Source organism: Schistocerca americana, chromosome 1 (genome assembly GCF_021461395.2).
Source record: "Schistocerca americana isolate TAMUIC-IGC-003095 chromosome 1, iqSchAmer2.1, whole genome shotgun sequence".
Lineage (NCBI taxonomy): Eukaryota > Metazoa > Arthropoda > Insecta > Orthoptera > Acrididae > Schistocerca > Schistocerca americana.
The window spans coordinates 623,065,505-623,209,683 of record NC_060119.1 but is presented as its reverse complement, the minus strand read 5'-3'; the positions used below and the strand labels follow the sequence as shown (position 1 = coordinate 623,209,683).

At 42.5% G+C, this 144,179-nt stretch overlaps 1 protein-coding gene and 1 non-coding gene across 2 annotated transcripts; one reads left to right on the top strand and one right to left on the bottom strand.

The window, feature by feature from the left end:
* Window positions 1-67,837: 67,837 nt before the first annotated feature.
* On the top strand, window positions 67,838-143,534 carry LOC124583051 (glycine receptor subunit alpha-4-like). The gene is made up of 10 exons (XM_047131330.1): window positions 67,838-67,907; window positions 67,977-68,044; window positions 77,862-78,088; window positions 79,018-79,100; window positions 79,253-79,402; window positions 85,821-86,019; window positions 110,576-110,759; window positions 123,767-123,959; window positions 124,095-124,216; window positions 143,325-143,534. The coding sequence occupies exons 1-10, from the start codon at window positions 67,838-67,840 to the stop codon at window positions 143,532-143,534; spliced, it is 1,506 nt and encodes a 501-aa protein (XP_046987286.1).
* On the bottom strand, window positions 88,119-88,193 carry Trnat-ugu. Its single transcript has one exon. It is a non-coding gene; the product is annotated as a tRNA-Thr (tRNA).
* Window positions 143,535-144,179: the final 645 nt, after the last annotated feature.

The following is a 144,179-nucleotide window of genomic DNA, read 5'->3' as shown; positions in this document are numbered from 1 at the left end:
GAGCTTCTGGCATTACTACTTACACGTTCCGCTGCACCCTAATGTGCATCAGCGTCCCGACAAACGGGTCCAAGTCCTACAACTATTCTGTGTAAGTTTGTAATACAACTTTTTTTCAAATTTCTCTTTCAGAGACATTTTTCTCACGTTTCTGAATTCCACTCTTACCACCATGAACCTTCGTACGTTTCTTTTTTTTTTTTTTTTTAGTTATATCTGACTTTTCTTTCGTTGTCTTTGTTACATCCGTAGTAATTCATCTGTAATTACTCCTCAACGATTCTGTTATACAGTACGCCTCTGATGTTGAACTTCCTTCTGTGGTTTTAGCTGGCACATGGTCCACAGACTGAGAGATTTCATTGTAGCACTACAAATATTACATCTTTTCTTTTAAATTTCAACATGCAGTTTATCATTAAATAAATAACAATGCTTAGCAGACCTAAAAGTAGTCCATAAATATCTGAATATTCGTTTGTCAACTTGATTCAATATCTTGAGTTACGTTACGAACAGATCTGAATGTTTAATATACACATATAAAAGAAAGTTTTGCATCACCCTGGTTCTCAGAACTGCTGAAGATAGACGTTGACTGTGGGTATTGTACCACAGACACAGTCCCTTGGACTGTTCAGAGACGACACTAAACCCGCCCAAAGATGTAAGCAACCATGAATGAGCAGCTCCTGTTAGACGGAGGAGGCCCGGCAGCCGATCAGTTCCAATCATTCCACCAGTAAGGAGGTACACGGCTCGTGTTGTCTGTAGTTCAACCATGCCTAGACGGTCAGTACCGCGGTTCAATCGCATCCGCATTGCTCTCTGCCAGGAAGCGCTCTAATCAAGGGAAGTGTCCAGACGTCTCGGTGTGAAACAAAGCAATATTGTTCGGACACGGAGGAGATACAGAGAGACAGGAACTGTCGATGACATGCCTCGCTCAGGCCGCCAAGTGCTACTGCTGCATTGGATGACTGCTATCTACGGATTATGGCTCGGAGGAACCCTGACGGCAACACCAACATGTTGCATAATGCTTTTCGTGGAGCCACAGGACGTCGTGTTACGAGTGAAACTGTGCGCAATAGGCTGCATGATGCGCAACTTCACTCCAGACGTCCATGGCGAGGTCAATATTTGCAACCACAACACCATGCAGCACGGTACAGACGGGCCCAACAACATGCCTAACGGACCGCTCAGGATTGGCATCACGTTCACTTCACCAATGAGTGTCGCATATTCCTTCAACCAGACAATCGTTGGAGACGTATTTGGAGGCAACCCGGTCAGGCTGAACGCCATAGATATACTGTCCAGAGAGTGCAGCAAGGTGGAGGTTCCCTGATGTTTTGGGGTGGCATTATGTGGGGCCTACGTACGCCGCTGGTGGTCATGGAAGGCGCCGTATCGGCTGTACGACACGTGAATGACATCGTCCGACCGATAGTGCAACCATATCGGCAGCATATTGGCGAGGCATTCGTCTTCCTGGACGACAATTCGCGTCCCCATCGTGCACATCTTGTGAATGACTTCCTTCAGGCTAACGACATCGTTCGACTAGAGTGGCCAGCATGTTCTCCAGACATGAACCCTATCGAACATGCCAGCGATAGATTGAAAATGGCTATTTATGGACGACGTGGCCCACGAACCACTATGAGAGACCTACACTGAATCGTCATTGAGGAGTGGGACAGCAGTGCCTTGATGAACTTGTGGATAGTATTTCACGACTGATACAGGCATGCATAAATGTGCGAGGACATGCTACTGTGTATTAGAGGTACCGCTGTGTATAGAAATCTCTACCACCAATGATACAACTTGCAATGTATTGTTTTCATGAACAATGAAAAAGGGCGGATATGATGTTTATGTTGATCTCTATTCCAATTTTCTGTACAGGTTCCGGATCTCTCGGGGCCGAGGTGATGCAAAACTTTTTTTGATGTGTGTAGTACTATAAGACTCTGTAATGTGACTTACAGTATTAATTGAACAACAAATGGGAAGAGATCGAAAGAATTTGCATCGTAGGTATTGCCCTGTCATTCATCAACTACGTCGAGATTTTATTATGAATGACAGGAAAGATTTTTTTCCGTTTCACATTTTTCTGGAGGGAAGGTGCTGTCGGGAAAGGCCATAACAGTATCGTGGGAAGAGACCATAGTACCCTGATGTGGAGAGTCATTATCAATGATGTGCGTCTCTGTGACATACTAGGGAGGTTAACTGCAACCACAGCATATCTCCTCCGACTGCCATAAGAGCACTTTAGTTACTCGATAGAAAGCATGCCACATAGCTGTTAAGCCTGTGTTGTTGCCAGCAGTTACCATACGTACTGTTAAATGGTTATTTGTGATCTCTTCATATTATTACGTTAACCCTAGTAAGCTGTTAGGTAATGATTGATATCCTATAGTCATCCGGAAGAAAGTGTTTTCTGTCTTTCACCACAGTAATAACTAATACATCCAACTTCAGATTATCCAGCTCTCTCGTCTTAACTTACATTTAGAAGGACTGGGGTCAGATCACCGTGCATGATCCAGATTAAGGTTTTCTATTGTTCCCCTAAACCAATTAAGGCGAATGCCTGGATGATTCCCTATACTTTCCCCATCAGATCTTACGCTCTGTCTCTAATTAACATGACTTCGACGTGCGTAAATCTATAAACTTACTTCCTTTCCTCCCTAAATCCGTTTCCTAAAGAAGGGACGTCTATGTGATTGAAATGAAACACTCCGAAATTCTTTCTTGCTTCCAATAGAACGTTATTTGCACTTACGATGTATCGGCTGATAATTTTCCAGTCATTCTCGAGATTAATCGGTGTCTGACTTACTATCGTGGAAGAGTGATTTTTTATACTGCGGGGCGCCAGAAACGGGTGACAATAAACGCTTTAAAATTCAATTCGCATGCATTAGAGACGATATAATTGCGGTAACGGTAACAACAACGCATCATCACTGGTTTGTCTGATATGTTGTTACGGGAGTAGAATGCCCTTGCTTTCCTCCCATCTGAGAACTACGTCACCATGTCTGCACTCATAGGATCTGAGAAATAGTGCCACTTCATGCAGTACATAAATGTGACACTTCAGCAATCAAAACTCAAATCTAAAGAAAACAGAACCAATACAGTCTGTTGCTGTGGCTACCAAGCCACATGCTTTGATTAGTCCTCTATTAAGTTTAGACTTCGTCCATTATTCTGTCCATACTCTTATTCCATGGTTTCAGCGTTTTCCGCGACGTGCATGCGCAAACAGAATACCCAGACCCGCGATTCTCACCAATACTCTAACTTATGTAGCCGCACACAACACTGCCTCTTGAATTACTCAGACCAGGAAACCACATTCGTAAATTCAATATATTGACTTCGCAAATATTAAGCGCGGAAGCAACATGTTTGCATAAATATTGTTTTTCGAAGCAGAAATATTGTTCTCCGCAGGGCCGTGTGCCTGATAAGAGAATATTTCGTCTTACAATCATCAAGAACATTTAATAAATAATGCACAGTCTGGTATTACTATAGACTGTTTTATCCAACAACAATGAAAATTACATCAGATGCGCTTGGGAGCTTGAGGAAGAAGCACATACTTTTGTTTTTTCGTTGTGTACTCTAGCGTAAAATTGGCAAAAGGTAGAAATGGGGTACTGCGACTATTGAAGACCAGAGGTCACACATCAAGATCGAAACTTACAACGGTAAAAATCCGACAGAAATACGTAGTGCCATCAATGAAGTTTGTGCTGAGTTTGCCGTCGACCGTAGAGCAGTTTCACGTTGAGTTAATCGCTTTCGTGGTGGCCGTTTCAGAATAGACTATAATCCAAGACCCTGCAGGCCAAAAACGTCAAAAGATGGACGAAGTGTGAAACTTGTGGTAGATGCTGTTGAAAAAGATCACAGTACGACTCGTGAGCCGGCCGCGGTGGTATCGCGGTTCTAGGCGCGCAGTCCGGAACTGTGCGACTGCTGCGGTCGCAGGTTCGAATCCTCCCTCGGGCATGGATGTGTGTGATGTCCTTAGGTTAGTTAGGATTAAGTAGTTCTAAGTTCTAGGGGACTGATGACCACAGCAGTTGAGTCCCATAGTGCTCAGAGCCATTTGAACCATTTGAACGACTCGTGAGGAACACTCTGAAGCCATGGGATTTCCACCAACATCGGTGTTCCGTATTCTGATTTGAAGAAGAGAAGAATTTCTGTGAGATGGGACCTGTACTGTTTGACTGATGAAGAGAAGGAGAAACGCATGGACATTGCAACCATTCTCAAACAACGATTCTACCCTGAAGGTCAAGGATTCTTGTGTCGAATTGTCGTTGATGATGAAACGTGGATTAGAGACTTAGAACCGGACTTGTAATCACAGTCCAATGAGTGGAGAGCCTCAGATTCAGCACGCCCAAAAAATTTCGACGTGCTCAGTCTAAACTCAAGAAAATGATGAGCCGGCTGCTGTGGCCGAGCGGTTCTAGGCGCTTCATTCCGGAACCACGTAGCTGCTACGGTCGTAGGTTCGAATCCTGACTCGGGCATGGGTGTGATGTCTTTAGGTTAGTTAGGTTTACGTAGTTCTAAGTCTAAGGGACTGATGACCTCAGATGTTAAGTCCCATTGTGCTTAGAGCCATTTGAACCATTTGAAAATGATGATTCTGGATTACGCCATCAAGGAATCATCATGACAGCACGTGTCACAGCATTGTACTATCGTAACTTCACGCAAAACCTGCGCAGAAAAATGCACAAAACCCAGCCTCAGGTGCTCGTGGCGGCCACTCATTCTCGATGACAATGCTCGCCCCAGAAACTGTGCGAATACTGCTGGGATGTGTTGCCGCATCCTCGCTACAGGCCGGATATGAGTCTACTAGACTTCGACTTGTTCCCGAAGGTGAAAAACCCTATGTGTGGAACTCATTATCTCTGCCTCAAACAGCTTTCAACCGCCGTTGCCGAGCCATTCGACAGATGAATATAAGTGGCGTTCTGCATGGAATACCAGAGTTTCCGAGACGGTGAGATTCAGACTTGGAGAAGCAGGGAGATTATAGTGAAGGACTGTAAAGAGATATTGCAAAAAAGTAAGTAAAACGAATTTGTGTGCATTATTTATGAAAGCTGCTCGTATAACTTGTGCGGGTAGGAGCGTGAGTCGTAGATAAAGCAGATGGCAGTCTTTGGTTCCTGGTAACGTACTGGGAAAATGCAGTCAAGAGAATACTGCTCAAGGGTGTGGGACTTGTATAAAACAGGACCAACAGGGAATATTGATAATGCACAAAGAAGGGCAACACGAACAATCACCCTGGAAGAGCAACACAGTGATACTTACGAATCTGAATGACGGACGCTCATTGATTTCTGCGGTTACTTCACGCAGTGTTACTTGTCTGTTAACAATGACAATTATACGCAAACGCCGCTGCCCTTGGCCGTTAAGTGAAGGCCGCCGGCCGCTGCATTGTCCGAGGTGAGAGGTAATGCCTGAAATGTGGTATTCTTGGCACGCTCTTGACACTGTGGATCTCAGAATCCGAAATGGAATGTCCTTACGTTCAGCTCCACTTTCCATTCGGCGTTCAAAGTCGTTAATTCCTGACGTGCGGCCTTAATCACGTCGGACACTGTAACACATGAATCACCTGAGTACAAATAACAGTTCCACCAAAGCACCGCCCCGTTATACCCTGTGTACGTGATACTACTGCCATCTGTAAATGTAAATATCGCTACTCCATGACTTATTATCTCAGTGTATCTATAGTATGTAATAAAGACAAATCGCTATTTAGCGTTTTTACCAAAAATATCGAAAAGTTATTGATCGATTTAGTATATATTTTTATACAACACGCTAATGAACCTTCAGACGGACACAGGGTACAGATTTGATGTATATATAAAGGGGAAACTTCGTGAGCAAAAACCTCGTAACGTTCTTGAACGATTTACTCCAAATTTGTACAGGAAACGTGCATAAACGTTGGATGGACGTAGGCTACATTTTTTACTTATGTATGTTATACACACCGGCGGAAAGACGACGTCGATGTTGATCCGACGACGAAATGTGCTACCCGGAGTATAGTAGATGTACTGCTAATAGTTTCAACGTCGTTCGCCAACAGATAGCGCTATCTGTGTTTACCTTTTAATAGGAAATGCTCGGGGCCAGAAGGCTCCTGTGCGTCCAGCGTGAACGGCTCCATGTTTTTTCGATTTTTAGTGTCTACATTTTTTGCCCACCGTTTTGACTGTCTTCTCTGTGCCACCTTTATGTACTACTTGTTGTCAAACTCAAGGCTGAAGAGCGGCGTATTGTGCTGCTGACAGCCCGCGTTTGTATAAGGTGTTTAAAATCACAATAAAGAAAGAAAAAAAAGGCTCCTGTGACGCAAACTTGTGAAGCAAGCAGGCAATAATGGCACGGAGATGCGCTCGTGCTTCATACAGGCCACTGAGTGACTTTGAAAGTGGTCAAATTGTGGTCTTCAGTGTGCTGTTTCGGGGTATTGCCACACAAGTTGGACGTGCTCCGTCATTTGTGCAACAATGCAACAGTGCTGGTACCAGTGTTAAAGTGAACAATCTCACAACCGTAGACGCGGTTCTGTACGTCCACGCAACGCAGGCGCCCGCCAAGATCGTCATATTGTAAGGGCAGCAGTGTCAGATCGTACAGCTACCACAGCATAGTACTTTAAGCCCAGACGTGTCAACATCAAGAATTGCGAACCGATTATTAGCAGCGGGACTGCGGACATGCACATCTCTAGTTCGTCTGCCACTCACCCCACAGAATCGAGGTGCAGCGCTCGACTGCTGCCTTCAGAGGATCACTTGGAAGATGGTGGTAGTAAGTTCCTATGGAGCTAGACTGCTGAGGTCACCGGTTCCTAGGCTTACACACTACTTAATCTAACTTAAACTAACATACGCTAAGGACAACACACACACCCATTCCAAAGGGAGGACTCAACCCTCCGACGGGGGCAGCCGCGCGAACCGTGGCAAGGCGCCTAGGACTACGCGGCTACCCGGCGTGGCACTTGGAAGATGGAATATCGCTTCATGGTCTTCAGCGATGAGAGCAGCACGCAGGTGATCCTCGTTTGTGTATACGACGTAGACCTAGTGACAGCTTTCTCATAGAGTGAATTCGTGCAAGACACACTGACCTCAGCCCAGGCCTTATGGTCTGGGGTGTGATAAGCTACAACACTCATTCACCTTTGCTTCTTCTGCAAGGGACGCTAACCAGCGCTCTGTACGCGTAGAATTTTGTTGGGCCTGTTCTTTTGCTGTTCCTGCAACAAGAACGTGATGTGTCGTATCAACAGAATAATGCTCTCCCACACTGCCCGTGAAACTCAACGTGCTCTGCAAGACGTGCCGCCAGCACGATCTCCGCACTTCCCTGCAATTGAGCACGTGTGCTATGTGATGGGACGAGTACTGACTCGAACGACTCCCTGGGTTCGATTCCCGGCGGGGTCAGGGATTTTCACCTGCGTCGAGATGACTGGGTGTTTGTGTTGTCCTCATCATTTCATCATCATCATCGTCATCATGAAAGTGGCGAGATTGGGCTGAGCAAAGGTTCGGAATTTGTACGGGCGCTGATAACCGCGCATTTGAGCGCCCCACAAACCAGTCATCATTATCATCGAGCGACTCGGTAACCAACAACTCTTATAGAACTACATGAAGAGTTCGAGACTTCATGGCGTAACGTAATCCCATGATAGTATTTGCCATCTATGCGATCGACTGGATGCCAGAGTCAGTGCGTGCATTGCCACCTTGGAGGCTACACCACATACTAACACGGTCGTTTCAGCGTGTGTCGATACCTGGTACCTCTGAACCGCTTGTCCTATAGATGTGTAAATGTAATCATTTCATGTACTCTATGTGTACTGTTTCAACAATAAATGTTACGTGTATTTGAAACCTCTAAAAGGGTGCACTATTTTCTTTTTTTTCCTTTTTGTTTTGCGCCATTGTAAAGATACATTTAATGACGCCTAAAGTGAATACACTGTTAGCAAAAATCTCTAAAAGTTCATAACCATTTTACTACGTATCTATAAATTTCTTTGTCTGCATACTTCAGATTGTTACACGCTAGCCTGAAAAACATTTATTTCAAGAACACTGTGCAGATTGTCTATTAAAACTGAGTGTGCGGAAAAAAATGATGTGCTATGAAAATCTACAGTTTCTCTCTCTTTATTGCAGTCAATTTTAACGACAGCAGCACATTTTAACACTAGAAAAATTGTTTCTCCCATACATATTCTTTCTCCTTACACACACACACACACACACACACACACAAATTACATATACAACGACGTACCTTTTTTTCCTCTTCCGCAGTCCGCATTAACAGAAAAAAAGGAAAGTTGTACTTATGGCTTAGCGGCTGATGATTAGAATAATGCTACGAAATGTGAATCTTCCACAACTTTGTAATCTGTCCCGTCCACAAGTTAAAACGATGCGAAATACTGTCAATGTATCTACTATCCTCACGGGTCCCGTATGCCAATGATCCCAAGCGATTTACCCACTGATTTTAAGCGGCTTCTGTTCCCAATCAGGGTTTCTTTGACAGTCTCAGTAAATAACGTTGAAGATGAGAAAGAGTGGGGAAGAGATGGACAGAGAGGGAGGATAACATGAATGTAGAGATTGGTTAGGAGGCGATGGACAGAAAGGGGGGGAATGAGTAGGTGGAGACAGATTAGTGGTATGAGGGGACGGAAAGAGAAAAGGGCGACGGAGTGGACAGATGCTATATGCTTTCGGATCTATAACACAGGTTCACAAGACCAAAATAAAACCAAACTGCAGAATACATAAACAGTACTTTCAATCTGATGGACAAGAAATGGTTTTAAATGAGATTTTTTTAGAACAGATTAATGTTTTTGACTTGGTACACCACAAAAGTTTACTAGTTGAGTTACAACATTATTGTACATGGCGACTCCGTAACAAGTAGATCAGTTGATTCCTTGGTAACTAAAAGCAACTATAGTTAATGAGGTACAACGAAAAAAATACTATGAGTCGATTATTGGACTCCTTCTCCTTCTCCTGCACGTCGTTTGTGTGTAAATTTGAAAACATGTAAGACAGTTTATAAAAACCTCTCCGGTTTCCTGCCGGATGGAAGTTTTAAAATGTAGCGAAGTTCCAAAGAGTGTCATGTTCATGATCTCCTGGAGACTTCTCCTGAAGATGATGCGTGTGACGTTCTTTGAAAAGTCGCGGTATTTTAAGACTACCGTCTGTAAATCCGAGTGCCTTTCATCGACAATATATGGCAGGAAAGTCTACTTTCTCACAGCTGCGAGCCAATCGCTAATTATGCAATAATTCTGACATGTGGTGAGGGTGTTAATGAACTAAAGCAATCTGTAAACTGCTACAAAGGAAACCATCAACTAGGTAAACTACAGCCAGCTACTTTATGTAATTTTCCGTACATTAGCGCACTATTCCACGGTACGGGTGTACATAGAAATGTGACGAGAAACTATATCTCTACGTTCTATTAATGTATACATTTTAAAAAATAAAAAAGTGATGAAGACAGGAAATTACATTAACTGGTGACATAATGATAATGGATTCTTATAATGACTTTCGGATTTATTGACATAACCAATTAGTTATGAGTAACAATAAGAATATCACCATGAAATTGCATTCTCACCAAAACAAAAAACAACATAAACCCGTTGTTTCCATTAGGGATGAATCAGTACAAAGCAGCAGAGTAACAAAATTGCTTCGTTTGTAGTGCAAGATAATATAAAATGGTACGTTAACTGGAGGACATTACGTTTTAACAGCTCTGAAATTCGGCACTACTATTGATAAACTTATGATTGCTTACTATGCTTACACACGGTCTCACCTAAAACATCGGACAAATTCAATGGATCTCTGACATTACTCAACGATCTCAAAACCCAAGAAAGTCATTTTAATAAACTATGGCAGTAACACAAGGGATTCATCAAAATGTACCTGTACAACATTTAATACACATTTCCACTCACACATTCGTGTGGGTGAAACATTTACACTCTTTAAAACTAATCTAACTTAAAAACATACATTCTTGTAGAGGAATACTGATATCCATAAACACAGAAGCAGATTTTTTTAAAAAAATTCAAAAAACCTTCAACACACTGGATCACCTAAAAGATTTCTTTATTTAACACAAGCGGTTTCGTCAGACTTTGCTGTCATTTTCAAGTCTTAGAAACCTTGTTGTAAAACGTGTTCATTTTACGATGAACCTGACACCAAGTTGTTATGTGGATAAAAATCAGCACGTTATAAAAGATTTGTCATAGCTATAATATTTAAAAACGTGAGGTTCAACGTAAAATGAACACGTTTTACAAGAAAAAGATTTTTAAGACCTGAAGATGACAGCAAAATCTGTCGATACCGGTTGTCTTAAATAAATAAATATTTTATGTGATCCAGGCTACTGAATATTTTTTTGAAAGTAAAACAGCTCGCACCTTCAGCCCTCCCGAAATGAGAAAACTCGTTTAAAGAAAAACTCCATATTATAGCAGCATTATTACTAAACTCTGTTGGAATGAAACATTGCACGTGGTCTTCAAACTCCTTGCGGTAATAAAAGACATCCAGAAATTAAAAGCATTTCTTAAATTCTTACACTTTAATGTTTTCAATACCATCGTTCCGTTGAATACGTGGATAAAAAAGTGATGTGTTGATATGCAGGGTGAATCACGAACTGTTGCCACCAAGAATAACTCCGAAAGTATGATCGGAGATGAAAAGTTTGTGGAAAAAAGTTGCATGGGACAACGGGGGCCATATATGACGTTCGTTTTTTGTTGCTAGGTGGTGTCGCGTCAGAGATATGAAGGTCAACGAGGCTTTTTTTAAATAGGATGCTGTAGTTTGGTACTTATTTTCTCATAGCGTCTATCGAGACGAATCCAATTATGTGTAACAGTAAGGTCTTTGAAGATCAACAAAGGTCAAAAAGGTGGCATGAACGTCTATTTACAGAAGATTTTCGAAGTGAAGACCATTTGTATCAATGCAGTGCTGCAACTTTGTTATCATGGATTAAGTGGTATGCTCTATCACATCGGCACTTATCGAAGCACATACTCTGACAATTTTCTCATATCTTCAGGTGTAGTTGGAACGTCTTTATAAACAATGACCTTTACGAATCCCCACCAGAAAAAATCCAGAAGCGTCAAGTCTGGCGAACCAGCCGGCCACGACATATCTCCTCCGCGTCCAATCGAACGATTTGGGAATTGTCTTTGCAACTCATTTGTAGACATCAGTGAAAAATGTGCCGGACACCAATCGTGTTCATACCACATTATGTTCCTTGTGCCTAAACGTATTTCTTCTAATAACAGACCTAATGATTCTTGATGTACTTCCTACCATTAAGATTTCCTTCGGTTAAATAGGAGCCTGTAATTCTCTCCTCCAGAATCCCACACTATACATTCACCGTCCAGGGTTTTTGGTGTGCAACTTGCCGCAGTCAACATGGATTTTCAGAGGCCCAATAATGCATGTTATGCAAATTAACATTTCCATGGTTCGTCAGTAAATAAAATCAAATTGATAAACGTGTCATCCCTCTGAATCTGAAGTTGAGCCCATCGGCAGAATTTAATGCGACGCATACAATCCGTACCAGTTAATTCTTGGTGGGGACTGATACGGTAAGAATGACATCTATGGCGATGCAGAAAACGAACAACACTACTATGGCTCATGCCAGATTCCCTTGTAATTTGACGCGAACTAACACAAGGATCTCGAACCATAGTGAAAAGAGTACCAATTTACGATTCCTCGATACTAACTTTCCATTGCCAGATATGTTCCCGATGCGTTAAAGATCGAGTTGTTCTCAATTTATCATACGCATATTTAAATGTGCGACGTGTAGCGTGGGTACGTTGAGGATATCTGGATATCTTACAGCGTATAAGTCTCTAGCTCAGACTGAATTTCATCGGATTTCTCCGTAAATGAGAAGCATATCGACTTGCTCTTCGAAGGAATACATCATTCACATTCGCTTGAGTCGACGATATTAGTCGTACCGTTCCTGTTAGCATTGTATTGCGAAACCGTCGAATGGTGTTTGCATGTCAATGGCACGTTAGATGGATACGCCGTATTCGGCGAATATTTACTATTTGCACGACATAAGAGAGAGAATTGCCAAAGCATGTGCTTAGATAAGTGCAGAAGTGATAAGGAATACCACTCAATCCATGATAAGAAGATTGCAGTACTGCACTGACACCGATGGTCATCACTTCGAATACCTTCAGTAAATGGACGTTCATGCCACCTTTTTGACCTCCGTTGACCTTCAAAGACCTTACTCTTACACATCATTGGATTCGTCTCGGTAGATGCCATCAGAAAATAAGTACCAAACTATAGCATCCCATTTAAAAAAACCACCTAGCAATAAAAAACCAACTCATATTATGGCCCCGGTGGTCCCATGCAACATTTGTCCCACAAACTTTTCAGCTACTATCATAGATTCGGAGTTATTCTTGGTGGCAATAGTTAGTGACTCACCCTGTATAATTTATCATTCTGAACGATTTATTTAAATGTAAGAGCGGAGTGTTGTAGAGTTAGTACTGCGCTTAAGTTTTAACCCAGCTAATTCTTAAGGGATTTCTAACAAGAGTGACCGCGGAAAGTATGTCATTTCATAATCGGAGAATCTGATCGACTAACTTAACAACAGTTTACTTTTATTTCATACAATCATGCTAACACAAAGACGTTGGTCTTTTGAGGTGTTTTGTTACTGTGCCAAATGAAAATAATTAACACCATTGGTCGTGTATTGGAAATACATGGCGTTAAGTGTGCTTTCCGACGTCACTAAGAAATTAGAGCTATTTTACGGTCCATAATAGAGGACGTGAATCAACGCAAGGCCAGTGTCTGTCGGATCCCCTGCAGCTGCAGCTTGTCATATATCGATCAGACCATCAGGACCGTTCAGGCCCGAATGTGGAAAATAGTCGTTACAGACTCTTACCACAACCAAGCAAATTGTCGATAGCGGGTCATTGTGTGGATTCTAGGCGTCACATGGACATAACGAAGATTTGGACTTCGCTTTAAACTATGGAGACAGTGTTATACGACTAATCGTCGAAATTAAATTAACGCGTGGAGCAACGTGGACGGCGAGTCCTGTTTGAATGAAGCGTGGCAATCTGTTCTTTCTCTTTCAAAACAACACGGGAACCTAAGCTTGCGGTAGTTATATCCGGCAGGCAGTGGCGCTAGTGTCGATTAAGTGTATTATATTTTTTTGCATGGCCTCTTACATCGTTCGCACCTGCTTGCGGAGCACAAGCGTGTTAGACTGAAACACATACCTTGAAACTGGCGCGGGGAGGGGGGACGGAGCAGGAGATGGTTAAATTTTCGGCTAGTTCTTTGAACGCATTCTCGCGACTTATTCAAACATTACACACGCCGAAAAACACCGAAAGTTCAAATTTAAGAATGTCTTAACTAGGTCCAGTACGTCGTGGTAATGTATTGACTTCTCCTAATTCTATTGCAGACAGTACTAAAATAAAGTAAGGAAATGAAATAAAATGATATCGGTATAATATCTACAGATACGCTGAACCTGTGTAATGAATGTGTCGTAACAACTGATAATTTTTGACAAACGAACGTTCGAGCCCAAAACTCTTGTTCGTCACCACAAAAACATCTGTTTACACAACCTGTATACTCTGGACCTACAATAACAAACATTTCAAGTTAATTGTAATTTCTCCTTCCCATTACTGATATTTGCTATCTACCTTTAACATATTACCCATTATCTTAAACAACCAAAAAAGAAAGAATTGTTTCGTCACGCATATAGAACGTATAATTATTTCTAGCTATTGTATAATTATTACCAGCTATTGTAATAGCCTCGATATTTTCGATCTTCCTACCGATGCTTGGCAGAGAAAGCTGCGGTGTGGAGCTGAACCCAATGGCATGGGGCGGATTTCGCCTGTAGCAGGCCTGGAAGGCTACTCGCCCTCTCCGTTCCTGGCCTCGACACGCAACGGATCGCTCTTAAGGGACTGTACTTTCCCGTCATACCTTTTTCTTATTGTCTCTAAATTCACAGCATATACTGTAGCCCAGCCTCCTAGCTGAGCCATTCTGTACAATGTTATTGCTTTTACCAAACCTCTATTACAGAATTCTAACATGTAAATATTAGTGTGTTTATTATCACATCTCCGTATAGAATACGGACATGTGCCTTCTGCATGTGACGAACAAAAACAAGGCGCGTTTCTCTTTTACATATTTATATTTCTTTCCTGACTCCGCTAACTGACGTTAATGATGGCAGCTGAATAGTGAAGTGAGCCTAGATACTGCCGCTGATCGAGGCGACTTCAGATGGCGTATTTCAGAAGTACAATGATTGGCCTAATGCCTGGAGTCTTCGTACATCCATACTAAAACTGGATGAAGTTGAGACACAGCTGGTATAGTTTTTATTAAAAATGCAACTCTTCCGCCTGTACTTAAAGTTCTTATTTACTTCGCTACTAGTTTCGACGTTGCGTCAACGCCATCTTCAGGCCCGTACACTTTGCTGAAATCACTTGAGTGTGGCTCAGTCTAGAAGTCCGCGGTGAGATCAATAATTAATAATAATGCCTGGAGGGCGGTGACGGGCTTATTTGTTGGACGACGGTTACGTCTGCTTGCCTGTCCTGTATATTCACCCAACACGTGACCCATCGGACATAGACATACTGAATTCTCAACGTCAGAGACCATTAAATTCTCTTTGTATACGCTGTATGAAACTCACTTCAGTGCAATGACTCCCTTGTGTTACAAGTGAATTAAACATATGGGGTGGTGCCATTGGGACAGCTGGCCGTATCGTACCACGCTGGCTGGCAACTATCTGTCTCGGACGGTTGATGTGATCGTGAGCAGCAGCAATTGGCAGATGTGATGGAAAAAAATTACTGTCTGGAACAGAGAGAAGGAACAGCAGGATGCTGGCAGCCCTGATTATTGACCGATTTGTTCTTTTTACTTTCTTAATTTATAACGTACTAGCCGTCACTCGTTAGTCAAATAAAATCGCCTATATGAAATGAACAGTAAATCACAGCTTCAATCGTACCACTTTCATTTTGGTAATGGATTAGCAGATAAAATCTTAAAATATTACAGAAGCCTAACACTATGCTGAGCAACATACGCCCTTTTCCACATGATAGTTCCCCACCACACGATTGCGATAGACGGAAATCTCTTAAGCTGTTGCTTAATGGTTCACACCCCATCATATTTTTATGTGGACCTGTTGAAATCAATTATATACTGAACTCATTCGAATAACTGAAATGGTTCGCCAACTGAAATAGAGCGACAATTCAGAAAATAAGCAATTGATACACACACAGACTTTGTTGCTTGTTTTAGTGCGTGGTATCTGCTGATCGCATGGGTCCCACAATCACGACTCCCTACCACACGACATCGATAAATTGGTCTCATTCCTTAATGAGATGGAAGTGGTAAACTCTCACACGTTGACAGTTAAGTGCACTTGTCGTTTCAGTTTAATATTGCATTGTCTTTATTCACACTCTTCCCTTTAATGAGCTCCGCACAGTCACTCAACAGTTAAACCTCGAATTTCTGCGGTCGATTAGAGCGTAATTTCAGCTGCCTGGACAATTTCGATAAAGTTATACATCTCTAAAGTGTATTTTAAGTACAGAATGGTAAATCAATGGGACAACAAACGCAGAGCTGAGAAATATCAAAGTCCCAGATGCATTGAATACGGGAAGGAAAGTTGTCAGCATCCTAACGTGCACTCTCACATACATTAAATAGTGACATGCAGTTATCTCAACCGACGGCATCTTTTAATTGCTGCTAGGTTTCACGTTTCCTTGCCGAGGACACTTTGCAATATGAGCATGAGTCTATGAAGTCAGCCCTTGCGGAATTAATTTCCGCCCGCAACTCAATATCCGACCTGCGGTAAACTTCTAACTTTGCAAGTTTCTCTGAAGAGGAGTGCAAGTAAGATTTAATTTTCCTCGTGTCCTGCGGAACTTCCGTCTCCTCCATCACCTCGAACTTTTGAATTTATCACTCATGAATTCTTATTTGCCCCACCCACTAGTTACACAAACACATTTGTCTTTTTACTGCCCTCTTTCTCTCTCTTACTCGTCGTTTGTTAAGCTTTACGTCTCCAAATGTCCTGTGAGTTGTTAACACAAAGATACGACTACCCTTTATCAAGATATTTAATTTTTTGACTGTGTCGAGGTGTGAGTCACCAGAAGTGTATATCTCGTTGGCTGCACGGGACAAAAACTCAATGTTGATGAACGACGAGGATACCTAGTTGAAAGTATTGTTGTTGATCTGCCTGCCTGACCTACGCAAAAGATGCAAAACGTGTACGTGGGGACTTTCATTCAGAACTGAACACGGTTCCTCGGTAATAACATCCCGACGATTTAAATCAACGTTGACTGTATTACTATCTGTCATCTGTTAGAAATTTTTCCAGTCTTAACTCCAAATGTCTGTCGCTCCATATTAAAAATGGCAAACATTTCACTGCAACTGAGTAGCATTCCATTTTAAATCAGCTTTCACTCAGGCTATTGACTTGTAGGCAAAATGAATGGCTTGGTTTTAAGTTACAACACCACCGCTCTTATTTTCCGTAATACCAACGTTTAATTCACTGTATTATTAATTTATTTCAATTAGAAATGAATTAATACACCGCTGTCGCAATTCTTTGGCAGCTGGTGCTTATGACACAGTAGCACGCTCCGCTCCTCCCGACTGTTAGGTGTGGGACTCCGTCAAGTTTAAACATGTTCACTCAAATCGATGAACCTTTAAGGCTGAAAACCGTGGTAACGCAGTGACACACAACAAGCTAAAGTTCATGAAGAAACTTTCAAAAGTGCATATGTGTGTGCGTGTGTGTGTGTGTGTGTGTGTGTGTGTGTGCGTGTGTGCGAGTGTGTTTAATACGGCAATATAACAATATCGTTGTTGTGGTAAGGAACAGTGTAGCAAAAGGTATTTAAAATTGAGACCTGTCTAAAGACGGTGATATTGCAGATAATGTAAGTTATTCCTGACTGTCCAATGCAATAATAAATCTCGAGACACACTTCACACACTTGAGCTCGTACAGTATTTACTTCTGTTATTATGCATGTTCCTTTAAAATATGTATTTGTTTATTATTTCTTAAAAATAAAAATTGACCTTGTCATCATCCCTAAAGTTAGTTCGAACACCACGGTGCTTTATGAGGTACGGTCCTACCGGAGGTGGTTAGCCATTACCTTTCCCTGACCTTTGAACTGACTTACCCAGCCCTTTAGCATTAATGACTAGCATTACAAGTAGATAAAACTTAATGTGTTAGGCTAGGCTAGCGCCTACACAAGGCTTATATCAGTTGGTGTTATTACTGTCTAATAAATCTAATTTGTAATATCTAAGACCGAGGTACCAATCAAGTTCCTGTGGACAGTTGTGTTCGATGTATTGTATTTCTATACGCCCGCGACAAAGGTGATACTCCTTATTATCGACTATAAAATCGATGTGACAGGATGTTTAACAGAGTCAACTCGTATTCAAAAGAAACATATTTCAAATTTTGCTGACTTATATTTTCCGGTATCTTGCTAAATCGAGTTACACAATAATAACAAAGAACAAACAGAAATTCATTATAACAGACCGAAAAAAACAAATACCAGGAAATTACGAGATCAATTCAAAATTCCCATTAAGTATGAACACTTGCGTCAGCTTGTAAGCCTATTGTCATATCGCTGACTTAGTTGTGGAGTATCTTTGCGGGCAGCCGCGTCGTAGAGTCGAGCGCGGGACACGGTACTGTTAGGTTGTGTAGTGTGTGTAGCTCTGCATGTGAGAGGCTTTGTTAGTATTCAGGTTGAAGTGTTGCTAGAAATTAGAAATTAAACACCAAGTGTGTAACACTGGAGAAACCAAGCTCTCACTCAACAATAAATACAAAGCGGATGCGTGTGGATGTAGAATTTCCTGGCGTATACTGCTGATGAAATATTCTCGCGCAGCAATGAAATTTTGTGATATGTCGACGCATGTCATGTTCATCTCTTTCTGGCGCAGCGACTACGTCAAAAGATAGTGGATCTAGCACTAGACGAAACGTCGTGAAATTTCACCACTAGCACACTGTCGGGAACATGAAAGCTTTCATCAATGCTACACGCTGCTTAAGAACAGAATCCAAAGTGACTACTACAGTCTCTTTCTTTGCTGCAATTGAAGGCTTCAGAATTGTGAAATCTTCATTTTCTCAATTTAGCGTTCCAGTTGACTTCCCGTAATGACATCTCGAACGAATCTGCAAACGCTAATCTTCCTTTTCCTATATTTCTTCTTAACCCTTTCAGATCTGAATTTTTTTCTGGAGGAATTTTTTTGATGTTCTGTGTTCTTGTATGGTTTTTTATTGATTTTGAAAGTAAGAACTATACAAATATAACACTGTGTTTCAATCAATACTTGTATCATTGCAGATCAAAAAGCTTTATTCACAAGTGCAGCTCACCTCAGTTCACATATAAACCATACTTTTATTTACGTAACCTTGCAGCGTAGTCTCACAAACCAGCAAGCCATTTGCAATGTAGATATTCACATTCCAGGCTAACGTATAGTCTTCGGAAGCCGTGCAGACTGTGCTGTCATGCAGCTTAGTGGACGCAAACTGTGTGGAACGAGGCAGAAACGTCTAACGGGCTACAGAATTACATAATTCCACACAGAATCTCCCGGGACTCCTAAGCCCCGCCAGTAAATAATGGATTATGTAGCCGTCATAATAATGAACATATACCACTGCAATTTCTAAAGCTACCTTTCTTTTGTTCTGATATTTCCCTCTAACCTTTTACGACTTATCTTATTGTTTTAACAGGCATAGCCATGTCGCCTTCATACCTTCGATTTGTTTCCAATTACTCGCTTTATAGTGTACCGAAGGTATTTAGTTTTCGATACTTCGCGTCCTTGGAGCTGCGTAACGGTGCTTAGCTGAGTGCCGGTGAATGACGTCCGAATCTGGGGCAAGCAGAATGGTGGTTCGGGGGCTGAGAACGTAGCGGGAGGCCACGGCGCCTGCCAGGGCCGGCCATTAGCGGCGCCCGCGCTGACCTACTGGCGCCAAGCACGACAGCCTACGGCACTGACGCACCGTCCTGCCGCTAGTCGTAGTGCTAGCGCTGCTGTCTACACTTAACTGCCTACAGTAGAACCCCTCTAATCTGTCACCTTCGGGACCGGGACCATGGTCGGAACGAAAAAAAGCTCGGATTATCCGAAAAATCTAATACTTATTGCAAAAAAGATGAAAAGACATTTAGTACAAAAAATTAAACGATTTAAGAACTAAAAGACGTCTACAGTAATATAAAAAGATCTTTTTTACACAGTGTTAAACAATATATTAACTAAAAAACCTCTGCACACTATAATATGTATTGGTTTTAAAAGGAAAGACGACAAACAAATTACAGTACTGTACTGTACTTAATAACGTATAAACGATATATACTGTAAACTAAAAATGTTTATAGCACTGTATATAAAAAAGAAATTTTTTACAAAGAAATGAACTACTGTATGTATAAACTAAGAAATGATTATACTGTATGCATTGTTTTTACAGTAAAAACGAAAATAAATTCCTTGGAAAAAAGTCAGTGACACATTTTTGTTTAGCAGGTGTTATTCTAGATTTAGCTGCAGTGTCCTTCCATTTTTTTTATCCACAAAACGTCCATTGGAGTTGAAGTTGGATTCTGCTCGATGTATTGAAGGGCGGTGTCAAAAGCGTTTTTTGCATCGTTGTGTGAAATCCGGGTGGGGGGTTCGTCTTCGCCGTCCGAGTCCTCATTCACATTTTCCTGGCTAACAGTGGCAACAATCTGATCGTCATTGAGCTCTTCAAAAGTGTCTCAGTCTTTGTCACATTCGTTGCTCCACTCTTCAACTTCATTGGTAGGGACGTTCGGCTCCAGAATTTGCAGATCTTTAACGATTTCCAGTGCGTCGTTGTTTTTCTCATTTCAGGTCATAACTTGTGGCCAAAGCTTACGCCATGATTTCCGCAGTGTGTCAGGTTTCAGTTCATCCAATGCTGCAGCGATTGTGTAGACAGCATCTTTGATGTTCAGGGATTTCATTGCCTCAAATAAGTTATGACCTCCTTCAGATTTTTCCAAGATTGAGCTGATATACTTTCTGCGATATTGCCTTTTTAACCATTCGACAACGCCCTGATCCTTTGGATGGATGAGTGTGGTCACATTAGGAGGCAGAAAGAGAGCCTTTATGTCCCCTTTCACCAAATCTCCCTCAGATGGATGTGATGGTGCGTTATCCAGCAGCAGTAGAGCACGAACAGGCAGAATTTTTAACTTCAAGTCTTTTTCGACCGATGGCACAAACTCGTCGAAAACCAGGATTTAAAAAGGTTGCAGTTCATCCAAGCACATTTTTTATTGCGGTAATAAACCGGCAAGGAAGATCAGTTTATATTTTTGAATGCACTTGGCTTCTTAGATTTGCCAATGACGAACAAGGGGAGCTTGTGGTTACCATCTGCGTTGCTACAAGGAATGACTGTTATTCTATCTTTTATAAGTTTCATTCCTACCACGGATTCATTTGAAGCTGCGAGCGTCTTTGTTGGCAACATTTTAAAGTTCAGCCCTATCTCGTCGATGTTATACTCTTTGCAGGGTAACAGTCGATTTTCTTCTACAATTTCTTGAAAATTAACAGAAAACTCCTTAGCAGCTGCGGCATCGGCAGATAGCTTTTAACCGGAAATAGAAACAAATCGGACACCGTGACGAGTTTTCCAACGATCAATCCAGCCTTCACTGGCAGCAAATTTACTTTCGGCTTCCAGTTTTTTGTGCAAAACTATCGCTTTTTCTTTGACAATTGGCCCGGAAATTGGAGTTCCTTTCCTTCTTTCTTGACAAAAACCACATCCACAATTCGTTATCAAGCAGTTCAAGTTTAGGCTTTTTTAATGTTTTGCGATTCTTCAGAGTGTTTTCACCATCAATCGTAACTGTATAAGATTCGATGTCTTTCCGATTCTTCCTCCAATCCTTAATTGTCGTAACACCTTCATTCATTTCCTTTGCAGTTTTTTGGAGTGATTCTCCATCGTCCAGTCTTTGTAGCACTGCTAATTTTTCATGTAGTGAAAGAGTTACGTGTCTACGTTTGAATCCAGACATGTTGAAAAACAGACAACTGTACACACAATGAATCTACAATAATAATTACAGTAGAGAACACGGAATAAAGCAAACAACGACGTTTTTTAATCCCAACGAAGGATAAAACTGCACAATAACGTACAATATAGCAATATGCACAGCGATAGACGCCGTAACGATGGCCCGACAGGCGTCCAGTCAGTGACAAGTCGGCACAGGCTCGTGAGTCTGAGCATGGTCTGACTAACCGGAGTGACGGACCATCCAAGGTTGCATTAGAGGGGGTTCTACTGTATATCAAATTTCTCGAAAGATTAAAACTCTGTACCAGAACAGCGTTTGGAACGTGATACTTGCTTCCCCCACGCAATGCTGTTGCCAACTGATCTATCCTGGCATGAATGACAAACTACCCACGTTTTACATCTTCCGAGGAAAGCTGTAGTCCAGGTTCCAGATCTGGATCAGCACAGTCTTAATCTTTCACCATGTATCTATCACCAAGTTTGTCAACACTGTTTAATCGCGCTGCAGAGTGAAAGATTAATTATGGATTAAGTATTTCTGTTTTCTAGAAATTCCTACCTTAGCTACGTTGTTATCTTTTCAATTATTGACTTTGTGAGGGCATGGCTGAGTGACAATACAGGTACTTTCTCTCTGAAACTAAAACATCTTCCAGAAAGTTCTTCCCACTCTCCAATGTAAATAAGTATCTTCAAAAATGGTTCAAATGGCTCTAAGCACTATGGGACTTCCCATCTGAGGTCATCAGTCCCCTAGACTTAGAACTACTGAAACCTAACTTAATCAAGGGACATCACACACATCCATGCCCGAGGCAGGATCCGAACCTGCGACCGTAGCAGCAGCGCGGATCCGGACTGAAGCACCTAGAACCGCTCGGCCACAGCGGCCGGCTAAGTATCCACAAGTGCGTACACTGATTATGTGGATTCTTACCAGTAACGAGACAATTGACCATCACAGGCAATACACGCTTCCAGTCTGGTATGGAACCACTGCTGTACGTATGCAAGCATTTCAGCGGAAATGTCCAATTAGACTACAAGTTTTCCCCACAGAAAGAAGTCTATAGCCCTCAAGTCCTGGGAATCGACCAGCCAAGATACAGGTCCTCTGTGTTCAATCCAAAGATTTTGAAACTGCTCGTGTAGTCATTCTGTAGTACATGGTGTGATATAGTCTGAACAGCCATCATGTTGGTACCACAGGTTTCTCCTAGTCTACAGAGGAACATCTTCTACCATCCGTGGAAGATGGTCTGTTAGGAGGCTGCGATACTTCTGCGCGTTCAGTGTTCCGTCTGTGAAAAACAGATCTATGACCTGAAGCTTCATGATCCCACACCACTCGTTTACACTCCATGGACACTGACGTTCCACCTAACATAGCCAACGGGGATTATCAACAGACTAATGGTGCATTTTTTCAGCGGTTTACGTGGTCATGATTGGTAAATGTGGCTTCATCAGTAAACAAGGTACATGTGGAATATCCTGTCTTAATGATCATGTAAATAAGTTAACACTTGAGCCGTGCTGAGGCTCACGTTGGTGCTGTTTGTAGGTTTCCATCCTCTCTTGGAGGCCAGACGGTATCATTTAGTTGACATGGTTGCGGTTGTTTGTCTTCTTCTCGTGTTGATTGGCGCCATTCGATTTCGCAAGCGTTGCCTGTCAGCTAGAGGCAGCAGCGGCAGTTATCGATATGTAGTAACTGTTGCCCTATTTTTGGTGCAAAAATGGTTCAAATGGCTCTGAGCACTATGGGACTTAACATCTGAGGTCATCAGTCCCCTAGAAATTAGAACTACTTAAACCTAACCAACCTAAGGACATCACTCAATCACATCCATGCCCAAGGAGGATTCGAACCTGCAACCGTAGCGGTAGCGCGGTTCCAGACTGAAGCGCCTAGAACCGCTCGGCCACATCGGACGGCCCCTATTTTTGGGGCGACGTCGTTGTTTTTTCCGGGTCGTGTGTGTGGGCCAGTTTGGTTGGGGATTCGGGAGGAGCCAGGTCTACGCAGCGCCAGAACACTCTGGGACAGCTGGCGGTAAGTATGGACTGCCAGATAGAAGGGATGTGGTCACGAGGGTGCACGACCTCGTCGTAAACCGAATCCAGCAAGCTTTAAGATGATTACATTTCAATCCAAGTAGAGAAACCTCCACCACTGTGATATCTCGCGATTCTCCAGTGACTTGGGTTGGTGTAGCTGCTCTTGGTGCCGCCGAGGCGAAGAATAGCGAGTGGAGTGCCTGGGGAAGGAGGAACTAATTAGCTTTCCTCGACTTCTTATTACTATTTACTGCGTTCATCTTGTTACAATTTGCTAAGTTCAACCAGCGGTAACTTTTCTTGCCTGGTGGCCGCTAAAGCCCCAGTTACCTGCCCTGGGGGTTAGTGTATGTAATGGCAGTGTACGTTTCCTCGCCTTGCCGCTGCTGTCCGGTAAGGCGTGTAGTTTTGACAGCATTCTTGAATTTAGGCCGGTTGGTGATTCTTCTACTCTAGTGGTAGTGATTCCTTTCTCGTTCTGGGCGCCCTAAACATAGTATTCTTCGGACGTAGTGTAGATCGCCGGGCCGCGCGGGATTAGCCGAGCGGTCGCCGGCTCGGTAGCTCAGCGTGTTCGGTCAGAGGGCTAGCTGCCCTCTGTAATAAAAAAACTGAGTTACTAGTTCAACAACGAACTGAAACGGGTGTCTTTCGACGTCCGCCCAGAGCAGATACAACGAACGAAAACGAACAAAACGAGATTAAAAAAAAAAGTGGTCTAAAGGCGCTGCAGTCATGGACTGTGCGGCTGGTCTCGGCGGAGGTTCGAGTCCTCCCTCGGGCATGGGTGTGTGTGTTTGTCCTTAGGATAATTTAGGTTAAGTAGTGTGTAAGCTTAGGGACTGATGACCTTAGCAGTTAATTCCCATAAGATTTCAGACACATTTGAACACATTTTTGCAGATCACCGGTTCCAGCTTTGTTCCGTCGTTGCGTTTGGTTTACCGGACGTCAGGTAGCTTCAGCAAGATTATCATTAGTCATTCGTTAGACTGCCACCGGTGTGAGTTATCATCTTGTGAAGTGAATGCAACTCTTGGCTGCCTGTCTCATCGCTCGCGAAAGTGTTTGCTGCTGGACCTTCTCAGAGCTCGGTTCCTGGAACACCGTCTGTGACCCCTTGGTTCTTGTAAGACGTGTGTTCTAAAAGGAGGTCTGATGGCCAGTAGTTCAGTGTAACGCTCCTTCATCTCACGCCTTCTGCGGGTATAATCTGCCTCAGTACCCTTTAAGGAACTTATGTACTAGTCCTTGTGTTTTATTACTGTATTATTTATTACAATACCTTATAATGCCTACATTACAGGTTATATACACTCCTGGAAATGGAAAAAAGAACACATTGACACCGGCGTGTCAGACCCACCATACTTGCTCCGGACACTGCGAGAGGGCTGTACAAGCAATGATCACACGCACGGCACAGCGGACACACCAGGAACCGCGGTGTTGGCCGTCGAATGGCGCTAGCTGCGCAGCATTTGTGCACCGCCGCCGTCAGTGTCAGCCAGTTTGCCGTGGCATACGGAGCTCCATCGCAGTCTTTAACACTGGTAGCATGACGCGACAGCGTGGACGTGAACCGTATGTGCAGTTGACGGACTTTGAGCGAGGGCGTATAGTGGGCATGCGGGAGGCCGGGTGGACGTACCGCCGAATTGCTCAACACGTGGGGCGTGAGGTCTCCACAGTACATCGATGTTGTCGCCAGTGGTCGGCGGAAGGTGCACGTGCCCGTCGACCTGGGACCGGACCGCAGCGACGCACGGATGCACGCCAAGACCGTAGGAACCTACGCAGTGCCGTAGGGGACCGCACCGCCACTTCCCAGCAAATTAGGGACACTGTTCCTCCTGGGGTATCGGCGAGGACCATTCGCAACCGTCTCCATGAAGCTGGGCTACGGTCCCGCACACCGTTAGGCCGTCTTCCGCTCACGCCCCAACATCGTGCAGCCCGCCTCCAGTGGTGTCGCGACAGGCGTGAATGGAGGGACGAATGGAGACGTGTCGTCTTCAGCGATGAGAGTCGCTTCTGCCTTGGTGCCAATGATGGTCATATGCGTGTTTGGCGCCGTGCAGGTGAGCGCCACAATCAGGACTGCATACGACCGAGGCACACAGGGCCAACACCCGGCATCATGGTGTGGGGAGCGATCTCATACACTGGCCGTACACCACTGGTGATCGTCGAGGGGACACTGAATAGTGCACGGTACATCCAAACCGTCATCGAACCCATCGTTCTACCATTCCTAGACCGGCAAGGGAACTTGCTGTTCCAACAGGACAATGCACGTCCGCATGTATCCCGTGCCACCCAACGTGCTCTAGAAGGTGTAAGTCAACTACCCTGGCCAGCAAGATCTCCGGATCTGTCCCCCATTGAGCATGTTTGGGACTGGATGAAGCGTCGTCTCACGTGGTCTGCACGTCCAGCACGAACGCTGGTCCAACTGAGGCGCCAGGTGGAAATGGCATGGCAAGCCGTTCCACAGGACTACATCCAGCATCTCTACGATCGTCTCCATGGGAGAATAGCAGCCTGCATTGCTGCGAAAGGTGGATATACACTGTACTAGTGTCGACATTGTGCATGCTCTGTTGCCTGTGTCTATGTGCCTGTGGTTCTGTCAGTGTGATCATGTGATGTATCTGACCCCAGGAATGTGTCAATAAAGTTTCCCCTTCCTGGGACAATGAATTCACGGTGTTCTTATTTCAATTTCCAGGAGTGTATGTCTAGTTAGTAGCTCTGGTCGCCTTCTGGAATAAATCTAGCAGTGTAGTGTTCAGTGGATGTTAAAGGTTGTATTACAAAGTTTACCATCATCTTATTTCACCCGTTTGCTGATCAGTTGCTTGCTTTTTAATTAAACTTTGCTATTGTATTCCTGTCTTACAGCAGGTTTCTAAATTTTTTGTATTATTGCCGTATCTCGCATTTAAGGCCTTCAGCCGTGATTGTGGTCGATTGCCTTAAAATTCTAATCTGGTATTTGTATTTACGCAGTAAGCCTTTAAAACCTTCTTTACTGCCATTCCTGGCGTCTGATGCCTTTTGCTGTGTTTGTGGCGACTTGCCTTTAGTATACCTGTAATTGGTAAGTTACAGCGTGTTTTAAACAATTCTTAATTGCCATTCCTGGCGTGTAAGGCTTTCTGCCGGAATCACAGTGGCTCCCTGTTAAGACATTATTTGCTGTACCTGTATTTAATGGTGATTTGCTAAACTGTAACTCACTGAAAACACTATTTACACAGCTGTTTATTCCTTCATTAATAACGTGTGTTATTTTTATTTATTATTGAGTCTGGAATTGCTGGTTTAAAATAAATTGTGTGTAACTGTAAAAGGCAACCAATAGTAACTGATTACGGCCCCGTCCACAATCGTAACCGAATCCTGCCTTCCCTTGACCACCAGGTTTCAACACGATTCTCACAATCGTTTCCATGCAGCCCTTGATGGAGGTAGATGTGACAGAGATGAAACATACGTCGATGGAAATCCAACTATCAGATACCAAGTTGACAGCTGATGGTTGGAGAGACAACATCGCTGTGACACGTAGTCTGCGAAAACCAGTTATAGAAGTTAGTCACTGATGAATCGTGTATGTGGATGGAGCTGCCTCTGTATCACGGGGTTCCGGGTTCGATTCCCAGTCAATTTGAAGGTTTTTCTCTGCCCGGGGACTAGGTGTTTGTGTTGTCCTCATCATCTTAACATCAGCATCATCATAATCATCATCATCATCATCATTCGTGACAGTGGCTATGGTGGACGGCGTAAAAATTGGGAGTTTTTACGGGCGGTGATGACCGCACAGTTGAGCGAACCAACCCCAAACCAAACATCCTCATCATCGTCATCATCAAAGCAGCAGCAGTCGCTCTCCCGTTTAAGCGAATTGCAGTAATTTGCTTCAAGATACAATTCACAACCACTATCATTCTTATTCGTATTATCCGTTTTTTAAAGTCAGAATTAGGGTCGAGTCACCATCCTTTGTTCAACTTTGTCAACTGATTATCAGAACACTTCACTTATGAACAGGAAGAGGAATATAATCGAGGTGTTATGTTTACCTATGTTCAGTTTAATTCACGTCTTTTAGAGATAAATCTGTCACGGTATTGAATTCTGTCTGTCATTCAAATTGACAGGATCCCTTGGTCACCTGCATTAATTTCAGTCATATGTGTGGGAAATAATAGGAGTAGTCTTGGAATAAAAATACAATTTGTTGTCTTCACTTTCAATAGACAGGACAACCTTTCATCACATACGCGATTAAAATCCGTTGTGTATAATCTTACAACATAGCATCACGTCATAGAAGGGGAGGTTCTGTGTGTTAGACATATTGATGAATTTTATTAGAGGTATCCACATACCTGCTCTCCAGAGAGATATTTTGTAATGTGTTGTGCTCATTCTACAATAAATCTCTATCGAACTACGTGACACCATCGTTAACGACCACTACTCGTAATCGGCAGGACGGGGGTTCAAATTTCTGTCGAGATGTGAGAGGAAAAAGCGAAAATCAGTCACTGATCAAACATCGAAAATTTGAACATGACAAAGGACGCAGCCCAATGGGTTCCGTGGTACTGAGGCACCAACGAAAATGTTGCACCTCTGCATGGTCACTTCATGTGACTTGTTTAGTCGCTTAATCACCATGACTGAGTGCTTTGGCACCGAGACACAGAAGCAGATCAAACAGTGGAAACGTGTGGATTCAGCACCGCGTTGCATTGAAGGGTGAATATGTAGCGAAGAACTAGCACCACGTTCTATGATCGCAGCTTGACTTTTTCTCGGTGAAAATTACACAGACGTGAAAAAAGTCATGAGAAACCTCTTAATATCGTGTAGGACCATCTTTCACTCCGCACAGTGCAGCATCTCGACGTAGCATACATAGACTCCCAAGTCGTTGGAAGCCCCTGCAGAAGTACTGAGCAATGCTGCGTTTATAGCCGTCCATAATTGCGAAAGTGTTGTAAACGAACTGACCTCTCAATTATACCCCATAAATGTTCTATGGTATTCATATCGATCGATCTGAGTGGTCAATTCACTCGCTCGAATTGTCCAGAATCTTCTTCAAAGCAGTCGCGAATAATTGTGGCTCGGTGACATGGGGCACTGTCATCCATAAAAATTCCACCGTTTTTTGGGAACATTAAGTCCGTGAATGGCTGTAGATGGTCTCCAAGTAGCCGAACATAACCTTTTCCAGTCAATGATACATGTGAACACAACCCACATCTGAGACGCCCTGCTAAACCTGCAGGACAGGACAGATAGTTTAAATTGTGAAAGGGGCCAAAATAAGCGGCTATCAGTTACACTCGAACATACGACTTTATTTATTTGACCAAACATCACAAGAGCAAAGAAAATTTTAATAAAAAACACAGCATAAATTTTTGAATCTTAATTACCGCCTGAATGCGCCATACGATCTCATGCCTTGAGGGCAAGACCACCTTAATTTAGAATCGGCTAAAAGCCAATAACTTAAGACTCAAATCAAAATCAGAAAGTTAAAAGGCAGAAGGCCTTATCTTAAATCAGTGTTTTCAATTAGGCTGAAGGCCCGAACAATCTGACACCTTAAGAGCAAAACAACTTTAATTTAAAAATTGGCTGCAGGCCCATCACTTAAGACTAAAACCAGAATAAATTTTTAAAGGCCAAGGCCATACCTTAATACAGTTCTTTCAATTAGGCTGAAGGCCCGAACAATCTTACGCCTTAAGGGCAAAACAACCTTAATTTTAAAAACGGCTAGAAGCCATACAAATACAAACAAGAAGAACAAATAAGAAAAGGCAGTACACCCAACGGCGCTCAGAAGTTTCCGAAGGTCGGCCTGGAATTCAAACACTAACGCTCACTTTGGTGAGACAGTCAGTCGGTCCAACCATTCTCGATCCGACGACAACCCAGCCGACAGACAGTCAACGGACCCATCGACAAGATAACTTCCACTCTACCCGACCAGCACACAACAGGGAATTCAATGGAATAACGTAGAAGGTATTGGCGCCCACAACCAATTATACATTGAGCTGTCAAACTACACACCGTGCTGGACAGCAACAACACGATGAGGAACATACACTGCCTGAATTTACGTCAACGGCCAGGCAGGTAACCGGAACGTTAACGGCCAAAAGGCATAAGATTACGCTGGTGCACTTCAATTCAAATAACTAAACACAGTGAAACTCCACAGGAGGGTGGCTAGAATTTTCCAACTTGAAAACCACGTTGTTGCTCGCGGGAATATTCGAACAACCGACAACGAACTCCAAACGACACAATGTGAACAGTCGTGACTTGCTGGTAGATTAAGTCAAAACTCAAGTTCCGTGTCCAGGATCGGTGAGCCACAGACCTCTTAGCAATGGGAACAGCACCACACATTCCGACCGCTCGTGGACGCCGCCAGCGGCCTCGGAAACTGCCGCCGCAGACATTTCCCCGCTGCTCCACGCGAACCGACCAACTCCCAGGCCCGGAAACGGTGAAAGGACCAAATACACGTCGGCCGATGAGACGACCAACCGAAAGACCGACCAACGGTCGTCCCGCTCCAGTCTCCCTCCGTTGGACAGTTCATGTGTGTCGCCAGCGGTCGGCGAGCACTGGCTATCGGCGCCCCACCCGGCGCTCTGTCCCCGACTTCACTGCTGCTGCGTCCCGACTGCACTGCTGGTCCGTCCCGAACTAATAAATAAACGTCGTGTGACTAGGGCCTCCCGCCGGGTAGACCGTTCGCCTAGTGCAAGTCTTTCGATTTGACTCCACTTCGGCGACTTGCGCGTCGATGGAGATGAAATGATGATGATTAGGACAACACAACAACCAGTCCCTGGGCGGAGAAAATCTCCGACCCAGCCGGGAATCGAACCCGGGCCCTTAGGATTGACATTCTGTCGCCATGACCACTTAGCTACCGTGGGCGGACCGGCCCGAACTCACTGCCGGACACACAACGACCCCGGAAATACTATCGGTCGCTCCAGAGACGGTACGACAGTGCACTTTTCGATACGCACTGCTGATGCCGCTCACGGGCAAGTAAGGCAGTTAGTTAGTGACGCCAGTAAGTGGAATAAGAAAACGAGGCGGTGGTATTGTAATTGAAAATGACAAACAATAAATGGGATAATCGCGAGCCGTGCACGGCATATCATCATACATCATTATGGAGCCATCGCCAGGTTACACAGTGCGTTGTTGATTACCTGGATCCGTGGCTTCGTGGGGTCTGCGGCACGCTCGAACCTTACCATCAGTTCTTACCAAATGAAATCTGAGCTCATCTGACTTGACCACGGTTTTCCAGTCGTCTAGGATCCAATCACTTTGGTCACTGGCGCAGGAGAGGCTCTGCAGGTGATGTCGTGCTGTTAGAAAAGGCAATCGCGTCGGTCGTCTGTTGTCATAACTCACTAACGCCAAATTTCGCCGCACTGTCATAACAGAAACTTTCGTCATCCGTCTCACAACGATTTATGCGGTGATTTCACGCAGTGTTACTTATCTGTTAGCACTGACAACTCTACGCAAACGCCGCTACTGCCGGTCGTTAAGTGAAGGCCACAGGGCACTAACTACGTTGTTCGCGGTAGACGCTAATGCCTGAAATTTGGTATTCTCAGCACACTCTTGACGCCGTGACCCTCGGAGTATTGAAATCCCTAACGATTTCCGAAATGGAATGTCCTATGTGACTAGCTCCAACTACCACTCCGTGTTCAAAGTCTGTTAATCACAGTCGTGCGGCCATAAACACGTCGAAACCTTTTCACATCAATCACCTGAGTACAAATGACGGATCCGCCAATGCACCGTCATTTTATAATCTGTATATGCGGTACTACGGCCATCTGTACATGTGCGTAACGCTATACCGTGACTTTTGCACCTCACTGAAAAACGTTTTGACTACCCTTCGCGCAATACAGGACATGTAAAATTAAATACAGGGCTATCAGTTAGCAAATAATAACTGAATGATGCTTTACTCAAATCGGACAAAACCAAAGCGACAGTAAGAGCAATACTGAGTTAACAATAATGCTGCATTTAAAGTGTATCCTATGAAGATGAAATCTATATACAATTACCATACCTAAGAAAAGCTTTGCCAATGAGTGTTGAAATTTTTTTATCTTTTTCTTTATAATCCTATGCTGAAATTTAAGATTAAACGATGTTAAGGAGAGATGGTAGCGGAATATCAACTTTCATTTAGAAAATTGAAAGTAAGAAAATATAACACTAAGAATTACTTCAAAAACAAGATCTAAGATAAATGAGAAAACATTCATTGACCTAGAAAATGGTTTTAACAAACTGGAATGGAAGTTGCTGTTTAGAAAAATTGATCAAATTTATCGCTGGAGAAGCAAAACACTCCTTCTCAACTTACACCAAAACCGAAGCACAGAAATAGACGTCCAAGTATTTCATAAAAGCATAATAACATGACAAACAGTATGACAAATCTGTCTTCTCTCTTTCATCAAAAAAAAAATTAAAAACACAAAGAAAATCAGTAATAATTTATAGTAAACAAACACATTGTAAAGGATTTTTTAAGATAATATAATCTCAGCATATTCAAGACAACGTAAATTACATATTTCCATTTTTAACCGTTGCCCTGGATAATCGTATGTGAAACACGAAATCAAAAAGATGATGGTAGTAAAATTGGAAACGCAAGTGATAAGAAACATTAAGGTAGGAAATACAGTTCTGAAGTAAATAGATCATATTGATATTTGTGTAGCACAGAACTAATGATAACGAAAGTATATAGATAATGAGTGAACAACCGTAATTACCAAACAACCCTTCAGATGCATGAGTAGATTATGAACAAAGACCTTAAGACAGTAGTAATAAAAACGTTTTTCAAACTGTATTTTAAGGTATAATTGTAAAGATGAATTCTCTGGAAAGATGTCACGATAGAATTAAAAATAACAGAAATTTGTATATAGAGTACAGTCTTCTTGTAACGGAAGAGTAAGTTCTACAGGAAATACACGGATAAACGACGTTGCTTAAGTCTGACGAAAAGGGAAAACTAAAATAACTGGATACCTACAAACACGAGAGGCAAGCCTGGAATCTGTGTATATTGAAGTATGACCAGTGACGTGAACTGTACACCTACAACCGGATGGCACATATGGCGAGAGACAGAAGAATGATTACATGAACAAGGTATGCCTTCAGTGAATGATGATGAATTATGAAACAGCAATTTTCTGTTCACGTATGCACTACTTAAAAATGGAATCCCACATCATCGGTTCTCGTAATGAAAGACAAGTCAGGACATAGGTTGTAACCTTAGCTTTTACTTTCTCCGTGTCAGAAATTGCTTGCCTATGGCTATTACTGGGACCAATAACTGTGATGGTGCGTCAGTTTTCTTAGCAGCCACACGAGAACTGGAACATTCGGGGCCGACGCTAAAGGCACGCACCCGACTGACCTCCTGTCACGCTAAGCGTGTATTAACTACGGCACCTCTCAAGGTCGTGTGTCGCATGCTTGCAAGCGAAACACTGCAGCGAGCTTAAAACTCTCGGGCATTTGCCGCACTCGGCCCTGTCGGAGTCTAAAAGAAGCAGATACCCTGCAACACACAATGGGCATGAAACCCTGTGACCATCATTAAAATGAACTTGGCGTCGAATAGCTATACATTACCACGTGTTGCCATCGTTATCACCCACATAAAGTGCACAGGTGACAGGGAAATCATTTGTAACAGGAGACATATGAGATGAATAGTATCGGCGTCATTGGTTTCCCCACACTATAGAGCGGAATAGGCAGAAAGCCGTGGAACGGTTCACAGCTCAGTACAATTCTGGTAAAGGCCAGGTTTTTCTTAGGACGCCATTCACAGCAACTTTTAGCTCATCGGGCATCACAGAAGACGACTGTTCACCTATCTCGCTGTTCCAACGACATCTTCGATATTTTTGTAGTGGGCTGACTAATTCTAATTTCACAATAAAAACAGAGACGCCAGAATGAACTTTTCACTCTGCAGCGGAGTGCGTGATGGTATGAAACTTCTTGGAAGATTAAAACTGTGTACCGGACCGAGATTCGAACTAAGGACTATTGACTTTCGTGGGAAAGTGCTCTGCCGACTGAGTTTCAAAAACAGAAACGATTATACTGGTCATAAAAACCACGTTTCTTATTATATCACTTTAATAGTAGTGTCGGGCTACTCCTCCACCCAGGCGAACACTTGCTAACAGACTGACCCTCTGACGTCTTGAAGACAGTTGTGGAGTTGTGTCATGGAAGGATAAACTCCTATGCGTCTGTGACTATTACTACCTCCAAATTGCTGTTGACAACCTGCAGCCTTCCGAGACAGACGTATTCCCCGCATGGCCTGAGATATTCCATCAGAGCACTTATCGTCGCCAGAGGCCACAATCATACTATAAAACTACATTAGTCCTGAATCCCAAGTTCGCGGGAAACATATTTTATTGAACGCTCCTGAGATGTCATCGAACGTCAGCTCACTAACTCACAGACGACGGCGTCGTAATCTACAGAAATTCTTCTTTACCCTAGTCTTATCACGCGTCTTCACGGAGTCAGCCCGTTATTCCAGTTTCGGCAATGTTAGTGACGGAGTGTGGGCGCATGCCCTTCCTGTCACCAGCCTTTCGCCAGGAAGGAATTTTCAACACATTTAGATGCGTCCAGTGTTTCCTGTGATAATGTGACAAAGTTTTCCAAATGTTTGCGAATCGTGTAACTGCGGCGGGATGTGAATGCGAGCCCAGTATGCGCCTATTCGGATGTGGAAAACCGCCTAAAAACCACATATAGATTGTCAGACACGCCTGCCCTCGGCGTTAATCCACCGGGCGGATTCGGTCCGGCGTCGGAACGCATACCCGAATCCTAGAAACGGCGAGCTAACGCACGCGGCTGACTAGGAGAGTGTAATCTACAGGAATTACGTAGTATAAAGGCTGATAGTTCGTGTCATCTGCCTCTTGCCACATATCATTAACCTTTAGAATGGAAGCCCCGGTAATATCAGTTTTACTACGTACAGAATGTGGGAAATAATGGTGTAAATGTTACTTGCTATAAAAGTATCTCTTTTCCTTGCAGACAGGGTTTGTTTTTTATCTGCAGTTCGTAGCAGTAAAGGATACGGCGATGAGAAAAGTGAAAATGTGTTTTCTTGCTGTTACGGACAATTTACCAAACATCGAATGGAATTTTTCGCAGTTATATACGCGACCATTCGTGAGCCTCGGGAATATTCTTAATACGGTGTATGCACGCTTAAGACGTCAGCGACGCTAGATAAAATTCAATTAAAACAACATGTATATATGTAATTGTAGAGAGAAGTTTAATAAATTCCGAGAGCTTCCAGTAAAAGAAGAAGTCAGAAGAGCGTTGCAAACAGAGTATGATCTGAGAAGCTTTGAGTTTCAACTGCTGTATAAAATGTTCAGACAACTTAACAGTAATGCAACCGGCTGATATCTTCGACAATTGTCACACGGCCGCATTTCCGTTGTCTGAATACGATTGTATATGATCTCTCACTCTGACTGTTCAATTTGATGTGAAGCTTCTCACTCGGATAGTTCAGGGTGATGAGAAGCCAGGGAGGAAGCATGTACGCACTCTGGTGTGTAAAACTTAAGGACGAAAGTAACTTTCGCATGATGTGTCACTGTCAACAAGTAACAGCTCCACGAAACTTCGACAACATTTAGAAACAACTTCTACAGTATGGCACAGAAGGCAACTAAAAGAAATATGCAATGAGCTATACAGAAGTGTCTCTTTTCTTCAAAGACAATTATTACTCTGAAATTACGGCGATTTATGCTGGCCGTCCGGATGTTGCAGAATGTGAGACATTATCACCACCAACAGCAATGCATGCTCTGCAACGTGCTCCAAAGCTTGGTTAGTAATTCTTGTTGTAGCAGGTTCCATGCCTCCACCAGCGCGGTTGACAACTGTCGGATGCTTGTTGGTGTATGTGGACATGCTTCAAAACGTCTCCTCACAGCACTCCACGCATGCTCGATGGAATTTAAGTCGGGGAAAGGAGCAGGCAAGTCCATTCCCCCAATATCCTCTCGTTCCAAGAGCTCCTCCACCTGTGCTGTTGTATGCGGCCATGCATTCTCATCCATAAAAATTAAGTTAGGGCCCGGTTCACCTCTGAAAAGACGCATATTTCGGAGGAATACAGATTCACAATCACAACAACCGTGACCGGTGAGCACAGCGTATTCAAAGTTTGCAGGTCAGTAGGCCTCTGCAGCATTAAACGTCCCCACACCACAACATCTGGACCATCAAAACGATCACGTTCGACAATGTTACTGTGCACATTAAGTGGTCTCACCTATCGCCACATGAGGATACGGCCAGGATCACTACTCAGGCTGAGTCTGCTGTCATCCGAGATGAGTGCGCGACGCTACTCCTCGTTGGTCAAGTCCCTATGCTCTTGGCACCCTCGCGAACGGTGCCACCGATGCGCGGATGTCAAAAGAATACTGTGCACTGGTCGTCGGGCAAAGAGACCATCCCCATGCAGAGCCCGTGATCACATTCTCGTGAGGATTAAGGGGACCAGCTAGCGAAAATGCCAATGTCCTATCTGCACGATCACACATCCCAGCTGTTAGTACCCGTAAGGTAACAATTTTGATGGATGCTTTTGTGGGGGCTAAATTTGAATGAGCTGGCCACCTACCCGCACGGCAGACGACATGCTGACACAAAGTCAGCAACTTTCTAGGCCAAATGAACTACCAGTGCCATTGTGAATACTGTTAACTGAAATATCGTTTGGAGACTCGGGAACTATATTGGTGACTGATCAGCATGCTAAATGGTCGTACCGATTCCCAGCTCAGAGAATCACTTAGGTACAAACTGAAGCTGTTCTGCAGTGATTTAGCGTTGTTCTCGTGTCTCGATGTACTTTTCAGACTCTGTCAGCCGAGCGTACGATGGGTAGGGCCATACTGAGACGTCGGAGCTTCTGCGATGCCAGTATTCCAACCCGGTGAAAGACTATCGGGAGCAGTATACTAGCAAAACTCAGGCAATAACTCCAGGCCATGAGGCATGCGCAGGTACTTCTATACCGTACCTTGCTACACATTTGGGTGAGTAAACAAAAATATGGGCGCTTAAATACCAACAGTTCCTACTCTTTATTTAGAGACAGTAAACTGAGGAGCTCTAAGATCTGAAATGATTTTTACTAGGATTATCTGGAGTGTGGGGAAGAAACGAGGAACAAAACTGAAATAAAATCAGGTCATGTGTTTACTACGGAGGAACAGACCAAGGAAGGAAATTCAGGTATTTCAATTTCAAGCACGTTTCCTCTTCGGATGAAACTTCTTTAAATCATTGTTAGCAGACAGGCTGTCTTGCGATTTTGATCTTTTTCCACTCCGACGGACATAACATTGATGAATGATTTTTCCTATTTCAGTGATTATTGGTCGAGAGCTCTCATTTCGTTTCGTACAAAATTTGACGTCAGGTAATAGGACTCATCACTTAACTTGGGTATGTTTATAAATATATGTTCTTGGGACGTGTCATTGCCTTCTCCTCTGGCTCAGAGTGACCTTAACATACACAGGAACAAGCTGCTACAGTTAATATCGTAATATTTCACAAAGTAGGGCAAGAAGTGTAAGCTCTAGTATCAAGGATAAAATTTATTGCACAATGCAAAAGATTGCTGTTGCTAGCTGCTGACATTGATAACCTACAAATTATCATCTTAGAAGATTTTTACAAATAAACCACGAGGAATAGACTGAAAGATGTTCACGTACAAAACAAAGCGAACATCTAGTTAAAAAAATTAACAAATTATCGAAATCGCGAACGGTTACAAAAGTATTGTTGGGGAACTTACATGAAGACCATTCATACGCCTTATACGTCGAATTACAGTTATAGACTGATCGATTTAACGTAGTGAAACATTGGTCTTTGAATTAGCCTTTAAAAGCGCTACTAGTGATTCGTATTAAGGGCAAGGGAGCAGTTCATGAAATAAGTTATAATTAAATTACAAAAACCTTAAATAAACTGGGTGTTAAAAGTATTCCATATATTGAGAGATTATCATTTGCACCAAAGAAAGAAAAACGTGTACACAGTTTTTAGTAAGTGCAGCGCATACATTAAGTCTAATGGAAAAAGTTTGTGTTTTGATAAGTTTGGGGAATTCTTTTACATTGCAATTTTATCTTTGTATACTCAAAAGTGCAATGGAAGCATGCATTGTACCGTGAATGGACACCATCTTGAGCGCCTCCTTTACTGAAGGCTAACAACTGCAGGTCACATGTAATAGCGGCAGACTACATTATAAGCTCTGGTGTTTCACAATAACATTATAATGTGTATTTATTTCTTTATTCATTTGAATACTCCATTCTGTAGGTTGTCCATAATAGCAAAGAGCTCACGGTAGAAGAGATGCGTTTCACAGTATCGAAGATGAACGAGTGCTCGTGGTTCTTAAGGTACGGTATGCATTTTAGAGCCCATGTCTAACGCACAGTTTTTTTTCCTTGGTTTGGTCCGCACTACCTTCTCTACACATGGAATTTTTTTTTAGTACCTTGTATATTTACTTTCAATATTAGTTATGTTTTCAGTGACAGCGATAATGTATTTTTACAGCTGGACCGAAGAGAAGAATTAATTACTTTCAACTGCACTAAGGGAATAAAAGCTGCAGCTTATATTTCTTTCGCAGAACAATATGAAACTGAAACATGTCACCTTCAATGAAGTGCGATACAGGCACAGCATTAAATACTGCAGAGTTCCGGGTTCGTGTCCCTGACCACTACACTAGTGCCTGGATAGCTCAGTGCAGAAGAAGATTGCCTAAGGCAAGGTTCAGGGTTCGAGGCCCACTCCGGCACACTGGTTTAATCTGCCAGGAAGTTGAAAACAGAACACACTCTTAGTGGAGTGACAGATTCATTCTGGAAACACCTAATTACTTGTCTACTATGACCTCAGGCACTAATGGCTACAATAGCATAACACTGTTATAATACTAAAATTCCACTCATTTTCAAAAGTATAACTCACTTGCGTTGTCTTACACTAAAGCTTGACCCGCTAAATGATCATATATAGTAATGTGTTGCTTGAGGAGAAGCATTGGATTGTTGACTAATTCCACGTTTGCTTCTGTTCCTATCAGGGCTTATTCTTCTTCATGCTCTTCTCTCCTCCTTCTTCTTCCAGCCTGTTTTTAAATCTTGTCGACTTGATCATAGACGTTGTCTGTTGGTTTTATTGAATTGGTGACACTGAAGCTTGTAACAAGACACATTCCTATATTCATTAGTTTCGTTCTGATACTATGTATCGTATTTCCGTATTTCTTAGTATCGTTTGAAAGATTCAAAGAAGCACTGGTTGCTGGTGTAAGTACTTTCTTTTCGTTTTACTTCAATAATATACAATCACTACAAATTTTTACTCACCCACAGAGTGAAATACTTTTGTTTTTCAAATAACGAAAAATTAAAGTGACTAACCTTGAACGAATGTTTTTATCAGTGATAAGAGCGATGTAGGTAAAGAGGGGATGGATGGAGGAGGACTGATATAACAACGGCTGCACGCTGAATGGAGGCTCCGAAACTGTTTGTACTTTTGAGCTTGCTGAGCTTTCTGCGCTACCACCTCTTTCGTTAATAGGCGCGTTTCAGATTCCTTGAGATTTTTGTCTGACCTTGGACGCCACCGCTTCCGTGACCGCTGCGCACTTCATGAAACCCACTAGAATTTTCGTGCCGCGGCGACCCCCGATAAGCCACGTCTCGTTAGTGCGGCGGTGGGTGGTAGTGGCTGCTGGCCGTTCTGATAGAGAATGCGCAGAGGAGAGGTGGCTGCGACCGCCACTGCAGCGCAGGCGGTTCCGCAGCCCTGCGGCTTGCTCTTTCGCTCCAGAAGCACTTTCTTCCGTTCTAGCGACAGCGCATAGCATTGTCGTTTATTCAGACGCTGCCTCACTTTAAGAGAAAAGGGCGAGCCGTTCGGCAAGGCTGCTCGTTGCGAACACACATAGATGCTTGTTCCGCTGAGAGACCTACTTAGCCCAATATTGCTAGTACCGACGAAAAGGCTTTTCTTCAACAAATAATCGTCTGGTCTGCGTAACACGTGGTCCGATCATTTAAGTTTTTATTCTGTGATTGCTATTTAATAGCTCCTGATATCAAATTTCCGCTCTTACATACGTTGCTGTATACCTCTATTAGGTACATCTATAAGACCATCGTAAAATGCGCATTTCCACGGACTGCAGTTTTTCGTATCTGGTACCTCACTGCCATAGATCATTGCTGATCTATCGGCTTTTCTTTCTACCACATAACGCCACCATGTGAATGCACATTTTATTCGAAGATGTGGTTATATGATGGGCACGATCTACATCTGTGGCTCCGTAAAGTCACATTACCTTCTCTGACATTTCAGTCTAATAGCCCTTGCTAACTGATGAGCGTACGCAACCCGTAAGCTGGGTCTTTTGGTGTCAAAGGCGCACACCATGAATTCAGTTTAATTTCTACTGCTACGTATGCCTGCAATCTCTAATTTCCCTCTCCACTGCTCCAAGATTTCTTCAATTTCTTTTATGTCTTCTGGTACGAATATCACTTCATCAGCAAACAGGAGATTCCAACAGGTGGGCTTTTGTATTGAGGCTGTTAGACAATTAATAACAATGTTGAACAGGAGTTGACTAACGACGTTGCCTTATGTACCACAACTTTTACATCTAAATCCTCCGACTGTCCAGTTCCCACCTGATACATGTCTGATTGTGGATTTATGTAACTGTGATAACATTTATGTAATATTGAAGCACATTGTGTGCTCCCTGGAATGCAACTTTAATGACCACGATGTGCGATCAAAGACTTCCTCTAGTGCAGTAATTACTAGCCACAGATTTTGTTTGTTGTCGCGTCCCTTTTCTGTTACTTATCTTGTAGTATGTATTGCACCTGTGGTGTTTTTGCCTGCACTACAACCAAGTCTGTTTCCAGTTATTGTTAATAAATTGAAAAGGTGGTCATTTATAATTTTTCCTCAATTTTTGAGGTGGGTGAGATCAGTTTAATTTTTCGGCAGTTTCCACAATTACGCATGTCTCCTTAGTTTGTGAAGAAAATTCATTTCCTCCGTGCACCTGGCTATATTCCACATCTCAAGATGACAAGTTCTAAGAACGATGTGACGCCGTCTAATGAGAGGCCCTACAGTAATTCTACACGTATTTGTCTGCATCAGTAGCTTTCCATTTTTTTATTTTTTTATGGCAATATTCACTATTTTTGTGGTAATCTTATTTATAGGGCCGGGCATTTTAACTGTCTAATTGAGAATTCTTCGTTGAACTTTTGTTTGTAATATCCAGACCACCCCACACACATATAGCTTGATATAGTGTGAAGAACAAACCGCCCTTATTCTTTAAGTATAAAATTCTTCTAAAATATTTACTAGTGATATTAATACACTTTTGCGATTTTTCATAGGTCATTATCGTTTGCTTCTTCTACACATTCGTAAAAAACTGTTGAGTTTTTCTTTTCTATATTGAGTAAGTTTCCCGATCCACCTTCTTAGCTTGTCTCTAATTCTTCTGATCTTCACTTCAGCCTGTTTCCTGCTAAATTTTTAAGTGAATTTTCCTTTTTAAGACCATACCTTTAATATTGTTGTTTCATCAGCTGGTATCTTTGGTCTTATGTAATGCTCTTTTCTTACTGGCAGTTCTGTCCAAAGTGAATTTTCACCCTGTAGTAGAGTCTGCGCCGATCTGAATGATCCTGGTACATTAAAACTTCGTGCCAGACCAGGATTCGAGAATGGAACCTTTGCCCTTCGCGAACAAGTGCTCTACCGACTGCTACACCTGCAAAAAGCACATGTCGCCCTCGTAGCTCTACTTCCGACACCACCTCATCCGGCTTCCAAATTTCACTGGTGTTCTGAATTTATTGCGGGATTAATCAGCGCTCACTTTGCCGCAGAGTGAAAATTCATCCTGAAAACAATTCCTCAGGTTGTTTTTAAGCCATCTCCCCGCAATATCTTTTCTTCCAGGACTATTTTTCCCTCCTCCATGAGGTTTCCATATTCCTGGAGGCCTGAAGAAAGGCATTCGCGACCGTCGATTTGCTTCGGACGAAGAACTGCACGTCTGAGTACAGTCACGGTTCCGTAAGCAGCCGGAAACATTTTTCTTTGAAGGCGATGACCGTCTTATCTCACAGTGGGACATATGTTACGGCGATTACGTTTAAAATATTAAACAGTTTACCTGTTTTTTTTCCTTTGCCTACTTTTCATTTGACAGCACCTAGAATGAAATATACAAACAATACATGAGCAAGGTTGAAATTGAGAATAACTGTAACGACTGAAAAAATACGGGCAGGCATCAACAGCCCACTGATCACTTGGAATGCACGATCAGTGTAACACAGGATTACTGGCCAACAGATTACCACAAACAGCAAACTACTTAAAACAGGGTTTATCCCCTCACCAATGTGTACACGCTGTAGTGTAGAGGATACGATACAACATGACCTAAATTGGTAGGAGAAACCTGAAATGCAACGGACAATACAAAAACTTGCAAGCAAACTTCATCATCCTATTCCAGGGGAAGTTCTTTTAACCAAAAAGAAAAACAACGCATTTCTCTGGTTCCTGGCCAGTTAAATTTACTACTCCATTAGCAAGAAAACCAAAATCAGACCTGAAATTACTTGTATTGCTTTACAGTGGAACACAACAAACTGGTACAATGCACGAAATACGAAGAAAATTTTCCCAAATTTTTGATAGCTGTACTACCATATTGGCCGATACTACGGAACAAGTTGATATGGATATTCCTCGAAATACGTGAAAATTGGTAGCGCAGCTGAGTGGTCGTACACAACATAGCACCTATATTACCCACCATCTTTCAAGAAGATTATTTAAGTTAAAATTTAAAATAAGGGCCATGTTTGTTTTAAAATAGAAACCCTGCTGTTTTACAATAGAAGTCTTGGTTGTTCTATAAAGGGAGTCTTGTTTGTTTAGAAGAAACGCTCGTACAATTTATAATTTAGAATAATAGCCTCATTTTAGATATAAGAGGAGCCCAGCATGATGGAAGGAGGTACCGTTATTTGCTTTAGAAGAAGAAGGAAGTTTCACTTCAAAGATGTTTGTTTGTTGGTTCTCGAAGAAGAGATAGATTGTTTTAAGATAGGAGCATCGTAGTCTTAAGAGAAAAGTCTGATTTGTTCTAGAGAAGGAGCTTTGCTTTTGTTAGAAGAGAGGTTCTGTTTAAGTTAGGAAAGAAGCTCTGACCTAAAAAAGGGAAGACGCCCCCTTTGTTTTAGAAGAGGATTTTTTTCTAAGAGAGGGATCTTGTTTACTTTAGAAGAGGAATTTGTTTTGGAATAGGTACCGTGTTTGAGTTTTGAAAAGCAGGTTTTTTTATTTTTCCTTCGAAGAGGAACCGTGAATGTTATGTCGCGATGAAGAAGAGTGAACAAAGAAACGCAAAAGAAGAAAAACAAAACCGGTGGTAGAGCACTTATGTCCAGGTAAGGCCAAGTTCCCAGGTTTCAGCCCCGGTCCGGTTTCGCAGTTGTAATCTGCCAGGCAGTCCCAGTTCTGTAGGACACACAAGTTTTCTTTTAACTGGGTCCAAGTAAAAGTTTCTGATTCCCTAGAGATCAGATAGAATTATTTCATTTCCTATCGTTTACACATCTATAAGTGACTAAATACTCAATCTGCGTTTTACAAAATATTGTTACACTTGCTGAATTTGGTGAATGTTTACGTTTAAGAATATTTTGTTTATCGTGACTCATAGTTACATCACTACGAGAGCCATTATACTTACATTTATCTCAGTGCACAGGAAGATTTAAGTCTCCACATAAAAGTTTTTACTCCTGTTTTGATATAGTTTCCAAATGAGCAGTTTTTACTTAGATGATATGGTCACTCGTTTGTACCATCTGTACCATTGGATTGCTCAGATGTTTATCCATCATTAAACTTATATCGTTCTTGTTGATGTCAATGCCGTTATAAATCAATTTAAAATCCTCTCAGCCTTTCTTGAGTTAGCCTCTTCACCTTGTCTTTTGTAGACGGCATATATTCGTAAAAGTCCTTAACTGGTCGGAAGCCTCTTCAGTTGAAAGTAAGATGTTATTCTAGCAGTGATGATGATAAACTACTTTTACTGTATATGGCGGCTGTGACGTTGATGCTCAAAAACGTTTAATACCAGATGATAGTGGACAGTATGCATAACAATCTGTCCTCGTCGTAAGCCTGTCTTTCTGGCCACGGCACCTCATTTTGGATTTATGGAGGCCGCACTACGTTCATAAGAACAAAATAAACTCTTGGGGCGAGCAGCCAGTCAGTTGCCAGCGCACTTTTTTCAGCGCCCAGTCTGCCACAGGCTGGTAGTTCAGACGGGAAATATGGATGCTTTTCAAAACCACTATTCAGTCACAGTTGTACACTATGTGATCAAAACTATCCGAACACCCCCAAAAAATACGTTTTTCGTATTAGGTACATTGTGCTGCCACCTATTGCCAGGTTCTCCATATGGGGCGCTCCACGGAACTCACAGACTTCGAACGTGGTCAAGTGATTGGGTGTCACTTGTGTAACACATCTGTACGCGATATTCCCACGCTCCTAAACATCCCTAGGTCCTCTGTGAAGTGGAAACGTGAAGACACACGTACAACACAAAAGCGTACAGGCCGACCTCGTCTGTTGACTGACAGTGACCGCCGACAGTTGAAGAGGGCCGTAATGTGTAATAGGCAGACATCTATCCAGACCGTCATACAGGAAATAAAAACTGCATCAGGATCCACTCCAAGTAGCCGGCCGAAGTGGCCGTGCGGTTAAAGGCGCTGCAGTCTGGAACCGCAAGACCGCTACGGTCGCAAGTTCGAATCCTGCCTCGGGCATGGATGTTTGTGATGTCCTTAGGTTAGTTAGGTTTAACTAGTTCTAAGTTCTAGGGGACTAATGACCTCAGCAGTTGAGTCCCATAGTGCTCAGAGCCACTCCAAGTACTATGATAGTTAGGCGGGAGGTGAGAAAACTTGGATTTCATGGTCGAGCGGCTGCTCATAAGGCACACATCACCCCGATAAATGCCAAATGACGCCTCGCTTGGTGTAAGGAGCGTAAACATTGGACGATTGAACAGTGGAAAAACGTTTCCACAAGTTGGAAATCCGATGGCAGGGTGTGCGTATGGCCATTGCCCCGGGTACGTCATCTGCCGGCGTGTGTAGCGCCAACAATAAAATTCGGAGGCGGTGGTGTTACGGTGTGGTCGTATTTTTCATGGAGGGGCCTGCACCCGTTGTTGTTTTGCATGGCACTATCACAGCACAGGCCTCCAGTGATGTTTCAAGCACCTTATTGCTTCCCACTGTTGAAGAGCAATTCGGGTATGGCGATTGCATCTTTCAACACGATCGAGCACCTGTTCGTAACGCACGGCCTGTGACGAAGTGGTTACACGACAATAACATCCCTGTAATGGACTGGCCCGCACAGAATCCTGACCTGAATCCTATAGAACACCTGTGGGATGTTTTGGAACGCCGACTTCGTACCAGGCGTCACCGATCGACATCGATACCTCTCCTCGGTGCAGCGCTCCGTGATGAATGGGCTGCCATTCCCCAAGAAACCTTCCGGCACCTGATTGAACGTACGTCTGCGAGGGTGGAAGTTGTCATCAAGGACACTCAATATTGGCTAATGACGTACTGTCCCAAAAATGCAACACGAAACATCTCTAAACAAAGCGCACAAGACGAAGGGTGCTAAATATTTACGTGCAAATACACCAAACTGGACTCCGTACTGCTTCAGCATCTTCCTAAACCAACCTCGCTATAACATATAATTCGTATTTTAACTAAAATTACAATATCTACTTGACTGCAGACAATAATTGTGGTCTCGTCTTACGTAGACCCCCCCATCCCCGTACAGCCCTGAGTCACCGCTAATCCGTCATGGAAAATGATCTTGTATTGCATGCGCAACACAATTAAAGATTCACTTTTCAAAATCGCGTAATCGTCTCCCATCGCGACGCAGGAGTTTGAACTCTGGCTCAAAGGTGTCCTATTGGACAGACTATGAGCTGTAAATGGGAACATCTAGATTCCAGTCTTCTTGGAGCCGTTACTTATTTACCTACTCGCGACTTATCTTAAAGTTTCCAAGAAAACACCATTTGATCAAGCTGCCTATCTTCATCATAACCAACCTAGTTGTGATTCTAGTGACCACCTAGTCGGCTAAATATTTAACTTCTTTCAAAAAAAATTATGGTTTGAGATAGCGCTGTACCGACTCCCATGTATCCGTACGCAGACTTCACTTGTACATTATTAATCAGAACAGAAAATGTTGGATCTTGTATCTCATTTTTTCTCTATTTAGGAGGTATATATTATCGAACGATTACGCTTGTATTTTCCAGCAGCCGATTGAGCTATTCTTTAGAGAAACTATTCAAAGGCATCTTTGCATAGAAAACAGTGACGACATTTGACGGGTATACCATATAGGCTGTTGGCATTTGGGGTTGTTAATAATGTCGAACGATTCTTTCATCGAAGTAATTTCATTTCTCCTGTTTAACAGAAAGTTTCCACACCGTATCCCGACCTATCATGACGGCTGAGACATTGTGTCACCGCCTGGCTTCATGTAGTACTGTCTCCAGTTAGGATTGAGCTCACTTGGCAGGATACATAACATAGCACCTTCACTTATCTAAAAACGAAGATTATAAAATCTAACATATCATATTAGTCGCATAAAAACATGGAGTTAATTTGTCGTAAGTGATGTTTTTATTTCATTTTCCCCGTAGCAAATACTAACTGGGGAAAGGAGAAGGGATTCTTTTGCATTTAGTTAGAGTGATTATCATTTCTTGTATTGCTCTTTCTTTTCTCAGCTCAGTCTAATAAACCAATATTACGTGATGTACCTTGAATTATTACTGCACCGTATTTGCTCTTCCTGTAATAATCACAATCCCGTAAGATATAATTAGCACAAGCGGAGAAAGGACAGCCTGTTGCCCCCTCCCAATCTTAATAAGCTCGCAGAGATATTTAGCGAATATTTCTCTGTCCCGCTCTCTGTTTCCGTCCTCTCTCTCCATCTCTGCCTTTCTCTCTTTCTGTCTCTCTCTCTCTTATTTACTTACCCTATCTGTCTATCTATGTACCTACCGATTGGAAAAGAGAAGAGTAAGACACTGACATATATCTCTTTATTTGTCATTAGCAATAAGTCATATCTTGATAATAAAATATGATTTGTTGCAAACTATAATCCATTATGCGGATTACCTACTGCAACACTTAAAAGAGCCTCCACAACAATTTTACATTGTTAGAAGACAAATATTTGTATTCAGTTACCCTTTACACTCCTTATAACCAGGAATGGTACAGCGAAAGCCTCAGAAGAATCATTAGTCAGAGTTCAATAGAAAACATTGTCAGGCAGTACTATTAGCTTAGTTGGCTCTTTTTTTAAATTTGAACATTGTGTTATTAGTGCGACATTGAGTGCACATAATGGTTTCAGTCAAAATAATGTTTATGGTAAAACAAGATATTACAAATAACCGACTACAGTAGAACTAAATTTCCTTCAATAATCAGGAATATAAAATGGATAAAGATACTGTAACCGGTCAATCTACCTAAATCAAATCGGAAAGGCGTGGCATTAAACAACGTAATTGGAAACTTCTCTCATATGCTTGACATTGCCAAGTTAGGAGGCGATATAGATTGATGCAGAAACAGAAGTATAACTTCAAACAGCCAAGATCGCTATTGTACAGTATTTATTGTCATGATCAGTTTCAGGAAACTACATTCCCATCATCAGCTAGGTAAAGCGTAGGTCATCATCTTCAAGCACATTGGGATCAGAGGTAAAGGGGGTGTAATACAATTTAATATAAATATGGGCCACACCTTGAAATGTAACATACCTTCTGCAGTACATTTCACTATATCACGACCAGATGTGGCTCATATTTTATTAACATGAGAATAACAGTATATCAGCAAGTCAAGCATAAAATAACTATAACACACAACAATGTACATATTGCACTGATTGTACAAGCCCACATTCCTATATTAGCAAAATGAAGACAGATTCTCAAGTAAACAAAAATATATCAGTAGTGGGGCAACAAGAGTGCAAGGACAATTTGTTAGTGCAGGTTGCCTACATCAAAGGCATGTATACATTCAGGGACAAACCTACTGTTGTCCTTTGATTTACAGGTCCTTGTTCTGCTAAGACGATTCTGACCACCTGGGGATAATCCTTGCTTTTGGCTGACAGCTCCTTAACCTATTGTTTCCCCATCCCTCCCACTTCTCCTTCCAACCTCTCAGAAATTTTCCAACCGTCCTCCTCCCCCCTGCTGATACAGGTACACTTTCAGGACAATTAATTCAATAGCCCTCTCTCACTCTATCAATTTGATTGACTATTTAATTAAATAGATCAATTAATTAACCCTTCCCTCTCTTGTAAACCTCCAACCCTCCCTTCACCTCACCCCCCCCCCCATGAACTACCTGGAAACTGACCACTCTGTGCTGGAGAGGAAGGATCTCACGAGATGAAATTCAATTACATAACAGAGGGTATAACGTTTATTTGTAAGAAATTTAGTCTGCAGGAGTTGCATCTCTCTTGCTCATCATTCTCTGCTGTTTGGAAAGATAAAGGTATTGTAAAATATATCAAATAGAAGTAATTAAATCAATCGCTTTTAGATTATCCTGATCACACAAGGAATAATGTCATGAAATACCCATCACAGGTAATTACAGTGTTAAAAAGTTTTCGATCAGGAAGCATGCACTGCCAGCCATCCACTGGTCCACATAGAACACCAGCTCACTCCACCCACATAAACTACCCAGAGTCAAGCTGCACTGTGGACCCCTATGAAGCGACGTGTCAGTCAGTGGCTGTGTTGTGCACCAGTGTTCATGAGGAGGCTGCTCGGTCCCTGCGACCAACTGACTAGATGTCACGTAAATCCCCAAACAAAAGACCCAAGATATTCCTGTCGAAAACACGTGCTCTCTCTCTCTCTCTCTCTCTTTCTCCTCCTGCAGCATACCACTGCCGAGCCTGCACGAGCTGTGGTCATGGTCAGACTGAACCAGAAACCAACCAAGGTTTACCCAGTAAACCCATGTGGAATACCGATGCAAGTAAGAACTCCTTCCAAGGCAAATGCCTGTCTAAGAATCGATTCTGTCATGACCTCTAAACTGCCTGCAGCCTTCCTGGTGCATTTTCTTGTGTTGCATTTCATGAACTTCTTACTAAATCTGGTGTTACAGAATACTGTCACATACATAACTTGAATATGTCACAAGAACTAAATGTATCACTGCACAAAGACAGAGCTCTGCAGATGACGTGAGAATATCTACACAATTCCGAGGATTACCACACCGCCACACTTGAGCACATACTCTAAAAGAAAAGATCCTGACACACTTGTGAGACCATCCCTGAGACATTTTGCGGACTTTTGTGGGAAATACCCATGTCTCTGAGAATGAGCTGCTGCATCAATTACTAAATCCAATCGAATATGTCTCTAAACGCACTTTCAAAAAGATTGCTATACAGTAGTTTACCTCAATCTTTAGATGTATGCCACCACTGACTCCAAAAAAATATCGCAGCACATCTTTGAAACCTCTGTCTTCCTCCACTAATCCGGAATATTTGCGTGTTAAATAGATCAGGTGGAGTATCTAACGCCCCAGCAAATTTGCAAATTTTGCTTTTAACAATTTGTTTCAAATACACTCGCACACAAAGCACTGCACTGTCTTCCCAAGTGCACATGGAATGGAAATACATTATGCCACCCTTTAATTAAAATTATTAATAATTCCCTAATTGATCTAATTGCACTAACAAATATTTCATTTAGATGAAATTATTGGTCTGCATTAGCAAAATACATCATCATCATCATCATCATCATCATCATCATTTAAGACTGATTATGCCTTTCAGCGTTCAGTCTGGAGCATAGTCCCCCTTATAAATTTCCCCCATGATCCCCTATTCAGTGCTAACATTGGTGCCTCTTCTGATGTTAAGCCTATTACTTCAAAATCATTCTTAACCGAATCCAGGTACGTACTCCTTGGTCTACCACGACTCCTCCTACCCTCTACTGCTGAACCCATGAGCCTCTTGGGTAACCTTGCTTCTCCCATGCGTGTAACATGACCCCACCATCTAAGCCTGTTCGCCCTGACTGCTACATCTATAGAGTTCATTCCCAGTTTTTCTTTGATTTCCTCATTGTGGACACCCTCCAGCCATTGTTCCCGTCTACTAGTATCTGCAATCGTCCTAGCTACTTTCATACCCGTAACTTCAACCTTATTGATAAAGTAACCTGAATCCACCCAGCTTTCGCTCCCATACAACAAAGTTGGTCGAAAGATTGAACGGTGCACAGATAACTTAGTCTTGGTACTGACTTCCTTCTTGCAGAAGGGAATAGATCGTAGCTGAGCGCTCACTGCATTAGATTTGCTACACCTCGCTTCCAGTTCTTTCACTATGTTGCCATCCTGTGAGAATATGCATCCTAAGTACTTGAAACCGTCCACCTGTTCTAACTTTGTTCCACCTATTTGGCACTCGATCCGTTTATATCTCTTTCCCACTGACATTACTTTCGTTTTGGAGATGCTAATCTTCATACCATAGTCCTTACATTTCTGATCTAGCTCTGAAATATTACTTTGCAAACTTTCAATCGAATGTGCCATCACAACTAAGTCATCCGCGTATGCGAGGCTGCTTATTTTGTGTTCACATATCTTAATCTCACCCAGCCAGTCTCTTGTTTTGAAAACTTCCTGGCAGTTTTAATCTGCCAGGAAGTTCCATATCAGCGCACACTCCGCTGCAGAGTGAAAATCTCATTCTGGAAACATCCCCCAGGCTGTGGCTAAGCCATGTCTCCGCTATATCCTTTCTTTCAGGAGTGCTAGTTCTGCAAGGTTCGCAGGAGAGCTTCAGTAAAGTTTGGAAGGTAGGAGGCATGATACTGGCAGAAGTAAAGCTGTGAGTGCCGGGCGTGAGGCGTGCTTCGGTAGCTCAGTTGGTAGAGCACTTGCCCGCGAAAGGCAAAGGTCCCGAGTTCGAGTCTCGGTCGGGCACACAGTTTTAATCTGCCAGGAAGTTTCATATCAGCGCACACTCCGCTGCAAGGTGAAAATCTCATTCCAGTCTCTTGTTTTCAACATATGATCCATAAATAATATGAACAAAATACACTCGAAAAAAATACATCGCTAAAATAAATGACAGCAAATACACAGTGTCAAAACTCTGAAGACGATACCGCATCACATAAAAAAAAGGTTAAATATACTATCATAGTAGTTTGCTACATGAGGCAGAGTTATAAGTGGAGACACACAAAGCAGAGGCAGCAGCTCGCCATAAAGTGAAGTGCAGATCGTAAGCAGGGTTTTCCCGGCTGAAACCGTGAGTGCACGAAAACCATAGCCGGCCAGACCAGCACCAACTTGTCATGCGAGCTCAGACCAGCATTCATCTGCAGGTGGGGGATAATGATGCACTCCTATTGGCTCCCTGGGTAAAATGGTGGGTGGAGGGGAGGAGATTATATAAACCCTCATCATTGTGCAGTCGCTCTCATTCTGCTTTCGTCCACAGCAGGGTCAGCTTGACTGTGTTGTTGTCGCTCGTGTGTGTGTTTGTGTGTGTGTGTGTGTGTGTGTGTGTGTGTGTGTGTGTGCTACCAGTTTGTTTGGAAAAACAATGAAGCAATTAGTGGCAACAAGTGTCAGTGGCATTGCCACTGGCGATAAATGCCCGAGGCAATGGAAATTACCAGGTAAACATATATTTAATTTCATAGTATGAGGTTGGATTCAGCAGTGTATATTTTCGTAAAAAAGGTTCACAGTATCAAGTTCACATTTAAATGTTCATTTTTTTCTTGTCTTTTCAGCATACACACACCAAATCGAGGAAGAGCTGCAGGCAGAGGTCCAGTGGCAGCAATTTCATCGTGAGTAGTGTATGTATTTTTCATTTACATAATGTGTTGTTGTCACTGTAGATGATTTCGAGGATAAAAATTTATACATGTTACTTCTTGTCATTTCACTAAGAATTTCGTATTGTTTGACTACATATATTTAATTTTTTCATCTCCATAGGACTGTGTATACATAAATAAATATTATCGTATATGTAATAGGGTGTATATCTTTGTTGTTGTAGATGATTTCCTGAGAGATGAAGAAGGGGTGCAGGGAGGCGTATGTGCTGGACATATGCAGGAACCGTCACAGGTCTCATGTGAGTGTATTTTCTAAAAAATACTTTTGTTTCCCTTCGTTTTTGCGTATGTGTATACTTCTTTTTAATTATTAGATCATTATGTTCTAGGTGATATAGAGGACCTGGACAGAAGTGTCTTCGCAAATTCAGGCGAGGACGAAACGCCACAATGGGTGGAGGAGATGAAGGAAGACATTCATTGGCGTGAGAAGATGAGGGAGATGCCACGGCGCCACAGCGAAATAGATAATACATACTCCTCTGCTTAAAAACAATCAGTATTCTTTCTTTCCTTGCAGCAGCAGCGGCAGCAAGCGGTGTCTAGAATGTTATTTTTTCTTTTCGTTATTCTGCAGCTGCTGCATCAGTAGGGCAATTCAGGCAATACGCCATGGCTCGGGTACCGGGGTCAGCGAAGCCTATAACATCAAAGCGAGGTCCTGTGCGGCGTGCTTCACCAGCAAGGGCGCCGCTAGTCGCACTGCGGGAAGCCTCAGCCGCTGCCGCCACCGCTGACACTCCCACGGCCCCGCCTCTGCCGTTGCCGCTACAGATAGCTCAGCACCACTCTGGCGTCCACGGACCTCCCTCCCTCAGGCTAGTGGGTCAGGGCTGCTGCAAGCAGGCTGCTTGCACTGGGCCAATTCCGCAGTGTCTCCCACTGCTCCTCCTCCTCCTCCTTCTCCTCTGCAAACACGTCCTCGCCGATCTCATGAGGTACAGCACGTAGCCCTCAACATATCACCACAAGCAGCAGCTGCGTCACGTAGTTGTAGTTGTAGTATAAGTAATTGATATGATCCTCTGGCTAGTGGCAGTTCGCTCTCTCGTCCTTTTAGTGAAAGACATCTGGTCAGTGACACCATGTTGTTGTTGTTGTGGTCTTCAGTCCTGAGACTGGTTTGATGCAGCTCTCATGCTACCCTATCCTGTGCAAGATTCTTCATCTCCCAGTACTTACTGCAACCTACATCCTTCTGAATCTGCGTAGTGTATTCATCTCTTGGTCTCCCTCTACGCTTTTTACCCTCCACGCTGCCCTCCAATGCTAAATTTGTGATCCCTTGATGGCTCAGAAAATGTCCTACCAACTGGTCTCTTCTACTAGTCAAGTTGTGCCACAAACTCCATTTCTCCCAAATTCTATTCAATACCTCCTCATTACTTATGTGATCTACCCATCTAATCTTCAGCATTCTTCTGTAGCACCACATTTCAAAAGCTTCTATTCTCTTCTTGTCCAAACTATTTATCGTCCCCGTTTCACTTCAGGACATGGCTACACTCCGTACAAATACTCTCAGAAACGACTTCCTGAAACTTAAATCTCTACTCGATGCTAACAAATTTCTCTTCTTCAGAAACGCTTTCCTTGCCATTGCCAGTCTACATTTTATATCCTCTCTACTTCGACCATCATCAGTTATTTTGCTCCCCAAATAGCAAAACTCCTTTACTACTTTAAGTGTCTCATTTCCTAATCTAATTCCCTCAGCATCACCCGACTTTATTCGACTACATTCGATTATCCTCGTTTTGCTTTTGTTGATGTTCATCTTATATCCTCCTTTCAAGACCCTGTCCATTCCGTTCAGCTGCTCTTCTCTGACAGAATTACAATGTCATCGGCGAACCTCAAAGTTTTTATTTCTTCTCCATGGATTTTAATACCTACTCCGAATTTTTCTTTTGTTTCCTCTACTGCTTGCTCAATATACAGATTGAATAGCAGCGGGGAGAGGCTACAACCCTGTCTCACTCTCTTCCCAACCACTGCTTCCCTTTTGTGCCCCTCGACTCTTATAACTCCCATCTGGTTTCTGTACAAATTGTAAATAGCCTTTTGCTCCCTGTATTTTACCCCTGCCACCTTCAGAATTTGAAAGAGAATATTCCAGTCAACATTGTCAAAAGCTTTCTCTAAGTCTACAAATGCTAGGAACGTAGGTTTGCCTTTCCGTAATCTTTCTTCTAAGATACCACAGTTAGAATACTTAGTGATTTCAGACGCCTTTGAGGACCAAAACTCGTTCACGGGGATTGAGAACCCACAGGAAGTACTGCGACCCTGTTGTTTTCTAAGGACGCGCCTTCCTGTCGTGGAAAAGAAGCACCTCAAGTTAGTCAATGAGCTGTGGTATACCACCATTAAATGCAATGCAGTGCTCCGTGTCGAACTGTTGCAGCAACCCCCCTCCTCCCCCCCCCCCCCCCAAGTTGATTCTAGCATTGAAGAGACAAGTCATTTGGGGGAAAATGGCGTGATAATGTGGAGTACGTCAGTCGCTGAGTGGTTTCATAAAGCCACTTTGAGTGCTATCCGTATACTATAACTAGACATCCATACACGGGTCTATGATCTGTAAATGGAAGGGCTAGTTACATCAAGCTCCCTAAAGATAAAGCTAATAAACAGCCGTATACTAATGTCCAAAATAAAACCGACCAGACTTGCTTTGCCTGGTCAGTCCTGGCTTATGGGAAAAATTACAAGGTATATCTAGAGCGCACATCTCAATACAGTAGATAGCTTGACATTCATAAGTGTTATGACTTTGATAGTATCGAGTTCCCCGTCAAGATCCAGGTCATACCTAAATTTGAGGGGTAGACTACTGGAATTTCACTTCATGTTTATGGCCTGGAGAAGAAAAGCAAGTCAGATTAACAGGACAAGCATATTGTCGTAAGCCCCCTCCATTTCTCAAAATTTTCCAGTGAGCATAAGATGCATGTAAAGACGCTGCTTTTCTCTAAAGGTGATGATTATCGCTATGTTTGGATTAAAGACATGTCCCAACTTCTATTCTCTCGATTGAATAACCAACTATAAGTGTAAAAAGGATTCTTCAATAAAATTCTTCAGGCTATCAGACCGCATCGTCATAATTTTAAAATGCGCCAACGTTTCGGCCAGCGTTGCAGCTAGCCTTCATCAGGGCCTTCAGTTAACGTAAGGCCCTGATGAAGGCTAGCTGCAACGCTGGCCGAAACGTTGGCGCATTTTAAAATTATGACGATGCGGTCTGATACCCTGAAGAATTTTATTGAAGAAGACAACGGCCGCGGAAGCCTACGCTTACATGTAAAAAGGATATTTGTTTAAGATACCTGATTATTTTTCCTCAGAGAAGTTATTAGCTGCGCATGTAGTAGACTGTGCTTGCAAGGACCCAGTACATGTTATTACGCCTACTGAGGAATACAAATTTATGAAGTTTAGAAATGCTCACCATCAGGAGCGATTCCCGTTTTTAGTGTATGCCGAGTTAGAATGCCTCCTAGCTCCTGTGACCTGTTATGATGGTGACCTCACATACCACCTTTAAAGAAAAACACGTACCACCTGCGGCAGCATACCAAATACTATTGTCAATCCCGTCTCCAGCCATCCTGATTTCGGTTTTCCGTGATTTCCCTAAATCGTTTCAGGCAAATGCCGGGATGGTTCCTTTGAAAGGGCACGGCCGATTTCCTTCCCCATCCTTCCCTAACCCGAGCTTGCGCTCCGTCTCTAATGGCCTCGTTGTCGACGGGACGTTAAACACTAACATCCTCCTCCTCCTCCAAATACTATTGTCTTATGACTCGAGTTTTAACTGCTACAAATCTTATGTCGGGATAATCCTGGTGTTTGGTTGCTTACTGAGCTCGAAAATCTTCATGAGAGGTTGATAAGCTCTACAGCGACAACATTCCCATGATCATTTGTACAATAAAGCGGTTTACTGTCATACCTGTGGGCTGCCGTTAGATATAAAAGTGGAAACTTCTCGTAGGGACCAATGTCATCCTATGGGGAAGTTCCGTGGCGAAGCTCACAATATGTGCGGTTTGTAGTGCCAACTACCAAGGCATATACCCGTTTTCTTCCATAATTTAAGCAGATATGACTCCCAGTTTATAGTTGAGCACTTGGCTGATTTCAGAATGGAGAAAGATCAGGTCAGTGTCCTACCTGAGAGATTTCGACCAATACATTTCATTCTCCAGACGAATGACGCCAAGAATTACGCTCTGCTTTATTGATACCTTACGTTTTATGCAGGCACCACTACAGAAATCCATTGAAACTCTATCTTTGAAGGATATACATATGACTCGAGCTGCATTTCCTGACAAGGAAAAGTTTCAACTTGTGAATAGGAAGGGGGTTTCTCATATGAGCATGTGTATATAAAGGCAAAACTCAACGAAGCCAGGTTACCTAACACAGCTGCATTCTCCAGCAACCTCACAGGCGGCTCCATAGCGTTTGGGGAGTATGAGCATGCCATGAATGTCTGGCAGGAATCCAGCATCTCCACTTTAGGAGAGCACGCATGGCTTTACGTAGACACACATGCGCTTGCTTGCGGACGTTTTCGAGAAATTCCAGAGCCCATTTATGACCACATATTCTCTGGATCCCGCCGTTTACCACACATCACCTGTGCTGTCTCTGGACGCAATGCTCAAGAAAATGAAGTACATTATTGTATGTTGACATGCTTCTTTTCCTTGAGCGAGAGAGCTGTGGGGGACTTCGCCAAAGTGGCGATAGGCATGCGAAGAGAAATAACTCATGGACGGGTGACAGGTTCAATGCATCCCTTGATTCGAGTTACATAATATACCTGGATATAAATAACTTATATGGGAACGCCATGCAGCAATAACTGCCGATTAGTGAGTTTCGATGGGTGCCCAAAGACCAATGAAAGGGATTAGGTGGAAAAATCATGGGGGTATGACGGCAGCTCTGATGTAGGATATGTGGTGAAGACAGAACTCATATACCCTATTAGTTTGCATGATACTCACGTCAATTTACCTATTTCCGTGAGGAGGCTCCACCCCGGAACTGATGACAACACTGGGTAATAAGTAGAGATACATTAATCATTATTGTAATCTCCAGCAGTGTCTCAGCTTGGGAATAGAGATGGTTAGAATCGCCCAGGTTATTTCCTTCATACAGTCCCCTGGTTGAAGGAGTATATTGAGTTGAATACGAGACAGAGATCTTCCGCATCGTGTGACTTTGAGAAAGATTTTTATAAATTAATGTATCATTCAATTTTCGAGAAACCAATGGAGAATTTGAGGGGATGACGTGAAATTTTTATTAGAACTGAATGGGATGGGCGTTATAGCGTACTAAAATCCATTGCCAGACCAAATTTTAAGCATGTCACCACACTCAATAAGAAATTTGTTGCTATGGAGATGACGAAGACTGCAGCAGGGTTTACAAAACCTATTTACGTGGGGATGTGCATACTAGAGCCATCCAAACTCCATATGTATCGCTTTAATTATAAGTTTATGAAACCTCATTTCGCAGATCCTAAATTACTTTATATGGATACAGATAGCTTCATCTATTGGGTGAAGAACTGCGATCCATATGAAATAATGTGGCACCACAGTAATGAATTCCACAGGTTCTCATACATGGCCGATAATCCTTATGATGTTGTTCCATAGAACAAGAAGGTTATCGGCCTTATGAAAGACGAGGCAAATGTATTGCCGATTGTTGAGTTTGTAGGTCTGAGATCAAAAATGAATGCATATCGCACATTGTAAGGTGCCATCCAGAGGCGGGCTAATGGTGTTCATATTTAAAGATGTTACAGCAATAGAGACATTCTCAGCAAACATTCCATCACTGAGATCTTTCAAGGAGGTGAAGACTATTTCAAGAGCCTATAAGTGGTGGTAGCAGTGCTGCACCGCAGCCGCCACATATGGTACGGCAAACTAGTATTCCATAGAGAGGACATGGGGTGTACACTGTGCTACAGTCTAGAGTCAGCCTTTCGCCTCGTGGCAATGAAAGGGCCATATGTGATGATGGGGCTGAAACTCTCCTGTACTCACACTACTCACTTGTTGCGAGGGAAGGGGTGGGAGACTTTGAGTGAGAGAAAGAGAGAGAGGGTGTGTCTGCAGAGTAGTAGTATGGCCCTTTTATCATAGTGTAAGTAATTGTGTGTGTGTGTGTGTGTGTGTGTGTGTGTGTGTGTGTGTTGGGTGGTGTGTGTGTGTGTGTGTGTGTGTGTGTGTGTGTGTGTGTGTGTGTGTGTGTGTGGTGTAAATATTTATTTATTTATGTGTACAATGTACATATGTATATATACACACACAGGCCATGTGTGGAAACAGAAATGTATACACATGCACACCATGTGTGTGAAAGAAGTTGAAAAATAAGCATAAACAAAAAATATTAAAAAACTATAAAAAGAAAAAATATTTGTGTATATATTTATTCATGCAAAACGTATGTGCAGTCTGTAAGTATATATCTATGCACTACGTGCGTCTTGTATATAGAATAGATTTAAGTATTTTCACGTACTGCTAGCAATCCATGTCAGATTAGTTATTAAGTGTATGTACATCTCTGTAGCTACAGTCCGCAAGAATTATTAAAATTGTAAAACCTTTGTTTTTGGGACTGTGGAAATTAAATTCTAAGCGTACACAGTAAATCAGAATTATTGCAAAACCTATGCTACTTGGACTGTGGAATTTACTTGTAGTAAAAGTATCTCCACATTAGCTTCTAGTGAAGATTTATAAAAAAAACGTAAACATTCTCATCCATTGCTACTGGAAACAAATTGTAAAAAATACCCTCACCACTATTACTGTTGTGGCATGCAAGTTAAAAGTATCTCTGCGTTGGAATATCAGATTCAAAGTGTACCTCAAGAACTATTTTGTAGGCTCAAGAACTGAATTGTAATCTCAAGAACTGAATTTTATTTGTGTGAACTGAATAAACGAAAGAGTTCTTTACCAAACGTCTCTGTTGTTGTAATTTACAAAAATCCTATCACACACATATATATATATATATATATATATATATATATATATATATATATATATTGCTCATGAAAACTACACGTTGCAAGTTTTACCACCATACAGCGCGACCTTCAGAGGTGGTGATCCAGACTGCTGTGTGTACTGGTACTTCTAATACCAGTAGCAATTCCTCTTGCATTGATGCATCCGTGCATTCGTCGTGGCATACTATCCACAAGTTCATCAAGGCACTGTTGGTCCAGATTGTCCCACTCCTCAACGGCGATTCGGCGTAGATCCCTCAGAGTGGTTAGTCACGTCGTCCAGAAACAGCCCTTTTCAATCTATCTCACACATGTTCGATAGGGTTCATGTCTGGGGAATATGCTGGCCACTCTAGTCGAGCGGTGTCGATATCCTAAAGGAAGTCATTTACAGAGAGAGGCACGATTGGGGAACGAATTGTCATCCATGAGGACGAATGCCTCGCCAATAAGCTGGCTGCCGACGTGGTTGCACTATCGGTCGGATGATGGCATTCACGTATCGTACAGCCGTTACGGCGCCTTCCATGACCGCAAGCGGCGTACGTCGGCCCCACATAATGCCACCCCAAAACAGCTGGGAATCTCCACCTTGCTGCACTCGCTGGACAGGGTGTCTAAGGCATTCAGCCTGACTGCGTTGCCTCCAAAAACGGCTCCGACGATTGTCTGCTTGAAGGCATATGCGACACTCATAGGTGAAGAGAACGTGATGCCAGTCCTGAGCGGTCTATCCAGCTTGTTGTTGGGCCCAATTGCACCGTGCTGCATGGTATTCTGGTTGCAAAGATTGACCTCGGCATGGACGTCGGAAGTGAAGTTGCGCATTATGCAGCCTATTGTGCACACATTGAATCGTACCAAGACGTCCTGTGGCTGCACGAAAAGCATTATTCAACATGGTGGCGTTGTTGTCAGGGATCCTCCGAGACATAATCCGTATAGAGCGGTAATCCACTGCAGTAGTAGCCCTTTGGCGGCCTGAGCGAGGCATGTCATCAACAGTTCCTGTCTCTCTGTATCTCCTCCATGTCTGAACAAGATTGCTTTGGTTCCCTCTAAGATCTCTGGACACTTCCCTCGTTGAGAGCCCTTCCTGGCGCACAGTAACAATGCGGACATGATCTAACCGCGGTATTGACCGTTTAGGCGTGGTTGAACTACAGACAACACGAACCATGTACCTCCTTCCTGATGGAATGATTGGAACTGATCGGCTGTCAGACACCCTCCATCTAATAGGCTGTGCTCATGCATCTTTGGGCAGGTTTAGTAACATCTCTGAACAGTCAGATGTACTGTCTCTGTGATATTATATCCACAGTCAACGTCTGTCTTCAGGAGTTCTGGTTCTGGGAACCGGGGTGATGCAAAACTTTTATATATATAGTAGCTTTTCTGAAGATGAATACTGTTAAGGAGGCAAAGTTTAAGATGGAAGATAACAAAATATATAGAATAGTTGCATGGAATTGCGCCTATCATACAGCACAAATTGGGTTACGGGAGCAGGAGTCACACGCGACCACGTCCGCTTCCAAAGAGACATAGCAAACATACCTGAAATAATATCTCTTGTGCTTGAAGAAAACTACAGACATAGTACCTGGGTAAAATTGTACACTTCAAAGAGGGAACAGGGTAAAGAGAAAACGTACACATATTATGAGGTAAAAAAATTCATAAGCAGACAGATCAGTGGCTATGGTATTAATATTGAGTATAAAGCAGTGAATAATCGAATCCCGCAATCCAATAGAGTATGATGAGCGAATTATACGTCAGGAATACTTCTTGCATAAACCTTACACTTCGACCACATTTTAACGAGAATGGTGCTTTCATGCAAGAGTTTTATATATTTGGAGGGATCATCCAAGAAAACCGACGGTAGCGCTACGATGGGATCCAAGCTAACACATAACGCTTTAGCATTCCTGTTTCAAGATATACGCTATGAACTCAATGGCTCTGAGATCGAGCGTACACGCAATGTCAACCCACAAAACATACGTCTCTGATCACCCATGGATTTGAACGGTTTAGAAAATACAAGATGATTTATAGACGATCCGGTCGATGGAACAGTTGCAGAGTTAAAATGATTTACTGCTTGCATACCTCTAAAAATGGTTATGGGCTACTTTGAGGACGTGAGGCAAATTGTTATGAAAGCTAAACAGGAACTCATTCTGGTATGGAGTGCGACGGATAACATCTCATACAATTCAAGGAACTCAAGACGAGAATATGATCACAGTCAGCAAGAAAGTATGGACAATGCCTCAGATCAGTCTGTCAGACTAGGAGCGTCTCAAGATTTTAAAAGTTCTGAATTCCGGGACATATCTATCACTAACATTCCGCTCGTGGGAGGTTTTCGAGTGCCCAGTGCTATCGATTTCCAGACAAACATGGTTATTTTCCATTATGAACGTGGGTGCACTCAACGGCTGTTTTATGACTTTCAAGTGATAGAGCACAGCAATCAGCCGTCCTGTACCTGCCATATAAGGAAAAACATGTGTTATTAAAACCTCTTCGCATCTAGAGACGCCTAGATTGATCATACTTGCGTTTCAGACTGATAGAAAGGGAATATAGTATATGATTCCAATGTGCTAGACAGCTGCAAGTTGATTAATGCAAGAGTCTACTCGAATTTAGAATTCTACCCATATAACAATTTACACTTGCAGTGGGATGAAAATGTTTACAGTTCAGCATATGACATGTACGCGAGATTTCGTGCTTCTTACTAAGAAAGTGTTGAAGAAGAAGGAGGAGGGTGTCCACTCATCCACGGAAATTCAAGGAGCTATGACCGATCATCGTTGTAGACTGCTCGAAACAGAATGAAATAATGAAGTCTTGACCCAAAAATGCATGAACTGAATTTGAATCTTCAGCAGTGCTTTTGTAATTGTATTACACTTATTGTTGCTCTGACTTATTTGCGATCTTATGTACAGCAGTCAAATGCAGTATTTCACGTCACATTTCTCAATCATTAACTGAATAATTTTTGGGGTTTGTCGTGGGTCTCAGGAAAATAAGATTCATTAAGTCAGATCTTCTCTCAAACCGCCTGTTACCAACATGTATCGTGACATCAGTTAGATTTATTGGCTGCGTACCCAGCATGTACGGTCTTCCCCTGATGACACCGAATGTCCTATCTATCTGCCCAGAGGCGTGACGGATAATGAATTCCTCAGAGGTAACGCCATCGTTATCGTGTGGTTTAGTTTTTGCTGAGAGTACCCGAGAGATTCTGAACCCAGCTTAAAGGTCTCAGCGTTTGCTGTCGATCCATATGCCCTAACCTTAGCAACCGTAGTTTCTCTCGAAAGGCTTTCCGCGCCTGAATGACTTTCTGCTTCATTGACACCTCGGTGAAAACTAATCAGACGTCTCTGCAGCATGAGGCTTTATATATCCGCTCTTCTTCCTCTTATTATGTGCCTGGTCCCCCTTCCCAACAATAAGAGCCTCTGCACCTATTTTACTCTGAATAGCGTCGACCTTTTCAGTTAAGTCAGTTACTTTCTTATCGACTTCATTAACTAACTCATTTAATGTGTTGATCTTTCTCGGATGAATCTCGTTATACGTCTCTAGCTCCCTGCACATACCTTGAGTTTTCGCATCCTTGTACAAGCGAATGTTCTGTCTATGTACGCCCATTCTCTCGGTTTGAGAGCTAGACATTCACGCGTATTTGCCCATGGTGCAGTCTACACTGATGTACTCACCTCTCTTAACGGGCTGTATATACATAAACCGTTGGAAGTTTCTCCTGTGCCAACCATCATGCAGTTTTCTTGCTTTATCAATAACGAGAAACTCATATTGTGAATGATTCCAGCAGTCGGCATATCTTTACAAAATCATTGAACGACATGTCAGTTCCTACATGTGCTTGGTAAATATATTTTAAATTCAGATTGTCTTGTTTGAAGGCTATAATGAGGTTTCCGTTATTCCTAACTAAATGTTTCGGGATTCTGGAGTATGTTTGGCAAACATAAACTACATCAGCACACATATGACGACCGAAACAGAAATCTTTTCAAATTTGGTCTTGGTTTTCCACGGTGTTTGGCTTTACTCTTTCAAATCGGGGGATATCACCACTTTCACTGAATGTCGTGTATGTAACGGCTTTTACACCGTGCAGTATCTCCTGTCATAGCTCATACTTGGGTTGAAACAGTGTTTTTGAAAATACACAAACATGTTCAAATCAGACTCCATCTATTTGTGTTAGCAGCCTTATGAGGATATTTGCCTTGCCACAATTGTATGTTATCAGGAAGGAGTAATCCATTCTTCTTCTTCTCCAGGTCTTCCCTTTCATCTTGACGGGACCAGTCACCAACAACAAAATCTTGATGCTTCACCCAATTGGCCATGATACCTACTACGTCAGGTTTTGGTGTGCCACGAGCTTTTATAGAAAAAATGAGCGCTTGTAACAATAATAATAATAATATGTGTAGCACTATAGCAAAATCATCTTACCGAGTGAGCAACAATGGTTACGTTCTTCTTGTATGCAGTAAATTCAGCATGTATTTCTCTCAAAATAATGGGAGTTTCTTCAGCTTCTTCTTTTCTTACCTTATTGGTGCAGTTTTCTATATCATTTGCATGCACACTACAGGTATGGCGATAATTCATAATGTCTTTATAAACATTCTGAACGCACAGCAGCTCACAGTCAGTCTCTCTAGCACAATGGATAGCACCATCCATAGACTGAACCAGTTTGTAATTGTGAAATGTTGTAGATAAATGGATCGACCTCCACATCTCATCATGAATGTCACGCCATTGCACAATGATGTTATAGAAAGCACCAGACCTGCATAGCAAATGTCCAGAGATGGACAATACTCGGATATCATCTGTTGGTTGATGTAATGTTGTGCATGACACAGTTCATCCCATTCCAGCTCCACATACCACATTTTATAGCTTCTAGATCCATTTTCAATTTTTAACACTGGACGCCAGTCACTGTTCACTGATGCTTCTATACCAGTATTTAAGGGCTTTGAACCACTAGCTGTTAAATTGTAAGTTAGAGTGAAAAGCAGTAGAGCAGCGGGAGGAATCGACAGCTTCTATCCGCCACGTGAACACTCTGTCCTTGCAGTAACATTAGAATGTTCTGGGATGGTGCAAACATCGGAGACCAGTACTGACCCACACCGTGTGGTGTAGGGTCACCAGCACAGTTGTTCTGACAGTCGGGGACTTCATGGGCTCTAAATCAACGAGTGGAATGAATAATAGCAGCGTGTTGTCCTGCTCCATCATGCCGGTTAGGTGCACAACAGAATCCCACGGTGCTGCTACAGCTTCTGATCCTGACAGGCCACAGTTCGCTGCATGTCCTGACGAGGCGATGATGGCTGCTGCTGGTCCAGACACTCCAGTGGTCGGTGAACAAAGAAGAAGAAGAAGAAGAAGAAGAAACAGAGCTGAACAAAGAAAGGGAACTGCCACGTGCAGTAATAGTAGCAACGACATTTAATGAGTACTTACTTTCACGCTTTATCTGCGATGGAGAGGCAGATGAGAATCACAACTGCTGATGATGCTTCATTGTTATTCTTCTTCCAGAGATTGACTGCAACTGGGAGCGATGAGCTATTGCACTCGCCTTATATCCCCTACATCACGATCATGTGATCTAAATTAATTGTTTATTGACTTCAACAGTACTTCTGGAACGATTCCCAATCAGCCATTTGCCTCGGAAGGAGCTCTCAGATGTGTTGGTATTCCACAGGGCTTTACCAGATAAATGCTCCTTTGTTTGCAGTTCGGTCCGACCATGACCGACGATGCGTGCAGGCCCAGCAGTGGGATGCTGCTGGAGGAGAAAGAGAGAGAACGTGATTTGACCGGAATGTTTTTTTTTCTGTGATTAGCATGACATCTGATCTGTCAATCGCAGGACCTGAGCAGCCTCCTCCTGGACACTGGCGCGAGGCACAGCCACTGACGGATGTGTCACTTTGTGGAGGCCCCTGGTGCAGCCTGACTGGGCGGTCTGCATGGGTAGCATGAGCTGGCATTCTGTGTGGGACAGTGGACAGCTGGTGATGCGAGCTTCGCAATCTAAAGGCTTTTAACAGTGTAATTACGTGTGATGGGTCTTTCATGGCATGCTCCTTGTGTGATAGGGATAAAAAAGCGATAGATTTAATTACTTATTTTCGACGTGTTGTACATGATCTGCATCTTCCCAAAGAGCAGATAATAATAGCCAAGAGAGAGATCCAACCCCTGAAAACTGAATTTTTTATAAATAAACATAATAGCTTCTGCTATGTAATTGAATTCCCTGTCATTAGATCGTTTCTCTCCCGATCTCCAGGTAGGGCAGGGGGAGAGGGGAGAGGAGGGTGAAGGGATTTACCAGAGGGGAAGGGGTTAATTAATTGATGAGTTTAATTATGCAGTCAATCAAATTGACAGACTGAGACGGGGCTATTTAAGTAACTCAGGACTGACAGTGTAACTGTGTCAGCGAGGGCAGGGGCTTTAGTGTTTCCTGAGGTGTTGGGGGAGGGGGGAGAAGAGGGAGGGGTGGGGCAATGATAAGTTAACGACCCATCAATCAAAATAAAGGATTATCCCCAGGAGATCATAATCCTCTCAAGAGAACGACAGATTAAGGACCTGACAATCAAAGGAGAATAAGGTTTTCCCCTGACCGTATACTTCCCCTTTAAGTAGGCAACCCGCACTAACAAATTGTCCTAACACATCTGTTGCCCTATTACTTGTATCATATAACATATAAAGATAAACCATCGATCCAAGAATGTTACACTGCAGACGTACAATAAATAAATAATCCAAATCAGAGCACATTATATTTATATCGTAATAACAATTATTAATTAATATTGTACAGAAATTAAGGCACCTCAAAAACATAACTGAAAGCACTGTACCTTCAACGTATCATTCAATATGTAAGTAGTGAGTCAGTCATATGGCAAGTTTGTATTACAAAAGATATATAAAAGAAAATATATGTGTCATAAAATGAAGAGAGCAAAAAGCCTCAACAAACATATACTGCCATTTGGTACCTTGGTGTAGTTGAGCAGACATTGAGGAACTACAAATGGAACATCTAGTGTTCCTCTCACAACTACCACTAACATATCACTGCAAGTACAGAAACCATGCAATGAAATCACTTAGCTACCTAAATATAATCACAATATTTACATAATCGACATGCAGCTCGACTTTTAGGTATTAGCATAGTGCTCGAGGTATGAAAGACACAGATGACAAGTACGCAGGAATAAATACCGCAATCCTGCAATTGTTATGTCATACAATAAAAATAAAATGTGCTGCACCATGCAGTTATAACGGCTATACAGTTAGGACCATGTAGCTTGCTATACATTATTCACACTTTATTAAGCTATCAACTTGTCGCATGAGTTTCAGCTATTAGCATAGTGCTCGAGGCCTAGTTGTGAAAAGGGAACTGACAGGGACAAACGGAATGCATAGCATAGTCCAAAAAACTTGTCATTTCTTAATGTTTAATATTTCTAAACACTTTGTAATTTAATAAACACAAAAACAAACTGCGATCATAAATGTCACAACCTAATAGTATGTCGCCTAGTGTCTACGTGATATGTGACATTAGCAAACAAAATATTGTTCGAGGCCAAAGAGCTATGGTATCTGTCGTCAAACCAAGAGGAAACACTGTGTGTATCCAGTGTGGGCTTTCTCTAGTTCCAATATCCGAGCGAAAGCAAATCAATATCGAAGAAAGAAGGAGATCTCAACTTACGTGAGATTATAGAATCGCATCATCACGAGAAGAGAAATTTCGTAAAAACAAATCACAAAAGATTATCAAAAATGGTAGAAACGTTTTCTCATAAGATTGTAATTGGACATTCAATAAACAATTCGGAGATCTTTTCTTATAACTATAAATTCGTAGCTTTCCTAAGGCATCTAATCTTTCCCGTTCAGGAACATTGTGCAAGACTATCATGGTGCGACAAATATCAGTAATGCTATACTTTCTGTCTCTGATATGATATCTGAAAGTGATTTTGTTATGAGTACTAGTATGTTTCTTAAATCACGTAAAAAATGACTTTCCCATCCGTCCCACATAAAAACCACTGTATTCACCACAATTCAGTTTGTAAACTCTCGTTCTATTTTATTTGTCATCATTCATCACAATTTTGTGTCTTAACTTAGACTTCAGCGTATTGGAAATTTTAAATGAATGAATTACAAAAAATGGTTCAAATGGCTCTGAGCACTATGGGACTTAACTGCTGTGGTCATCAGTCCCCTAGAACTTAGAACTACTTAAACCTAACTAACCTAAGGACATCACACACATCCATGCCCGAGGCAGGATTCGAACCTGCGACCGTAGCGGTCACGCGGTTCCAGACTGTAGCGCCTAGAACCGCACGGCCAAATGAATTACATTTGACTCCTGAAGTAACGTTCAATTTTGTCCAATAACTTCTTTCTATACATCATGGGAATGTATTTTAATTTATGTTTTAACTTTTTGTCTTGATCTTTTAGTTTTACATAAAGATCTTCGACTAAGCCCCGAGAGTATCATGAGCTACAACAATCAAATGTATTTCCTGCACTTAAAACTTGTGGTGTACTGGTAGGTTGTTGATATGTCTTCTATTAGTAGAGGGAAGGGAGTATGTGACATCTTGATCATCAGACTCTGCATCCTAGGTTAAAGACCAAACTTCTCCGTCGGCCATAAAGTAATGAGAGCATGTAGCACTCTGACAAGATGTCAAGCTCGAGGACAACGTCAGTGGGATTTGGAAAGAGTAGGTAATATGGCTACATATTTTTTTTAAATTTGATAACAAATGCCTTTAACAAATCATCTTTTTGTTACAGGTGAAACAACGGAGGTGTCTGTTTCGCTGTTCATCAATCGAATTTCGGCTGTTGATGAGAACAAAGAGGTAAGTGTGCAGTGTTTCATCTGTTATATTCAAATATTCTAAAGATCTCGTTATGGTACTGATATGCTTAAAGAACCTTATAATTTTAAAATATGTATATTCTGTTTCCAAATGTTCAAAAATAAGGTTGAAACATACATGTAATGTGTTCCGCTTCTTAATGTTAATATAATCGAACCGCAAAAGTTTTGACAGCAAATTTCGCACAATGGCTATAGGGTGCCATTATACAGGACGTCCCAGGAAGAATTTTCAGTATTCATGGATATGACTGGAACGTTCAACGCAAAACTTACAGCAAATATGGTTTCGAAGATGCACACATTATGAGCTATGCGCCCTTCATCTTCAATACTGTGAAACAAATCTCTTCTCCTGTAAGCTCTTTCCTTTTCATGTTTTGGGAGGAGGTAGTATGGACCAAAAGAAGAAGAAACTGTCTGGTAAACATGAGCTCTGGAATGCATAGAGTTATGATAACTCGCTCAGTAGAACAGACGTGTTTCGCAGTAGAGAAGATGAACAAGGGCTAACAACTCTTCAGTATGCACTTTAGAAGCCGCGTTTATGAGACTTTTTGCTTCGAATGATTGTTCCTGTCATATGCCTGACCATTCCTCCAAGGGTATCATGTATCTCGTCTGAGTGTACCGCCATGACAAGGTAGTAGCGTGATATCCTCGACAGATATTGGGTGCACCTTTGGAACAACTCGTCGCCTTCTTCGTTGTTTACAAGTAGACGATTTGAACGCCAGAGCAGCCTAAACATGCTCAATCTGTTTTTGAAGTCCACAGCATTGTAATAAATACTATAGGAAGCATTTAAGGCCAAATTACTATATTATTTCCTTTCTGAATGGGTGCATAGTGTATGTATAATATCTAGTGCTTTTGGTGTTTCTTAAACTGTTTGAAGTGACTCAGATCTTCTCCAGCTGCCTTTTATATTGTACGAGGTGTGATTGGAAATTTTAAGAATGAGCTTGTAATTGTACAAGTAGCACTTACCTGCTACTGTGATGCATCTCCATCAAAATAGTCCGTTTCTGACTGAACACACCGACTCCGAAGGTGTTTCCACTTTTGGAAACATTCCTGGAAATTTTTCCTGAAGTGTGTTAAGGAAGCTCTCTGTATTTGCCTGGATGTCTTCAGTCAAGTCAAATCGCTTCCCTTTCAACGAAAATTTCAGTTTAGGAAACAGGTAGAAGCCCGAAGGCGCCAAATCAGGGGAATATGGCGGTTGTGGAAGCACAGGAATTCTGAATTTGGTCAAAAATTCAAAGATGGATAAGGCAAAATGAGCCAGAGCATTGTCATGGTGTAGCACCCAACTCCTGACTTTCCACAATGCAGGCCTTTTCTTCCACACTTTTTCTCGCAAACGCTCAAGGACACATTTTTAGTATTCCTGATTAATTGTCTGTCCTCCAGAGGTAAATTCATGATGCACAATACCGGTAGAATCGAATAAAACTACCAATATTGTCTTCACGTTCGACCGACTCTGCAGTGCTTTTTTCGGTCGTGGCGAACTTGGAGACTTCCACTGCGAATAGTGCACTTTGGTTTCAGGATCATATCCATATACCCACGATTCGTCACCTGTAACTACCCTATTTAACAAATCTGGATCATTTTTAGTCCGATTAATCAGTTCTTGGCACACTTCAAGTAGGTATTGTCTCTGGTCACTTGACAACAATTTTGGAATGAATTTTGTGGACACTCGATGCGTGTTCAAATCTTCAGTTAAAATTGACTGAGTTGCATAGAAACTTAAATTAAGTTCATCAGCAATCTCCCTAATTGTAAGTCTACGATCAGAGCGCACTAAGTCGCGAACTTTCACAACATTTTCATTCGTTTTTGAGGTGGAAGGACGGCCGGACCGTGGTTCATCTTCAAATAACTCACGTCAATTTTTAAATCTGTTTGACCAGACAAAAACACTTGATTGGCTCTCCAAAAGCTGTTTTTAATAGTTCGTTAGTCTCAGAAGCTGATTTCCCGGTTTTCAAACAAAATTTCACACAAATGCGTTGCTCCGTTTTTACGTCCATTTTCACGCGGAGAGAATCCAGCAACAAGCCCTAACAGACCTGCGCTCAACCAGCTGCCACAACGAACTGAATAAAGGAAACGCAGTTTCCTGTCAGAGGGCGCTCAAGGACAAGGCAATGACTCACTCAAAACCCTCCGTGTCCCTGCCCACCAAACCAGTAATCAGTAGCGGATCCATTCTTAAAACTTTACGGTCACATCTTGTAGATATTTCTGTAACTTATTATTCTTATTGCATAAAGACGTGTTCTGTTCAGATTCTACAGAAAGACATCTCATAAACAATTTGGTAACGCTTACAGAATTCCACGACTTTCAGTTAACAGGTTTAAAATATCTAACAATAGAAAGACTTTTAATGTGTCGCAATAAACGTAATCAAATAAAATTACAAGGCATTTGGAGAATACTGCCATGATACAGTCAACTGCCATAGGTGATAACGCTTAGATGGCAAGGTTCAGCACTGACTATCGCTGATTGAACAGCCAATAGGCGGGACACACAGTTCAGCAGATATTTAACCTACCGAGTGCTGAGCAACATCACACAGTCCTGAACCATCTCATCGCTATTGGGTACAGAAGAATCTGCCCCACGCATTTATGAGAATCTCGCCATATGTCACAAGGCACAAGGATTATCATGGGCGAACGATACTTTTGTGTAAGCTCATAGAATTGGAAAAGCACCTGATCTGACAAGTTAAAAAGATGATCACACTGTACAAGTATGTCTAAAACTGGACGTATATGAGACGCATTCCGCTTGTCAGCTGAGCACTGTTCAGACAGATGACAGAGATATTCTCACGTGTGAGATGTTTACATGGGATAAACAAAAACCCCAACGTGTCTGTTATCGTATCTCACGGGAGAATGATACAGGAATCTGCTTTCAGCGTACTATCGTTTGTTCGGCTCTAGTTCATGCAGACAACCTGTAATTTCTGTAAGACAATAAACTACATAGTCGCTTTCGAATTGCGTCAGTGAAGTTTGAGTACAAACTCGGCAGACAATCGGGACTTGTGTGACCTCGAGTGAACCTGAGATCCATCCTAATGAGAACGTCTGGGACGCCACTCAGAGCTGATTGCGTATCTCGTTCATATCTGAGAGCAGTCTCCATGGGTTGAACGCTGATGGATAAAGATCATGCTCCTGGGTTTCCGAGTTCCTGTGGAGTTCATGTGACAACTCGTTGCCGCAGTCATCACGATGGGAAGGGATGCTGCACTCTTCTAGTTGGGTGTCTCTGATTCTGTTGCTCACGGGTGTAAGAGTAATAATTTATAACTGCCTGAGCTTACCAAAATAGCCATGCCACATAAGAGTGTCATAGTTAAAAAGATAAATCACTATTCAAAATACAAATGCCTTAACGTTCGTTAAATACGTGTGATATAGACACCATGAACTATGGACCTTGCCGTTAGCGGGGAGGCTTGCGTACCTCAGCGATACAGATAGCCGTACCGTATTTGCAACCACAACGGAGGGGTATCTGTTGGGAGGCTAGACAAACGTGTGGTTCCTGAAGAGGGGCAGCAGCCTTTTCAGTAGTTGCAGGGGCAACAGTCTGGATGATTGACTGATCTGGCCTTGTAACACTAACCAAAACGGCCTTGCTGTGGTGGTAGTGAGAACAGCTGAAAGCAAGGGGAACTACAGCCGTAATTATTCCCGAGGGCGTACAGCTTTACTGTATGATTAAAAGATGATTGCATCCTCTTGGGTAAAATGTACCGGAGGTAAAATAGTCCCACATTCAGATATCCGGGCAGGGACAACTCAAGAAGACGTCGTTATCAGAAGAAAGAAAACTGGCGTTCTACGGATCAGAGCATGGAATGTCAGATCCCTTAAACAGGCAGGTAGGTTAGAAAATTTAAAAAGGGAAATGGGTAGGTTAAAGTTAGATATAGTGGGAATTAGTGAAGTTCGGTGGCAGGAGGAACAAGACTTCTGGTCAGGTGAATACAGGATTACAAATATAAAATCAAACACGAGTAATGCAGGAGTAGGTTTAATAATGAATAGGAAAATAGTAATGCGGGTAAGCTACTACAAACAGCATTGTGAACGCATTATTGTGGCCAAGATAGAAACGAAGCCCACGCCTACTACAGTAGTACAAGTTTATATGCCGCAGATGAGGAATAGAGTGATGAAATGTATGATGAGATAAAAGAAATTATTCAGGTAGTGAAGGGAGACGAAAATTTAATAGTCATGTGTGACTGGAACTCGACAGTAGGAAAAGGAAGAGAAGGAAACGTAGTAGGTGAATATGGAATGGGAGTAAGGAATGAAAGAGGAAGCCGCCTGGTAGAATTTTGCACAAAGCATAACATAATCATAGCTAACACTTGGTTCATGAATCATAAAATAAGGTTGTATACATGGAAGAAGCCAGGAGATACTGGAAGGCCTCACAGAGATTATATAATGGTAAGACAGATATTCAGGAACCAGATTTTAAATTGTAAGACATTTCCAGCGGCAGATGTGGACTCTTACAACTATCTATTGGTTATGAACTGAAGATTTAAACTGAAGAAACTGCAAAAAGGTGGGAATTTGAGGAAATGGGACCTGAATAAACTGATGGAACCAGAGGTTGTCGAGAGCTTTCAGGAGAGCATTAGGAAACGAATGACAAGAATGGGGGAAAGAAATAGAGTAGAAGAAGAATGGGTAGCTTTGAGAGATGAAATAGTGAAGGTAGCAGAGGATCAAGTAGGTAAAAAGACGAGCGCTAACAGAAATCCTTGGGTAACAGAAGAGAAATTTAATTTAATTGATGAAAGGAGAAAATATAAGAATGCAGTAAATCAAGCAGGCAAAAAGGAATACAAACGTCTCAAAAATGAGATCAACAGGAAGTGCAAAATGGTAAGCAGGGATGGGTAGAGGACAAATATAAGGATGTAGAGGAGCATATCACTAGTGGTAAGATAGATAGTGCCTACAGGAAAATTAAAAAGGCCTTTGGAGAAAAGAGAACCACTTGCATGAATATCAAGACCTCAGATGGAAACCCAGTTCTAAGCAAAGAAGGGAAACCAGAAAGTTTGAAAGAATATACAGAGGGTCTATACAAGGGCGAAGTTCTTTAGGACAATATTATAGAAATGGAAGAGAATGTAGATGAAGATGAAATAGGAGATTTGATGCTGCGTGAAGAGTTTGACAGAGCACTGAAAGACCTAAGTCGAAACAACGCCCCAGGAGTAGACAACATTCCATTAGAATTACTGACAGCCTTGGGAGAGACAGGCCTAACAAAACTCTACTATCTAGTGAGCAAGATGTATGAGACAGGCGAAATACCCTCAGACTTCAAGAAGAATATAATAATTCCAATCCCAAAGAAAGCAGGTGTTGACAGATGTGAAAATTACCGAACTCTCAGTTTAATAGGCCACGGCTGTAAAATACTAACAAGAATTCTTTACAGACGAATGGCAAAACTGGTAGAAGCCGACCTCAGGGAAGATCAGTTTGGATTCTGTTGAAATGTGGGAACACGTGAGGCAATACTGACCCTCTGATTTATCTTAAAAAATAGATTAAGGAAAGGCAAACCTACGTTTCTAGCGTTTGTAGTCTTAGAGAAAGCTTTTGACAACAATGATTGGAATACTCTCTTTCAAATTCTGAAGGTGGCAAGGGGTAAAATACAGGGAGCGGAAGGCTATTTACAATTTGAACAGAAAGCAGATGGCAGTTATAAGAGTCGAGGGGCATGAAAGGGAAGCAGTGGTTGGGAAGGGAGTGAGACAGGATTGTAGCCTCTAACCGATGTTATTCAATCTGTAATTGAGCAAGCAGTAAAGAAAACAAAAGAAAAATTTGGAGTAGGAATTAAAATCCATGGAGAAGAAATAAAAACTTTGAGGTTCGCAGATGACATTATAATTCTGTCAGAGGCAGCAAAGGACCTGGAAGAGCAGTGTCCTGAAAGGAGGATATAAGATGAACATCAACAAAAGCAAAACGATGATAATGGAATGTTGTCGAATTAAATCGGGTGATGCTGAGGGAATTAGATCAGGAAATGAGACGCTTAAAGTAGTAAATGAGTTTACCTATCTGGGGAGCAAAATAACTGATGATGGTCGAAGTAGAGAGGATATAAAATGTAGAATGGCAATGGCAAGGAATGCGTTTCTGATGAAGAGAAATTTGTTAACATCGAGTATAGATTTAAGTGTCAGGAAGTCGTTTCTGAAAATATTTGTATGGAGTGTCGCTATGTATGGAAGTGAAACGTGAACAACAAATAGTTTAAACAAGAAGAGAATAGAAGCTTTCGAAATGTGGTGGTACAGAAGAATGCTGAAGATTAGATGGGTAGATCACATAACTAATGAGGAGGTATTGAATAGAATTGGAGAGAAGAGAAATTTGTGGCACAACTTGACTAGAAGAAGGGATCGGTTGGTAGGGCATATTCTGAGGCATCAAGGTATCACCAATTTAGTATTAGGGGGTAGCGTGGAGGGTAAAAATCGTAGCGGGAGACCAAGAAATGAATACACTAAACACATTCAGAAGGATGTAGGTTGCAGTAGGTACTGGGAGATGAAGAAGCTTGCACAGGATAGAGTAGAATGGAGAGCTGCAGTTCAGCAACTGGAAGCAGTTAATTCCATAAATTATATGGGAGTAGGCATTAGGAGTGATTTAAAATGGAAGGACCATATAAAAATAATCGTCGGTAAAGCAGTAGCCAGACTGAGATTCATTGGAAGAATCCTAAGGAAATGCAATCCGAAAACAAAGGAAGTAGGTTACAGTACACTTGTTCGCACACTGCTTAAATACTGCTCACCGGTGTGGGAGCCGTACCAGATAGGGTTGATAAAAGAAATAGAGAAGATCCAACGGAGAGCAGCACGCTTCGTTACAGGATCATTTAGTAGTCGCGAAAGCGTTACGGAGATGATAGATAAACTCCAGTGGAAGACTCTGCAAGAGAGAAGCTCAGTAGCTCGGAACGGGCTTTTGTTGAAGTTTCAAGAACATACCTTCACCGAGGAGTCAAGCAGTATATTGCTCCCTCCTACGTATATCTCGCGAAGAGACCATGAGGTTAAAATCAGAGAGATTAGAGACAACAGAGAGGCATACCGAAAATCTTTCTTTCCACGAATAATACGAGACTGGAATAGAAGGGAGAACCGATTGAGATACTCAAAGTACCCTCCGCCACACACCGTCAGGTGGCTTGCGGAGTATGGATGTAGATGTAGATGTAGAAACCAATCTCTCGACTGAAGACCTCAACAACAACAAAATAGACACCAACATGTAAATCACAAGTATTATCAGCATGATTGTCTCACTGACCTGATATGAGGCCGGAAAATCTGCGCTGAATGTCAAATATCCATATATCTTGTTGTACAGTACGGTACCTCCTCTATGGCAGAGTAAGGAGATGAGTGTCACATTAAACAATAGATCGAATATTAGAATCCATTGAGTTTCGAAATCCAAACTTCACGATCCATCAAGGGTTTACGGAGGTATAGGCCTTACTAAAATGCATTTTCTACTAATTCTTTTCCAGAACGTTCTGATCAACTAGTCATCTATTTTTTGATTATTTTTCACTCCTGCTTTAGTAAAATTCTCAAATTTTTCCTGAATTAAGCATAGTAACTTTTTAATTCAAATTATGCATGTCGAGAACTCAAGAAAGATAAACTTGGAGTAATAATATCAAGTACTTCGTTTTTCGCAAATTTCGAACCGGCTGACTTTTTCTAAGTGTGCCAGCATTTGATAATTAGGGTAACTATGATTCTCGTCGAAGATTGTAATGTTTCAGGATATTGGCTAGTTGTACACAGGAATAAGAAAAAATATTTCCTTTCTGATGTTCCTCTTTACCAGTGAATTACCTATTATTTATTCACAGAAGTATGAAACACCAATCGATGATCCCTAATCAGACAGTAGAACACTGAGAATACTTCTATAAACGTATTCAGCCTTAAATAAGGAATTTTTTTTAAATTAAAAATCCGACCATTTGATCAACTGCGTTATAACCAAAATTGCTCCGACTTTCAAGGCCTCTTTTGGACAAACTGACTGTTGACTTCTGTCTCGGATTCTTTGGCCGACGTTTGTTTGATGTTTTTTCTGACGTTTCGCTAGCACGAGTGGCTGGCATTGTCAAAGCTTCACCCTATATTGCTGGTGGTGGACTGGAGTCGAGCTGGCGGCAGCAGATTATATGTATCTGGTGCGCCAACGTACAAAGGCTTTTCCGTGGTCATTTCCGGTGCAGCTCTCCTCTTGCTACCTGCAGCGATCGTTCGCTGTAGCACGGGAATCCAGGACCCGTTTACCTTGAGGCTTTCTTGGTTTAAATGGCTCTAAGCACTATGGGACTTAACATCTGAGGTCATCAGTCCCCTGGACTTAGAACTGCTTAAACCTAACTAACCTAAGGACATCACCCACATCCATGGCCGAGGCAGGATTCGAACCTGAGACCGCAGCGGCCGCGCGGTTCCAGACTGTAGTGCCTGTATTTCTACATCTTTTCTGAACAAGAGGGTGGGATAGCTGTTTTCTACAGCCAGAACTTCCGTGTCGGTGAATTTTACCATCTGGTCGGCCCCACACAGCGCGTGCTCTGACAGGGCCCATTCTGCACCTGCCACAACCTGCTATGCCGCTTATATTCCGTGATCCTACTTTGACTGATCATCGAGTCAGTCCAACATAAACTTTTCCGTATGTGCATGGTATGCGGTATGTTACTGACATTGCAAGTGGGTTCCTTTTCTGTTTCGCCGATCTGAGACATTCTTTGATCTTCTTTCTCTATTCACAAATAGTCTCTTCTCGGTGTTTGCGCAATGTAAGACCGATTCTGCGTGTCACTCTGGGTTGGGGTTGGGTTGATTTGGAGGAAGAGACCAAACAGCGAGGTCATCGGTCTCATCGGATTACGGAAGGATGGGGAAGGAAGTCGGCCGTGCCCTGTCATAGGAACCATCCTGGCATTTGCCTGGAGCGATTTAGGGAAACCACGGAAAACCTAAATCAGGAAGGCCGGAGGCGGGATTGAACCGTCGTCCTCCCGAATGCGAGTCCAGTGTGCTAATCATTGCACCATCTCGCTCGGTGTCACTCTGGAAAAGTATGGCATAGAGGTCGTACCCGAGGCTCACCACTTAGTAAAATCCTCCGACAGGGAAGCTGTGGCTGTAGAAAAGAGCTATCACACCCGCTTGCTCAGAGGAGCTGCAGAAATACAAAAACATGAGAATAGCGTCGATAAGAAAGCAGAAAGCCTCAAGGTGAATGGATCATGTGTTCCCGTGCAAGAGGAGAACCGCACCGGAAATGTCCACGGAAAAGCCATTGGCCTTGGTGCGCCAGGTACATATAATCTGCGACAGCGAGATCGACTCTAGTCCATCACCAGCAATGGAGGGTGAAGCTTTGACAATGCCAGCCACTCGTGCTGGAGAAACGTCGGAAAAATCATCAAACAAACGTCGGCCGAAGAACAAGAAACAGAAGCTAACAAGGAGTGTGTGCGTTATAACCGTTTCAAAATTATTATAACTGAGAAACATCTATTTTATTATGTGTAATGGACGAAAAAAATGACGACTTTTAAACAAAGCATGTGTTACGAACATGTCTTAAAGTGTACATCGACAGTTTTGCTGACGCGTTCGTGTCTGACTGATTTGTGAAACTGTCGGCATTTGGCAGGAGATCTCACTCGACGTATTCCTGTACGTGCACTGGAGGGATCCACGAGTGCACATTCGCAATGACACGGACGTGAACCATGTGGAGCTGACCTGGAAACACCGAGAGCGGTTCTGGGTGCCCGATCTGTACATCCGCCAACTGCGGGAGATGAAAGTGTTATCGCTCTTCCAGGAGATGACATCTCTGCGCCTCTTCCGCAACCACACCATGCGCATCAGCATCGGGTGAGCTGAATATCGGTGCTCGACGCACACAGAATCCTGCAGCTGAACATTTAGATACTGGGACAAGTAAGAACTTTGAGAACTGGCTGGAAGCATGAGTGACGAGTATACGTAGGAATTGGTACTAATATTAGCACTTCTCTGAAAATAGCTTTTGTAAAGAAACTGGCTTAGAAGTTCGGCCAAGCTCACAGTTATTTTCCACCCACACACTGTCAGAGGATGTGTCATCTTTATGTGTCGACAGATATTTACTCACGCAGTTCCTTGTTATTGTGGACTAGAAAGTGACACCAAAAAGTACAATATCCTGAAAGGGTAACAGCATAGTTTTTTGACAAAACCTGTTTAACTTTTAAGTACGAATGCGCAACATCTCAAACAAGCAACTGGCAGTCATCTGCGGCTTCTTTAAACTGCATTCGAGAATAAAATTTACCATCAAAAGGTTTTTTTCCAATCTTCCTAATGTCAGTCATATTTGCAAAAAGTATGCTATAGTCACCGTCTTTCGACATCAGTCTTGTCTTGCAATCTTCAACACGTGGCGGCAAAGTAAATATAAATAATTCCGAAAAGAAAAAAGTTTAACTATCAGATTTGCACAGACACTTTAGTTAGAAACTGTTTCAAAACTGCATATAAAGCAGTAACCGATCACAACAGTTTATTATGCTCCGATGCACACAAAATGAATGCACTATGCACTACAGAGCTAAGCTGCAAACAACAGTTCTTACATGCGTATGTATGCAATACTTTTGGAATATGAAATATCAACCAATATATTTTCATTTCACTTTGAATAAAGATTGAAGTTCATTAGGTAAATAGATTTTTAAGTATTTATGCAAGAGCCAGGTTCATTTACTAAATATGTATTTTTTCTTAAGTATTACGCAAGTAAATGTGATGTCTAATGCTTTCAGAGCTACAGTGATAATCAAATGTGACATGGATTTCGTGCTCTACCCGCTGGATGTACAAAGATGCGACGTCGACTTCAGTAGTTGTGAGTAACGCCCGTAGCTACATTACACGCTGCTCGCGCAATTTTGTTTCCACAGCGTGTTTCCTGCTTTTAATAATTCACGTAGCCTTTCGGATTTTGTAGTTGTAGTAATTAGTACCATACATTCATACAGAAATTGTTCGTTTTTCCAGACAAATACACGATCGCGGACATGAATTTTAAGTGGGTGGGTGAGAAGGCCCTAAGTTTTCCAAGCGACTTCGGTGACGGTTACAGGCTTCCAAAGTATGTTGTGTCCTTTTCTACGGAGGACTATTCTCAAGGTGTCTATTACGGCGAAGGCAAGTATTCATTTACTATAATTATCTTCTGCAAAATGTTTTCCTATGTGAAGTGGCTTCTGTAACTGATTAAAACTGAAAAAATCCTATAGACAGGGCATTCCCAGTTACTCTTATCAAATAACAAATTTAAAATTATGTGAATTAGCTAAAAACTAAAAAAAACCTAGTAGTTTAAGTCTGAATTCCAAATCGGAAAATATAAAATTCATCATAAACCACAGGTGTTTTTTGCCGTGATTTGAATATACGATACCAGAGATGGAAACTTAACTATCAAGACAGACAGGATTTTTCATTAGTACTAGCGTCCAGTTAACCGAAAGTAAGCCATACGACCCTTTCCACAGCAGACATGTACTAAAACTTTGCCCAATGTCTGAGTCAGAAACGTAACAAAGAAGACAAAATGGAGCCATAAATCTACTGCAAACAGTATACGACTTTGGATTACAGGGGGCCTTTCATGGCATGTGACATGCACTCACTTCGTAAATTCGTAACTGTAGCTGATCTGACTTCGGATTTCTGTTTCAAAAATTAGAGCCCCATCTTAACGAACTAAAGTTCACTCACATACGTAATTCCATAGTTCAGTCATAGGCTCACTACGAATCAATCAATACAATGTCTGTCAAACATGAGATCACTCATACTGCAAACTAACAGAGATGTGAGGTTAAATTTCACGGAAGTATATTGATGTTAATTGCATTGTCTGGCATTTGAAAATAAAGCTAGTCTTTGAGTAATGCGTATCTCAGGGCGAAAGCTTCATCTATAGACTTGTTTATCATCGCAAACTAAGGCTGCAGTAACCGCAACCTGTATAAAATTTTGATACCAACAAAGAGATAATGTTTAAAGCTACACAGAATTTCATGATAAAAACACTATATACCTGTTTCTTCTTCCTGTAGTTATAAATACTATTTCCAAAACCAGTTTTCTTCTTGTTTTGTGAACATACGTTGTTTGAAGCATTAGATTGTAGCTCCGAGAGCAGCGGTATCGCCTCGAATACAATATTGCAACGCACAGTCACAGAGTAGGAATATCTATGGAGCGAACTTTCAGATGCACAGAGCGGAATTTTTGTCACCAATGTATAGACTCCAACAGTTACCAGAGCGCGGTGTGCCTAAGGTTTGTCCGAAAGCGCACTGCAGATTTTCACTGTCAGACCTCGCTGAGACATAAGATGGATTTTGTAAACACTTTTCAAAGGCACCTCAATGACTTGCATTCGATATCTGAAATGAACTTGCGGTTAAAACTATGAAGAGATAAAAGTAAGGATATTTCATTTCTTTGCGACAACGAATCACAGCTAAGACGTCGATAATTATTTTGCCATGGGAAAAGAAAGGTTAATATAACTGTTTTTTAGGCTTTGTATTGCACTTGATCATGTCACCGAGTCTCCGTTTTAATAACTTTTTTCTACGGCGGGTTATGAAGTGACTTGCTAGTATGACAAAATGGACATGTCCCGAAAAATATCGAATTTGAAACTATGGCATGCAGAAAGTTAGCTAATTATTACTCAGTAAAATATTTTAAAGAATGAATTTTTTTATTTCCTTTCTCGTGCCATATGTTTAATCATCAATCATTTTCGAGTGCTAAATTATTAATCATAGGTACTAATTCTGCATGATATTATTATAGTACTATAGTTTCGTATTGTAATTACTTTGAAATAAGAAAACTGGTATGTACCTTTTGTAATCCAGTGGAAATGAGTCAGGCTGTCTTATATAAATCTCACGTGCAGGTGAAAATTACTCGAAGTATGTATACAGTCAACGAATTAAATACATTCAACGAATTGACTGGCTGCATATTCCCGCTCTATCGAACTTATTTGTCACTTATTTCGTAAATATATGTGCATACAGACAATAAATTACCTCTGCTTTATGAACTCATTAAGTTATAGCTCGATATCAATCGACACACAAATCGCCTCTTTCTGCAATGATAACTTGACGTAGACCTTTGTTGCACTTACCTGCAAGAAGAAATGTTTCCACTTTTGCCGTACATTCATTTGTACCAACTACTCACCATTGCCGTTACTAAGAGATAAATGTATAAAAACAGGACAAATACAAGTGTAATACTAAAAGTTTCAGTCTTAGCTCAGTATGAAAATAGAGTTATATAATAAGTCAAGTGTCTATTTTGGTGTGCTGTTGGTCTCATGTACAGTACACTATTCTCACTCCTTAGATATTCCTCCTCTTTGTACGCAGTCGTCATGAAGGTACACCTTCATGGCAGACGTTTACAGCTATCTCTGTTGTCGTTTTACCTGACTACGTTCTTTGATATATTACGGAAAGCACAATGTATGGTGAAGATTCATTTCAAGGAAAACATTGCGGTGAACGATAACAGCGAGACGGCATCCTGTTAATAGTGATTGAACTGTAAGCTTGCAATCACCTGTTACAGAACTTCAAAGAACTAGAGGTATACTATTTTTCTGTATCTTTGACCGCTCGTATAAGAAATATAGACAGATTATTATTATATTACGACAAACTACAGAACGTTGCATAATATACCATTCCGTTAGAGGGACTGGTGTTCCACCGATACTATTAATGAATCATATTCTGAGGTGGATAAAATATCTTGGATTTAACACCCATATGTATCGCAGATTCGGCTTTGGCTGTAACTGTATGTACAGCTATGTTCAGTACAGAAGATCCTAGTATAATTTATTTCCTCAGAAGTTGGCCAACATGTTATGCCATCAGAAAAGGAAAATCAGATTCAGAAACTACATTTGGCTCTAACAACAGTAGGACTTTTGAGATCTAAGTTAACCGCAAATATGAAAACAGACAATAAACATTATTGACAGAGGTTCATAAAACAGATGGTGCGAAATTTTAGGTACAATAACCATATCAACTCATAAAATAAGATGTGTAGCAATATTTCCTCCGGAGTTCTTGCTCCAAATATGTTCTAATATTTAATCAGAAAATAAGACAAACTCAAGAAAAATCTGTATTTCACGGTATCTCCGTAAAACTGAAAATCTCTGTGATCTCGACAAAGCGAGTGCTACACCCTTTTACGAGTGAAACGGTGGCTGTTTTGCAACAACGACAAATATATCATGCTGCAAGTTCGCCTTCCTGACACAAGTAAATGAGTGTCCGTCTCTTTCTAGTAAATAACCAGACACTTAACTGCATCGCTTCCTTTATCACAGTGAAAAATCTCTACTCCTGAAACATTTTCTGTTTATTTTACATTTTATTTCAGTTTCACATACGAGATATGGCTTGGCCACAGCCGAATTATTTGGTTGCCTAGTTCGAATAAAATGTACATATTTCTTCTACAATTATTGCAATTTGTCCAACATACAGCTGAGACACTGGCACCTTATGCACACAGTTGTACGCGGTAATTAGTGGTCTAGATAGTGTTTAACACTGAATACCGTTTTTAGGTACCCATGTACAATGAAAACCATGCGAATATTCTGCCGACGTTCCCGAAGATTGTTATTGTATTTTATTTGTTTACTTTTTTAGCTAAATTATTTATTAGTGTGGATTTATGCCCATTAGCTGCAGCTTTTTGTTTTACGATTCTCATTTCATTCTGGAGTTTCTCATAACTGAGTGAGATTTTTAGAGCTCTATGAATTATTGAGTGGTATGCTGCTAGTGTGTGCATGTTGGGGTGGTAGGAAGCATGTATGTTTGTGTCAGTGGAGTTTCGTTTCCTGCGTCTCAAGAAGACATATTTGTTCTCTTGCTTGCAGATATTTAGCTCAAGGAAGTTCATGGTATTATTTATTTCCTACTCACAGCTGAATTTAATGTTTCTGTGTATTTTATTGAATGTTTGGAATACGTCTTGGATATCACCTTTGCTTTCAGCTTCGTTTTTATATTTCCTGCTCACAGTTGAATTAAATGTTCCTGTGTATTTTATTGAATGTTTGGGTTTTTTGTGAAAAGTTTGTCCTCAGTGTGATTGAAGAATGTTTCGGCTATAGTTCCTGATATGCTGTGACCCACAGCTAGCCCATTTCTTTGTGTGTACATTTTTCCACTGAAAGAGAAGTAGTTATATTTCAATACCATTTCCAAGAACTTAAAAAATTCCATGGTTTCTGCAGGGGAAATCTTCTTGTTTTTTATTAAGTTATAAGAGAAGTAGTTATATTTCAATACCATTTCCAAGAACTTAAAAAATTCCATGGTTTCTGCAGGGGAAATCTTCTTGTTTTTTATTAAGTTATATTTAATAACAGCTGTTGCATTATGAATGGGAATGTTAATATATGATCTAATTACATCTGAAGAGATGATTTGGCATTTGTTAGTATTGTGTATGTTTTTCAAATCAGTGACAAATGAAAGGTTATTTTTAATGAGCAGTTACTTTCAGACAAAGTTATCCTGTTGTAAGTTTCTGAGTATGGGCAGAAATTTTTAGCTAGGGTAATTCATTGAGTTTGAAACTGGTCGTATGGGGACATTCTTTGTGAGCTTTTAATTGAGATTTTAGGTGTGGCTCTATTGAATTCATGCATACAGAGTGGCGATTTCCTTTACCACTAAGCAGGAAGATAGTTTTCTTGAGATAATTTGGAATTTGTTGGTAAGGTATTTGTCTGGACGTCTGATATTAAGTTCTTCAAAAAACTTTAAGATTTTCCAGATACATCCATTTTCATGTGTAATTTCTGCTGAGTTGCCTTTGTCTGCTTTAATGACAATTGCTTTATGGTCTTTCAATTTAGCGTTTGGTGTGTAGAGAGCTTCATTTTCATGTTTCTCTTGTGGTTTCTTTGTCAAGCCGATTTGTAACTCTTCCTACTTCAGGATTTTTAATGGTGGTATGTAATTTGGTGACATCTACCGCATTTTAGTAACTATTATTATCTCTTTAATACTTATAATGGTGAGTGGTTGCTCTGAAATATAACACTGGCATCCTATGCAATGTACTCAGGTATTTAGTGGCTTAGATATTCTTAAACACTGCACAACAAACTTTTTTTTGTTTATCGATATAAAATGGAAACCATATACTCCAAGTACTCTGTCAATATTCCCGAAAATTGTTATGGCAGATATGCGACTCTGGCAACTGCTTCTTTGTCAACTCTGAGCTTGTTCTGTAGGTACTGTTGACTTGTGTTACGGGTTACTCTAGTTTTGTAGAAATGAAACCTCGTCTTTTCGTTACTGCTCTGGCAACACCTGCAAGACTCTGCTGAAGTATAAATATTCATAGAAGTTTCATTCATAATGTTCCGTGTTTGATGAACGCACAGAAATTTTATCATAGATTCATAATTATGTCATTTGCATGTACAAAAATCTTTTCATTGTATACATGAACGATTTGTATTATGTCGCACAGAACGTTCTCACATTATTTTCGTTCTTTCTCATAAAAATATTTGAAGAAATTAATTTCACATGAAAACAGGTAATTCTCGTGTTCTTTGTTGGGGTCATGACGGATAACAAATTATTAATCGCATTTACTGCTGTGCTCTCGGTGTTAACTGTTGTAATAAATATCGCTTCTCTGTTGACCGTGGTACTTAATAACGGAAATAACATTTTTTCGTTACGGTTTCTTTACTTTCGTCAGGAAGAAATTTTATTCGTGTGTTGCTTCACTATGAATCTGGAGTGAAATATTAAATATTGCCGTGAAGTAATGGAAAAAGGATTTATTTGAATCACCTTTTTATTTGTGATTCTTCAGTTTCTCCCGGCGTATTTGTTGCTCGAACAGTCCACGGGTGTACTGCCTGTTCATAGTGTCCAACGGGCACAATATTTCGGCGATCAGACATGTCGCCCATCGTCAGGTGTGCTGACGAACAGTTCGTCAGCGCACCTGACGATGGCGACAGGTCTGATCGCCGAAATATTGTGCCCGTTGGACACTATGAACCGGCAGTATACCTGTAGACTGTTCGAGCACCTTTTTATTTGCTTCTTCACAGTAATCTCATAAATGTTACACAGAAAATCTTAACGACAAAAAAGGCGTTGGACTTCTTTATATTGCTATCCCTAATGCGAGACGGAGTGGTTCAGATTTTTACATCGCCCTCAGATGTCTTCATCCTCTTTTGATGAAAATTATATTGAGGACCAGCACAGATGTAAGTGTGAAAGCTGAATTAGGAACTAATCGGTACCGAAACAAGTCAGGATGTAAATCAGGATATTAATCGGATCAATTTAAGTCGAAGTTTAAGATCACACAATGTCATCATTTGCCAGTCTGACTATCGTTTCCATTAGAATCAACACTTTTGCATTGTTGTCTCAGTACTCATTCATTTGTCGACCGAAGATCGTAAAATGGACCAGACGCTACGGAGTGAGAATAAGTGACGGTGTGCGCACAGGCAACCACTCGACGGCCCGCATGCACATCACGATGAGCCGCGAGCTGCGCAGCTACCTGCTCGAGACGTACTTGCCCAGCTCGCTGTTCGTCATCATGTCGTGGGGCAGCTTCGTCGTCATCCCGGACATGGTGCCCGGCCGCATGGTGCTGCTCGTCACGACGCTCCTCTCCCTCGTCACCATGTTCGACACCGTCAGGTACCGCCGCCAGCCCGGCCCTGCGCTATCCAGCCGTAGTGCTTCCAAATGTCTTCAGACTGTCTCGCTAAACTAACGTGTCAAAACGGCCTGAGGTCGATACAGTGCATGCTCCAGTAAAAGAACAACATTCACAGAAGACGTAGACGAGAGCACTTTTCTTCTAAGACTTGCTTGGTTCAGTGCATATATATTCTCCCATTCACGTACATCGTGTACACCGCTTGCTTTACCGAAATTTGTGTACAGAGTTTCTGGTAACGAACAGAAAACAAGGAATCGAATTTCTGAAGCCACTGTCTTTACTGCGTTGGCGATTATACGAATGATAAGACGAACTTAGTGTTTTATTAGACTTGTCCGTGAGCGTTGTTAGCTAACCTATGGAACCGTTCACAATGGACCGGTAATTTAGTCTGTACCAGTAATCTAGTGACTAAACCTTTTAAGACAACATTACCGCCGAGAAGTTCATTAAATAATTTAACGGGCTGAGTCCAGTAAAATGGAAAGTAACCAGTCGAGTACCTAAATCTGTACCTACATCTACGTGCACTGAGGTGACAAAAGTCTTGGGATATATTCCTAATATCGTCTCGGACCTCCTTATTCCCGGCGTAGTGCAGCAACTCGACGTGGCGTGGACTCAAAGAGTCGTTTGAAATCCCCTCCAGAAATATTGAGCCATGCTGCCTCTATAGCCGTCCATTACTGCACAATTGTTGTCGGTGAAGGACTTGGTGTACGAGCTGACCTCTCGACTATATCCGAAATATTCGATAGGATTCATGTCGGCCGATATGGGTGGCCAAATCATTCTCTAGAACTGTCCAGAACGTTCTTCAAACCAGTCGTGAGCAACTGTGGCCAGGCGATACTGCCACCCATAAAAATTTCATCGTTGCTTGGGAAAGTGAAGTTCTTGAATGGCTGCAAATGATCTCCAATTAGCCGACCATAACCATTTCCAGTGAATGATAGATTCAGTTGGACCAGAGGACCCAGTCCATTCTAGGTAAACACAGCCTACACCGTTATGGAGCCACCACCAGCTTGCACAGTGCCTTGTTGACAACTTGGAACCATATCTCCGTGATGTCTGCTCAACACTCGAACCCTACAATCAGCTATTACCAACTGAAATCGGGACTCATCTGACCAGGTCACGGTTTTCCAATCGTGTAGGGTCCAATCGAAATGGTCACGACCCAAGGAGAGTCCCTTCAGGCGATGTCGTGCTCTTGGCAACGGTACTACCGTCGGTCGTCTGCTGCCAAAACCCATTAACGCCAAATTCCGCCGCAATGTCCTGACGGATACGTTAGTCCGACGTCCAACACTGATTTCTGCGATTATTTTATGCAGTGCTGCCTATTGATTAGAAGTGACAGCTCTACGCAAACGCCACTGCTCTCGGTCGTTATTAAGTGAAGGTAGTCCGCCACTGAATTGTCCGTGGTGAGAGCTAATGCCTGAATTTTGGTGTTCTCTGAGCACTTTCGACACTGTAGTTCACGGAATATTGCATTCCCTTACGATTTCCGAAGCGTTCTAAGTCTGTTAATTGCCGTCGTGCGGCCATAATCGCGTCGGAAACGTTTTCACATATTTCTCATAAATCACATGATTGAAAATAACAGCTCCGCCAGTTTAATGCCTGTTTATACTTTGCGTACGCGTTACTAAAATCATATGTGTATGTGCATATTGCTATTCCATTACTCTTTTCACATTATTGTATGTACACCTACTATGGAAGAAATGCTACGGTGCATGGCGGAGGCTACTTTGTACCACTACCAGTCATACCCTTTCCTGTTCCACTCGCAAAAAGAGAGAGCCCTAATTTCTCTTAACTCGTCTACGTGGTCCTTAGGCGAAATGTACGTTGGTGACAGCAAAGCCGTTCTGCAGTCAGCCGTAATAACCGATTCTCCAAATTGTTATGTTAATGAGTAAGAGGATGGTATCTGTTCCCGAAATAACAAATACCATTGATGACTGTGCAGCTTCTCTAGAATGAAATGATAATTAAATCGAAACCCTTAGCTGTTGACAGGTGCTGTTGATATACATCAGTGGGGACAGCTGAAAACGTGTGCCCCGACCAGGACTCGAACCCGGGATCTCCTGCTTACATGGCAGACGCTCTATCCACCTGAGCCACCGAGGGCACAAAGCATAGTGCGACTGCAGGGATTTATCCTTTGCATGCTTCCCGTGAGACCTACATTCCCAACTGTCCACAACCTACATTTCAGCTGTACCCATTGATGAATATCAACAACACCTGTCGGCAGCTAAGGGTTTTGATTTAATTATCATTTCATTCTAGAGAAGCTGCACGGTCATCAATGCCATCTGTTCTTTCGGGAACAGATACCATCCTCATATAGTTAAAGGCTACCTGGCCATTGACCTTCTTCTGTGCCAATGCGCACGCTTTGCCCGAAATCTTACGGGACTCGTCAGCTTAGTCTGGCGCGAGTAATGAGTGAATGGGCAAAAATCTATAAGGAACACTATGAATGTAGGCTGTAGACAGTTGAGAATGTGGGTCTCACTGGAAGCGTGCAAGGGGTAAGTCCTTGCAGTCGTACTATCCTCTGAGCTATCGGTGGCTCAGATGGATAGAGCGTCTGCCACGTAAGCAGAAGATCTCGGGTTCGAGTCCTGGTCGGGGCACGCATTTTTAGCTGTCCCCATTGATGCATATCAACAACACCTGTCGGCAGCTAAGGGTTTCGATTTAATTATCATTTCACATTTATCTTTCGCGAAAAAAAATACATAATCATTCCTTCAGAGATTCCCATTTGAGTCCATGTAGCATCTCCGTAATACTGGCGTCTCGGTCGAATCTGTCGGTATCAGATCTTGGAGTACGCCTCTGAATTCCTTCGTTGGCTTCCTTTAATCTTATCTGATGGGGTCCCAAACACTCAGTAGTACTGAAGACTGGGCCGTTCCCGTCTTCTGTATGCAGGCTCCTGTACAGATGAGCTACCTCACGTGCTCGTTCCATTCCTTATCGCTTTGGGACGTTATCCCTATATAATTACCCAACGTGACTGTGTCAAGCAGCACATAATTAGTAGTGTATTTGATCATTACACAATTCTTTTTCCTACTCATCCGCATTAACTTACATTTTTGTACATTTAGAGCAATCTGCCGTTCATCACATCAAATATACGTTCTAAGTTGCGTTCTCCTACAGTCATCCATCGACAACACTTTCCGACACACAGTCGCAGATTGCTGTCTACCCTGTACATCAGTTCGTTTGTATACGAAGGGAAAGAAAAATAAATAAATAGATAGAAACGGAATAACATTGCCGCGGGCGGAGCTTGTGTAGAAGCATTCCTGCCGCTAGGCGGGTACAGCGTAATTCATTGCCAGTTCAGTGCCGCCCGTGTTGTGGACCTGGTTTTTTCTGTTTGTCTGCAGTGACTGTTTTTACTAGCGCTGTTTTGTTCTTGTTTCGTTTTTTATGATGCCAAGTTTAAGTGAACAACGTGCAGCTGTGAAATTTTGTTTTCCACTCGGTAAAAATGCTGCTGAAACTGTTTTAATGTTAAAAACAGCTTACCAAGACGACGCTTACAACGATCATACTGCACTAACAGTTAAACCCTGCAAAAGTGGCCTACAGATCATGAAATATGGGAAGACGCTTCCTCAATTACACTACTCTGCTACTGTCGAGGAAAACTTGAATTTTTCAGCGTGAAACCGATCTCCAGCAGGGCTATGTCACTACATACCATATCGATGTGGTAAATACGCAATTCGTATCGTGCACCATACAAAATCAACACTTCTGCACCCTGCATATAGCTATCGACCACCAGACCGTGAAGACAGACAGATCTATTAACAAATAAATAAAAACATAAGCATATGCACTGTATACAGTCCTCATAGACTAGATGATTTGGAGCCTGTTATATCACTGACATCGGTATTCGTGAATGGAACTACCAGTTTCCTATATTTTTTTCAAGTTTTCATGTAAAGATCTTCGCAGATGAGATAACTACCTAGTTACTCAATGGTTTACAGCTTGTTCCGCTTTGCTGCACCTCGCTAAAGTTTCTGTTTCTGTATAAATAATTTCCAGTCTTTATCTTCGGAATTATACTGTGCAAGCTATACTGCTATGCAAGTGATATTGCTATGAGCCCGATATCGAGAACTATCGCATAAATCCTATGACTTTCTGGCAAATCATGTGAAAATACGTGTGTTCTTGTAATCCCAGAGTATGGAGATGGGTGTGGAAAGCATGGCAGTAAGCAAGCAAGCAAGCAGGTCAGGATCAGAAAGAGTAACGCCTTTGTGCCGAGGATAACCAGCCCAGCCTTTATACAGCAGTTCGGAGATTGATCACGGTCCACTGAGGGCGCTCTGATTGCGTATAGAGCCAGCGTGTGTGCGGGGGCAGTTGACTCGTGACCGTTGGCCGCACTGGATGACCGACCGACCTCGTGGGAAATATCTAGTGCTACGAGGACTATTTATGGTGCATATGCTCATGTTTCTTGTTTTAGATCTGTCCTTCTCCGCGGTCTGGCTGTCGATAGCTACATGTAGGGTGCAGAAGTGATGATCTTGTATGGTGCATGATACGAAATGTGCGTCTACCATATCGATATGGTATGGGTGATATAGCCCAGTTGAAGATCGGTTTCACGCTGAAAAATTCAAGTTTTACTCGACAGTAGCAGAGCAGTGTAATTGAGGAAGTGTCTTTCCATATTTCATGACCTGTAGGCCACTCTTGCAGGGTTAACTGTTAGTGCAATATGACCGCTCTATCTTTTTTCTCTATCTATACAAAACAGCTTTGCTGCTGAAAGTCTCGTAATTGGTCCGTCTGCAGAAAAGAACGGTGGACAGTGCTCCCACACCACCAGCATCAGCAGCAGTTTGGTGGGTTTCACACCGAAAAATTCAAGATTTCCTCGACAACAGCAGAGCAGTGTAATTGAAGACGTGTCTTTGGTGATAATTTCCATATTTTATGATTTGTAGAGCTCTCTTGCAGGGTTTAACCGCCTGTGCGCCATGATTGCTGTATGTTTTTTCTTTTCGATCTGCACAAAATAGTTTTTCTACTGAATGTCTTGTCTGCAGAAAATGACGGGCAGTGCTCCCACACAAGCAGCAGCAGCAGTTTCGCGGGTACATTCAGTAAGAATCAATCCGAATGTTCCATTCACAAGGCATCCTTTCTATGGGGCATAGGAGCCTCTACAGACTGGCTCGAACAAGACGGAACAGTGTATCTATGGAAAGTTCTGACACATCCGAGAGTAATGTGATGTTTGTTTGAGAGCTCAGAGACACGTCCAAGCAGACCATCCACCTCTGGCGGAATGCTGTCACTCACCTGCCATTGTGGCTTTAGAGCATTTCCAGACCAGTAGCTGTAGGACATTGAACATTCATCGAAAATTGCAACCATTTTTTTCATCTGTTGGACAGTGCTACGAATTCACTTTGCGTAATTCTTCCGGTTTTGTCGCCTATCCTTGAACAGTGCTTCGAGAAGTGAGAAAAATAACGTCCCTGATTCCAGCAGCAGCAGGTATAAAACGAAGTCCAGTCACTGTTTCAGAAAAGTGATGAATACCACAGCAGCTGTAGGACTCAGAAAGCCAGGAAGTTTTCTCTCTGACAGTGCCTTCAAACAAGCAGCTAAAACTTGAAAAGTGGTGAGCGTCCTGTCTAGAGTTACAGAGATATTTATTTCGACTTCCAAATATCATCGTTTTAGTGTGTAAAATCAGATATCGAAGCTGATATCGGTTTGGGGGTCTGTTTCCCACAAATGTGTTTCAAGTTTCTGAGGGAGGTTTCACAAGCGTGCAGCGATCATTTTAGAGTTCATGTTCGAGTGAGGCGGTATACATCACAAAATTGAAGCAAACTACTGTGCAGAGACATTTCTGAAAGTGCATTTAGAGACATATTCCGTTGGACTGAGTTGCTCCTGAAGCAGCTCCTGCTCAAGGTCAAGGACAAGGGTAGGGGGGGGGGGGGGGGGGGAGCGAAGTGTCTCAAGGATGATTTCACAAATGTATCGCGATCTTTTTGGAGTGTGTGTGCAATTGTGGCGGGGGTGGTATGCCTCAGAATAAAACGTGTATTTGTTTAAATATTCTCACATTATCTGCAAAGCTCTCTCTCTCTCTCTCTCTCTCTCTCTCTCTCTCACACTCACACTCACACACACACACACACACACACACACACTCTCTCTCTCTCTCTCTCTTTCTCTCTCTCTCTCTCTCTCTCTCTCTCTGTGTGTGTGTGTGTGTGTGTTGTGGTATATTTAGTTCCTGTATATCTTCAAGTTATATATGTGACAATATTTCGCAACACCAAATGTAATAAGTTTTGAAGTAGTTCGTGTTCAGTGACAAAGGGTATCTGAGCTCCAGGAATGGGAAGGAGGACGGCTGCCGGTATTTCCAACGCCACAAGAAGTGCTTAGCGGCTACTGTGTGACCATTCCGTAAGACAGCGCGCTCCCTGGCAATGCCTGAAGCCGGCGCGTTTCCCGTCTTCCAGAGAGATGCGGAGAGTCTGGGGTGAATGTCTTCCCTCTTGCGCTTTGGAAGACTGACTGACTGGACTTTTATTGAATGATCTATGGGTACAGCACACGCATTTAGTAGCATGCGTTACAACGCGTAACTTAGTCCATCTTCATTATTTCATGAAGCATATTCATCTTCACCGAATATCATTTCTATCGACACAGCCCTCAGGTACTAATATACTCTTCCTTCTCCAGCACATGTATCTCGTCCATTGAACACAGCACACAATTACAACAGTCCTCCCAGACCAGCACCTAGATACAGACTGAGTCCTTTTCCCGCCATTTTCTACCAGACCGCCATCTTGGATCATGTCACGGGAGGGAGGAGAGGAAGGGATGATAGCACCCTCTGGTGGTGGTGCTGTGAACTAGATCAGTTGGACCCCGGATTTCACAGTGAACACATCGAATGGAGCTACTGCCTGTGACAACTCAAACTGTTTAAATAAACAATGTATACTTATGTCCCTCCTATCCGGCAGCCCAGCACAGACTGAGTCCTTTTCCCAACAATTTCCAGATTAGGAGGGGGAAAAGGAGGAGAAGAGGGAGGGTAGGGGTGTTAGTTTAGTGGAGGTATCCCAACTGACCTATTTTCCCGCCAAAATTTGAACTTCCCGCCATGACATCACTACGACATTGCCACATCTATTGCCGCAATATTGGATCCGCCATGTTGAATAAATTTAGCAACAATGCAACGTGGGGTGGTGCCACCCTTCCTCTACCACTAAGGTAATAGACTTCTGAATAGTCGTTTTGTTCCATTTCTTTCAATGATTTTAGAAATTTCAATGGAATGTCATATATCCCATCTGCCTTACTTGATCTCAAGTCTTCCAAAGTTATTTTAAATTATGATTCTAGTACTGAATCCCCTACCTCTTCCCTGTTGACGCTGGTTTCTTCTTCTTCTGTTACATCATCAGACAAGTCATCCCCCTCACAGAGGCCTTCAATGTACTCTTCCCATCTATCCACTCTCTCTTTGCTTTTAAAAGTGGCATTCACGTAGCACTCCTAATGTTACCGCCCTTGCTTTTTATTTCACCAAATGCTGTTTTGATGTTTCTACATTCTGAGTCAGTCCTCCCTACAATCATTTCATCGCTGACTTGTATTTCTGTATTACTTAATTTCCCTGATCATTTTTGTACTACCTTCTTTCGTCGATTAACCGAAGTATCTTTTCTGTTACCCATGGTTCCTTCGCAGTTAACTTCCTTTTACCTGTGTTTCCTTTCCAAATTCTACGATTTCCCATTTTAGAGGCGTCCATTCCTCTTCTACTGAATCGCCCCCCGAGCTATTCATTTTCACAGTATCTATAGCGTCAGAGAACTCCAAGCATATATCTTCATTCCTTAGTAATTCCGTATCCCTCTTCCTTGCGCACTTGTCCTTCCTGAGTAGTCTCTTAAACTTCAATCTATTCTTCATCGTTACTAAATTGTCATCTATTGCTCGAAGGTACGCCTTACAATCCAATATCTGATTTCGGAATCTGTGGCTGACCATGATGTAATCTAACTGAATAGTCCTCTTCTCCCGGCCTTTTCAATTATACCTCTTCCTTCAGTGATTCTGGAACAGAGTTTTCGCTTTTACCATCTGATATTTATTGCAGAACTCAATTAGCCAGTCTCCTCACTCATTCGTATTACCATCCCATATTCTCTCGTAACCCTTTCTTCTAATCCTTCTCCTACAACCGCATTCAAATGCCCAATGACTATAAGATTTTCATCTCCATTTAAACACTGAATTACTCTTTCAAAATTCTCATATACTTTACCTTTTCATCTTCAGATAGGGACGTCGGCATGTATATTTGAACTATTATTGTCTGTGCTGATGAGAACAACACTGTCACTGAAATGTTCACAGTACCTCACTCTCCGCCCTACCATCCTATTCATAACGAATCCTAATCCTGTTACGTCATTATGGGCGCTGTTGATAGTTCCCTATACGAGTTCTCTCTGTGAGACCGAACTGGAATTCCTAACGAACTTGGCGATTTATTTCTTTTCGTCCGTATCAATTGCTTTTCAACGACAGGGATGCCTATTACTACGTCCTCCGTATGGGAGTTTGTGCTACGGTCAAACACTGGTACGCCCGTACGATCCTCTTGCGTTAATGACTTTTTAAACGCGAAATTAAAACTTCAGCTTTCCTTTTGCTGTCTTCTGTCGCCACACCAGATTGGTCTGATTGTGACTGAACAGAAGCCTTTTACCCATTTACTGTTTTTACATAAGACCATAATTTCCTCGGATTCTTGACAAGATCTTCCACTACGGTAAACAAAGTCTTCATTCCCTCTCTCTCTCTCTCTCTCTCTCTCTCTCTCTCTCTCTCTCTATCTCTCTCTCTCTCTCTCTCTCTGTTTCTTGCGGAACAGCAACATGTTGCTTTACAGTAATATACGTTAAGTTTTGTACTGCCTGCATTGCACAAGAATTTTTGCGGATGAGAAGTTTCCCCCGTATAGTTGGTTTTCCCAATCAGAAGGAGAGTGTCATACTCCTTATAATTTATTATTTTGGAAGAAGGTATCACATGACTAATCTTTTGTTTGAGCACGTATAACGTATTGGTAAGGTGGATTAGAGTCTGTACCTTTGTGACAACACCCTGTAGCAGCTTTCTGCGTTTTCCTAGTGGAAAAATATTCTTTGACAGCTTCAACTGAGAGTTCTGTAAGACGTACACTGGAGACTCGATTCAGATGTACCCGACCAAAGCCTTCTCATTCACATCCGGCAGCACAGCGTCAAGTGGCTGTAGTTTAGGAAGCCATAGATACAAGCTTTCGTGGTTATCATTAGCCGTGGATTTGGTTATATTCAGCTACCTTGTTGAAACACGAACACTCTTCTTAAGGATCCTTACAAAAGATGCTTGTGTACAGGCGACATCATTTTGTAGGAATCGGGTTTCGGTGTTTTCCTGGAATGTCACAGGATACTTCGTGTTTCCCGAAATTTACGGTTCCAGTGCAGTTACAAAACTAGTTATGGCCATTCCGCGAAAAACGTTAAACAACTGTGAAAAATCTATTTTGATTTGCATCTTCTCTCTAACAGCCTGTCTCTGTTCATCTCGAATGAATAGCTGCATGCATTCCTCTCCTTCTACGAATCAGCGGGCCTCTGATCAGTAGTGTCAACAAACAAAATTTCTCGAACTCGTCTTTTTAAGTGTGCAAATCTTGTTGTGACACACTGGTTTCACAGAAAAATTCGTTGTTTCTTTTTCATCTATTAATTCCAGAAGCCTTCCATTTACACTGATCAGCCATAACGTGGTGACCACCTGAGCTGGTATGTAGACCTTTGGCACGGGTAACGGTGGCGGCAGGCCGTGGCATGGAAGCAATGAGGCCTATGTAGGTCCTTGGAGGGAGTTAGTACCAAAAGAAAGAAACATTTTCGTGAAATCTTATGGGACTTAACTGCGAAGGTCATCAGTCCCTAAGCTTACACACTACTTAACTTAAATTATCCTAAGGACAAACACACACACCCATGCCCGAGGGAGGACTCGAACCTCCGCCGGGACCAGCCGCACAGTCCAGGAGTTGGTACCACATCTGTAAACGCAAGTCACCTAATTCTCGAAAATTCCGGGGATGGGGGCGATGGGCCCTGATGCCACGTTCAGTCACATCCCAGATGTGTTCGATCGGGTTCAGATCTGGCGACTTTGGGGGACAGCGCATCAGCTGAAACTCGTCATTGTGTTTCTCGAACCCCTCAATCACACTCCTGGCCTTGTGACAAGGCGCGTTATCTTGTTGAGAAATGCCACTGCCGTCTGGAGACATGATCGTCATTAAAGGGTGTATGTGGCCTGCAACCAGTGTACGATACTCCTTGGACGTCAAGGTGCCTTGCACAAGCACCAGTGGAGCCATGGATGCCCACGTGAATGTCGCCCAGAGCATAATGGAGTCGTCGCCATCTTGTCTCCGTCCTGCTATACAGCTATCAAGGAGCTGTTCCCCTGGAAGAAGACAGGTTCATGACCTCCCATCGGCATGATGAAGAAGATATTGAGAGTCATGAGACCATGCAATGATCTGCCACTACGCCAACGTCCGGTGCCGATGGTCGCTTGCCTATTCCAGTCGTAGTTCCCGATGTCATGGTGTTAACTTTGGCACATGCAAGGGTCGTCGGTTGCGGAAACCCATCGTTAGGAGCGTTCGGTGCGTGGAGTGTTCAGATACACTTGTACTCTGCCCAGCATTAAAATCTGATGTTTGTTCTGCCACAATTCGTTGCCTGTCCTGTTTTACCAGTCTGACAAGCCTACGATGTCCGACATCTCTAATGAGGGATGGCCATTCAACCCCAAAATGTCTGAACATGACCTGGGTTTCACTACGTGTTGAAGACACACACCACAGCACTCTTCGAATACCCGGTAAGCCGTGCAGCTCCCGAGATGTTCGTGACGAGCCTCCGGGCCACTCAAACGCATATAGATCACGTGCCTTTCCCATCCTACATACGGACAGCATGCTCCCTGATACTACAAGCACGTGTTTGTGTCTCATTAGTCATTCCTCGCCTGGTGACACTGCTATCGGTTGGACGGATTTATAGCGATAGTAACTCGGTGTTCTGATTGATCAGAGTATACGGAGAAGATCACGAACACTGAGGTGTTAGACCAAATCTAATGATCACTATGAATAGGAACTGTATTGTTTCAGCTTCTAAGTTTCTTACTTCCTACACGAAACACACAACTTCCATGTTGAAAGCCTATTGGTTTACAATCAGGATACTAGATACGTAATCTGCATAACCTTTCTACCATATGGAACACAACGAAATTGGTCCATCACTGTCAAGTGATTCCGATCTTTACAGTCCTTTCAGTGGAAACCAACAGATTTTTACTCTTCTGGAAAACGTAGCGGATAGCTTTCATTTTGCTCGCACATCTTTCGGCATGAAGAAGAACATACTAACGATTGCACGCTATTCTGAGATGACACATTAGACTCTTCCACTGCAATAACACGTGTGAAAAAAATGAAACTTTAAACAAAGTAGACAATAATTATGACAAGATGTTAATAGCACTGCAGTCATCAATCGAAAGCAAAGTTTTACACCATTAACTACCATCACCGAAGAACATCAGCATAGTGTTCAAGAATGTAGTAAGTTTCGATACTAATAATTCCATTAGACAGCTTAATTAATTCGTATGTAGATGGCTGTAGAAATTATCCACAAGTAAGTTTACTTAGTTCAAGCCTACATGGTTCAAACTTATCAATTAAAAGCGTCACATCAGAAAGAAAGACTAAAGAAACCTGATATACCTCGCAAGTCCAAAAAGTTTCGTGAGTAGATCAATAAAAAATAGAGAGAAGTTAACATGATGGTTTTACTGCTTCAAGTGTTTTAAATAGCTTGTTCCTCAAGCACGAGAATATTCGTATTTCTACGCCACGCATCAAGCTATAGTTCCAAAGTTAGGCTGTTTACATATTTTTTAACTATTAGATTCAAGGTTGAAGCCCTCATTATGAAGCGCTAATTCCCGTTGACGCCAAACGAACTGAGGTCGTATTGCGGGTAGGTCGCATATAAAAGCTCACTGGCCAAGGATCTGAGCGTTGGCTAGTGTGTTTTCCGTCCAGTACGATGACAGCTTGCCTGATTTCAATGAGCTCGAGTGCTTCATAATTACGCTTCGGCCGTCAAACAATTAGTGCCAAACACAGATAAAGAAATAATGTAGCTCTATAAGAATTTTTTTCAAATTGTCTATTTAAAAATGAAGAAGATTACCAAAATCATGTATTAGTGCTTTATTTGAAAGCGTGCTGGGCGTTGAGCTGAAATTAATGCAATATACTCAACAAATACAAGAAAATTGAATATGTTTTTTTTTTCTGGATCAACAATACTATTCATCAAATATTTTTTTCGAGCGACAATTAAGAGCAGAAATATATTGCAGGAAATGAATGATACAGCGCTGTATTGTAAATTCACATTTATTCCAATCGGTTTCAGTCCTTGAGCATCATCCAGGGAGAAAGAAAAACAATAAAGCTTTCAAATGTCACACATCGCGCAACATGTAAATGCCATTCCTATTACAGACACAATTATTGTGCACAGCAGAATGACAAAGCTACATAACGAGATAATATGGTCCATTAGGTGGCAAAGGATAAACTGCAGTTCATATTGGTGGATTTGCACACAAAAAACGTAATGAGAATATAAACTTTCCTAGCGTAAACTACTGACAGAATGCTCTCTGGTGTCCAGTCAGACCGCAGTGTTGGTATACCGCGGTGTCTCAACGGTGACACCTGGCGAGAAACCCGAGAGCTTTTCATTAGCATGGAAGGAGATTTCCCAGAAGCGTACTAGGCACTCTTTGGCATACTATTAATTTCAGGATTTCTTCATAACACATATATTTCTTAAAGCTATGCCTTACGTACTTCTTCGTAATATAAATCATTTACTTATTGTCATTTAATGTAGTTAACAATTTCAATATCGTTTATCTTTCTTGGAGTTCTAAGTTCCGTAAATTGAAAACAGTTCCAACGTAAATTATATACCCGGTACACATTCCAGCTCGCTCCGCGTTTCTTGACCGAGCGCCCTGTCCACACCACGTACCTGATAGCTCGTGGCGGTCGCACTGTTCTGCTCCACACTGCTGCTCGCTTGCCTGACATTATGTATCTAAATACGCAAGCGGATTTAGGGGAGCCACTTAACATTAAACAAAACACTGTCCTACCTCTGGTATGAACAACTATATTCTGAGATGATAGGTAAGTCGTAGGTTGCACTGTTTACATTCTAGGTCATAAGTATTTATCCCTATTAGCATTCTTGATGAATATCTGTCCACAATATCGCTTGGACGAGCATACGCGTAACCGACACGACGCGGGTGATTGTTGGAGATGCGGAGACCGAATAATCGAACAAAGCTCTTACGTTCGTCACGCATACACAAATATTTAGTACCAGTCCTAATTGACAATAGTAATGATATAACACTGTTCATTAAGTTAATTTTTCTCAGTTTTCACTTGTACGAGCGTACGTGTAACCTTCGCGGCGCGGCTGATTGTTGATGATGCGGGACGCAATGATCGAACGCACGTTCTCACGCTCACTACAAAACACTGGCACTTGAATGCTCTCTTTAGAGGTAAACTATATTGCTGATCGATATTAGTTCAATCTGAGAGGCCGAACACGGCGCGGATGATTGATGTACGGTGCGACATGCAACGGAAGGTTACACAAATACGTTATCGGCGGCACTACTCATTTTAACTACATGATTACGCACTTTATTCTGAATCACTTCCATATTTCATCACTTTACTATAATAGCACTTGTACCAACACTGGAACTTCCATAATAAAATTCCTCTCACATGCAGAGCTATCCACAACACAGCATAACAATTCAGTGTCCCGTGCTCGACTCTGCAAACGCGCTGCCCGCAAAGATACTCCGTAACTAAGCCAGCGATAGGACAATACGCTTACAACTCAATTAATAATTAAGGTTCTGGTCTGAGAGAAGCAGATCTGTAGAAACGTCAAAATGAACGTTTGAAGAAAAATGTTACTTGCTTCGAGTAAATGGATCTCAAGAATGATTTGGAGAGTTCCGACTGGAGGTCATCGTGGATACCCATAACATTCAAGTGTTCAGAGGCCTTTTAGAGCATTAGGAAATGAGTAGTCTCGTTTATCTGTAGCCAATGCAGTAAAGATGTGCCAAACAAAGCAGTGACATTAAACTGCACGAATAATAATATCAAAGAAATTCTCTTTCGGTGCTTAAAGTGCGATTACATTTCGTTCTTGATAGCAGAGTATTTCAATTATAGTCTGTAGACTCTCCTGTACGTTGATGTGATTCATGGCCATAAGATACAGGCAATCTCACTCTGGAACACGCGCTCCATTCTCTGATACTTTGACACAGCAAGTGGTGGAACAGTACATATTCTTCTGTCTGTAAAGTAAATTAGTCGTAGAAAAGTGATAAGCACTGAATCGTAACTGTCTAAAGACTTTACCTACTATTCTGAGAGCATCAAAGTTGTCTAAAATATTACATAGGTACCTTGAAGTGAAAGACGGTCCCATTTTGCACCCTGGCTGTTTGTTATACATTATTTATATCACGATCGTCTGATTTCGACTGTTTGCCATTTTCAACTGCTTGCTCCTATACACGAAAATTTACGTCGTCACCCTCTGTGGTATATACAAATGTACATTTCTCTTTTTAATACGTCGTGTCGTAGTAAATACGAGCGAGAACAACGTTCCATATTCGTCAAAGTTATAAAATAAAATTATATCCATAGTGGTACACGTTAATACAGAAACTCATAATATATGGCGCAGAACATTGCTCTACCGGGTTGATTCAACACTGAACTGTTCAATTTACAGTAAACAGCTGTTCAAAGACATCGACAAATAGCCACCACTGCCCATCTGATTGCACCTATCGATATCTACAGGGGACACGGTGCTTCACTATTATATTTCTTTTGTCGGTGTGTTTAAAATTATAATCATATATCCACTACACCGTACACACAGATATATTCACTCTCGCGTCACGTCGTACGTATATGAGGGACGTTAAAAAGTAAGTTAGGTATTATTTTGGCAGGACTAGTAACTTTTGTTGAATGCTACACTAATAAAGTGACAGAGATACTTGACAACATTTTTAACATAGTAACCACGTCTCTGTGAACAACGGTCGGAGCGTTCTTCCTATGCCGGCCGTTGTGGCCGAGAGGTTCTAGGCACTTCAGTCCGGAACTGCGCTGCTGCTACGATCGCAGGTTCGAATCCAGCCTCTTTCATGGATGAGTGTGGTGTCCTTAGGTCAGTTACGTTTAAGTAGTTCTATAGCGGACTGATAACCTCAGATGTTAAGTCCCATAGTGCTCAGACCCATTTGAATCATTTGTTCTTCCTATCTTTTAAATCCTCTACGATAGAAACATGCTCCTTGATTCCGGAGTCATTCGAAAACCACTGTGTGAATGTCCTCATGGTTGGAAAATCGCCTTTGACACTAGATATTCTTTAGCTTACTGAAAAATCGTATGTTGCAAGATCCATTGTAGACTTCCCCATCAGCATCACCCAGGTCTGTGCGATCTTGGTCAAGTTGTTGGCACTAATTCACTACGGCTGGACGTGCCATTGCATATGGTCCATACACCACGAGAACTTCACGGTCTGTGTGCAATTTAGATTTTTTTGTCCACGAATCCTACTGTCCCACGTATTTCAACTTTGGAGTACGTCTCCAGACGTAGCGCCGTTTCAGTAGCACCCTCTGATCCACCCGTTATCCATTCTGCATAAAAGCTACGTCTGCAGGGAATCTGGAATGTGTACTCTCTTCCGACAACGAGCCATCCTTGTTGCATAACGGTCTTAGCTTGGGGCAACATGTGTAAGTTACTCTAGTGGGTCGGGGACTGCAATGACTGCTACAGAGAGGTAGAAGAAGAGCCGTTCATTAGTGGTTAGGATAGCGGGGCTCTCCCACCCTGGGCTTTGTAGGTTCGATGGATTGGCGTGGGGTACAGGAGGCCAGCATGAGGAGAAGGTGGCTGCAGCAAGAGTGACAGCGTTCATGTAAACTCATTATTATTATTATTATTATTACTTCTACTACAAACCACACCAGTGAAGGTGCTCACTGTCGTCCAGTGGCGCTCCCCGGTGTCAACCCACCCCGTCCCTTTTTCCACGGGGGTGGTCAGGCGTGGATCTCGCGCCCCACGGTGGCGAGAAGTGACGTCATGAGCATGACAATAGCTGGTCAGATGTACAGGACGTATGTTGTCATTACATTGCTGGTGGGTCAGTTGCGTCCAGCCCAGCTGAGACGCATGTTGCGCGCTGGCCTTCGTCACGTGTCCCGGTGACTAGGAGGGCAACGGTTCGACCCTTGCCCCCGCGGGAGTGGTATGCAGCAGGAAGAACGTTAGCGACCTCGCTGTCACACAGCATTCACTCTTCGGTCCACTTTTCTGAATTCACTCACTGCTTCCTGCAAAATTTTCTATACTCTCCCACTGAGCCCCTGTGTAGAGCTAGTCCATACAACACTTAAGAGTTCACGACATTCACTTGTCCATACAGGAACAATGGTGAACCATCTCCTAAGCATAAGAGTGTGGGATCTAGATCGCATCCTACAACATTACAAAAGTATGTACCCACTCTTTCTCACCTGTTGTCCTGCTTCACTTTAAAAACATATCAATTATCCTGGTCTAGTAACCACTCTTAAAAATATGATCAAACATGTTGCAATGCATAACTTCAACGCTTACCTAGCAGACTAAATTAAATACGCTAAGATTCCGCTACACACATCTCAACACCATACATTGCCCGTAATTAGGTATCTCATATAGAAATGCGTTTGACCTATAGCATAATCACTTACTATAACTACCAGCAAAATGTCTCCTTACTACTCCCATGAATACAACAATTTTCAGCGATTTGAATCTCTGCATTCCTAAATGTATTCAAACATCTCCGTGCCCATAACACATACGCACACATGTTCAGAAAACGAGTGTAAGCTAAACTATTCACAAAAAGTAAGTAATCTATGATAGAGGGACTACAGTTGTTGAAAATATGTGCCCAGACGGTCTGCAATTACAAACTCGTCAAGCTCGCGAAAATTTTAAATTTCATGCTTGAGAATACTTTAATTTGAAGTTTCGACGTCACTTTGTAGAATGTTTGCTTTTTTCCGTATGACATGACATGGGCATGAACATATTCGCACATGCAACATGGAATACATAACAATGAAAGATACGAGACCAGAGAGGCACCATGTTGCTGGCACTTACCAGTAGGTGTAATCAGCCGAGCAGTGGAGACAGTTGGCAGTGGTGACAGTTTGTCAGTGTCTCTGAACAGCTGTTTATTGTAAACAAGACAGTGTCTGATCACCCATGTAGAACAATGCTCTGTGTAATATATTATCAGTTTTGAGTTTACATATGTGAACCACTGCAGCAGCAAAGCTTAGACGAATATGGAACATCGTTATTTCTCGGGTTTACTACAACAGCAGTTACATATTAAAATGACAGATGTACACTTGAATACATGCACCGAGGACGCTGGTGTAATTTTCGAGTATAGGACTACAGTGTAATTTTCGAGTATAGGACTACAGACTTGAAAATTATCATCAGTCGAAATCAGCTGATCATGGTATAAATGAGAGTGATTGTATAACAGCTAGGGTGGAAAATGCAGTTGTTTTTCAATAAATGTGTGGCTGTGGCACTAAGAATAAAAAATATGTACCTTGAACTCTTTACAAATACTGCTGTGTAGGTTTCTGTGGCCAGAGTCAGTTACTGTGGAAGTTTTCTGGCTATGGTACCCGTATCATATCGTAAAATACTATTACTGGTGAAACTAACATATCGGCCATGGTTACAGTTACAGTAGGCCCCGAAAAAGGCAAATGTGGCGGCCACCTTGGAAGAGGCCACATTCTTCCGATGACTGGAGAGGCACAGCGTTGTTATTCCTGGTGCTGTAGTGCGAGGGGCCATCGTGTATGACATCAGTCAAGTGCTGGTAGTGACTGCGGGAACTGTCATGGCACAAGTGCACGTCTATGGCATCCTGTATCCCCGTGTGTTATATCTCCTGTAACATATTGTGGCGCCATTTTAAAACAAAAAAACGCTCGTCCGCAATTTGCACTTGATTCTATGAGCTGCCAGTGATATGTCAACGTACTCCCATTGCCAGTAATAGCCTCCGATTTGCCACTTATAGAACAGGTTCGGGACCAAATCTGGATTCCACTCTGTTTCAGTGCCACTGTCCAAGATGTCAGGGGCCAGCTACGACAGTTGTAAGCCAGCCTGCCTCAGGAGAAGAGACAACAGCTCAGTGACGCCCTTCCCAGACGAATCACTGATTGAATCCAGGTTTTGATGATCAGCGGGCTCATACTGTGAAGTTATCGATTCCTTAGTCCATTAAGAATATCACATACTCTCTCAAGCCGTGAAGTTTCATTTCACTTCCTCTTCCCCTTCTGTGTGCTCGGCTTTTTATTGTCAGGCAGTGTATTATCAGTGATCACATTACCGAATATTGGTGTACGTCATACTGTAATGCTACTAATCAGACCTGCTATCAACCAGTCATGCTACACACCTATGCTTGATCATACTACTTGTACAAAATATTATATTCTTCTGTCGTTTCTATACTCATAGAGTGAATTTCATTATTTGTTTCCTGTGGCTCTATCTGCATGTCATTCCTTGCTTGCCTCGACTGTCGTACCTCTGCAGTCCCACAGAATAGCACCAAGGTTTTGTCGTTTCCCCACCTTGACGATAATATGAATGTTGATATAGCAACCCTCTTTCTTTCCACTAGCAGACGTCTTCCCAGACATAACTAGCAGATATGTCAGCACGACGGATCATCCTTTACTGAATTCTAACACATGCCACTGTTCGCCCATCGCTGTCCAACGGTGCCTCTTGGCATCCCAGTGCTATTGGGATACAGTGTTACATGTTGATTCGTAGCCACCATTAGTAACTCGTCTTAAATCTTCTTTCTATATCTTGAAATTTTTGAAAAGTATAGGACTTTTCAAAAATAATTATTTTATTTTTAAAATTTATATTTTTTGATGGACACTTACTTTATAATAGCGAAATGTTGAAAAATGCCACAACACCCTAAATATCTTTTATTTTCTTTGGTATTGGCAGAATGCATATGTGAGTACATTATTTTGAACAGGAAGATCTATTTCAGTCAAGTGATAACGTAATTTTTTTTTTTTTACCTAGCCATTATCAGTAGCCCATAAATACGTCTTGGTCAATGGTGGTGTCAGAAAATGTTATGAATCCACATTTCCGTGCGATCCCTAGCACAGGACTGTGGTTTCTTCTATGGTTTTGTAAATGTCGCATGGGCTGAATTATTCTTGTGCTTACAGTAAGATTTTTTAAATTGATAAAAATTTCATTCCTCTTGTTATCCGGTCTTTGAGTTCATTTACGCCACGAGTGAAAGGGGAGAGAAGACAATTTTTTTCCATATCCCCACAGTAAAAAGTTGTAAGAGGTCGTGTCTGGAGATCCTGAACACCAGAAACGTAGATAAGTGCATCCAGCGCTGAGGTACTATGCCACTGAGAAACTATTGTACGCTGTTATGCCGTATGCTGGAGGTCCGTTCTCATGGAATATGGTATCGTTATTTACTCTGATGATGTGGGAAAATCTACATTTACAGCATTTCAAGACGGATAATCCTAGTCACTGAGTTATCCTCAAAAGAACTGAGCCACATTCCTTTTCATAAGACATGGCAAAAACGAATTCACTTTAGGCAAGTCACTTTCACACTCATCGATTTATTGAGAATTCTCGAGTCCCCATCTGTGCATGCTATGACGGTTGAGTTTAATCTTAAGATGAATATTATTTTCATCATGACAGTTAGCTGCCATACAAATGTGTCGTCTTCCAGTCCTGAAACAGAGCATTGCTGATGTCAAGATTTTTCTTTTATCACCAACAAGAAGAGCTTACACTAATTGTGGTCGGAATGGTTTGTAGATCAAACATCGCCATAACACTCGCCAGACAGTCGCTTGAGGAACTAAGTTCTCTGCTTGTATGCCGAGAAGGCTTTCGTAGGTTCAACTAGATAGCTTCCCAAACCTCTCAATGCTTTCAGCAGAATTTGGAGGTCCACCAGGTATTTTGTCTTTGCATACACATCCCTTCACTTCAAACCAGCGACACTAACGAAGAGTGCTTTTCTCCACAGGCGAAAGAATCCCAAAACGCTGACGAAAAGCAAGCTGACCGCAATCACTGTCCCACATTTGTTTAACTGAAGCACGTTGCACGGATGCCATCATCCTTCAGACTGAGATTACCAACTCATCGATGAAAATGTAAAGTGTTACACCATTAAGTCCCAGTCCGACATTTATCCTACTTCACGGAGATGTTGATCACGTAATGGGTATTACATGATTAAATTCCATTCCATTCGGGAACGATGTCGTTCATTAACATTTGTATGAGATGTGACCCCCAAAGGCAAGAATACAATCTTCTGTTCGTTGTGGCATGAGAGAGAAAAGTCCACGAATGTCATTTTGAGAAATTTCTTACCATGCCTGAATCACAGGGCCACCGTGATTATGAAGATTGCTGGGTGGCCGCATTCCATATATACTCTATAAGTAACAAGTCATGAGTCTGGGCAGGATAATCAAGAATACAAACAATGCTCAAGGCGTTTTTAGTGTGGACTGTAACGTATAGTCTGGCGTTATCCTGTTGAAATATGTCATTTGGTACACTTGTCATGAAGGTCATGACAAAAGGGGACTTGCTGTGATCTTTCGGTCGCCTACGGATACGTTAGCGGCGATCTGACTGTCACAAACAGAAGCGAGACATCACTAAACATTATAGATTTCCATTCAATGTCCCAAAAGATTCTGGCTGCACACCGTGTAAGTCTCTGTTGCGTGTGGTATGATGTTACAGTTAAACAACGAGTGAAACTCGAAATCTCAACTCAGTTTCTAGAAATCTGTTCCAGACAGTTCGTGCTAACACGCTGTAGACTGTTTTCGGATTTTAACTGTTGTCATGTTTTTACTCTGCAGACCCAATCGAACAATCCTACCATCTTCTGGCAAGGTAGTCCTTCCAGAAATATTCGTGTCTTTTTATCTTCCCAAACTGTTATCCAGAGCCCACCTCGTCACCACTCGTTTTACAGACAGTGCGCTACAGCTACCTATATGTGCGATCTGTTGGTGTGATGCTAACGCGACTCTCCGCGCAATGATTCGACATTTCTCAAGTCCGAAAGATGGCGATAAGCGGTGGATACACTTCGTTTGGTGGTTCTGTGTTGCGAACTACAGCTACAAAGATCCGGTAACATTAGTCGCATCCAGCAGCTATTATGTACTCACACCGTTTTTCTTTTGATACAACTGTCTTTTTTTCTGAACTGAAAATGTTGGAAGTAAGCTCATATAAGGATGAAATTTTGTGGTGTACTGAGATACCACGCAAAAAGAGGTTGCGACAGTTGGTATCAGAAGTACAGTGGACATCTATCCGCAGCAGGAACATCGCTGCGCGCAAACTAATCACGCTGCCTGCGAGTAAATCGCCCCCTGGAGCAACACCGCCATCAGGAAGAGAGACGTGCGCTTAAGTAGCCATGCACGAGCAGAAGTTGTTAGTTACAAGTTGTAAACACTTCGAGTCCTACTAGGGAGTTACTGCAGAACGTTCGTCTTGCATTTAAGTCTTCAGGACGTCGAGCGAGATACAAACAGTGGCCAATAGATAAACAGAAGTTAGTCTCCAGTTGAAACTAAACTGTGAATAGAATTATCGTGTGCGGAGAGAGACCGCCTGCCTGTAGATTTAACTGAGTACTGTTAGTTTGCAACTGTTCTTCGAGTTGTACATTACGACAGAAGATAAGCTTTCTTCCGACTTCGTGTGTGTGAAATCTTATGGGAGTTAACTGCTAAGGTCATCAGTCCCTAAGCTTACACACTACTTAACCTAAAGTGTCCTAAGGACAAACACACACACCCATGCCCGAGGGAGGACTCGAACCTCCGCCGGGATCAGCCGCGCAGTCCATGACTGCAGCGCCTAAGACCGCTCGCCTAATCCCGCGCGGCTCTTCCGACTTAAGTTCAGAGAACATTATTTAATTAATGATCATGGAACTGTAGTCAACGCAGGACAGATAGGCTAAACCTGCATTCTAAAACTGCTGTTAATAGCGTTACCAAAGTTGCGTAACATACCTGTATTTCACTATTTTGTGTTACGTTCATTGTGTACGCTGCCCTAGAACTACGCGTCCGTCCTACCAGGCACATGTACTAGTCTTTTTCAGCGGCAGCGAGATTTTCATCAAAGTGGACGCCCCCAATACACAACAAATTTTAATCAACATTTCGCTCAGGGATGGAAATACTGTAGTATCAGTATGGCAGCGTTCGGTCAAGGTGTTCACATGTCCACCAGTGTCAATGCGTTTACTAGCATCCAGCACCTAGGCCACGTCCATTGTATAGACACACATTTATTTCCGAAATTCCTATTTTGCCTTAATGGGAAACGTTTTATAATGAAGTCATAAAGCAATTGTAATAGCTCAACAACACGTAACAAAACTGTCTTGAAAGAAAAAAAAAAAAAAGGTGTTGTGATCATTTTTCGGTTTGTTTCTGTTTTGTGTCACGTGTCCACTGATAAATATAAATTGTTCAAAAAATGAAATGAGTCTTTTTTTAGGTACCCTGCATTTATTCATTATTAAATTACAATTAAATTAATACCATTAGCTGCTGACGGGCATTGATGTATATCAACGGGGCCAGTTAAAAATGTGTGCCCCGACCGGGACTCGAACGCGGGATCTCCTGCTTACATGACAGACGCACTATCTTTTTTTTTAATCTTTACTGAACAAACTGAGAGTATATATATATATATATATATATATATATATATATACTCTCAGTTGGAACAATTTATATATATATATATATATATATATATATATATATATATATATAAAGCAACAGTTCTTCAAGGTACCATTTAAACATATACAAATGAGTGTTAGTTAAACCGAATATTAGAATAACGTTAAATACAACAAAATATAACATATTCTGTCTTCTTCCTATTCTTTCAATAATCTTTATTGAACAAACTAACAGTACATATATATACAGACTATGCAAGAGTTCTTCAAGGTACCATTTAAACATATACAAATGACTGTTAGTTAAACAAAAAATATTAGAAAAACATGAAATAGAAGAAAATATAACATATTCTCGTCGATGCATGAGAACGTGGATAAGGGTGTTGCATCATGTGACAGGTAGGCATGGCACACCCCAACTTTGAGAGGGGTCAAGGAAGCCGCTGCGGAGATAACCGGCAAAAGTTTGTCGATAAGATGGTTTCCGGGTGAGGGTGCTACGCGCGGTCACAACTTTGTACCAGAAGTCGAAGACTGTATGTGGACCACTCTGAAAGAGGTATTCTAAAGCCTGTCCTCGAAACCAGATTAGGGTATGGTGCTTAGCAAGAGGGTAGTGAAATGTCTGGGGCAACAACAAGAAATCCGGGGTCACCATCGTTGGCGGCGCACGGAGGTAAAAGTCCACGATTCGTTGGATGAGGAGCCATACGTTTCGTTTCAGGGGGCACGTAAGACGGTGCTCCTCGGTGTCCTCGAGTTGACAGATCCAGCTGAGCCACCGAGGGCACAGAGGATAGCGCGACTGCAGGGATTTATCGCCGGCACACTCCCCGTGATACCCACATTCTCAACTTATAGTCCACACACTGCATTCGTAGTGTCCCTGCCATTATACCCATTACTCACGGTAGACAATCCAGCGACTCCCGTAAGAGTCCAGGCAAATCGTGTGCATCCACACTGAAGAAGGTCATCAGCCGGTTAGCCTTAACGATACGAAGATGGCATCTGTTCTTTCAGACATGTCCGAAAGAACAGGTGCCAACTTCATATATTTATTCATTAGGTGCCCTCACATTATCAAGGTCTCCCTGTGAATGACCACTTCGGTGATATTAATCGCAGTTGCTATCAATTAGTAAACAATAATCCAGCGTGCATGTTTTGAATGTTCGTATAAAATGCCTTCCGTTAGCGATAAGCCAATAACATGTTGCGACTCGGTCGTGCCGGACGCAAGCGCGAACTTCCCAGCAAGAGGGCACGTGCAGCTGGTGTGGTGTGTTGTGCTGTGCGACAGGAACAACTCGCCGCCGGCGCTGGAGCTGAAGTGCATCGAGGTGTGGCTGATATCGTGCACGCTGTTCGTCTTCTTCGCCCTCATCGAGTACTTCGTGGTGCTGTTCGGCATCCGCTACGACAAGCACTGGCGCCACAAGAAGCGCGACACCGAGCGAGCAGCGCCGCCGCCCCTCGGCACGCAGGTAGGCGAGCGCACACTGCCGCGGAGCAGCTGGGGAGCGCTGCCTTTTGTGTAATGTCCATTACTTGTCTTCGGGTTCTGCTTCTGCTTGTTTATCAATGTGACCGTTGAACCGTGAATTGAACTTTCAAAATCTGTTCTCTTAAAGATTTTACTTTATTTACTAGCGATTCATCAAGAACATTAACACATTTAATCACACTAGATACTGAACTGCAGGAGGATCTGCAGCGAATTGACGCATGGTGCAGGGAATGGCAATTGAATCTCAATGTAGAAAAGTGTAATGTGCTGCGAATACATAGAAAGATAGATCCCTTATCATTTAGCTACAAAATAGCAGGTCAGCAACTGGAAGCAGTTAATTCCATAAATTATCTGGGAGTACGCATTAAGAGTGATTTAAAATGGAATGATCATATAAAGTTGATCGTCGGTAAAGCAGATCCGCGCCGGCCGGTGTGGCCGTGTGGTTAAAGGCGCTTCAGTCTGGAACCGTGTGACCGCAACGGTCGCAGGTTCGAATCCTGCCTCGGGCATGGATGTGTGTGATGTCCTTAGGTTAGTTAGGTTTAATTAGTTCTAAGTTCTAGGCGACTGATGACCTCAGAAGTTAAGTCGCATAGTGCTCAGAGCCATTTGAACCATTTGAAAGCAGATCCCAGACTGAGATTCATTGGAAGAATCCTAAGGAAATGTAATCCGAAAACAAAGGAAGTAGGTTACAGTACGCTTCTTCACCCACTGCTTGAATACTGCTCAGTAGTGTGGGATCCGTACTAGATATGGTTGATAGAAGAGATAGAGAAGATCCAACGGAGAGCAGCGCGCTTCGTTACAGGATCATTTAGTAATCGTGAAAGTGTTACGGAGATGATAAACTCCAGTGGAGGACTCTGCAGGAGAGACGCTCAGTAGCTCGGTACGGGCTTTTGTTAAAGTTTCGAGAACATACCTTCACCGAAGAGTCAAGCAGTATATTGCTCCCTCCTACGTATATCTCGCGAAGAGACCATGAGGATAAAATCAGAGAGATTAGAGCCCACACAGAAGCATACCGACAATCCTTCTTTCCACCAACAGTACGAGACTGGAATAGAAGGGAGAACCGATAGAGGTACTTAAGGTACCCTCCGCCACACACCGTCAGGTGGCTTGCGGAGTATGGATGTAGATGTAGATGTAGATGTAGGTGAGCGTGGAAGTAGTTACCAGGAAGTAACTGATGGAAAACAAAAGTACCTTTAACAAATGTGAATTTTATTGCTAAAAGCCTTTTCAAAAACCGATTTAAAATTACAATCAGAAAGCACCCTCTAAATATCAAGTTAAAATTATTCAGAGGCAGAATAACAATTTTATTTTTTTTCAGTAGGATCCTTCGGGCTGAGAAGCTTACGCCCCCTTTCAGCACGGCCGTAGTCACGACCACTCACAACGACCTCTGAAAAACTACACTGGTGCAAATCTGCAACACACCAGATTACTCTAGACTAAAAATTTCAACAACTCACACAAACACATTAACTATGCAGCCCGTAAGAGGGATGGAAATGGTACAAACACTCACACTAAGAAATTATTTGCCACCAAAAGTGCAATTTGTTTTTAAAAGGGCTCTTACGGTGTTGGCTTCAAATGGCTCTGAGCACTATGAGACTTAACTTCTGTGGTCATCAGTTCCCTAGAACTTAGAACTACTTAAACCTAACTAACCTAAGGACATCACACACATCCATGCCCGAGGCAGGATTCGAACCTGCGACCGTAGCGGTCACGCGGTTCCAGACTGAGGCGCCTTTAACCGCACGGCCACACCGCCCGGCCTTTACGGTGTAAGGGTTGCAACTTTATAAAGCGACTATTTAAATAAAACCCATGAAATTCAGACTTACATAAAGTGTACAACATGCTCTACGTTACATATATATATCGTATCGCAAGATGATAGGCAAGATAAAAACATATTTCAGGAATTCGGCCTTTACCTTAATTCTATAAAGTCGTTAACACCGAATCCGACACACATGACAGAGGCAGCTATTAACGTATAGCAGACCGACAGACAGACACTAACTGCCTAACAAATGCGGACGGGAGACAGACGAGCAAGCTGGGGACGTGAGACTGACCTAGAAAACAAGTAGAATTTAACAAGAAAATGAAACAATATATCACAGATCACTTAACTTCTAAAAACTGCGATGCCTGGCGATGACCTGGCGCAGGACCCCCAAAAGGCTCTCCCAAACCGTTTGCTGCCAGCCGCTTCAACGGACGCAGGAAGCCACGGCGATCTCCCGTCTCACAGCGTCGCAGCTCGCACCGGTCAGACCGATGTGGTAGGTTGACTCCTACTGCTCTCGTGTCGGCCGCGAAGCCACTACCCCTCGCTATACAGCGCGGGCCACTGGACTGACGTGGCGACCTCACATGCGCCGACGCTCAAGGCGGACAAGTCATCTTGTGTCCCAGTGCGCGACCGACCAATCAATCGATCGATCCAACCGCCAGTGCCATTGCCAGAACAAACTCGAGTAGACTGGCGGCCTAACACATACTAGCACTCCGGACGACAGACAGACACTGACTGCCGCACAAATGCGAACGAGAGACAGACCAGCAACTGGCGACGCGAGATTGACCTAGGCTCACTCCGACTGACCAACTTAACGTACGGCAGACCGACGAACAGACAGACACTAACTGCCCGACACAGAGCCGGCTGACCAACTGACTAGACTCAGGCTGACAGACTCACCCCTTCTCAGTCTGACCCCGACTGCCGACTGACTGACTGACTGACTCTTTGGTGAGCTCATAGCGCCCCTTAAATGCACGTGAACAAGCAACCTTTCCCCTTTCACACCAGAGGGAGACACGAAAGCTGCGACTGCCACAGCGGCGCCACCGCCAGATACGGAAGGCGACTGCTTTACACTGCGCGCTGCGGCGCGCTCTCCAAAACAGCAAATTTTACTACGGCTCAAGCTTACTGTATCTACCGGATGGCAAGTTCTTTGAGAGGCGGGAATCCTTTGGGAATTTTCGTGATGACAATGTAACTTTTACGATTTGAAGGCGCGTGCGTTTCGGACATACAGTAGGAATACGCGTTGAGTGACCATTCAGGTGCTCATAATAGAATATTTTTCGCCAACATGCACTGCGTGACAAAGAAAGTGAAGCACCGAGAAGGGCAAGAGGAAGCGAAACGAAACTTCACGGGTGGAGAGAATGAATGATGTTATTGTAGTAAGTACAGAAACGAGTCAAACTTGTAACCTCCCACTATATTTTGTTTCCGTACGGAATTTAGACGAACTTCACCACACACTCTATAAAAGTCAAAATATCATCAAAACTATGTTCCAAAAACTGTTATCCAACTTAAACTCATATGATAACTTTTGACTAAACAGCATCTAATTTGAACGAACTGAACTGTAACTGATCTGATGCCACTTTGTCTTTATATTAAATGCGTAACTGAAGTACACTACTGGCCATTAAAACTGCTACACCAAGAAGAAATGCAGATGATAAACCAGTATTCATTGGACAAATATATTATACTAGAACTGACATGTGATTACATTTTCAGGTAATTTTGGTGCATAGATCCTGAGATAACAGTACCCAGAACAACCACCTCTGGCCGTAATAACAGCCTTGATACGCCTGGACACTGAGTCAAACAGAGCTTGGATGGTGTGTACAGGTACAGCTCCCCATGCAGCTTCAACACGATAACACAGTTCATCAAGAGTAGTGACTGGTGTATTGTGACTAGCCAGTTGCTCGGCAGCCATTGATCAGACGTTTTCAATTGGTGAGAGATCTGGAGAATGTGCTGGCCAGGGCAGCAGTCGAACATTTTCTGTATCCAGAAAGGCCCGTACAGGACCTGCAACATTCGGTCGTGCATTATCTTGCTGAAATGTTGGGATTCGCAGGGATCGACTGAAGGGTAGAGCCACGGGTCGTAACACATCTGAAACGTAACGTTCACTGTTCAAAGTGCCGTCAATGCGAGCAAGAGGTGACCGAGACGTGTAACCAATGGCACCCCATACCATCACGCCGGGTGTTACGCCAGTATGGCGATGACGAATACATGCTTCCGAAGTGCGTTCAGCGCGATGTCACCAAACGCGGATGCGACCATCATGATGCTGTAAACAGAACCTGGATTCATTCGAAAAAATGACGTTTTGCCATTCGTGCACCCAGGTTCGTCGTTGAGTACACCATCGCAGGCGCTCCTGTCTGTGATGCAGCGTCAAGGGTAACCGCAGACATGGTCTCCGAGCTGCTAGTCCATGCTGCTGCAAACGTCGTCGAACTGTTCGTGCAGATGGTTGTTGTCTTGCAAACGTCCCGGTATGTTGACTCAGGGATCGAGACGTGGCTGCACGATCCGTTACAGGCTACAATCCGACCTTTATCAAAGTCGGAAACGTGATGGTACGCATTTCTCCTCCTTACACGAAGCATCACAACAACGTTTCACCAGGCAACGCCGGTCAACTGCTGTTTGTGTATGGGAAATCGGTTGGAAACTTTCCTCATGTCAGCACGTTGTAGGTGTCGCCACCGGAGCCAACCTTGTGTGAATGCTCTGAAAAGCTAATCATTTGCATGTCACTGCATCTTCTTCCTGTCGGTTAAATTTCGCGTCTGTAGCACGTCATCTTCGTGGTGTAGCAATTTTAATGGCCAGTAGCGTAAAACAATTATCTGACCCTAATCAATATTTTCACTTACATCGCGTCTTGACAACATTGTTGAGAATTTCTCGAAAGCACAACAGCAAAACAGGAAGCAGACAGCGGCTAAGCTAGATTTCTATTTCTAAATAAAATTTCCAGCTGTTGCATTCTACTTGTAGTAATGCGTAATGACAAACGGTGGGCTGGGGAGAGTAATTATTCCTATAAAATCATGTTCGAAGACAACGATTTTAAAATAAAGGATGTATTCAAAAATACAAAGTAAAACTTCGCGTGAACTTCAGGCATAACAATGGTCTAAGCAATACTATGTTTAACAAATGAACAATGGTTTTAAATGGACACAATGTTAACAGAGAATTCCTATAAAAATCAAACAGCTCAATCAATTAATATGTTACTGCATGACTCACGGAACTGAGGTGGTATTTCTCTCAGCTCTGAACAAATGAACAACGTTAACTACCTCCCAATAATCAATTTCACAAACTAGATGCTCAGTGCTGCAGTCTTACCTCAAATGTCTTCGCTTCAAAAATAATAATAGTATTCAAAATATATATTATCTTCGCTTTCTAATATATATATACAAACACAGTGAAGCACCATAGAAACTGGTATAGGCATGCGTATTCAAATACAGAGGTAAGTAAACAGGCATAATACGACGCTACAGTAGGCAACGCCTATACAAGACAACAAGAGTCTGGCGCAGTTGTTGTATCGGTTGCTGCTACTACAGTGGTAGGTTATCAAGATTTAAGTGAGTTTGAACGTGGTTTTATCGTCGGCGCACGGGCGATGGAACACAGCATCTCCGAGGTAGCGATGAAGTGGGGATTTTCCCGTACGACCATTTCACGAGTGTACCGTGAGTTTCAGGAATCCGGTAAAACACTAAATCTCCGACATCGCTGCGACCGAAAAAAGACCCTGCAAGAACATGACCAACGACAACTAAAGAGAATCGTTCAACGTGACGGAAGTGCAACTCTTCCACAGATTGTTGCAGATTTCAATGCTGGACCATCAACAAGTGTCAGCGTGAGATCTATTCAACGAAACATCTTCGATATGGGCTTTTGGAGCCTTGATGACTGCACGACACAAAGCTTTACGCATCGCCTGGGCTCATCAACACCGACATTGGACTGTTGATGACTGGAAACATGTTACCTGGTCGGACATGTCTCGTTTCAAATTGTATGGAGTGGATGGACGTGTACGTGTATGGAAACAACCTCATGAATCCATGGACCCTGCATGTCAGTACGGGACTGATCAAACTGGTGGAGGCTCTGTAATGGTGTGGGGCGTGTGCAGTTGGAGTCATTTGGGATCCCTGATACCTCTAGATACGACTCTGACAGGTGACACGTACATAAGCATCCTATCTGATCACCTGCATCCATTCATGTCCATTGTGCATTCTGACAGACTTGGGCAATTCCAGCAGGACAATGCGACACCCCACACGTCCACAATTGGTACAGATTAGCTCCAAGAACACTCTTCTGAGTTTAAACACTTCCGCTGGCCAACAGACTCCCCAGACGTGAACATTATTGAGCATATTTGGAATGCCTTGCATCGAGATGTTCAGAAGCGATCTCTATCCTCCCTCGTACTCTTACTGATTTATGGACAGCCCAGCAGGACTGATGGTGTCAGTTTCCTTCAGCACTACTTCAGACATTAGTCTAGTCTATATCACGCCGTGTTGCGGCACTTCTTTGTGCTCGCTGGGGCCCTACACGATATTAGGCAGTTGTACCAGTTTCTTTGGCTCTTCAGTGTATATCTTATTTATTCTTGCCGTCCTTTACAATCAATCAATCTTCATCTAACAGATACAATCACATGTCAACACAGCACTACAGAACACGTCCATCACCTACCGCACTTCAACTAAGAATGTATGAGTCTGCACAGAGGCAAAGACTGTGCCACGACAAGACCAAAGATTGTTTAACAGTAGCGTAACTTGCTCTCTCTCTGACGTGCACATCGATAACATAAACCAAAATGCCTTGACCTCCTTACAAACTCACGAAGAACTTGGCCGTATTAGCCAACCTGTCCGTATGACGTTGCATCCTCTGACCCGGTTGCACGCACTGACTCTAATGGGAAGCATGTCCTGATGCAAGATAGTCTACGACTGCTATATGCGCTCCTTTATATCCTGGACACTGACACTCAGACATGATTGACATCCGAGATCATCCGACACATGTTCTACCGGCGACAGATTTGGGCATCTTGTTGGCCACAGGAGTACCTCAACATCACGCGGACAGTTCACAGAAATAGTTGCCTTCTCTGGACTATCATCGTCCTACTGGAAAATGGCAACACAAGTAATGTCACACGATATGTGACACGTAATATCTGTGACATACCGTTGAGCTGTCAGAGATCCTTCAGACACTACCAGTCGTGACCTACAGTCATACCCACACCACGACGCTAGGAGTAACACCGCTGTGTCACCACAAAACACTGGAAGAGTGGGACCTCTCTCCAAGTCGCCACCATATTCGCCTAGGATGGTTATACTACGTACTACCATACAGAACCGCGATACGTCTCGGATCCCAATAAGGTGTCATTCATAGGTAGTGCGTGCTTCTAGGTCGCGGCAAAACTCCAAAAGCAGCTGTTTGTGTTGTTGACAACAGCCGATGCATGCGACGATAATTCCCCAGTCCGCCTACTGCTAGTCTACGATCAGTGGAGCGGGATGACTGAGAATGTTACAAGAAATCCATTACAGATTCTCGGGCGGCAAGCACAGATGTAAAGTGGTTACGATATGCTTGGTGCAAACTACGACAGTTCTCTCTTGTGGTGGTCAGACTTTGCCGATTGGAACCTTCATCATGAGTAAGCTTTCCTTCATGTTCCGGTGCAATCCAACTTCGGGCCACTGTTACATCTGAATATCCCTCAAATCTGGTACTGCACAATTTGACCAGCCAGCCAAACGGACACTTTCAAAACCCGTCAGGTACTGATACTGTTGTTTCATACGAGTAAGTGGCTTTTCCTCGTCCTCCACAGCGAACACTTAAAATCGCAGCCGTTCAAATCTCTAAAGTACCCTACCAGCAGTGGTAACAACACTAAACATGAACAGCGTTAATGGGCTCTAGAGGTTGCTCGTAGAGAATTGCCACTCTAATCACTTACATGCCTGCATATGGTGAGTACGCATACGAAGTTACATTGACACCTGACCCTGTTTTCTGGAAGCTTCACTTTTTTATCAGACAGTATATGTTTGTTGCAAAGGTCAAGTGAGTATCCTGTGGCGGAAGTTTTGTCCGTAAGCACTCTGCAGATTCTGAATCGCTAGTGCAGACAGCTCTCATTCAGAAATGTCGTAGAAACTTCGCTGCTGCAGACAGATCTCGTTAAGATGTATCGTACGTGTTCTGCAGGTGTTTCATAGACATCTTAACTGTTTGCAATTGACATATGGAATACAATTGGCTTGCAGCTTGGTAGGATAAACTCATAGCATTTCACTTGTTTCTCATAAATGTCACAGCGCAAACATAGCTATTTTTTGTATGTATGGTTCTCGGGCGAGACGTCGGATGTCATAGTGAAAACTCCACAATATTTCGTCAGCGCAACTGGCCGACATCTTCAGGTGCGACGAACACACTGCTAAGGCAGGACCAGGGCTCCCCATTTATGCCAGTTTTAGGCAGGAAGTGCGCATGCGTGGAGGCGCCAAATTCGATGGCCAATAGCGACGATATCAACTGATAGCTGGAAGGACAGTAACGCCACCTACAGGATGAAGAACCAAATACTTCGGCGCACGCGCGGAGGCTGCCGCCGCTGCTCTGCGCTGCCATCGGCAGCCCGAGCGACCTCTGTCGGAAGCCGCAAGCAGTACAGCTCGTCTACGTAGGCGCCTTGATTATCCTCCCGTTGTCAACAGAATATTTATGTTGCTGGCGAATCGTCGTCCGTATTATGACCAAAAGTATTCCTCTCTGCTCGAAGCGACTTCAATATGGCCAGTGCTGGATCCCATGCTGAACTAAGCTGAAAGCCCGTGTCTCTGTTTACAAGATTCGTCGAGCTACGTATTTCCACTGCTTCCTTAATAACACTGTCCCAGTACGAACTCGCCGATGCGAGAATTTTTGTATGTAGGTAATTCATAGAATGTCCTGTACTGAGACAATGCTCGGCCACTGCAGACTTTTCTGGTTGCTCCAGACGAGTGTAGCGTCGATGTTCAGTGCATCTCTCTTCTACAGTGCGACAAGTTTGTCCGATGTACGACATGCCGCAGCTACAAGGAATCTCGTAAACACCGGGTCTTCTTAGGCCAAGGCTGTCCTTAGATGAGCCCAAGAGAGCTCCGAGTTTTGCCGGCGGACGAAAAACACATTTAACTTTATGCCTCTTCAATAGTCTTCCTATTTTTGAAGAGACACTGCCGATGTATGGCAAGATGACCATTCCCCTTTGTTCTTTCCAACAAAATGGATACTCCGAACGGGAGATTCGCCGTGCCTTACAACCAAAGCGGGTTACCGAACGTGAGGAAGTGGAAGAAGGCGAAGAGCAGAGAGGAATACTTTTGGTCATAAGACGGACGACGATTCGCCAGCAACATAAATATTCTGTTGACAACGGGAGGATAATCAAGGCGCCTACGTAGACGCGCTGTACTGCTTGCGGCTCCCGACAGAGGTCGCTGGGGCTGCCGATGGCAGCGCAGAGCAGCGGCGGCAGCCTCCGCGCGTGCGCCGAAGTATTTGGTTCTTCATCCTGTAGGTGGCGTTACTGTCCTTCCAGCTATCAGTTGATATCGTCGCTATTGGCCATCGAATTTGGCGCCTCCACGCATGCGCACTTCCTGCCTAAAACTGGCATAAATGGGGAGCCCTGGTCCTGCCTTAGCAGTGTGTTCGTCGCACCTGAAGATATCGGCCAGTTGCGCTGACGAAATATTGTGGAGTTTTCACTATGACATCCGACGTCTCGCCCGAGAACCATACATACAACATGTCCGTCGGGAATGCCTCAAGTAACATAGCTATTTTTTAATTGGGAAAGAAGAGGATAGTTGCCACTCCTTTCTATTTTATGCACTAGAGCTCATCGTGTTTCCAGGTATCTGTTCTAATAACTTATACTTCGGTGGTATTGCGAAATGAGTTCCTAGAACGCCAAAATGAAAGTCTCCTGAAAAACTTTCAATTTGGAGGTAGGACAGCAAGGGCATCTGACCACCCTCTACATCTAACATTGCCAATTCCAGATAAACATGCCAACTGCGTGAAAACACGGAATACGGCCAGGAAAAAGAAGAATTAGATTATAAGGGATGATCAAAAACTTCCCGTCTCTGGGTGTAGCTGCAAAGTGTATACGCAAAGTAGCGCGACTCCGATGCGGCAATATAAGAACCGACATTTAGGCAATAGATTAGTGTGGTATTCAGGTATTTCCGACGTGCCAAACGTGTCCATACCGGACCAAGGCGCTGTTATTCTTTTATTGGCTCCAAAAAGGCGAACGCCGGCAGACATCCTTTGGAGATCGAAGAACGTTTAAGGGACAACATGTCTGTCGAAAACAATCGTTGTGGACAGGTGCGCCAAGTTTCGCGCTGGTCGAGGTTCGATGCAAGTTGCCGGTCGATCTGGGAGGCCAACCTCATTCATTACGGAGATGTGGGAGACACTCGAGCATTCGCCATTTACTCCTCATCTCTCCCAACGCTATTATCACGCATTCGGTTCCTTAGAAATGGCCTTGGAGGGTCGACAATTCCTTTCGGACGAGAATGAGTACCTGGCAGTTATGGACATTTTGTCACACAGCAGGACACAGTGTTTTATCAAACGGGTATCTTTAATCTGTGTGTTGGTGGGATGATTGCCTGAATGCTCACGGACATTTTGAGCACACCTCTCTCCGCAGCATTAATATCAGGTTTAGAAACCACATCCCCTAGCGCCAGTAGCTTCAATTTGTTTCTCTAAAGAGAAATAACCTAATTACTGCTTTTTTTTGTCATCAGTCTACTGACTGGTTTGATGCGGCCCGCCACGAATTCCTTTCCTGTGCTAACCTCTTCATCTCAGAGTAGCACTTGCAACCTACGTCCTCAATTATTTGCTTGGCGTATTCCAATCTCTGTCTTCCTCTACAGCTTTTGCCCTCTACAGCTCCCTCTAGTACCATGGAAGTCATTCCCTCATGTCTTAGCAGATGTCCTATCATCCTGTCCCTTCTCCTTATCAGTGTTTTCCACATATTCCTTTCCCCTCCGATTCTGCGTAGAACCTCCTCATTCCTTACCTTATCAGACCACCTAATTTTCAACATTCGTCTATAGCACCACATCTCAAATGCTTCGATTCTCTTCTGTTCCGGTTTTCCCACAGTCCATGTTTCATTACCATACAATGCTGTACTCCGGACGTACAACCTCAGAAATTTCTTCCTCAAATTAAGGCCGGTATTTGATATTAGTAGACTTCTCTTGGCCAGAAATGCCTTTTTTGCCATAGCGAGTCTGCTTTTGATGTCCTCCTTGCTCCGGCCGTCATTGGTTATTTTACTGCCTAGGTAGCAGAATTCCTTAACTTCATTGACTTCGTGACCATCAATCCTGATGTTAAGTTTCTCGCTGTTCTCATTTCTACTACTTCTCATTACCTTCGTCTTTCTCCGATTTACTCTCAAACCATACTGTGTACTCATTAGACTGTTCATTCCGTTCAGCAGATCATTCAATTCTTCTTCACTTTCACTCAGGATAGCAATGTCATCAGCAAATCGTATCATTGATATCCTTTCACCTTGTATTTTTATTCCACTCCTGAACCTTTTTTTTCCATCATTGCTTCCTCGATGTACAGATTGAAGAGTAGGGGCGAAAGGCTACAGCCTTGTCTTACACCCTTCTTAATACGAGCACTTCGTTCTTGATCGTCCACTCTTATTATTCCCTCTTGGTTGTTGTACATATTGTATATGACCCGTCTCTCCCTATAGCTCACCCGTACTTTTTTCAAAATCTCGAACAGCTTGCACCATTTTATATTGTCGAACGCTTTTTCCAGGCGACAAATCCTATGAAAGTGTCTTGATTTTTCTTTAGCCTTGCTTCCATTATTAGCCGTAACGTCAGAATTGCCTCTCTCGTCCCTTTACTTTTCCTAAAGCCAAACTGATCGTCACCTAGAGCATTCTCAATTTTCTTTTCCATTCTTCTGTATATTATTCTTGTAAGCAGCTTCGATGCATGAGCTGTTAAGCTGATTATGCGATAATTCTCGCACTTGTCAGCTCTTGCCGTCTTCGGAATTGTGTGGATGATGCTTTTCCGAAAGTCAGATGGTATGTCGCCAGACTCATATATTCTACACACCAACGTGAATAATCGTTTTGTTGCCACTTCCCCCAATGATTTTAGAAATTCTGATGGAATGTTATCTATCCCTGCTGCCTTATTTGACCGTAAGCCCTCCAAACGATTCTAATACTGGATCCCCTATCTCTTCTAAATCTACTCCTGTTTCTGCTTCTATCACATCAGACAAATCTTCACCCTCATTGAGGCTTTCAATGTATTCTTTCCACCTATCTGCTTTCTCCTCTGCATTTAACAGTGGAATTCCCGTTGCACTCTTAATGTTACCACCGTTGCTTTTAATGTCACCAAAGGTTGTTTTGACTTTCCTGTATGCTGAGTCTGTCCTTCCGACAATCATATCTTTTTCGATGTCTTCACTGCTATGAGCACACAAACTTAGACCACTAGATGCACATTGTGCCATTCATGGTTGTAGCAAAGTTCAGTTTGCTTTGTGACCCTAAGCTATATGCATACTTAACAAACCAGCCGTCACTTTATCCATGATAACGCCATTTATTGAGGGATTAGATTTAATTCCTTTCAGACGCTAAATCGGCTACAGCATCAGATCTCGTATGGTAACATTGAAAATGTTTTCTATATGTTGGTAAGTTCCACCAATCTGGTACAGTGTTCATCTATACAGATATGTTGATAGGCAATTAACTCATATTGATGACAGCGACGTACAGTACAGTCTCTTAAGGTCAAGAAATCTAGAGCACCAGTCTTTCAGGTTCTTCAGGTCATTCTGACCACCAGTATGAGCAGCTGTCTTGCAGACTCATCCTCATGTACGTTGTGCTCTACTGAATACCATGTGATGTGAAGCAGCAAAAGTAGAACTTTGTGCAGAAGCAAGTGCTGTGTTGGCAGGGCCAGCAGAACAGCTCGGCGATGCCCAGTCGCAACCAGCTGCAGGCTCCAGCACCGTCGGCGGCCGCCAGCAACCACAATCACGTGTCTCCGGTCGCCCCCATCCGGCACATGTCGCAGCTCCCTCCACTGCTGCGCCGAGGGATCGGCAAGCTGGCTGGCGCCAAGGAGGCTGGCACTGCAACTGGCCCAGGCGGGGGCGGCGGAGGCGGCGCTGCAGGAGCAGCAGGCGCAGCTGCCGGAGGGGGCGGAGGAACCGTCGATCCGGGAGGAGGGGAAGGCGGCGGTGGTGGCGGCGGCGGTGGTGGTGGTGGCGGTCGTCCCGGAGGAGTCGGCAGTTCGCGCATCGATAACCTCCGGCTCTTTGGCGGTACCAGCAAGGTGGCGCCACAGCATCTCGACGTCGATGCCTCTAAGGACATCGTCCTCCCATCTAGAACAGTTCTCAGGGTAAGTTGCTGATGCTAAATGAGAACATATCATGCATGGTCGCAACCAAAGAATAACACAGTGTAGACTTGCCCAGCCAGTTTTTATATTCCTGGTGATTTTTGTTGTGTGGGCATTACACTGTGGCCCAAGGCATGTTTCTGTGCCTAACTTTTCGGTTTATAATGCAGGGACATTCCTTCGATCACTGCCTAATGCACGTAAAGCAGATTTTATGTAAGTATGTATGTCCAGGATCTACCCGCAAAACCCCTGAATCGATTTCAACTAAATTTGGCAAACAAACAGCACACTTGCCAAGTATCATCACTGAGGGATTTATAACCTCTCAGTTCCAATAGAAGTGGCGATATGAGCAAAAACGTGTTTCTCATCCCCTCTGTATAGACTGCTGTGTACAACAGGATTATTATGCTGAAGCAGTATCAGTTGCCCTATTGACCTGATCTGCTGCACAGCCTACTCGTCAGAAGCAAAATAATTACTCGTATGTAGGCTGCCCTGCACAACAGGTGTATTGTGGGAGTTGTGTCAGCTTGTGTTATCTATTTCTTTTTCAGGAGCTACGTGTGTGAGTGGCTATTCCTGGAGCTAGACTGATATCAGTAGAGGAAGGAATGGACAAAGAGGCGGTGAGGCAGGAGGAGACAAATGTGGAGAGAAGGAGGCAGGAAGGGATTGACAGAGAATGGGAAGGAGGGGAGGGACAGTGAGAGAGAGGTGAGGAGATGGACATAGAGATAGGGGGAGGAGGAGATAGACAGAGACGGGGGGAAGAGGAGGTGGGAGAAGAGTAGGGAGAGAGAAGTCCAGAGAAAACATGGAGAAAATGGGCAGAGAGGGTAAGAAGAGGAGATGGGCGTAGGAAAGAAGGAAAATTATGGTTTAACGTCCCACGACATCGAGGTCATTAGAGATGAAACACAGACTTGAAATGTTTCAAGGATGCGGAAGGAAATCGCCCATGCCCTTTCAAGGAACCGTCCCAGCATTTGCATGGTGCGATTACGGGAAATCATGCAAAATCTAAATCTTGACTTCAAGAGGTGGATTTTAACAGTTGTGCTCCAAAATGCAAGCCCAGTTTTCGAACCATTGCACCACATCGCTCGGTGAGATGGGAAGAAAGGGCAGAGTATGAGCTGGGCAGATAGTTGGCGAGAAGATGGACGGAGAGGAGGGAGGACAAAATGGACGGAGAGAGAGAAGGGGATGCGTGCAACATACCTTTAATACACGTACATGAAGGGAAACTGTTGGAAAAAGGCTAATAAATAACAAATACCAAAAACATACCGTCATATAAAACAGGTGCCCCGAGTATCAGAGCGTCACATTCCACAATTTAGTTTGACAAATGCGCAGTAAGTTAGCGAAAAAGACAAGCTGACACCTTTTGGTGGGGTATTTAGTCAGAGGTTTAAAATGTTTGATTTTAATGATAATTTGTAGATATTACACATTCTGTAGCACAAATAGGACTCTTCTGTCACCAAATTTTTGAAAACATTATCAGCGATCTTTTAGTAATATTATAATTAAAAGCACAGTCTTGATTTGCGATCAAGAATGTGCTTTTAATTATAATCTTATGTCATTGTCAAACGGTCATGGCACGTTTTGCTCTTTAACGGAATATACGCTGTGATGAGTATTTGTAGAAAGCTGAAACTAAGTGCCAGATCGGGACTCGAACCCAGATTCTGTCTTTCGCAAACAATGCATTACCTATTACACTATTTGAACGCACTTCTCTGGTGACTGGAAGCTTTAAGTCAGCGCTATATATTTTAATACCTACCCACATTTTTCACAAGCGCTCTCTACAATTTCATGGGACCAGCACCCATAAGTGGAAGGATATGACGGGGAGCTGTTTAAGTTCATGTCCCTCTGTATCTCTGTTAACAAGCAATAAAAGCTCTTAGATGCTGACTTCACACTACTTTGTCAGGCAGTTCTGTGACGGCATTAAATTTTCCAGTTCCTCACACTTAGGATAATCACTTCCTCTCTCATGTTGTCAAAGAATCATAGTCCAAGTCTTCCGAGAGTACTTTATCCTCCCTCAACGTTAAGCAGTTTTAACTGGTCACAGACGTCCAATGCTGTAATAAAATATTGATACTAATGACAATAATCAACAATAATAATGTGACTACATATGACAAAGAGAAGAAATTTGCAACATTCTCTTCTTTTGATTGCCCTAGAAATCTGTCTTCGTGTGTGTTCAAATGGTTCAAATGGCTCTGAGCACTATGGGACTTAACATCTGTGGTCATCAGTCCCCTAGAACTTAGAACTACTTAAACCTAACTAACCTAAGTACATCACACACATCCATGCCCGAGGCAGGATTCGAACCTGCGACCGTAGCAGTCGCGCGGTTCCGGACTGAGCGCCTAGAACCGCGAGACCACCGCGGCCGGCTCTTCGTGTGTGTGTTTGTGTTTGTTTGTGTGTGTGTGTGTGTGTGTGTGTGTGTGTGTGTGTGTGTTTAATTTACATCCCTCGGCATGAACACACAGGTTTCCAAAGTAAATGTCCGCAGTAGCTGTCAACGAGCAGTACTGTAATGTGCATACATCACTCACACATAGCAAACAACTGTCTTTATGCTAAGTACTGGAATGGAGAGCAAATATCATCTGACTTTCTTCAAAAAAAGAACATTGTATTATCAAATACTGACATGGAAATGAGGTAGAAGCTCCTAAAAGTGACCAAAATCCAACGTTGTATAGAAGTGAAACGTGGACCATCGGAAGTCCGAAGAAGAAGAAACTAGAAGTGTTTCTAATATCATACAATCGAGGAACGCTAACGACTGGGTAGACCGATGAGGAAGGAAAGAACAAGCACTAGAAAAATTAAGTTAAGATCAAAGAAGATGGACAACCCTTTCCAGCAAAAAGGAGCGGGTCTGTGGGAGATGTGCTACAGAATCCAAAAATAATTAACTTGGTCCTGGACGGTACAGTCAAAGGGAAAATTATATGGACAAAGAGTAGAAATTGTAGACATATTATAAAGGCTGTTGGGCGTAGTGGGGACGCAAAGCTAAGAAGATTAGCACAAGATAGGCACGACTGCTTCCAGCTCATCAACAGACAGATAATTTCAAAAAAGTCTGATGATGGGCATCTTTGATTACGACCCTCGTTATATCCCGGACACTACTAAGTTTTCGGATGAAAATAACATGTACCCGGTCACAAACAGGATTCGCCATTGTTGTGCCACAACATTATCAAACGAAGACCAAGAGCAGGTCAGGAATCGAGGTAATCCCATCCAGGCTGTGGAAAACTATTGCTAAATACTGAGGAATCGACAATGATCATAGGCATTAGAATACCGAACAAAGAAAACTATCTTACATGTCTCAAGACATGTAGTCCTACAAAATAATCTCATAATTATTTTATTTATTGCAAAGGTACATGGAATGAAGATTCACAGTCTGTCCCCCATCCCCATTCTTCCCTCTCCCCCTGCTCACCGGCCACCGGTTGCCGCCGCCAGGCGAGAACCGATCTGAAGGTGAAACACTCAGGAATACGTCCGCCCCGGTAGCTGAGTGGTCAGCGCGACAGAACGTCAATCTTACAGGCCCGGTTCGATTCCCGGCTGGGTCGGAGATTTTCTCCGCCCAGAGACTGGGTGTTGTGTTGTCCTAATCCTCATCATTTCATCCCCATCAACGCGCATGTCGCCCAAGTGGTGTCAGATCGAAAGACGTGCACCTGGCGAACGGTCTACCCGACGGGAGGCCATAGTCACACGACATTTTATGTATTTACTCAAGAAGACAATTCATTGGGCTAACGTTCTACAGTGTGTCCCAGAAAGAATGGTCAGTATTCAGGGATATGACAGGGACGATCATTCGAAGGCAAAAAGTCTAACCAACATCAACTCTAAAATGCATACCATAAGAGTCTTGAGCACTTCTTCGTCTCTGATACTGCGAAAAAAAATCTCTTCTACTGCAGACTCTTTTCTTTCCATATTTTCAGAGGAAGCAGTATGGACTAAAACGAGAAAAAATTCTCTAGTAAACACGAGCTATAAACTGCATACCTTAAGAGTCATGAACACTTGCTCAGTAGAAGAGATGTGTTTCGCAATAACAAAGACGAACAAACGCACTTTAGAACTCACGTTTACTGGCCTTTTTTCTTGTTTTGATCCACGCCACCACCTCTCAAAGTATGGAAAGCAGAAGAGCCTGCAGTAGAAGAAATTTATTTCACAGTACCGAAAACGAAGAAGTGCTCATAGTTGCTAAGGTACGGATTTTAGAACCCATGTTTACTAGACTTTTTTGCTTCGAATGATCGTTCCAGTCAAGCCCCTGTAAATTGACAATTCGTATTGGGACGCCCTGCATTAATCGAAACATGGGATGTTAGATGTGAACGGTACAAAACGAAGAGGTCTTTCGCGGAATAAGCGAGAATCGGAAACTGTAAAATTCTAGTCGTAATTATAGGTGCGGCAGTGAGAGCATTTAAAAATATTTTTACATACTTGCTGGAACAAATGACGATCTGTTTTTAACACACCATTTAAATACAAACAAAACCGTTTTTTTTTCTTGTACAAGCACTAATAATTTCGGATAAATTTATTCATTTTCAGTTGTAGTAGTGTAGCTATACTAACCAGAGCAACACCCAGCGTATAGTTGTGACAGATCAAGTATTTGTCCATTTGAATACTGCAGGCGAATACAGACGAAGTTGACATCTGAGTGACATAACGGTACTCAATAGACTAGAAGGGAGTTATTTAAGTAGAGACAGATAACTTTCAAATAAGACAGGAGCCACTTCGAGTATAGGTAAATAATATACATAGATTCTAGTTGTTTTGAGTGTGTAAGGGGCAGCAGTGGTGAAGTATTTAAATCTAGACGAAGATTAGAACAAGTATAGGATCTCATGGAACATAGATGTGGAAGACATGTAGATCGTAAAAGATTAGCTTTCGCCAGAAACTGGCAATGGAACTTAATGGAACCAGTCGAAAAGCATATGCATGACTTCACAAAAAGGAAACTGTGGAATATAACGCACTCTACCGAAATATATTCTTTTGAGAACAGCTTACTTGTTCTTACAAAGCCTCAATTATTTTAAGAAGCTCTCAAAGCACTAACCATACAACTATTAACCAAATATTGCAAGCTGCATGTAGAGACTGTAACTAAGAACACCGGAGACGACAGAAAATTCTGATAAAATGTGATCTGCGTTAAATTAATTTTATGCTCCCGAAACCTTCGTTGCCCTTTTCAACACTCTATTAGTCTATGATAGGAACGGGGGAAATGCTGTGCATGTGCCTCATATAAACGAGAAAATCAGAAACGAATGGTATGTCTTAATTCATCTTAAATATCGTTGATATTAGACTGAGAGTATTAGCTCAGAAGGACGAGATGAGGCACTAATTTTACCGCGGCCATATTGAAAGAAGTCTCCTTGCCACATCACTCAGAGAGAAAATCACAGCCATATTGGTTCACTGATAAGTGTTAACGTTTTCATTCAAACAAATTTTAGAACAGAGAAGTCACAAGATTAACTGTGGGCAAGAATAGGTTTTTAGTTTACAAAACATCAGAGTTTTCAATGAACTGAACTCTTCAGAGCCGCTTAAGTTTTTCATATTGCCAAACATTTTCAGAGTGTGTGTTGCCTGGGCCTGCGGCCTGTGCAAGATTTGTTGAATACTGAGCTCGAAGTAAAGGTGTTAAAACCCCGTAGTTGAGCGTCCTGAAACTACAACACACCCAACTGTTTCAAACGCAGATGACTGCATTCTTAGGGGCACAGATAACGCACAAGAACCCATGTGTTTCATTAAAAAGAATGATCTGTTTTGCTTTTCTTTTCTGTCAGTATAATAACTCCTGATTGAATTTTGCACTCTGATGTCAAGTTTAAACTCCCTGATACAGTAAAAAAGTATGTTGTATAGTTCAAATGTTCAAATGTATGTGAAATCCTAAGGGACCAAACTGCTGAGGTCATCGGTCTCTAGACTTACGCACTACTTAAACTAACTTATGTTAAGAACAACACACACACCTATGCCCGAGGGTGGACTCGAAACTCCGGCGGGAGGGGCCGCGCATTCCATGACATGGCGCCTCAAACCGCGCGGCCACTCCGTGTGGCTATGTTGGATAGTGATTCCTTCTCGAAACAGCTGCTAGTTGACGGGTAAGCTTATTTTTCCCGATACCGTTTCACCCAAGAGTACTTATCAAGTAACGTACGCTGGAGCATTTGTGTGTAACTTGGAAAGTATGATAGTAGTACTGGCAGAACTGAAGTTCACCTATATAGTTAACGCGATAAGTGAACTACCACTGAGAGTCGATTCTCTGGGTTAGCGTGCCGTTCTAGCACACCGTTACAACCTATCAGGCTGTCTAATAATCTGACAGAATCTCTGTATAAGTGTTACTAGTTAGTATCCCAAACCCCCTCCCGCTGACAAAAATCAGACAGTGTTGAAAGCGTCAAGTTCGGTGAAGTGTATCTAAGTAAGTGTTTTCCTAGCAACTCTTTTTAGAAGCCTGGTATACATTGCCTGGTTCCTGCTGGCTACTCGGACTCCAGCCAACTTTCACGCAATCTATTTTCGTCCACTCAGCTGCGAAACTCATTCACACGGGTTCAGAATTAGTTTAGTACAACGACGCTGACGGCTCTCTGTAATTAAGCGTCCATTACTCAACCCATATGATTTATGGATCATAAATGATGGCTGGGGTAATTTCCTCAGCCATTACACCACAGAGCTGGGTGTGGCCCGGACCTCGTTTAATTACACGTTCAGTCGCTGAAAGGAGAAGTTACTGCTTTCACACACCCTAGCGGCAGTCACTTAAGCACCACTCTCTTGGCTATATCGAACACCGTCAAACTGATACTTCCTTCGCCTATCTACGTAGATGGGAGTGAGATTAATATTATTATTTCTACTCCATAAGCCACTGTGCAGTCTGTTTCACACCAGTATCAGGTATTTTCAAAAAAATCAAATGGCTCTGAGCACTGTGGGACTTAACATCTGAGATCGTCAGTCCCCTAGAACTTTAACCTAAGGACATCACACACATCGATGCCTGAGGCAGGATTCGAACCTGCGACCGGAGCAGTCACGCGGTTCCGCACTGAAGCGCCTAGAACCGTTCTGCCACACCAGCCGGCCAGGTATTTTCCGTCCTGTTCCATTCGCGTGCTGACTGATGGGAGAATGGTTGTTCAAAAATGGTTCAAATGGCTCTGAGCACTATGGGACTCAACTTCTGAGGTCATCAGTCCCCTAGAACTTAGAACTACTTAAACCTAACTAACCTAAGGACATCACACACATCCACACCCGAGGCAGGATTTGAACCTGCGACCGTTAGCGGTCTCGTGGGTTCCAGACTGTAGCGCCGAGAACCGCACGGTCACTCCGGCCTCTGTACGCGTACGCTCCCTTAAATTTTGTATTATCATGATCGTTACGTATACAATGACGGTAGCAAAATAATCGCACTTATTTCCTCGAATAAAAGCTCTCTACATTTTTCCAACAAGGTGTCCTAAAAAATACGTCACCTTTCTTCAAGAGAATCCTATTTAAGTTCCCCAAACATATCCATTACACTTTCATATGGGCTTCACCGATTCGTTGCGATCCTAGCTGCATGTCTCTGAATTCTTTCCATGTCTGCAATCATGCCTACTTGATAAGGACTTCCATTGCTGGAAATATACTCTACAACTGGGCGCAGTAGTGTCTTGTGTGTGATTTGCTTTCAGTTGCGTTACTTTCTCTCAAAACCCTTTCAACAAATCTGAGGCTTCTATCCACCTTCCCTTATAATGAATTTAGGTGTAGCTTGCATTTCATATCGTTTCTTAAATACCCTTAAATATTCACAATATGTGCACCGTTAATCCTTTAATCAGCTATTACTGAGTTCTATCTTTTTGTTATAGGCATTATCATAAACTTACATTTAAAGAGAGGAGCTGTTTATTACATTGCATTGTCTCGTTACGACCGTCCAACGATACTTTCATGCATACAACAGCTGCGTCAGTGGACAATCTGAGGGTGCTCTTGACATTTTACGATAAATCGTTTGTCTATACAGAGATCCTATAACGCTTTCTTGGAGCGCACATGATCTTACCTTCGTTTCTGCTCAACATTCGTTGAAGTATCCATACATGGCAGACTGACAAGTAATTGAAAACTTTAATACATCCACTAAGATCAGAATCATGGAATTTAGTCTGTGTTTCTAGAATTACCATATGCAAAAAACCTTAAATTCGTCACTTTTTTAGTTTTATCACTTATCTACAAAGTGCAGTGGGCCAAGAACAAACTCCATGTGATTACAAATGGTTCAAATGGGTCTGAGCACTATAGGACTTAATATCTGAGGTCATCAGTCCCCTAGACTTAGAACTACTTAGAGCTAACTTACCTAAGGACATCAAACACATCCATGCCCAAGGCAGGATTCGAACCTGCGACCGTAGCGGTCGCGCGGTTCCATGCTGAAGCAGTTAAAGAAAAAGCTTCACATGTCGTCAAGGAACTCACAGAAGAAAACTTCCAGTACTGTTTCCATTAATGGATAATTCGTATGGAGCGTTGTGCGGATAGAGGAGGGGAATATATTTAGGTAGGCAGCAACTAAATATCTATGTTCTAGAAACAATTTATGTTTTACAGCAACAGTCTCATTATTTTAGAGCCACGTTTCCTGTAGCAACATCATAAGCTTATGAAGCACTGTTACAGTGCAAAATGTAATCTGACTGATAGTAAATCGTCTTGTAACGTTTAGCATTTTAGTACTTTCAATAATTATTATACTTGCAATGCATTTGTATTTTGATTTTACCTCATTTTCTAAATTCATCACGTAAACTGGGCCTTAAGCGAATCTTTGTTTTGGAATCGATGATTACTGATCATCATGGTGAAATTTAAATCAGCTTCGAAGAGTTGCCAACATCCAACATCCCTTGATCACGCAGTATGGCTCCGTATGCTCCTCAGAAGCCAACATTTGGAAATTTCAAACAATAATAATGCTCACTTGACCGCCAAAGCAGTTACATGCTATAATAGGTCTGCATAATTTAAATGATAATAGAAAATTTATCATATTAACCACGCATGGATTATTTTAGCTTTCTAATTAAAAACGTTTCTTTTAATTTGAGACATTAAATACATAAAAGCATTACAGAGACAGACAACAAAATATCACTATACGGTAAAAGCTGAACTCTGACTGACTGCACATAGAAACTACTGATTTTAGGGAACGCAAAAATTCAGAAAAATTATCTGCTTGGAAAGCCATAGTGTAATAGCCTAATGAGATGAATGTACTTTGACATTTGATTCCTTAATTCATTCGACATGTCCCATAGATCCCAACAAGAGCGAAAGTATCCAGAGAGGTAGAAGGAGTCATTAACATTAGACAAACATATCATAGAAATAACTACGTAAGCTTCTGCAGCTGGTGTCATGATGATTAAAATTGGTATGGCTGTTGTGCCACGTCATTTTACAGAATACTTTAATTGTAAACTTAAAACCAACATTTTGACCGTATTATAATGTCCGTCCTCAGAGCAAGACTGGTTTTGGTGAAGTAAATATGGCTCTTTTTAATGCAGACGATCGGTGTCAATACATCGTCCTTTAGAAATTTATAGGCTCTATAATATAATAGGCTAGTCATGATGGAAGGGGGAGTGTAGGAAAGAAGCTTTTCGTATGCTAGCCAGCTTGTCGGTGACTGACGATAGTGTGCAAATTAGCTCTTGCCTTCTAGCAGTCGTATTTTCTTCCTGGTGTTTGCCGTTCGGCAGCCGGTTGATGTGGCTCCTAAGAAACCACAGAGGGAACGTGCTTTGTTGCCGTCCCTCCTCATGACAGCCAGTCGAAGACAACTGCTGACCGCAGCTTTGGGCAGGCTCGCCCGATGACTGCGCATCCGGCACGGCGCACTATGGCGCACACACCACCCCACAGCCGAAGCAGCCAGACAAGCTGGTCTCATTATTGCTTTCGACTGCAGACGCATTGAGAGTCTTCACAATATGTCAGTGCCCCTTGAGACCTGGCTGACTCAAGGTAGCTGAACTGTCAGCCCTACCCCCTTCTCATCAGACCCACGACCCAGCGTGTTAAGAGCTGTCAAAACCTAGAAGAAGAAAAAAATAACCATTGAGTTTGATGACTGATAATAATTATTCACTTGATTTAGACACTTCACAACTTGCTAAACGAATGAACCTTCTGATTTAGTCACCTCCAAAGAGATGGCTGTAGCTCTTTGACGGTCTCTCATGTATGCCCATGCCCGCACTTCCTCAACCAAATTATGGGCCACCTCCCTGCTAACCCTGTAAAAATGTCGTGTCGGCAGCTTTTTCCAAAGCAGTAACTTGTTTAGTAATGAAGCCGATTAAATTCATATACCATAAGCGTGAAATGCATTAACGACAGTTTATTGTTAATATACACTACTGGCCATTAAAACTGCTACACCAAGAAGATGACGTGCTACAGACGCGAAATTTAACCGACAGGAAGGAGATGCTGTGATATGCAAATGATTAGCTTTTCAGAGCATTCGCAGTAGGTTGGCGCCGGTGGCGACACCTACAGCGTGCTGACATGAGGAAAGTTTCCAACCGATTTCTCATACACAAACAGCAGTTGACCGGTGTTGCCTGGTGAAACGTTGTTGTGAAGCCTCGTGTAAGGAGGAGAAATGCGTACCATCACATTTCCAACTTTGATTAAGGTCGGATTGTAGCCTATCACGATTGCGGTTTATCGTATCGAGACATTGCTGCTCGCGTTGGTCGAGATCCAATGACTGTTAGCAGAATATGGAAACGGTGGGTTCAGGAGGGTAATACGGAACGCCTTGCTGGATCCCAACAGCCTCTTATCACTAGCAGTCGAGATGACAGGCATCTTATCTGCATGGCTGTAACGGTTCGCGCAGCCACGTCTCGATCCCTGAGCCAACAGATGGGGACGTTTGCAAGACAACAACCATCTGCACGGACAGTTCGACGACGTTTGCAGCAGCATGGACTATCAGCTCGGAGACCATGGCTGCGGTTACCCTTGACGATGCACCACAGAATTGCTTTTGGGCATTTCAAAGTGGTTTGTCTCAACCCACAGATTATGTTGCCAAATGGCGTCGCATTTCTTCAATTACCTTTCCAGCCCCCATCGCTATTGCCTCCTTCGTAACAGCAACATGTGCACCATGTCCACTTCCATGATTCTCTGCTGAAATGCATGCATAATAACATTTACGACCTCACTTTCCACTCAGATGCGTCCGAGTCATCCTTCAATAAAACCTAATCATTAAACTCAAAATTAAAAACGACAAAACTAAAAACCATTCCATATTTCCAAAATAGCATATTATCTCCATAATCAAAGCACATCCAACGGAATAGACAGTCTTACCGACATTTCACCACCTCTTGGTGCAGTAGATGAAAAATAGGCAGGCGGATCTACAGTTAACAGGCCTCAGTAGCATACAGAATAGCAACATTGGCTACTGAACCGAAAATGACGTCACTACTGAAGCTAACCTATGGAACCAAATGGTGCAGACGATGCAGTATAGAGCTGCAGGCACGGACATGACAGTGTAAACTACACTGCTTCCACTCGAGATCTCAACTGCAAGCAGCCGGGCGCCCACAGACACTGGCAGGCGGGAGTGAGTAAACAGCCTGCACATGTGCGTGCAGTGTCATAGGTGGATAGGGCTGGGCAATCACCTTACAAGTAGGACTACGCACAAAACACTGACTAAAGACGAGACCTTATACAAGACATTACAGAGTGACTGACTTTAATTAACAAAAAATATTAATACAAGCCAAACGTACAAACATTTTATTTAGTTCTTGCATCTTGATTTTTTTCCTTCAGATGAGTCATAAAATCTTGCTGGCTCCCAACCATTTGCAGTGCACCTTCTGTTGCCACGGAACAGAGCTTGTCCCATGGCAAGCACATGTTTTCTACAGACTCACAGACAGTGTCAAATATGTCATGACCTGTAGTTCCGAATTAACGCCACTCACAAAAATTGCGAGTTGAGCAATATCTGTGGTTTCGTCAAGGGCTAACGAAAAAGCAATAAAAGTCTGGCACTTCTACTTCAGTTGATTTTCCAAAACCGTGCCCATATCGCAAACAGATACCATTTGCTTGGAGGGACAAACTCCTACAAATTTCATAATGTCTGCTGGCGCTAAGTATTCGACGACGGCGAGCAGGCGTGATTTCACAAAAAGGGACCCATTGAAAACGGTGTTTCGGTTGTTGCAATGATGTGTGCAACTTTGTAGTTAGCTCAAAGCGCTGCATCAGTTGAATCTTCGTCGACGTCAGCAATCTACAGTAGTTGCATAATACGTATGTAATAAACGAACTCAATACTTGTACAGACTGAGTAAAAGTAGTACGTACTCATTTGTTACATTTATTTATTCTGCGTCAGATTTACCTGCCGCTGAACTTCGCCCTTCAGTGTGACAATTAGTTGCTTTCTTGTATTACTGTCCAGCTCATTTTACTAAGTCGCGTGAAGAGACCTATAGTGACGCTGAATATTATACTTCTTCGTCGTATTCAGAACTTTGTGACACACAAGACACTGAAGCAACTCGTCTTTCTCAACAAACAAAAACCGTTCTTCCAAACTTGGCGAAAATTGCAACTAGCTGCTTCCAGAACCCATTTTCGTCACACGACCACTACGAAGCAAAAGACATAATTAAGCAGAACTTAGCGGAGTAGGGCGCATACGATGTGAAATGGACCCTTACGGGCACCCTAGCCCTATCTTCTTTTCGCCGGGCGAGACCGTGATCGCCCGCGAACGCCCGTGTCCCAGGGGCTGACTTGGAACAGCAGGGTCTAAACAAACCGCTATAAGAAAACTGTCAAAGCACTTGCGCGCACACCAGGAAGAAAACGTGTCCACTAGAAGCTAAGCGCTGATTTGCACACTGTCGCCAATCGTTAACAAACCGGCTAGCCCTCGAATAGCTTATTTCCTACACTCTTCCTTTAGTCATGACTAGCATATTATATTTTAGGGCCAATAAAATTTAAAAAAATGACGTATTGACACCGATCGCCTGCATTAAATACAGTCACCTTGACTCCACCAAATACAGTCTTGCCCTCAGAAAAAGCGTTGTAATATTGTCGAAATGTTGGTTTTAAGTTCATATTTAAAAGTATTTTATACAGTGACACAGTACAACACCCATAAGAATTTTATTGGTCAACATTATAATAGCTTAGTCAACATAGTACACTACTGGCCATTAAAACTGCTTCACCAAGAAGAAATGCAGATGATAAACGGGTATTCATTGGACAAGTATATTATACTAGAACTGACATGTGATTATATTTTCACGCAATTTTGGTGCAAAGATCCTGAGAAATCAGTACCCAGAACAACCACCTCAGGCCGTAATAACGGCCTTGATGCTCCTGGGCATTGAGTCAAACAGAGCTTGGATGGCGTGTACAGGTACAGCTGCCCATGCAGCTTCAACACGATACCACAGTTCATCAAGAGTAGTGACTGGCGTATTGCGACGAGTCAGTTGCTCGGTCACCATTGACCAGACGTTTTCAGTTGGTGACAGATCTGGAGAATGTGCTGCCAGGGCAGCAGTCGAACGTTTTCTGTATCCAGAAAGGCCCGTACAGGACCTGCAACATGCGGTCGTGCATTATCCTGCTGAAATGTAGGGTTTCGCAGGGATCAAATGAAGTGTAGAGCCACGGATCGTAACACATCTCAAATGTAGCGTCCACTGTTCGAAGTGCCGTCAATGCGAACAAGAGGTGACCGAGACGTGTAACCAATGGCACCCCATACCATCACGCCAGGTGATACGCCGGAATGGCGATGACGAATACACGCTTCCAATGTGCGTTCACCGCGATGTCGCCAAACACGGATGTGACCATCATGATTCTGTAAACAGAACCTGGATTCATCCGAAAAAATGACGTTTTGTCATTCGTGCACTCAGGTTCGTCTTTGAGTACACCATCGCAGGCGCTCCTGTCTGTGGTGCATCATCAAGGGTAACCGCAGCCATGGTCTCCGAGCTGATAGTCCATGCTGCTGCAAACGTCGTCGAACTGTCCGTGCAGATGGTTGTTGTCTTGCAAACGTCCCCATCTGTTGGCTCAGGGATCGAGACGTGGCTGCGCGAACCGTTACAGCCATGCAGATAAGATGCCTGTCATCTCGACTGCTAGTGATACGAGGCTGTTGGGATCCAGCACGGCGTTCCGTATTACCCTCCTGAACCCACCGTTTCCATATTCTGCTAACAGTCATTGGATCTCGACCAACGCGAGCAGCAATGTCTCGATACGATAAACCGCAATCATGATAGGCTACAATCCGACCTTAATCAAAGTTGGAAATGTGATGGTACGCATTTCTCCTCCTTACACGAGGCTTCACAACAACGTTTCACCAGGCAACGCCGGTCAACTGCTGTTTGTGTATGAGAAATCGGTTGGAAACTTTCCTCATGTCAGCACGCTGTAGGTGTCGCCACCGGCGCCAACCTTCTGCGAATGCTCTGAAAAGCTAATCATTTGCATATCACAGCATCTCCTTCCTGTCGGTTAAATTTCGCGTCTGTAGCACGTCATCTTCTTGGTGTAGTAGTTTTAATGGCCAGTAGTGTATATTAACAATAAACTGTCGTTAATGGATTTCACGCTTATGGTATATGAATTTAATCGGCTTCATTACTAAACAAGTTACTGCTTTGGAAAAAGCTGCCGACACGACATTTTTACTATATAACTACTGTTTATTTGCCAGTACCGTATATTTACTTGATTACCATGTATTTTCCAAAGAAAATATTTTTCTTACCTACATACATACTGAGACCTATATAATACTTAACTTGTGTCACAGCTTTATAAGAAACACCCTTACCCATTTAGCTAACAGAACTGCAACTAGATATTCAGATAATTTGTGGAAAAAGTTTCTTATGAAGCATCTTTTTAATTTTCTTCCGTATTCGTAGGGATTCTCAGTTTCTAGCTTTATTTTAGAACTGTTGACTATCTTATCACCACAGTACATAACTCCATTGTGGGTAGGAGGCAAAGTCCACGTGAAAAATGTGTTTGTGACTTGTGTTGTGATGCTGTACATCACAGTTCAGTTGAAACTGATCTTTATTATCAATAACAAAAACCATTAAGAAATAAATGTATTCAGAAATCAGTTTAAGAATTCCAAGCTCCTTAGGCTTCTACAAGATGTACACAACATTCTGACCGCTCGCTTCTTATGCAAAGAAAGCCAACATTCTCGCCTGGGGTCAATGCAAGATAGATGATACACTGAACGCAAGACACGCTGAACGGAGTTTCTTGACTGGTTTATCAATGTGTTGACTCCATTATAACTTGGCAACCAGCTGGACACCACGCAGTTTTACACACTGTGCTTCATTCTTGAGGGTATGACCACCAATGTCTATTTCAGGTACTAACAGTCATTATTGCTTGTTTGAAATTGTATAACATGAATCTTTGAGAGATTAAGACCTAAACTGTTTGCTGTAAAACACTTGTGGCACTATTCATCTGCCATCTGGGCTGTGTCTGTCAGGGTTGAGTCTGAGCAAGAAAGGTAGTTGAACAAGTTGAGGAAGGTAGGGTCAGGTAGCCACCATATGGGAAACTGAATGTTCAGCCTCCACATTTTGAATCTAAATATTATAATGCATCACATCAAATATTTTTAAGAGATGCATTTTTCAAAAGTCTTACATAGTGACCGCTTTTCCCAACCTCAGGGGATAACGACGCCAGTGCCATTGCAAGAAAATCCCGTGTTTGTTGCTCTGATTTCTGGACATATTTTCTAGGAGCCTTGATGCTCCAGTATCTGAAACAATACCAAGTGGCTGCAGCAAATCGTTTTCAATCGGAATTTTGCATTAGGCCAAATAGAACAGAGAGGGTTTTAAACAGTATATATTAAATAATTCAAAATTGTCACAAATGGATAGAATGATGGATGATAGCTTCGTGCAGGAAAGGATTTGGAAGTCAATCTGATCTGTGGTATTACGTGTGGTACACGAAAATAACTAATGAATTTATGAATTTTTCGAGTTGGGGGGGGGGGGGGGGGTTAAACAGCTTGGCTTATTTTCCTGACGACTACTGTGGCCACCAGTCTGCAACAACTGAAAGATAGAAAACTATAGACCTATGTCCCTCCTTCCATTTCTATCAAAAATTTTTGAAAAGCTGATGAAAATTAGACTCATAAGCTACCATGACACTTTCAATCTTCTAAATTGTAATCAACATGGTTTTCGTACAGGTCACAGCACAGAAACAGCTAAACAGGCCTATATGGAAAAAATTATTAGAAATTTAGACACTAACAAATGTGTTGTAGGAATCAACCTAGATCTTCGATAAAGTATATCAACAAATTCTCCTTGACAAACTGGAGGCAATAGGCATCAGAGGAATTGGGAGGAAATGGTTTGAATCATATCTCCAACATAGAAATCAGGTTGTGGAACTCTCCTCATCTCAGAATAAAGAATAAGCAAAGAATAAGGTGGGTATCTGATGCTAAGAAAGTGGCAGTAGGTGTCCCTCAGGGTAGTGTTCTTGGCCCCTCATTATTCTTAATCTATATGAATGACGTTGAAAGGCCCAACAGATCATCAAAAGTTATATTATTTGCAGATGATACAAGCATAATTATAAGTGATGACAGTAAATTCTTATTCACTACAGCTGAAAAAGTTCTGAAGAGTGTGCAACAGTGGTTTTACGCTAATAAGTTAACACTCAATTTAAATAAAACAAATTACATACAGTACAGTAAAGTAAATGAGAAGGATGATGACCATATATCATTGAGTGACCATGAAATAGAGAAAGTCTGGTCTACAAACTTTTTGGGCATTTACATTGATCAGCACTTGAGCTGGAAAGATCATGTCACATACATATCCAAGAAAACTCAATTCAGCATGTCTTGCACTGAGAATAATTTCTAAAGTTTGCAGTCCAGAGTGGACAAGATTAGTGTATATGACTTATTTCGATTCTATTATGTCCTGTGGAATAACATTCTGGGGTGCAACTAAATGTCACTTGAGAGAGGTTTTTAAATTATAGAAAAGGGCCATTAGAATTATTACACACAGCCCTCCACAAACACACTGCAAGCTCTTGCTCATACAGCTAAACATACTTACAGTACCATCTTTTTACATATTGAAAAACATACTGCATACAAGAACACACTTGAGTAGTTTACGTGTAAATTCAGAACTTCGTGACTACAATACACGTATCTGTAAGAATCTGCATGCAGTAAGAACAAAAAAAAAAAAACTCAAAAACATGTGAGCCACTCTGCATCAGGGAAATAGAAGATTAAGTAAAATTTAAGTCAGAATTAAAAAATTATCTGATAAATAAATGTTTTGTAGCATAGAGGAACATTTTGAATCCTTAAATCACTAACTTATCGTTGTATCGCCACTATCATGTTGTTCCCATTGTCAGTTCAATGTCTCGTTTATACTATTTTAAGCCTAAATTATTAGTAATGTGTTTTCCAAAATGCACTAAATATACATAAATTTATCACATACGGTACATATTAAAAGGGCATGTAAAAGAACAACCCATTAATTCAATGTTTTAATTTTCAACATATTATATAATGTTAATTTTATGTGTTTGACAGAAATCTGTAATATTCTGCTGTGCATGTTCTGGACAGTATTATGACAATTCCTATATCATGTAAATGATACAAAGGATGATAATAAATAAATTAAAATGTCTATAGCACTCGGGACAGCGTTTTGGCCACATACATATGTGATGACCTGTGGAATGATTTCGCAGCATTCCTGAGAACCATTCATCCTTGGTAAGCAATACTGACAAATTAGGTTGCGAATACGTCCACAGAGTTCACGATCACTTGTGAATGATCGTTGTTTCCGCTTGGGGCGATGAAGCCTTCCAGTAAGACCTTGTATCTTGTCACACAAGTTCAGATGTCTACAAACGGTTGGAACAACAAAGTTGAAGACTTCGAAGTACTTCCCTGGACGATAAATTCGCCGAATACTATCACGAATGAACGTCAATCGTTGTGAGAGCTGTCTGAATCCCTGGCGCCACCCCTCAGCAAGAAATGTCGTGAAAACCTGTCAGTTTCTTACTAAGTAACTTCCACCTTTTGTAGTAGTATCACACTGCTTCGAATGCGAGCTACTTTGGATACTACAAATGGCCACAGTAATGTAGCTGCACATACTATTCTAAAACATCTTTGAATTGACATCTACACCAAATACGTGGCCAGCCAGTGTGGCCGTGCGGTTCTAGGCGCTTCAGTCTGGAACCGCGTGACCGCTACGGTTGCAGGTTCGAATCCTGCCTCGGGCATGGATGTGTGTGATGTCCTTAGGTTAGTTAGGTTTAAGTAGTTCTAAGTTCTAGGGGACTGATGACCACAGATGTTAAGTCCCGTAGTGCTCAGAGCCATTTGAACCAAATGCGTGGGGTACATAGTGCGCCAAAGTCTTGTGTCAAAGTTTCGTTTATCGTTCTGCATCTAATTGTAAACTACAAGCCGGTCCAGCATTTGCCTAAGAACCGAGTGCATGTCAGGCCACCTCGCTATAGAATCATTGTGAAATTCGGTCATCTGTGATATCCACCGATTATTAGACCTATTCCCAATGGGTTTCTCTTTCCTAGCAGATGTTTGAAAACTGCCGACAGATTTTACATTATAAGCGATCTGACGAGGATTAAAACCCGATAAATCTCTCAAACAGCTCTGAATTTAGCGAGAATCCAGTTTTCTAGCGTCTGTTAATTTTTATTTCGTGACACGATTTCAGAATTGAGGTGAAACATAGTCTTACACAACATTCTATCATTTCAGGAGAATCACGTGCTGTCCAGCGAGCACTCTGAACTACGAGGACGGCTCAAATTCCGTGCAGTGGCGGAATATGTAGTGCTGTACTGCGGCTCACAGCGTGGGATGGTCGACCAGGTGTCTCTGGTGCTGTTCCCAGTGTGCTTCTTCCTCTTTACGACAGTGTACTGGATCTCCTACGTAAGCGAATCACGAATGCGCATGAATGGCTGACTCTGGGCCCAGGTTTGGAGCAGTCGTGTAGTGTGAAGGGCACAGGGCACAGTGGAGTTACTACTCTTTGCTTACGGTTCAGCTCCTCTACACTTCGCCCGTTTTTGTGCTTGGACGAGTGTGTGTCTTTTCAATCACATATCTTTTATTTTATTGCTTCCGCAGCTGATACCACCGTTGTCAGAGAACTTCTAACCTACGTCGACTACTGTGTAGTTAACAAAACATGCTGTGATTTCTAAGGAATTTTCCAACCTTTGAGACTCCCGATGAGCTTTTCAGGTACGGTAATAGAAACAACAGATTTTTAAAGATTTCGTATTTCTTTTCAATACGGAAGCAAGGCGTTCAACTATGTTCATAAAGTGTCGTAACTTCAGGTTTTTTCGCTTTAATGTAAGTGAAAATCAACTGTAAATACTGGTATTAAGGCTTAAATCTGTTTACAAGTCATAATTATCTTTTTTCGTAAAAGAATACGTTATACAAAGCGTTCTATTACTATCTGTACAATACGTCTGCTAACTTATAACTTAAACTCTAATGGTAATATTTAAATAACGTCGACTACTAGTTATTAGATCAAAGAGACATGGCTATCTCCGGTTGTCATTCTTAAAAAATCAAAAAAAAAATTAGTAGTGG

Coding starts and splice junctions, on each gene's coding strand:
- LOC124583051 (XM_047131330.1), top strand. CDS start 67,838: ATGAGAGCATGTAGCACTCTGACAAGATGTCAAGCTCGAGGACAACGT. Junction 78,089..79,017: donor ACCATGCGCATCAGCATCGG/GTGAGCTGAATA, acceptor TAATGCTTTCAG/AGCTACAGTGATAATCAAAT. Junction 110,760..123,766: donor CGCCGCCCCTCGGCACGCAG/GTAGGCGAGCGC, acceptor CTGTGTTGGCAG/GGCCAGCAGAACAGCTCGGC.